The 115,087-nt window shown below is 43.9% G+C and overlaps 4 protein-coding genes, 1 long non-coding RNA gene and 1 other non-coding gene across 12 annotated transcripts; 1 reads left to right on the plus strand and 5 right to left on the minus strand.

The window, feature by feature from the left end:
* Nucleotides 1–1,941: 1,941 nt before the first annotated feature.
* Chuk (component of inhibitor of nuclear factor kappa B kinase complex) lies at nucleotides 1,942–35,286 on the minus strand. 6 transcript variants are annotated; one of them, XR_009593824.1, is made up of 22 exons: nucleotides 35,089–35,286; nucleotides 32,838–32,932; nucleotides 29,340–29,454; nucleotides 27,952–28,021; nucleotides 27,016–27,104; nucleotides 26,448–26,537; nucleotides 26,190–26,314; nucleotides 25,903–26,010; nucleotides 25,152–25,287; nucleotides 20,810–21,004; nucleotides 19,103–19,205; nucleotides 18,278–18,401; nucleotides 17,486–17,637; nucleotides 15,029–15,090; nucleotides 13,444–13,553; nucleotides 12,128–12,177; nucleotides 8,401–8,497; nucleotides 7,821–7,968; nucleotides 6,497–6,630; nucleotides 5,528–5,758; nucleotides 4,324–4,423; nucleotides 3,159–3,176 (listed from the first exon to the last, which is right to left on the minus strand). XR_009593824.1 is itself a non-coding variant. In XM_021644640.2 (21 exons), exons 1-20 carry the CDS (start codon nucleotides 35,191–35,193, stop codon nucleotides 4,355–4,357), a joined length of 2,160 nt encoding a protein of 719 aa, XP_021500315.1. In that variant the 5' UTR covers nucleotides 35,194–35,284; the 3' UTR covers nucleotides 1,942–3,176; nucleotides 4,324–4,354. The 6 variants fall into 6 exon arrangements, 5 of the variants coding, with proteins under 5 accessions (XP_021500315.1, XP_021500314.1, XP_060246028.1 ...); XM_021644640.2 differs by lacking the exon at nucleotides 5,528–5,758 and having other exon boundaries at nucleotides 1,942–3,176; nucleotides 6,514–6,630; nucleotides 35,089–35,284; XM_021644639.2 differs by lacking the exon at nucleotides 5,528–5,758 and having other exon boundaries at nucleotides 1,942–3,176; nucleotides 35,089–35,283.
* Nucleotides 35,287–37,917: 2,631 nt separating this feature from the next.
* On the minus strand, nucleotides 37,918–61,769 carry Cwf19l1 (CWF19 like cell cycle control factor 1). The gene is made up of 14 exons (XM_021644663.2): nucleotides 61,668–61,769; nucleotides 59,412–59,496; nucleotides 58,455–58,533; nucleotides 57,579–57,680; nucleotides 55,370–55,584; nucleotides 53,513–53,631; nucleotides 52,290–52,374; nucleotides 50,802–50,942; nucleotides 49,467–49,578; nucleotides 48,280–48,359; nucleotides 41,716–41,925; nucleotides 40,877–40,996; nucleotides 40,049–40,146; nucleotides 37,918–38,520 (listed from the first exon to the last, which is right to left on the minus strand). Exons 1-14 carry the CDS (start codon nucleotides 61,688–61,690, stop codon nucleotides 38,376–38,378), a joined length of 1,614 nt encoding a protein of 537 aa, XP_021500338.1. The 5' UTR covers nucleotides 61,691–61,769; the 3' UTR covers nucleotides 37,918–38,375.
* On the minus strand, nucleotides 41,183–41,328 carry LOC132652042 (small nucleolar RNA SNORA12). Its single transcript, XR_009589537.1, has one exon. It is a non-coding gene; the product is annotated as a small nucleolar RNA SNORA12 (small nucleolar RNA).
* Nucleotides 61,770–64,955: 3,186 nt separating the features above from the next.
* Bloc1s2 (biogenesis of lysosomal organelles complex 1 subunit 2) lies at nucleotides 64,956–71,024 on the minus strand. Its single transcript, XM_021644637.2, has 5 exons — nucleotides 70,903–71,024; nucleotides 70,475–70,591; nucleotides 68,453–68,572; nucleotides 67,683–67,787; nucleotides 64,956–65,380 (listed from the first exon to the last, which is right to left on the minus strand). The coding sequence occupies exons 1-5, from the start codon at nucleotides 70,955–70,957 to the stop codon at nucleotides 65,349–65,351; spliced, it is 429 nt and encodes a 142-aa protein (XP_021500312.1). The 5' UTR covers nucleotides 70,958–71,024; the 3' UTR covers nucleotides 64,956–65,348.
* LOC132655890 (uncharacterized) lies at nucleotides 70,974–75,052 on the plus strand. Its single transcript, XR_009593834.1, has 4 exons — nucleotides 70,974–71,589; nucleotides 72,405–72,482; nucleotides 74,424–74,536; nucleotides 74,914–75,052. It is a non-coding gene; the product is annotated as an uncharacterized LOC132655890 (long non-coding RNA).
* On the minus strand, nucleotides 72,489–102,577 carry Pkd2l1 (polycystin 2 like 1, transient receptor potential cation channel). Of its 2 annotated transcripts, XM_021644667.2 has the most exons (15): nucleotides 102,352–102,577; nucleotides 101,769–101,882; nucleotides 81,667–81,794; nucleotides 80,932–81,185; nucleotides 79,678–79,902; nucleotides 79,286–79,514; nucleotides 78,751–78,921; nucleotides 78,400–78,581; nucleotides 77,987–78,107; nucleotides 76,507–76,605; nucleotides 76,181–76,302; nucleotides 74,895–75,025; nucleotides 74,180–74,294; nucleotides 73,626–73,749; nucleotides 72,489–73,013 (listed from the first exon to the last, which is right to left on the minus strand). In XM_021644667.2, exons 1-15 carry the CDS (start codon nucleotides 102,572–102,574, stop codon nucleotides 72,972–72,974), a joined length of 2,280 nt encoding a protein of 759 aa, XP_021500342.1. In that variant the 5' UTR covers nucleotides 102,575–102,577; the 3' UTR covers nucleotides 72,489–72,971. The 2 variants fall into 2 exon arrangements, with proteins under 2 accessions (XP_021500342.1, XP_060246044.1); XM_060390061.1 differs by lacking the exon at nucleotides 72,489–73,013 and having other exon boundaries at nucleotides 73,426–73,749; nucleotides 74,180–74,298; nucleotides 74,899–75,025.
* Nucleotides 102,578–115,087: the final 12,510 nt, after the last annotated feature.

Raw genomic sequence — 115,087 nt, forward strand, 5'->3', positions numbered from 1 at the left:
CCAAACTCCTGTGCAGGAAAATACCAGAAACAGTGCTTAGGGGCGCTGTATCTGTAACTGACTGAGAGCGAAGATAGACAGGAAGCTGGAAAACAGTTAAAGAATAGCAGCCACAAGGTTATGATGCTAGTAACAAAGGAAATGAAAAGAGGCAACAGAGTCAGTTCAGGGCTTTATAAAAGCAAATCTAGCCACACCCCTTCAAAACACGCACTAACCTGTATCATGCATCTGATTTTTATTACATAAGAATGTATAGGACCTTGTCTGTTCCAGCCTAATATTACAGTAGCTATTTTCACTTCCTCTGGTCCCCTTTCCCTGCCAAAAAAAAAAAAAAGCTCACCATGATACATATACCTGTAATCTTAGCTGGAATGTGGAGGCAGGGGGAATATGAGTTTGTGTCTCAGAAACAAAAAACAACAAACAAGAAAAGAAGCTGCAGCTATAGATCAGCAGTAGGGCTCTTGCCCAGTAGCATGTTGGGGTTGATGGGAGAGGTGGGGGACAAGCTTGCTTTGAGTCTAGCACCTGTTTTCTGGATTTATTCTTAGTTCTTCTTCATAATGTTGTTTATAGACTAAAGTATATTCAATTGATAACTTTTAATTCTGAAAGTTACTGAGCAAAAAGTAGAGTGATCTACTAACTATTCAGAAACGACTCTGAGTAATCTTCTATTTTGCCTCATTTCGCCTGTCTAAACCATGTACCATCACTCCAGTCATGCCACATCAAAATGGACCTTGCTATATGGCAAGTACTGGTGATTTTGATATTTAAAAAAATCGTGATTTCTGGGAAAAAAATTAAACAATACATTTTGAAACTCCTTTATTGAACTGTCTGTGTTAACGTTTCAGTTAGCCAGGTGAGGTGGCACACTCCTGGAAGGTAGAGGAAGGAGTATCAGTAAAGTGTGAAGTTAGTTTGGTCTAGGGAGTTCCAGCCTGGCCAGTCTGTACAGTGAGATCCTGTTTTAAAACAACAGAAATAAAACCAAAAGTCCTTCTGACCTTTCCATGTAGGGTATTTTCTTCTAAGAAGTACCCAGTAAGTGATTATTATTCAGAGCCCTGAGACTCTACAGCTACTGACTCGAGAGTCTGCCTGTCATTCAGCACACAGGGATGGAATTACCAACTTTAAAGAAATATTCATTCCCAGTGATTTGAAAGACAGAAGATAGCCATGTGCATACACACCTGTAGAGGAGACTTTGCAGATTAAAGAACGTTGGCAAGTTTGGACTAGACTAAGTTAATAGCGAGACCTTGTCTCAAAACCAAAACCAAAAGATAAAAGACAACTCCAAGCTTTCAGACTTGGATATTAGGAAAATGACAGCATTAACAAAATGAGGAAGGGAGAAGGGAGGACTCTATTATCAGTTTAAAAGATCCGTTTTCTGACACAGATAATAGTACTAGCACTTCTTAGGAAAACACTACAGTAAGGAAGTTACTCAACACTTTCCAGTGAGTCCATTTAATTCCAGAAGGCAGTACAAGGCAGGTTGGGGAAAGAGCTCAATTGACAAAGCACATGCTTTGCAGGCAGGAAGATTCAAATTTGATTCCTCAGAACCCATGTAAAATAGGAGACATGGTGGTACTGCCTATAATGGTAGGTATACTGCCTATAATGGCAGTAGTGAGCATGCAAAACCAAGAAAATCTCTGTAGCTCATCCAACCTAGCTCAATTGATAAGCTTCAGGCCACTGACAGAGTCTCAAAAAGTGGGGCGGTATTCCTGAAGATTACACCCACAGTTGTCTCTGGCTTCCACACATGTGTGTGCACACACAAATATCAAAGCACAAAGAATCCATCATGTTAATTGTGCTCCTAATCTATTCTAACCTTTTATATTTTCTCAAACCATATTCCTGTGGTACTACAACTTGCTTTTTAGTAATAAATAGAGATTCAAAAAACAATTTTAAAATCATTTAATATGCAAAGTGAAAAACTAGAATACAAAAGCATTTCACATTTTTTAAAACAAAATAACACCTTCTGAATTATTTAACAGAAGGCAGAGATCCACAATCTTTTATCTGAAACCCCTAAGTCCAGATGTTTCAGAATTAAAAAAATTTCAGATTTTAGAAAGGTAATTCAGTGCATACATCATGCTACATTAACCCTCAAAAGAGTTTGTGGCAATATACCCCCTTAATCAAACACATTAATATTTATGCAGCAAAATAAATGAATATTCACACTAAATGGGATAAACAGATTCAGTGTCAGGTCAGAATAGATCCAGAGGCAAGTAAATTTTGTTACCAAAAACCTTGAAAACCTTGTTTTCAGAACTTCTTGGATTTTGAAACTATAATTATAAAGGGATGCAGAGCTTTTGAAACTTGTATGACAAGACACAAAAGATTGTTTAAACAAGTGACCCATTTTTACAAATGCAAAAACATACGACCTTCAAATACATTATAAATTAACAGAAATCTTTGATATTATTATTAAATGTACACCTTAAATACACATACATATAGCACACAACACAGTTCATTATAGTCAGCTGATATCGAAGGCACGTATGCACAATCCCTTAAGGACACTACTAAATGTGCAATTATAAAGATGAGATTCCTCTAACTCCTTATGAGGCCAAGAAGAGCACATGCTGAGTGAAACCCAAGGAGGCAGGTGTCAGTCTTCAGGAAGCTCCATTTTACTTGTGAGCAGTCTCTTCCACAGAAACTCAGTAGACAACTTTTACTTAAAATGAACACTGGATGAATTTTTCATCTCTGTATACTAATACCACATGGGCCCTATGCCTAAAATTTACAACTTTAGAAGATAATTTTCCCATCAGCTAAACAAGTAGTACTTTGCCAATTTTAATGATAACCAGGTCACCAATGATATCCTTGGAGAGTTGCAGTGTTACAAATGATTAACTTCACTAATTTGTTATAAAATCCTATCTTTTCAGAGGTCACAATCATTAACAAAAAATCATGATACTGTGCTTGTCTAGTCATTCGTAGTTTATGATCACAGCCATCTCTCCCACTGACTGGTACGTGAATTACGGCTTCAGCAAGAAAAGACCAAGTCTGAACATGTGCTGGAACAACTTCCATTGGCTTGAGGACAGTGAACAAGTGGCGAGTCATTTTGCTAACCAACTCCAGTCAAGACTCTAAAAGCAGTCACAGAAAGTCAAAATTAGCAGTTGTCCAAATGTAGAGCTCACTTTTTAAAATTGTTTTAATGTTTAGACATTTTATAATGAAAATTCAAAAAGTTAAAAACTATAGAAGTTAGTTTGAATTTAGTTCACCTTATCTTCTGGAAATTTCAAAAATATCTCAAAGTTCTCATAAAAATCTGAGTAAAATATTTATCTTAAGTGGAAAGACAGAGAGTTGGTATCAAGATGAAATGCAGTGAATTTTCTAAGATTTTAGAGTAGCTTCTCCCAGTTTTAACAAATCAATAGTTCAAAGTAACTAAATTTTGATACAATCACTTTTATTATTAGCAAAATTGATCTTCTATGCATCAAATACAGTTATTAAATTATAGAGTAAAAGTACCATCTTACTGAAAAAATGAACTGCTGAAGCAAAAAGGTACATCCAATTCCATTTCAATAGTCACAGTGCAAAGGTTAAATCTGACTAACGATGCTACTGTTGACATAATGCTACTAAACACCAATGGCTACTGTTGTGGATTTGACACAACCTAGAATCAGCTGGGAGAATCCCAAGACCTAGAATCAGCTGGGAGAATCCCAAGACCTAGAATCAGCTGGGAGAATCCCAAGGACAGTCAGGGTCAGTTGGGATCAGCGTGGGCTGTGCACATGTATACAGGGGATTGTCTTGATTACATTAACTGATAGGCAAACGCCCAGCCTAAAAGTGGACAGCACCATGTCAAGGGACGGGCCTATTCTATAGAATTATGAAAAAAGTGAGCTGAGTACTTCAGGAATGCAGACACATTTCTCTCTGCTGCTGACTGTAGATGTTACCACTAGCGATTTCAAGTTCCTGCCTTGACTTCCCCACAACGGTGATCTGCAGCCTGTAATTATAAACCCTTTTCCCCTAAGCTGCTTTTTGTAAGGCCAATTTATTACAGCAACAGAAATGAAACCAGAATAAACATCCTTACGTAACAAAAAAATGGAAATTTGAGGTTCAAAATATTTCTCAAATGTTCTTTCCTGAGTTCTATTGCATATATATCCTCAAATGCCACACATGGCCAACATGGAAAATTAAAAATTTTGTATCTAACGTATCTAAAATATACAACCATATTCACACAAAACTTACCATCATACTATTGCTCTGTTCCTCATTTGCTTCACGAATAATAGTACTTAAATGGCCAAGACAGTTCAGATTTTCTTCTATTATTTGTGTTAATGTCTCTCTGGTGGATGAAAAAACAAAAGCATTTAAAGTTCAGCAAAGGAGCACCTGAGTGTTGCCTACTTTCTGGTCTTCTAGATCAGGTTTACCACTTCCTGTAACCTAGTACCCCAATAAAGCTGACTGCTGCAATCTTCAGTTTCTATATCCCTTCCACTCAAGAGACAACACCCCACTTCACCCAAGCCACTGCGCCTGCCTACTCTAGTAAGTCCACTGTAACTCTAATCGCACTTTCTTTTGAAATAGGTGGCCCTGGTAGCAGCCCTGCCACCCCCACCCCACCGAAGAAATGACAGGCTGGGGAAAAGGTCCCCTTGGAATATACAAATAAAAAAAAATTTTTTTTTTTGGGTTGTTTCCTTTTTCTTTTAGAGATAGTTAAAGAAAAGTAAGCACCAGCATGCTTACTTCACACACAAACATAGGGGAGAGATTCAAAGGTATTTTCTTGTCTCCAGAGATCCAGGAAAGAGAAAAACTAGTTGGAAACTACAGACAGTAAGAAGCAATGAAAACAAGCAAGCTGACTGCTGAAGACAGCAGAAGAAAACCATGAGCCACAAATATCCCTGGGGACTTGTATTTGAAGGAGCTCTGATTCTAGTTCTCTCGTCATGCTTTCCTCTGTCATCATCCTTTACCAACCCTCGGTCCCTCTTCTACCACACTGTAGGCCATAGGCAACAGCCACTGCTAGCTTAAAACCAAATACTGATTCAGGTATTAGCCAATAGATAGAAAAATCTCATGCTAACAATTTCCTAATCCTTGGTACATTACACTTAAGATCAGCATTCCTTTATCAGAAAATGCATTTTTAAAACATATTAGCTATACTGTTATAAACAATCACAAGCTCAAATTGGAAGGTACCTACAGAGCTGGTATTTGGAATTGGCATCCCTACCAAGTCTAAATGCCTTTAATGAAAACAAAGAATTAGGAAATACCAGCTTTTACTTTCTTCTGTTCTAATAGAGTATTTCTTGAAGTCCGTAAAATCACAGCCTCTGCTAGACTTGTTTATATGTTCATATCGGGCCACATATTTAGTGACCCTGGGAGATACCCTGGAACTTGTTTTCTTTAAACAAGAAAATACCTGATATCAGCTTGCCTTCCTGTCATGTGCTTTTTCTCTCATAAAAGCAGAGTACAGAATGTGCAACTGCATGACCTCCTGAGCAGTGATGTAACATGGGTGCACTTCTGCAAAACTAATTATGGGCAGACTTCCAGGAAATGCTTGGTGTTGTGGAGGTCTCCATGAGTTGTGAGAAAAGCGACAATACACAAGCTAGCAAAGAGCCACTTGAACACGGCACACCTTATGCTGAGAAAATAACAGAGATGGACAGTCATTCAGCTTTCAGCAGAAAAGCAGGAACTAAAGATAAAATGCAGGGCTGCAAATCTGAGTTCTTACTACAAAATGATTTAAACCACTGAAAAAAATTAAGAAATACTGTTATGAATTAGATATCACTACTTTATTAAAAGAGAACTTGAATACCAAAAACTGAAAATGAAAAAAAGCATACTTTCTCATAGAAATAAGTGGTTAAGAAAGGAATATGGTTTGGGTAAAGGAAATTGATAAGCGGGGAACAGAAATGGCTTAGAGCATGGATTGAACTAACACTTATTAGTAAGATTGAAATTTATTTCCCAAGCATTTTACATATACTGTCCAACTGAATTTTCACAGTAATTCTATAAAATATCCTCATTTTAAAGTGAAAATATATGGAGCTGGAGAGATGGCTCCGAGGTTAAGAACACTGGCTGTTCTTCCAGAGGTCCTGAGTTCAATTCCCAGCAACCACATGGTGGCTCATAACCATCTATAATAGATCTGGTGCCCTTTGCTGGTGTGCAGGCAGAACACTGTATATGTAATAAATAAAATAAACATTTTCTTAAGTGAAAATATATGAATAGTTAAAAAATTACTCAGCACTATTAAAAAGATAGTGAAAACTGGCCCCTGGTCTGAAGGCACTGCTAACCCCCACACCCTGCTGTCTCACTCCTACCCCATTCTCAGTGTCCATTGTTATTTGAAACCCACCCATCTTGAGGAGTTACCACACATGTCAGAGGATGTTCACGGTCTGTTAATGTGGGGGGCAGCCATGCTGATGCTGGAGGGGTTACTGTGCCTTCTAGACTGGATCCTACAAGAGAGCGGGCAGAACTCTGTGTCTGAAGGAAAAAACACAAACAGTAAGTTGCAGGCAAGCACCTCTTGATTCATACCTTTAAAAAAAAAACTATACTCCTGAGATTTATAATTTAGTCGTTACCTATATGCACAACTGGACTGTTTGTGAATAAAACTATTCTGACCACTACTACCTATATTATCACTGATATAGTTTCTTCATTGACTAAAACTGAGTGTATTTAATACTGACTAAAACTGAAGGAATCTAATTCCTCTAATTCAGTTTTGGTTTGGAGGAAGGGAATAGCTGAACAAGGGCTGACTTATTAGCAAGTCAAATGCATTTACTCCAAGTTGGGTTGGTGTTGTGGATATAACCATGTTTTTGTTTTGGTCCCAGGTGTGGGATGTGGGACTGATTCAATGGTCCACAGCAGCAGACGATTTGCTTCGTGCAGGCTCTGACAGGCACTCTTTGCCAGCTGCAGATAGTTTAAATCTGGATAGAGAATAAATGCCAGAACCCAGAGAGTGTTGAGCTCAGAGAAAGAACAAGGCAGCTCCTGTCTCCCCCTTGCTACTCCTGGTTGCTGTTGTGAGACAGAAGTTGTTGATCTCCTGAATCGAGGATTGGACTGGCTCCAAGGAATCCAAGGACCCTAACCAGCAGGAAGCAGCTAAGAGAACTGTGTCCCCTCTCCCACTAACCCTTTCTCTCTCCTACCTGGTGTTGGGGTGTTGGAAGGGATTGGGGTGGAGTAGGGATAAAAAGATATAAGAAACATAAATAAAAGTTTTTTTTTTCTTTTTAAAGTACACCAACAGGTTGGACAATCATAGCAATCCAGGGAGAAATAACTATAAAAGAGGGGACTGAGCTGAGTATGGCGGCTCACACTTGTAATCCTAGCACTTGGAAGGCAGGGAATTTGCCATGAGGCACAATCCAGCTCCCAGCCTAGGCTACAGTCAGTTACTGTCTCAAAAGAAACAAAACCACCCACATAACACCACCAGCAGCAGCTCCAGCAGTGGCAGCAGCAGGACTGGAAAGGAAAGTGGTATCTCTTAGGAAGGTCCTATCTCTATACTCAACCAGACACCAAACTAGGAACATTCGCACCCACTATAAAGTATAAATATTCAAAGGACATAGCTCAAAGCAATACAAACCTCTTTGACAGAAAATAACAGCAACTCAATATTACATTCACTAATAATTACTTACACAGGCAATTTTAAGGAGGTGCCAAATTTCTTTCTGCCTCTTTCCCTGCATAAACATGACAGTATTGTCAGCTTCTTTGATGTTACTGAGAGCCACTTCCACCTTGGGGAGTAGATCAATAATCTTCTGCTTACAACCCAACAACTTGCTGGAAAGATTAAGTCAGTGTCAGATACTTGTCACATCCCTCAGAATGGTATAACATACTCTCAAACCCAGCAGAAATGAACCCCAACCAACATCATATTTAATTACTTGACCTCACAAGCAATGAATATAGGGGTGAAGAGACAGCTCTTCCAGAGGACCTGGGTTCTATTCCCAGCACCCATTTGGTGGCTTACAACCACCTGTAACTCTAGTTCCAGGAGATCAGATGCCCCTTTCTGGCCTCACACACATGGGGCAAATATGCAGGCACAACACCCATACACATAAATAAAATGAAAAGTAACGCATATGCTCAGGGCGTACACATGTCTTCTAAGAAAGCTACTATTTACCAAAGAATAGCATTATAATTTAAAAGGCGCACAAATACACTGGCATTTGGGAGGAAATAAAGCAATTTTTTTTTTACCTCAGGTGACCAAACAGCTCCTTGAGAACACGGTCCTGACTCTGCACAGTGTGCACAATGATCTTCACCATCTCTGTGCTGTCACTGTAGGAGTGGTCTATAAAAGACTTTAGTTAGTAGCTTTATAACCTCTCTTCGGGAGAAGAAGACATCAGCTCACAAACAAAAAGTTCCTCAAAAACTCTTAAAAAGCCCTCTCCATTTGTTGTGGAATACTGCCCTTGAGGTGTGACACTGCTGTTGCCTTAATGGACTCCCAGAAGCTGTGCTCACCAACATAAGACTAGGCCCATTAACAGTCTGTCATGGTGCCAAGAGGGGCTCATGAGGCCTTACCCCTCCCCAAGAACTGAAAAGAGTTCTAAATCAGTTGCAGATACACAGAGAGGAGAAATTCACCAAACAAAAGCAGGACAGAATCAGTACTTTGTCACTGGTGTCCTATCTGGAGTGAGGGGACTGTTCACATCTCCCCAGGAATACAACACCATTTAATACTTGGATCTTAAAATTTCCCAAATTAACTATAAATAAATTCTAAGGTGTTGGAGGTATAGTTCAATTATAACTATACCTCAAAAAGTAAAGTTATAGTGCTGGGTATAGCTGTCAAGAACCCTTGCTGTTCTTCCAGAGGACAGATTCATATCCCAGTAACCACATTAGGTGGCTCACAAACGCCTGTAACTCTATCTCCAGGAGAATCTGATGCCCTTTTCTGTGAGTTCCCCTACACATACCCACAGACAGAAATATTTTCTAAAGTAAAATTGTGCATGATTGTGTGTATGTTCAATCTTTAGAGACTTATGTTGTCTGTGTTTGAGAGAATAGTCTGGTTGATCTTTAACCTGTGCTAACCCAAATTCAGACAGAGATGCACCCTTTGGCCAAGAGACTAGCTTTCTTACATAATTAACAGTTAAAATAGTAGGGCAATCAGGTTTTCACTGCCCTTACAAGTTGCTTAGAATTTCATGCTAATCCACCTGTTCACAGCTCATAAAAACTTCACCTGAAAAGAAAAAGGCTGACTTACACCAAATCTGATGTACTAATAAAACGGATCAGTAGACACCCTAAAATTTACCTTAAAGTCAACTGGCATCTGACAGATGTTCTCAAAAGGAATGGTTGTTGGTTACACTGAGTTCTACAGTTTATAAATGACACTATCAGTTTTTAAAATTACTAGCATTAATTACTGTATTTCAGAAAATGGCAATTTAAGTTTACAAGAGCAGAAATTTGCTGATGTACATCCTGGTATTTTCTTAAGAGAATAAGCCTAAAAACAAAATAGCACTACTGCTTATACTTGTTACTAACTGAGCAAACTTTCCTCATTAAATGTTCTTCTGTGTTACCCCCAAAAGAAAACCATGGAAGGAATTTCAAAAGAGGTTTGAAAGGATTGTGGAACTGTAGCTCAGAGGCAGTCAGTGTCTGCCAAGCATATACAAGGCCCTGGGCTGGATCTCCAATACTGCAAGAGGAGGGAAAAAGAAAAAGAATCTGTCCTTTTAAAATCGTCCCAGAAGTGTCTTCCACAGCTCAGCTTCATTCCCAGAATATCTGTCTTTGTCTCTCTCTCTCCCTGCCTCCCCCACACCCTCACTGAACAGACCCAAGGCTCCAAAAACATTTTTCTCCAAACAGCAGTCCTTTGTAATCTCAAAAAACCAAACCCAAGGGTACCCCATAGAACCAACTCTTTTAATGATAAAAGACCTCAAAACTTCAGCCTTTGTCAGAAGAGGATAAAGACAGTTTTCACATTTCACCTCATGCAAGAAACCAATTCTAAACAACATAAGCATCAATAATTCATGCATGTCTGAGATGTATTTCGTAAGTATTTGTGTAGCAAAAACTGAACAAATTCTACTGCAACAAAAAAGCAGCATGTGGAGCTGGAGAAAGCTCACTTGGTGAGAGCAGAGGTTCAGAACAACCACATGGCCACCTGTAACTCCAGTCCAGTTATTCAACGCCCTCTTCTGGCCTCTGTGGGCACTGCACACACAGGGTGCACTGACATACACCCACACACAAAATAAAAATCTCAAAAAACTTAAAAACAAAACAAACAAAAATAACAGTGCATGAAGACCGGGGCCAGTGGTCCACACCTGTAACCCCAGCACTCAGGGAGGCAGAGGCAGACGGATCTCTGAGTTTGAGGCCAGTCTGGTCTACAAAGCAAGTCCAGGCCAGCCAAGGATACACAGAAGAAACCCTAGCCCAACAACAACAACAACAACAAAGAAAACGCTGTATGAGAGCATGCTATTAAAAAAACTGTAAATATTACACAAAGTTGCATATGTTGCTGTTTATAAATTTTCAAGTATAAAACTTGAAAATGTTGTTATATAAAACCTTTTAAATAAAATACATATATTCCAGAGCACAGACATCCCTTTTTATTGCTTATGTAATCCTTAAAAGTAAATACATTTTAAGTGAAATAAAGGGGTTTTGCATATAAAACATATATATATATATATATATGTACCACCTCGTTGTTTTCAGAGCATTTTCATAATCACTCCCTCAAATACACTGCCAAAGACTACTGAGTTAGAAGGTTTGTTTTGTTTTGCACAAAAGGGGAACAGAAAGATGTGCTGGAGATTGCTTGGTCAATAAAACACCCAATTTAGAATTCAAGGCTACTGGCTTCCAACCAACACTCCTCCCAGCAACAATGCTGTGTATCTGGCAGATGTTCAATATGAATTGTTCCCCTCGGGGTACGAGCAGTGACCGGTGCTGGTGCAGGCAGTTTTTGAGGGCAAACTGCTTCCACATAGACTTTGGGCTTCTTCCCTCACCTTCCACCCAGAATCCACTGCACTGAATTCTTGCCAACCACTCTAATTTAAGCAGCATGATAACCCCAACCTTTTTTATCACACACCCCCTTTTTTAGTGGGAAGGGATGTTTCCTTTTTGTTAGGAAAGTGTATGTTAATTATGAAGGCCCGAGGTACCTTCAGGTACCTTCCTGGATGGCTCTCCACCTAACTTGTTGACAGTGTATCTCACTGAACCTTACGCTGCTGTTTCAGATGGACTGGCTGGCCCCTGAGTGCCATCTGTCTCTACTCCCTCAGTGCTGGGATCGCAGGTGCTGCCACATGTGGCTTTTATGTGAGTGTTGGGAATTTTTTTTTTAAACATTTTTTTAAGATATATTTATTTATTATTTATACAGTGTTCTGCCTGTGTATGTGCCTACAGGCCAGAAGAGGGCAACAGTTCTCATTATAGATGGTTATGAGCCACCATGTGGTTGCTGGGAATTGAACTCAGGACCTTCATAGAGAAGAACAGCAAGTGCTCTTAACCTCTGAGCCATCTCTCCAGCCCCGGAGTGTTGGGAATTTAAACTTAGTTTTCATGTTACAGTAGCAAGCACTTTACCCACTGATCCAATGCCCCAACTCCTTCCCTTTTTTTTTTCTTCTTGTTTCAGTTTCTTTTTCCTCCTCTATTCTCTTTTCTACTCCATTTTAATTTTTTACTTTAATATTCTTATTACTTTCCCTTTCTGTTCTTTTAAATTCTTATAAATTTAAAACTATTATGCCACAAATGTTGCAATAACAAAACCAAAACAGGATCTTACTCTGAAGTTGAAAAAAACATTAAATTCCAGCCATTTTGTTCAGTTAAGGAGTTTCCAAAAATGCTTTTACATTCTGTGACTAAAGTGCCTTACCTGTAGGTCTGTGCTTTAACTGCTTATAAAGATCAATGGCACGCTGTTCCCTACAAAAGAGAAAAACAAAACCCTTTCTGTTTGGTTTTTTCAAGACAGGGTTTCTCTGTGTAGCTTTGGCTGTCCTGGCCTCACTTTGTAGACCAGACTGGCCTTGCACTCACAGATATCCGCCTGCCTCTGCCACCCAGGTGCTGGGATTACCACTGTAGCCAGCTATAAAACCCTCTCTGTAAGTGGAAGTAACTTAATGACTAATAATACACAACTTGAATAATACTAGTTATTGGGACAAGATCCAATTTTTAAGCAAGTACAGATTATCAATGAATATTCTACAAAGCATTTCAGTGAATAATAAGAATACAAGTCCTTAAAACCTAGAGCTTAAAAATCAAAACAAAACAAAACAAACAACTGTGTCTGTGTATGCAGGTGTCTGTGTGTAGGTGTGTGAGGAGGTCAGAGGATAACCCTGAACATCAATCCTTGCTGTCTACCTGAGACAGGCCTCTGCTGAACACTGTTGCCTGTGCTAAGCTGGCTGGCCTACACACTTCCCTCAAGTCTCCAGTTTCTGTCTCCCTCTTACTGTAAAAGCACTGGAGTTACAGACACGAAACTGCACCTAGCCTTACATGTGAATTCTGGGGATTTGAACTCAGGTCCTAAAGCTTGAGCAGTAAGTGCTGGCCATCTCCTTAGTCTCCAGAACTAAGGATTTGTTCTGCCCTTCATCACAAATATAAACCCAATGCACCAGGGGAAAAAAAATTATGGCTTGTGATTAGAAAGACATCTGAAATTCCTAATCTAGACTCTTAGGAAATTAACCTCAACGTAGGAGTTAAGAGATTATACCTTGAACTAAAGTGTAGTAAATGGGAAAATCATTTGCAATTTAAATATACTTACAACAACAACAAACCAATAAGGAAACAGGGACATTCTTTTAAATAGCCTGTAACTAGGAAATAGCTCCCTTTTAAGATATTGTAAGGGCTGGAGAGATGGCTCAGTAGGTAAAGGTGCTTGCTGCCAAGCCTGACAACTTGAGTTCAATTCCTGGGCCCAGCATGGTGGAAGGGGAGAACCACAATTTTGTCCTTTGATTTCCACACATACATTGTGATGTGTTGCATGCCGCCCCCGTCCCCAAACAAAATAAATATTTAAAGTCATATCATAGGAATATACTAGAAAGAAAAAAAAAACATGAGTTACACTACACAGAGGCTTAATCCTGCCAGGTATAAGCAGATAGAACAAAACAAGTAATTACAGAATCAAGAGCAATAGCCCAGACACATTCTTACAGAGATTCCATCAAGTCTCCCTGGCGTCTCCCATAGGGGCTCTTTTGCAGCTCCATGATTTCAGTATGCAAAGACATAATTTGATCCTCAAGGTATCCAATGACACCAACCTAAAGTATGACACAAAGGAAATGACAGGCTCACCACTGTTTAAAACAGGCTCAAACCTTAGAGGTGGAGAATCATCTTTCCAAGCAGCTGAACTTGGTATTTTACCACAACAAAGTAACTTTGTTAAAGCTAATTGTCTGTCTATTTAAGCAGACAGTGGTATCATATAGCCTAGGCTATTCCTGAACCTGTAATTTTCCTGTCTTACTTTCCTGAGTGCTGGGATTACAGTGTAAAGCACCATGCTAGGCTGGTTAACGCTATTTAAATAATAATCAAATAATAGTTTTAGTAATTTGTTGAGAATTTCATAGGAGCATACAATATATTTTGATCACATTTACTTCCCCCTCCTGCCCCTAACTCCTCTAAGATCTAGCTCTTCTAGCTCCCCTTCCACCCCTCCCAACTTCATGTAATTTTTTTGTTTTTATTTTTAAGTAACTCACAGGGTCCACTCGGTGATGCTCATATACAAATGAATGTGAGGCCATAGGACAGGACATGGTCAAGCTACTAGGGCCCATCTCCTTAAAAAAAAAAAGTGACTCTCCTTCCCTCAGCAACCGTAACTGTTAATAGCTCCTCAGCTGTGGTGGGAACTTTTTTACACTTCTGATAATCTCTCATATAAAAACACCTTATGTCAGGTGCATGCTTAAATCCCAGCACTCGTGAGGCAGAGGCAAGTGTATTTGGTCTAGGGCTACACAGTGAGACCCTGCCTCAATAAACAAACAAACAAACAAATAAATACAATAAAAATAAAGACATACTTATTCCTCTGTTTCCCTTCTAACCACAGTCAACTACTATTAACATTTGTTTTGGCCTTTGGAGAAACCAAACAGCACAAATGTCATTCACAAGACACAAGTGGCTACTGAAACCGCTGCTATTCCTTGCGTATCAGCCCCATGATACCAACTGCCTCGTCCACACCCTCAGTGTAAATATGAACTGGCACCAAGGAAAGCAACAGCTCAGGACCATGGACATATAGGAGAAAAAAAAAATGCCACCTAGGGAATGACCTATACTGCCTCAAGAGACTATATGTAGTTTTGAGAATGAAACAGAGTACTACTGAAAATTATGGGAGGATATCAGGTATAAAAAGAACTGTCCCACTTAAACTAGATGTGACTCCATCTTATCTAAACCAATCAGAAAAATAATAGTGATACATCCCATTATTGACTTAAATTTAATGTTCATAAGCCTATTAAGAAAGACTACAACCTCTAATATATACATACATATATATATGGGAACTAATGTTTGAAGAAGCTAAAAAGTTTATCCAAAGCCTTTGGCATATAGCCCGTGGTGCTTTCTTCTCTCTATTCAAAGCATATGCTAGATATCTGTTTAAATTTCAGAAATAATACAATAAATACTCTTTATATGTCAAAACCAGAGATAATTTCTAATGGAGACAGTAAATATACAGAATGAGTTCAATGATTTTTACCTCAGCATAGTGAATGGCCTTTTCTTCCATTTCTTTCCATGCTTTCAGCATTTTTTCTGAAGCTAAAAAAATTTTAAAAAAGAAAATCAAGTCTAAATTGGTTTCCTCTGAAATAACTATATCTTTAAACATTATGTTTCCTGCTGTAACACCATCAAGGATTCCTAATGGGTTGAAGAGCGTTTCCCAAATAGATATGCTATACTCCTAAGCCCCAAGGTCTCGGAAGGGGACCTCACTGGAACCAGGTTAATTTATAAAGCTAATCACCTGTGTATGTACTCACACTGGTCTAAGCTAGGCCCATACTGCAGCGTGACTCTTTTCCAGTGTCCTTAGAGAGAACAGACCTGGGGAGGAGGGGTCAGAAACATCAACATAAAAGGAGAACGCCATGTGACAACTAAAGCTGCAAGCCAAAGAACACCAAACATGGCTGTTGATCCTGGAGTTAGGAGGGTTTTGGCTTTTTTTTTCCTCCAAAAACCATAAAGTACTGCATAAACACGTTCCAGAAAAGTTAAGCGTGGGCTTGGAATGTGGCTCAGTGGCAGGGAGCTGGCCTCAGACAAGGCTCTCAGTCTGGCAGCACACGATCATGCACATGTTTAATCCCAGCACTTGAGAGGCAGAAGCAGACAGAGCTCTGAGAGTTCAAGGACAGCCTGCTCTATGTAGTGAGGTCCAGGCCGGTCAAGATTACATAATGAGACCTTGTATCAAAAACTAAAAGCAAACGACCACACAAGGGTCTAGGTTCAATTCCCAGTACTATAAAACAAACAAACAAACAAACAAAAAAAAAACAAATAAAAGACTTCCCTTTACGTGACGTGTTCTCACTAATACAATTGTCACAAGATATATTCTCTATTCTCTCACAAGTAAGAAAGAAAATCTATACATGCTTTCCCTACAAGCTAGTATCACTACGGTGGTTAAATAAGAATAGCCCCATAGGCTCATATATTTGAATGTTTGGTTCCTAGTGGGTGGACTGTTTAGGAAGGATTAGGAGGTGTGGCTTTGCTGGAAAAATTACATCAGTGGGTTTCAAAAGTCCATACCAGGTCCAGAAGTGCTCTCTCTTTGCCTCCTGCCTATGGATCAAATAAGCACTCAGCTTCTGATCTGGAGCCATGCCTGCCTGCCTCACTGCTGCTCAAGGACTCACCCTCTGAAACTGTAAACAAGCCCCCAAGGTGCCTTATTCACAACAACAGAAAAATAACTAAGAAAGTCACTGTTACATATTCCACTGATATTTTAGTATCAGCACATTTAGATCTATTTCACTATATTATATAGTATGTCTCTGACAAGTCAAAGATGCTTTAATGAAATGATTGTTTTATCATTCATCAGAATGCCTATAATATGCAAACACAGAAATAGTACTGGAGACTAAATATATTCACTAACTGGACACTTCTGATCACACCTGGATATTCTGAGATAGCCACACCTTTGTGAAGTACATATGTAAAAAGTACTTCCTAAAAAAGGCATGTTTCATAAAATAAGCAAATTCAGTTTATTTGAATTTTAACTCTTTATATATAAATCCTTAACACATCTGAGGGGAGGTAAGGCTGACTCAGGAGACTGTGGACAGTAAGAAAATAGCAGCTAGAACTCCACAGCAGATGGATTAGAAAAAAAACATGACCTTGGAGTTATCTTTTTTTTTTTTTAACAGAAAGACAAATAATTTAAGATTCCTCTAGCTGTGTTATTCCATTTGAACTGCTATACTGCAAAAACAAAACCAGAAAACAAAAACAAACATATTCTAGGTGGCAAATAAAACATGGATATTTATGTTTCAGTTCTGGAATCTGAGCAGTTCAAGATCAAGCTGTGGTTCATAGATGGTCACCGGTGTGTCCCCTCATGCAGAAAAACGAGAACCTCATCAAGCCTCCTGTTATAAGGGCCTGGATTCCTTCATGGAGGCTCCTTTGTGACTGAGTCATTCCCCAAAGGTCCTACCATTAGCTTAAGAAGCAGGGTTTCAATATTCAAACTGGGGAAGCACACATTTCAGTACACAGTACTGGCTAAGAAGTCAGTTCAGTATAAATCCTATAAAACAAACAAACAAACAAAAAAAAAAAAACAAATAAAAGACTTCCCTTTACGTGACGTGTTCTCACTAATACAATTGTCACAAGATATATAAAATGTATATATACATTTTAAAAATAAGACTTGAAATTCTGTCTTCTATATTACTTAGCTTTGCTAGGGTTAAGTAATTTTATTACAACTATGAAATAAGTTGCTCAACTAAGGGATTAAGAGCTAGCCCTGAAAACAAAACAGTTTGATGACTTAAGTTATCCTATGTGTTGTTGTGATCTGAATTTAAATACCTGGCTCCATGTCAACAAGACAAGAACAGATGGTTCTGAGAGACTCGACATTCCTTACAATACATTACAGCTAGACACTTACAGATTCCATAGGTCATCTGCTCACTGTATCTCTCCAAGTCAAGCTGGATGCTTTTGTGAAAAAACTCCAATTTAGCTTTGAGTTGCTGTGATGCTGAGATCAAAGTATTCTTCATTTTTGTCAAGTTAGCATTATATCTAAGAAGACTTAACCTAAGCCATAGCAAAACAAAACATTATCAGCATTCAGAAACAATGAATAACAATTTGCAAACATATAGTATCCAAACTCCAAAACATTAGTTTCTATTATCAATTCAAGAGAAATAGCTGACTCTTTCCTGCCTGAGATGTCTATGACAAACAACCTATGACCACTCAGGAATTCTACTTTCAAGTACTACAGCCGAATGATTTTAGACCACTACTAAGCAGCCTGTGAGTCTGGCTGGAACAGCAGAGGACGGCTCAGTGGCAAAGTGCTTGTCTTGCACACATGAGTACCTCAGTTTAGTACATGGTGGTGTGTGCTTATAACTCCAGGGCTAAGAGGCTGGGTGGAACAGGCCGATCCTACGAGCTCACTAACTAGTCAGTCTAGCTCAAACAGTGAGCTCCAGGGTTAGCAACAGATCGAGCCTCAGAGTGTATGTGAGAAAACAATATAATGGAAAGAGCCCCAATATCAACCTCTGGCTTCCACATGCACAACCACTCACATGCACACATTAATAAAAAAGAACAATGCTCAATATTTTAGCCTTGTACACAACCCAGTTCAGTGAAAACTGGCAAAAATAAGCCTTGAGTACATGATACACAAGGTATTATGCTTAAAAACCAACCCACTTACATTGCTGCTCTCTGTCCCTGAAAGAGCCTGCTGTAGTCTTCTTTTAGCCCAGACACATAGTGCACTGCCTCAGCCCATACTTTACGCAGCTGTATAATTGGAAGCTGTATCTTGCTGTCTTGTACTATAAAATGGAAATAAGGGAGGTGATGATACTTTCAAAGACATTATAGTTCATTCTTTGTGAGTTACTTTACAAATATTAATCCCACAGATGCTAAAAACAAAAAAACAACAAAAAACAAAAACTACTGCCTGACTCTGGCTATATGAATTAAGTAGTTATGAATGACATAACTACTTCTATCAAAGAGCTTGAGATAATTCCTGTATGTTTTCTTTTAACCTTGCTTCTTTATAATCAAGAATACTCCTCTCTCTGCTAATCCAAAATCTTTACTTTTTAAAAAAGTTTTAAATCAAGTTCCATCTCTTCCATAGTCCACCAGTCTTTTCTGTTTCTGAAAAATATCTACTATCTCCTGAACTACCAGCTCAGTAAGCTTCATGAAATTTACAGTATAAGCTGTGTGTATAAATGTCTGAACACATGTACTGAAGAACAATTGAAAAGTAGGGTTAACTAGTAGTGGGCTTTCCTTGTCCTCTCTGTGGAACATTATCCTCTGCAAAGGAGGTCTTCTCCTAAATGAAGGATCTCGTGGTAATTCAAATCTCCCTTCACACCTTCCAAGCTACATTAAATCCATTTTTCACCACATATAGAAATCTCAAAGAGTGATACCGAACAAAACCATAAAAGATCATCTCTACTAATCATGTAATTTCAAGATCTACGTTCAGACATTATGTGACTCTACTTACCAATATAATTTACACAATCAGATAAACTCCTGGATGCAAATGGCCCTTCATACACAGTCTTACTTTTATCAAACAAATAAACCATGTAGCTATCACAGCCTCTCTGAAAAGAGAAACAAACAATAAAAACTCAAAGATTCGTGAAAACTCAAGATTTTATAAATACTTAAGCACCAGATTTTCTTCTTTGAAATACAATGAACAAAGTCAATATGCATTCACATATATTTTGTAGACCTGGGGTCTAAGGTTTAGTTTAAGAGAAAAAAGATAAATTGGCTAAGTGGAAAAACAAAAGAACAAATACAGAAGGTGTGGAAAGAGGGAAATGGAACTTATGTGACAAGGAAACAGCAGGAAAGACTGTCTGAGGAGAGGAAGACCAGAAAAGGGGAAACTGGAAAAGGGTCTTACAAGAAAAACTATAATGAATATATGTATAAAAATGCCATAAAAAACCCATCATTTTGTTTGCTAACTTAAAAAGTTAAGAAAAACAGAAATATAATAAAAAATAAAAATTAAAAGCCAAAAGAACAAAGACAAAAAAGTTATATTCACGGAGTAAAACACCATGTAGTAATCAAAAGGAATGCCTAGGTGCCCAGCTCAGGACAGGGTGAGGAGACCAGTCTGTTCTCAAAAAGCCAAACAGGAAGGAAGCAAAGTGCTTACACATACACTATAACAGTAACAGCACTCAAAAATACAACACTAGCTGGGGAAACAGTTCCAGCAGTAAAACGCTTGTTATACAAGCATGGAGAGACCCAAGTTCAACCTCCAGAACCCACATTTAAAAAGAAGTCAGATCTGCTGGTTCCACTAGCTTAGCCTAGTCAAGAAGTTCTAGTCCATGAGAGAGCCTGACTGTTGTTGAGGAATGGCAACTGAGGCTGACTTTTGTCTTCCATGGGCATACATGTGTATGGAGGCCCTCATAAACATATGTACTCATGCTAACACACATACCCATAACATACATGCATGCAAATCTACAAAGACTGAAAGTAAATTATTAAGATGGGTAGAACAAATATAAGAGTTAATGGACATGAGGAATAGAAGTATTTTATACTGATTTAAATTGATTTTTATAAAGGTTATGAATTACATTTGAGATAGGTCCATATATGGCATGTAGTATATGCATTTATAATATAAGAAGACAGAAAACAAAAGTTACAAAAAACATTTTTTGAGACAGGGTCGCTCTACATAGTCCTGGCTGGCCTTGAACCTACCATGTAGAGTAGGCTGGCTTTGGACTCACAGGGATCTGCCTGCCAATTGCTGTCAATTAAAGGTATGTACCACAACACCAGCTGTATGTGTGTGCATCACATTTTTATCCACAGTTTCTACAGCACAGCAGGGTAACTATAGTCTATATAATAGTTACAGATTTTAATATAAATCAAGAAAAAGGGCTTGCAAGTTCCAACACACAGAAATGGAAATGGTCAAGAGAATGGAAGGCTTAGCTTAGCTTAATCATTACACAGTATAAACATGTATTGAATAAGTATACCATAATCCATAAATAAGTACAAACTCTAGACTGAAAACAAAACAAGCCCTGTGCAGGTAGCTCAGGCCTGTGATTTCAGGTTCCTGAGGCAGGAATATTGGAAGTTAGAGCCATTCTGGGCTAAATAGCAACACCCTGATCCACAACCCCTCAACCCCTAAAAAAAAATCTCTTACAACTCCATCTAGAACACATTGAGAGGCTGGTTTCCGAGGATCCAGAGAAATTCCTGTCTCTGACAGAAGTTCTTGAGAACCAGTACTTATTCCTGTTTCACGCTCAATTCGAGACTGTAGTGAATGAAGACTTTCGTCACACAGTAACAGAAAAGAGATGATTTTTGCAGAAGTCATATTTAGGATGTGCACTATCTGTATAAATAAGAAAACATGTTTATTGACCATTTATTGCACGAACAACTCTGTGAAAGATACTGAGAGGATTTAAGCACAGGCATTATTTCTGTACTATATAAAACTCATTCCTTCTCTAAAGTCATAAACCCTTCTATAATTATAAAATGACACTTTACAAGCCAGATGTTTTTCTAAACAACAGATTTAAGGTTTTGGTTTTGGGTGGGTTTTTTGGTTGGTTGGTTGTTTTTTTGTTTTGTTTGGAAGGGGTTGTTTGTTTGTTTTGTTTTTTTAAGACAGGGTTTATTACTTTTATCAAATAAAAAATTCTAAGTTTTAAGGATGCACAAAAATCAAGAAATGAAAATTTTAGTTTAAAAACTTATTTCAAGAATCATTATCACAGACGTAGAAGGAAATACTCCCGTTTATCAAGTGTCTCATAAAGGAAAACCACAGAATAAAGAGATTTCACACAACAGCCCAATACTTAGGTTTTCTAACTTCCTTTTAGCAAAGGGATAAATCAGGCTTCTAAGAAAGTAAACAATTTGTTAGGGATCACACAGCTGATAAATGGTAGAGCCTGGCTCTGAACTCTTAACTACCCATGTTGCATCAAGAAACAATCATCCAATAGAAGAGACAGCTTTCTCTTTCAACAGGAAAATCATAAAGTGGTAATCTGCCTAAGAGCCTAAAGTTGTACAAAAACCAGTCTCATGCTCACTTAACGGTCCAGTGAGAGAAACAATAAGAATTCTGAGATAAGTAATGGTAATAAAAAAAAAGCCATTTATATAGTTGAAGAGACTACCTAAGAATTAAAATACAATATACAAATAAAAAACAGAGATGAGACTCAGGACATAGTTACAGAAGGAGCATGAAGGAGGTAAAGAAATAATTTAAGAAGAAAAATTTTATGTGAGGCATGGTGGCATACTCCTTTAATTCCAGCATCCTGAAGACAGAGGCAGACAGATCTCTGTGAGTTCAAAGTCAGCTTGGTCTACATAGCAAGCCCTGGACAGCCAGTGCTACATAATAAGATCTTGGCTTAAAAAAAAAAAAAAAGTGTGTGTGTGTGTTCTGTGTGTTCACACGTGCACATGCATACAGATGCATTTGGAAGCCAGAAGAGGGCGTCAGATCCCATGCATCTGGAGTTACAGGTGGTTTGTGAGCTGTTCAAGGTAGATGTGGGAACTGAACTTGGATCCTCTGTAAGAAGCAACTTAACAGCTGAGTTATCTCTCCAGCACCTGAAGAGAAATGAAATGCTTCTGTTTTTCCATTATTTTTATGTTTAAGCTTTTTCACAATAGTTAGGAATTTCAATAACTATTTTGTTGCTATGAAATCACACAGCATGCCTTCCTGGTACAGTATATCAAAGATACCTTCGAAAAATGTCCAATGATACCAAACTGTTTTGTAGTTCATGCTTCTGTATTTTTGTTCATTTTATCCTTGCCTATAAATCTCTCCTATTCTTCTCTTTCTCTTATTAACTATAATTCTACAAAATCCAGTCCTAGTTCCAGCCTAGGAAGTATGCTTAAAGCCTCCCAAATTCCATGACTAGTACTCAACAATTTCCTTATTCTGCACAACCCAAGTCTGACGCTTTGAGAAAGGTATCAAAATAAAGAGAAAGTAAACACTTGCTCAGAATCACTGACAGGTAAACAGTGGTGCTGCAAACTGGAAGTTTATGAACCACAGAGAACATGAACTCTTTCTCCATACTCTATGGCAAGCACTCACAGGCAACTTCAGTGTAGAGAAGATGATGAGCACAAGGCACCACACAGATGTCGCAGACATCCGAACAAACACTCATACACATACAATAAAATAAGAAAGTCTAAAAGTAATTATTTTGAAAAGCAGGGGTGATGTTCTTATTACTGGTTGTGTCAGGTATATACAACCAAATATTTTTAGGGCAACACAGAACTACCAGGCCCACCAAACTTTGTACTACTTACACACTGAAGAATGTTTTTTCTTTGGTATAGTACAAAAACAACCAATTCAAGAAGTCAGTATCAGGCCAGGCATGGTGGCCCACGCCTTAAATCCCAGCACTAGGGAGGCAAAGGAAGGTGGATCTGAGTTCAGGCTATCTTGGTCTACAGTTAGTTCCAGGACAGTCAGGGCTACACAGAGTAAACAATCCAAAAAAACAAAAAAGAAGCCAGATCTTTTCAGTGTCTGCTGAGACTAGTATCAACATGTCCTCCACATCCTACTGAATAAGGCACGTCTAGATTAGACTCCTCACATTTATGAGTTCTCAATCCAATTTTAAAGCCAAACCATGGGTTCCAGCTCCTTTAACTGTGGGTCGCAACCCCGTAAGGTCCAGGTAACATAAGAGGTTTCTGAATGAACAACTGTTAACTCAAAATCAAATGCATAATCACTTCAAAGCATTCTCAGCAGCACCTACCAGTGTCCCAGTGTGTGGCTTCCCTGGAGCCTTCTGAACCTAGTAACAGGCGCAATTACATTGTGCCTGCCCTCCCCAAAAGGAAGCCAATGAATGCTTCCTGAAACACCTCAGCTGAGATCTTGAACCACTGCATGCTCTGACTGCAGCATCTTTTACTGTGCATATAATCTTCTGTTATTATAAAAAATATAATCATTTAATTACAGAAAACAAAGATTTTTAATATTTTCTACCATTATTCCTAATCAAGTGTCAAATTATTATATCTTTATTTAATATACTTAATTTATTTAAAATGCTGTTTCAATTTCATTTAAAAATTATTAAATGAATTTTGGCTTGTTATTAGAATAGAATTTCCCATTTCTACAATGTTCCTGTGCCACTTTGTGCTGAGTATTTATGTGAGGAAGCGTTCTCAGCAATGACTATAATAAAATCAAAGCATCAACCAACTTTGAAAAATGTTGGTGATGTTCTCTCCCGCAGCATCAAATCGTCAACTAAGACTCTTTACGTAAATATAAACAAGCACATCAATCTCACTAACATAAAAATTATTTTTCATCTTTAATAAATGGGAAAATTGTATACATATAATACCTATCAAAGAATTTTTAAAATAAAGTAAGTAAATGTCTGATTTCATATATGCCTACATTCTCTAGCAAGGGAAAAATTTCTCAGACAAAAAGTAAAAAAGGTTTACAAAGCTCTGCTATACAGTCAACAGGAAAGGACTGCAAACACAGTTGTTTCCAAATACATACACAAATTATATAAATACATTATGTACATATAAATACATACATTAATTATATAAATAAATAATAAACACCGTTGACAAAGCAAATCTAAGATTTGTAAATAAAAGGTGAGAAATTCTTAGAGAACATAGGAAATATTCAGCAACTAACTGTGTGCCAGCGAGCACATAAAGAAAAAGTAATTGAAGATCTACTAATCAACATAGGTGAGATTTGCGAAGTGTAGATTATGCTAGGCAGGATAGCATGTGTCAAAGCACAAATACAGACAAAGGGTTGATGGCATGAGAAGCAGTGGGTGACAAGATGTTCCTGCCTGAGGAGGGAGATTAAGAGAAGCAGGCATGAGCCATGTGCTGGTTACAAGCCGATCAGTTTAAACGTAACGGCAAGCAAAAGGAAAATGTGTTAGTTTCTTGGACATAAAAATAAAAAAGCCTTCTCAGAAGGCAAGAGGCAGTTCATGTTCCACTGACTACAAGATGAAGAGAAAGTATACAGACTCAAGCCAGGTGGGAGCTTTCCTCATCAAGCCAAACCAATCAATTAACTCTAAAGGAACAACGTGGTAACGGCACCAATCAAGGTCATATGGGGAAAGCCCAAAGACACCTGAAAAACTCAAAGAGACGTGTCAGGGTTAAGAGCACTGGCTGCTCTTCCAGAGGTCCTGAGTTCAATTCCCAGCAACCATACAGTGGCTCACAACCATCTATAATGAGATCTGGTGCCCTCTTCTGGCGTGCAGGTGTATATGCAGATAGAGCACATACATACATTCGTACATACATTCTAAATGGGATAAAAGTATCTACTCTAAGGATAGATTTATTTTAAAACTGACACCAGGAAAAGCTCACTAAAATAATTCATGTTCATTTTCAACTTGTTAAGGTCAATGCAGTATACTACAATGCAGGCCATTAAAACTGACCTTTAAATTGAGAATGTGATCCATTAACACAAAACATCGTGGCTGCTTCAAAGTAAGATCAATAGGTCCCCCTCTCTGCTGTGGGTCCCAATTCAGCATCAGCTGTAGCCAGCTTTCCATGGGCTCTACAATTAAACTGAAAAATGAAAAAAACTGTGTGAATATCATTTTGTTCCAATTAAACAGACAATTTTACAGGTTATTCATTTTTTTGCCCACAACTTATCAGTACTATTTTATATCTTACTTTCAAATAATTCATGTAATGACAAGGAACAAAACTTCTTGCAGAAAAAAACAGCCCCAAATCCCCATGTCACTCTGTGACTGGCAAATCCAAAAATGAGCCCAACTAGGTCTTCAGGTCTCCAGTTGTCCCTTGGGCTCTGTTAGCTTCTAAGCAATCCGCTGACTGGCAGTGGTCTCAGTTCCACAACATCTGTGTTAGCCAATATGATAATCACTAGGCACAGTGAGCGTTAGTTACTACTCACCTAAAATTCAGTTCCTCAGTCACACTAGCCGCTCTCCTCTACCAGTCCAGGCAGTGCTGGGAAGCGAAGCCAGCAAGCATGCTCAGCAAGTGCTCTACTGAGCCACATCCCTACCCGTAACTACCTTTCCAGTGCTCAAGTACACAGTAAGCCTCACATGACAGACAGCCAATGCTTTCACCCTCTGCAAAGGTCTACCAGATAATGCTACCTAAGACTGACAACTGCTCTCAAACTGCCTCACCTTCCACACTTACCTACAAAGGCTGTTTGGCTGAGGTAAGTGGCTACTAAACCGAACTTCTCCGGTCATCTCTTCACATGCAAATATACACTTTGGATCTTTCTTCTTAATCTTCTCATGCCTATGAAAACAAGATACCTTAGTTGACAACCTGATCCTCACAAATACTCTCAAGGTTTCTTACAACATAATCTCATTCAATTCTGTGTTAAAAGACAATTTCACCACTATAGAAAGAAAAGAAATAACTGAAATTTTTCTATTACCATTAATCATGCCAAAGTCCTCATGATTTCTTACCAGGTAAATGGCTGCAGATGATGCAAAAAAGGCCTATATCCGGCAATACATTCGAACACCATGGTCCCAAAGCTCCAGTAATCCACAGTGGCTGTGTACGGCTTATTTTCAAAGAGCTCTGGGGCCTTAAAATAGAAAGTGCTTTAAGTGCCAAAACTGTAAGAAAAGAGCTGCTATTGTTCTGAACAACTATATTCACTGCCTTAAGAAATAAGAATGAGAATTTTAAATAATCAAATTAAAGAACTACTGTCTCACCAAATACTGCAATGTTCCCACAAAAGACGTACAGAGACTTCCTTGATCAACATCCTTGGCATAACCCAAATCAATGATTTTATGCATTATCTGTGAATAAAAAGACAAAATATGAATTATATTGTTGAAATACCAGCAAAAGAAAGGTAGGCTGGGGGTGTGGTTTAGTGACAGATTGCTCCTACTACATGTGTAAGGGTCTAAGCACAGCAAAAAATAAAAAGGTCAACCACTGAGATGGCTCAGTTGATAAAAGTGCCTGTCACCAAGCCTGATGACCTGAGTTTAATCACCAGGATCCACATGGGAGGATGAGAACTAACTCCTGACAGTTGTCCTATACCTGCACACAGGTTACAGCACGCACCACCACCGTATGTGGTACACATACAAATAATAATAATAATAAATCTAAAATTAAAAGGCCCCCTACAGTTCAATACAGTGAGGACTCCGATAGAAAAATTATAAAGTACTATGATATGTAAGGTCACTAAAATTTCTAAAGACTTAATATATCAGGGAGACTCTAACAATAGGCAGGAAACATTCTTCAGGTTTCACCTACCTTCCCACCAACATCTTGAAGAACTATATTTTCAGGTTTTAGATCTCGATGTATAATTTTGTTTTCGTGCAAATATCGAATCCCAGAGCCTAAATAAAATTTCAAGTGTATTGTGAAGTAACAGAAAATATTGCTTTAAAAACTCGTATCGCATTTTGTTTTTATTCTCAGTGTTTTTGAAACAGTCTCAAGTAGCCACAACTGGCATGAAATTCCCTATGTAAGATCACTTCCAATTCCTAATTCTCTTGTTCTAACTCCCAAGTACTGGGATTGCAGGTATGCAATTATAATATATACCCATTTATTTGTTAGAATCAACATTAAGGGAAAATGAAACAATTAAGTTTTGAGAAAATACCTGTAACCTCTAAGGCCCTTTTCTCCTACCTACACACATTCTTAAACTAGACATTGATGCCCATGACCTAGGAAAATAAGCAACACCAAACTTGGCTTTTAAGGTTTCTCCAAAGGTCTAAGATCATAGTTATTTTAGGGATTTTTGAGTAGTAATTCTGACTAAAAGGAGAATTTCATCCCAAGTTAACTTGAAGAACTATCCCCCAAAAGATGTAATTCCACTATAAACAAAACTACTATGCCAGTGTTGGGGGAGGTGAGAGAGGATGAATGAATGCTATTTCACCATTTTTTGTTATCATTGGCATATCTATTACACAAGGATACATAGCCAAAAAAAAAAAAACCCAAAAACAAACAATAAACAAAAACCTCCAAATAGAAACAAATATCAAAACATACTAGTTTTCATTAACATCATTAGAAATGGACTTTCTAAATTTTTATACATTAAAACCCCACATGCTTTGTAGAGTATACAAACAGTTCCTCATAACTTCTAAGCAGTACATAGAAGTTTTTGTGAACCAAAAGGCCATTAAATCACATGATATCTTAGTATTAGTTACATACCTATGTCACTCAGTAAAGAAAGTATCTGGCTTTCTTTAAGTCCACAACAATTTTCTGGTTTGTTGAGTAACTAAAGAAAAAAGAAAAAAAAAAAGTCTACAATTTATACTATTGCTGAGTAGCAACAGCAACACACATTAATCACTATACTGTCAGAATATTCAGATAAAAAATAAATCACAATAAAAAATTATAAGGATTGGGGCATAGTGGTACATGTCTATAAGGCCAGCACATGAGAAGATGAGGTGCAACCATGAATTCAGAGCTAACATGGGCTATGCTGAAAGAGTCTGCTTCAAAAATAGTAACAATAATAAAAGATATAAGGGCAAAAAATAAATACCAATTCCATACTGAGGCTGAGTAAATTTCCTAAGAAGGTTCATAAAAAGTAAAGACAAGGGCAATAGCACTTGAAATTGAAAAATGCTGACAAAGAGACACATTTAAAATTAAATAGAAAGAATGATTATAATATTAAAACAACTTTTTAGTAAGTGCCACAAATGTTGATACTTTTATTTAAAATGACTAGAATAGTCCCACCTTAGAAACAATTAAAAAAAAAATGTTCTAGGCCAGGCATGGTGGCGCATGCCTTTAATCTCAGCACTCAGACGCAGAGGCAGACAGATCTCAAGGCCAACCTGGTCTACAAAACCAATTTTAGGCCAGCTAGGGGTAAAGAGTGAGACCTGTGTCAAAAAACAAACAATAAACCTAGGATGTACACAGTGATTAGTTTTTTTTGTCAACTTGTCATAGCTGTAGTGTCATCTGGAGAGAGGAGACCTTATTGGAGGCAATGCTTCCATCAGGCTAGACAGCAGACAAGTCTGTGAGTCATTTTCTTGATTAACAATTGATGTGGCAAGGCCCAGCCCACTGTGGGAAATGCCACCTGTGGGCAGGTTGTGGCCCTGGGACATGTAAGAAAGCAGGCTGAGCAAGCCACAGAGGAAAGCCAATAAGCAGTGTTCCCTCATGGTTTCCCTCTTAGTTCTGGCCTTGCTTTTCCAAAATGATAGTGATTCAGGATACACAGAAACTTTTATTTTATATTTTTCAAGCTGCTTTTGCTTGTGGTCTCTGTCACGGCAATAGAAAGCACTAAGATAAATGTTAGCAAGTATTTTCTGTAAAGAACCAAATATTGGTGCTCCAAGCTATAGAAGCCATATAATCTCTGTCACGTTACTCAATTCTAGAGGTGTACATAAGCAGCCATAAACATGTACAGTGCCATGTTCTGATTAAAGTGTATTTACAGAACGGGTGTCAGGACTATAGCTGTCTATCCTTGCTCTCGATGATCATGTCACACGACTCGAACACTGCTGATGTCTGTGATTTACTATCTCAGTATCTCAAAACATCCACACTACCTTCCGAAGGTCTCCTCCAGAACAGTATTCCATTGCTAGAAGTGGCACATCGTTAATTAGAAAATTCAATTCCTCAGGGACATCACAGGCCTTTACGACATTTGCATGGTTCAACCTAACAAAAAGCAAACATTACAATACAAAAAAAAAAAAAAAAAGGTTTCCCAATGAAAAATGACTGGATTTAAAATGTTAATTGGGGGTGATAAGCAAAATAAGACTGGTTTTATTTATAAAATTCTAAATTCTGATTATACTGAAGTTAATCTTAGCTAAAAAGCTAAGAAAGTATTGAATTCCGACTATCTGATTTAAATAAAGGAGTTTTACAAGGAAAATACCAACACTGTTACTATTACATTTCTGTGTGCCAAGCAGCATGTTCTTTTCACCAGTTTACTTGTCACAATAATCTTAATACAAGTATATTTGTTAATGGTATCATTCATGAGAAAACTGAAGCACAAATTAGTTACATAACATAAGGTCACATACAAGTAGGTTGTCAGTGAAGACTGAAATCTGACAGTCTGACTCCAAAACCTGCATCACACTGCCTCTCACACAGGCACAATCATCACCTGAGGGGAATTCTAAAAATCTGGACATATTTCCTTCCAGTTTTAATTACAAATATAGTTTTTTTTTCAATAAATGTGAAAATCACAATATTTACTGACTTTAACAGTTCTTTATTATTGTTGTTGTTAACAATTTATTCACTTTGTATACTGGTTATAGCCTCTCCCTCAACTCCTCCCAGTCCCACCCTCACTCCCTCTTTCTCCCCTATTTCCCTCCCCTAGTCCACTTATAGGGGAAGTCCTCTCCTACTGTTTGACCTTAGCCTATCAGGTCCCATCAGGACTGCCTGGATCCTCTTCCTCTGTGGGCTGGCCAGGTTGCCCCACCAGAGAGAAGTGATCAAGCAGCAGGCAACTGAGTTCATGTCAGAGACTGTCTCTGCTCCCCTTATTAGGGAACCCACATGGAGACTGAGCTGTCTATACGCTACATCTGAGCAGAGTCTAGGTCCTCTCCTATGCATGTTCTTTGATTGATGCATCAATCTCTGCAGGACCTCCTGGACCCAGCTTTTTTGGCTTTGTTGGTCTCCTTGTGGCACTCCTGTCCCATCCTGGTCCTTCTATATCCCCTTTTTTCCATAAGACTCCCTGTGCTCTGTCTAAAGTTTGGCTGTAAGTCTCTGCATCAATCCCCTGCTGGGTGGAGTCTTTCAGAAGACATCTGTAGTAGGCTCCTGCCCTGTTCCCTCTCTTCTACCAATGTCTATACTGTTTTCCCTTCTGAATGAGAATTAAGTATCTTCCCTAGGGTCCTCCTTCTTGTTTAGCTTCTTTAGATTTGTTGATTTTAGTATGTTTAGCCTATATTATGGTTAATATCCACTTATAAATCTCTGAAGAAAGAAACTGAAGATATCAGAAGATGGAAAGATCTCCCGTGCTCATAGATTGGTAGGATTAACATAGTAAAAATGGCCATCCTGCCAAAGGAAATGTACAGATTCAATGCAATGCCCATTAAATTACCAACACAGTTCTTTACAGACTTTGAAAGAACAAGTCTCAAATTCATATGGAAAAACAAAAACCCAGAATTGCTAAAACAATCCTTTATAATAAAAGATCTTCAGGAGGTATCTCCATCCCTGATCTTAAGCTGTACTATACAGCAACAGTAATAAAAACTGCATGGTACTGGCATAGAAACAGACTGGTAGAACAATGGAACCAAATTGTAGACCCAGAAATAAACCCACACACCTACGGACACCTGATTTTTAACAAAGAAGCCAAAACCATACAATGGAAAAAAGATAGCATCTTTAACAAATGGTGCTGGTCTAACTGGATGTCTACATGTAGAAAAATGCAAATAGATCCATACTCATTATGCTGAACAAAAATAAAGCCCAAGTGGATCAAAGACCTCAACATAAAACCACACACACTAAATCTGTTAGAAGAAGAAGTGGGGAAGAGCCTTGATCTCATTGGCAGAGGAGACAACTTCCCAAACAGAAAACCAAGAGCTCAGCCTCTAAGATCAACAATCAATAAATGGGACCTCATGAAACAGAGATGCTTCTACAAAGCAAAGGCCATGGTCAACAGAACAGAACGACAGCCTACAGACTGGAAAAGATCTTCACCAACCCTGTATCTGACAGAGGGCTAATGTTTAGACTATATAAAGAACTTAACAGTTTTTTTTTTCTTTTGGTTTGTTTGTTTGTTTTTAATGTTTTTAAAGTCAGAAGAGGGCACTGGATCCCCTGGAAAGCTAGTTACAGATGGTTATAAGTCATCATGTGGAGACTGGAAACTGAAATGGAACCTAGGTCCTCTACAAGAGCAATAAGCTCTTAACAGCTTATGCCTTTCTTTAGCCCATAGTTATTGGGTTTTGTTAGTTTGTTCTTTAAAGTGACAATCTACTATCTTAATCTCTGTGCTCATAATCACAATGTAAAAGATCCCTAAAATTGAAGAGTCTCATGTCCCAAGAACTAAAGAAACAAGTGCATGTACAGTGTCTGAGAATTTATATTAAGTTTTCCTGGTGACTCTGCCACTTAGCCAAGTTTTACAGCCAAAATAAAATGAGTTGGGCAAAGAACTAAAGTCAGAAAATGCTCATTTCCAAATCCAGTACCAGCTGTGTAACTGTGTCTTTCATCATTCTCATCTACAAAACATGGCAATACCTGAATACAGAGTTGTGATGACTAGTATAAGAATGATCTGTAAAGGACATTACTGGTGGAAGCACACTATTAAAGTTAAAATATATCCACTGTCCCTTTAAAGCTCAATTCTTTTCTCCTTAAGCACACACACTATTCTCAGTGACTTAACAGAATGCAGTGGGAAAAAAATGCAACTTCCTAAGAGATACATCGGCTTTTTTCCTAGTCTCCTCATTGAGACCATTCCCTGGGAAAGCTAGTTGACATGCCATTAAAACGTGTGCACGTCTCTATGGAGAGGTGCCCTTACTGAAGAGCTCTTTTTGCCTCTGGACAATAGCCATATGACTCCAGCTTTGGTCAAGCCAAGGAGATGTCTCAGGAGAGGCCCTAAGCTAGAACCACAATCAATTCTGTTACAAACTACAGATACTAAATATTCAGGGTTTTGTGCTATGAAATTTTGGGATAGTTGTCTATAAAACAATAGATGCACTATGTAATAAAAATTAAGTACTAAAAGAAATGATGATTTATATGCTGGTCACGAAGTTGCCCAATATTCAGGAGAAACATTTAAAGTGCTAGGTTGAGAATGTTATCTAGCTAATACAAACTATAACTTTCTTAGTCATATGTGATAAAACTATCTAAAATAGAACACATATATTCAATGACAAAATTACATTCCCCAAAAGAAAAGTGGACCCCTAACCTTTTTTCCTACTATTGAAAACTGGCTGGGCTGCAGAACTGAAGAAATCTAAGTGATAGTAAACACTTACTTTTTCATGATCTGGATTTCATGGCACCATCGTTCTCTGTTTTTGGTACTTAGCTCTAGGCGACAAGACTTAATTGCTATTTTGAGATCAAGTTCCTGTCAAAAAGAAAATATAAATAGATCAGGTTCTTGTACAGATTTACTTACAATCAAAGAAACGTCAACTCCAAAAATAAAGCACTTTTTAGCTTATTAATTATATATATTATCTATAGCTCTCTTTAGCCAATATTACCTACATGAACCATAATACTATTACACCAATGATTTGAAGCTGACTGTCAAATACACCATAGTACATAAGCTGAACTGACTGAGCAGACCCTACAACAGGCCTCTTAAGATTGGATGTACTGGTTAATATGTTAGAATACTGTTTCAAACATACTACTAGAAATATACAAAGATCCCATTTCCCCAACCAGTCCTGTCTCCAAACTTATTCAAAACAACAAACAAGGGCCTTAAACTCTACTATAACGAGACTGAAGATGATAATTCCAGGCTCCCTAGGCTCCAAACAGCAAGACATAGTTTTCATACCAGGCAGGTCTATTGCAAAACAAAAGCAAACAAAACCTTCGAAGACAGCCAGGAGTGGTGGCACAGTCCTTTAACCAGCACTCAGGGAGGCAGAGGCAGGTGGATCTCTGTGAATTTGAGGCCAGCCTGGACTACAAAACTAGTCCAAGACAGCCAAGGCTACAGAGAGAAACCCTGTCTCAGAAAGAAAACCAAACCAAACCAAACCAAACCAAACCAACCAACCGATTAAAAGAAAAGAAAACCCTCTAATACTAGACCCCAATCTTTGCATTTCAAATGACTTGGAAAACATCCAGAGACTTGTACTTGCATTCACGTATCTATCATACAAATCTAAGACTCATGCCTGTGACTAGTAATTTCACTGATTCTGACTAAAAATTAAACTATCCTATGCACATTACAGGAAACAGCCGGACTTCAAGATATCCTGGCAACACCAACAATGCAGTCAGAACAGGATATCCTGCATTAAGAGCCCCAAATTGCTTCACAAATGTGACATCTCTCACACAAGCCAAGGGAGTGGTAAGGCTGAAGAGTAGTGAGAGAAGTATCCAGGGGCTGAAAGAGGAAAGGGAAGTGAGGAGCAAGACTCAGCTTAGATGGGATAGTCTGAATTAGGAATCAGGAGGAGGAATAAAGCTAAGTCAACACAGTTTCAGTGCAGCAGTTGGGGGCTAACAGAACTAACAAGCTCGCTTTGCCAGAATGCTCACTTCTTTCAGCTTTTTTATAAGCAGATGGGTATGATAGCAGTTACATCCTTTATAAAATGTTATCACCATGGAGACTGCAGCACAACGAAGACAATAAGCTTTAGGGCTTATTGTCCAATATGAATTGGAGGCAGAAGGTTATCTATTTTATATAGGACCTATATTTTTATATAGGTCCCAACTGAGAGAGATCCTTCAACTCCTTGGTTTCTTATACTTCACCTACTCCATGGAACTCAACCTTTTCAGAGAATATTCTCTGGAAACTTTATAGTTGCCTAACAACGTAGCCCAATGGTAGACCATTCGCCTAGCATGTGCAAGGCATTAACAACAACACATTAAAAAAAGCGAAGTGACTGTCGTTTGAAAATCTTTTAAAAGCACGAGTAACTGCTGCTGCAATGGTTCAATGTTTTTAATTAAATCAAGACAAAATTCCCGAGCCCAACGTTAGCTGCCTTCTACAGAACAAACCCCTCATCTTCCAGTCTGTCTCCTTCCCTTTGAAGCATCTTCACCACCTGACCTTCACACTGTTCTTTTCCTCAACTGCTCCAGTTCCAGGAGCCCGTCCGTGTTTCCAAAGGTTCAACTCTGGACACCAGGAAGGCCCTTCCTCGGCTACTCCAGTCTCCGGTGGATTACGTCGCTCCGAGGGAGCGCGCAGCAGCGCACACGAAAACACGCACGCACACACACACACACACACACCACACACAACACTGACACTCGACCTTCACACGTCCCCCTCGGCACCCCTCACCGCGGCAACAGCTCCATCTCATTCACGCGCCCAGGGACCGTAGACACAGCTGGAACTCGGCCATCCGGCTCAGAAGCACAGTGTCCCCGCACTGGCCCGTCGCCCCTGCGGCACCCGGCGCGGCCCGAGGGCTTCGCGACCGCCCCTCCCACCCTGACTGACAGCGGAGTTCCAGGGACGCCAGGCAGACCCGGCGGCGCCGCTCCCGCCCCTCGCCTCACCCGGTGCTGGTACAGGCAGACGTTCCCGAAGCCGCCGGTGCCGAGCCGCTCCCGCATCTCCCACGGGCCACCCGCGCCCGGCCGCAGCCCCGGGGGCCGCTCCATGGGGCGGGAGCGCCAGGCGCCTCAGGCTGCGCCGCCGGTCACAGGCCGGTTCCGGGCCACCGAGGCTCGCGCGGCCTTCTCGCGAGGCCCACGCGTCACTTCCGCTAGCTGCTGCCGGAAAAGTCCCGCCCCGACCTCCTGGAGTCGCCCTGGGATAGGTGCTGGCGAGTGGGCTGGGCACGAGCGGGTTGCTCTGTGGGTATCTACGGGGCTGCGAGGGCTTCGCGCGTGGGACTTTTATTTTTGTTTGTGCATATATTTTTAATTAGTTCCTTGAGGGCTTCGTAAAATGTGTATTTATTTTAAAATAGCTCTCTCTCCAAACCCTCACCTTACCCACCCGGTCCACATCTCATCTTTTTCAGGGCTCTGCTTTCTGCCCCTCGAACCCGCTGGTCGGCTGTTGAGGGCCACCGTAAATATGAAAGAAAACTACGCAAACCGACCTGTTGATTCATTAACCTTCGAAATCCACTATGGCTCTCTACACAACTACTCAGAATCTCTTATCATCCCAAACCACCCAAGGATGTGACGTTACTCCGGACTGAAAACTTTTTCCGGACTTTGTGAGTGTCCCTACGGACCTCGCTGCTCATCGGCCTTGCTAACGCAGGTGCGCCACAGGGCTGCAAAGTCAAGCTTGGGGGAGCTCTTGGTCCGACAGAGTATACTTCTGAGTGGCAGGTTGCAGAGGGAGTCTACCCGCCTAGCCATTTGAGCGGGTTATTGGCTTCATGAACCCTAGTTGTCTTGTTCTGAGACATGATCTCGTATTGTCCAGCCTGGTCTAGAATTTGCTATTCCTTTATCTTTCCAATGCGGCAATTACAGGCTTGTAGCATCCTACCAGGCTGATGCTAGAAATGCTAACTCAAATGTGTAAGAGTCAGCATAGAATCAAATTCTCAGCGTCAGCATGCAAGCCGATGTTGTGGGTAACTGATGAGTAGTATTAGACAGCTGGTTTCTATTATTTTCATGTCTCCTAGAAATGAGCCTCTGAGAACCTACTTCCTAGAGCAGCCTGTCACATAATGGTATAAAACCTCATTTGCTGTGTATGACAGAGCTTGAGTGCTAGGTATGTCGTTTCCACAGGTGGGATGTAACTTCACAATTTGCACTTGAGATATAGCCAGGATAATGTTGACTGGGCTCACCAAGTCGGTTCCCACAGTTAGTTCACTTTTTAAATATTCTGTTCCTAAAACACAACTCAAGGTTTGTTGATTGTTGATATATATATAAATTACAAGGTCTTTATAGCCCTGTCTTGACCTGGAGCTTTCTTTGTAGACCAGACTGTCCTCAAACTCAGAAAGATCTGTGTAGGTATAAGGTTATTGTGTAATTCAAATGCTGATTTCTGTTACCCTCCCCTCCCCCATATCTGGTTGCAGTTATTGTTCTGAGAATCTCCTGTCTCAATGTTGTGTAAACACTGCTCCCCAACTGTCCCGATATGCCAATAAAGCAGCATATAGTTAATCGCTGAACAGGGGAGAGAATAGGGCTGAACTTCCTGGGGAAGAGGAGTTAAAAGAGGAAGTAGGGAATTGAGCCAGGGGCAGAAGTCCAGGAGGGACTAGGAGTAAGAGCTTGGCCAGGAAAACTACAGAGCACAAGTATTTCTGGGCTGTATGCTGGGAAGAAGCCAGATTAGCTTAGGGGTTAAGAATCAATTAATAACTGCTCAGTCACTGTGTTGTGAAGCTTATTAAACATATATAAAAAAGTCTCAATTATTCATGTGATAACCAGGTTAAGAGAGAAACTGAGAAGCAAACACAATTTTATAAAAATAACTTTAACAGATCTGCCTGCTGAATGCTAAGATTAAAGAACTGGCCCTTTTTCTTTTTTACCTGTAGAACTGTTTATTCCAGGCTCTTCAGGTTTCCAAGACTGTTTTTTGTTGTTATTGTTGTTCATAAGCAAAATAGAGGTCAGGAGATTTTTATGAGAACTAGGCGAAACTGTGCCCAATAAAGAACAATTATTCTCTTTTGGCTTCAGTCCTACAGCATTTTCCTATGGTCACACTGCTCCTTTCCCATGTACTGCTCACTGGATCACTGTTTCCTTAAATCAGTCATCTTTAGGATAGCGTTAACATGTTTGCCTTCTTTATTCTGTAAATTCACTATAATCTAGACCCTGAAATCCCTGAAGCCCTATCACCAACCTATATCTGCACGAGATTGAGAATCATCTACTAGAACTCTGGATGTATCCATTAGATAACTCAGCTATTTAAACACCTAAAACATGAAACATCTAAAATGCATTCAAAGCCCTATCACCAATCCTGATCTACATGAGTTTTAGGCAATCTGGGCACATCTGTAACTCAGGTTATTAGATAACTCAGGTATTTTAAACATCTAAAATAACACATTCAAAGAGAACTCATCCTGTGTTCTTAAACCTGCCACTTCCTTTCCCAATTAGACTATAAACTCTGTAACAGCAGGCACCATGTTGGGACATTCACTGGCTATACCCTTGAAGCTTAGCATAATAGAGTTCAACATCTGAAAGATGAAATGCACTCTTTAACAGATGATGCTGTGAGAAAGCAATAGCAAAGGCTAGGCATGATTCCTGTTCTCAGACTGAGTTGCTGGTGTTATTCTGGGATAACTGCTGGCCATAAAGCTCTGGTCTCTATTGCACACACATAATTCCATTTCAGTGGTCATAAGAAACAGAAGACATCTGTTGACTTTACAAAAGCATTACATTTTTACCATTTACAAGATTTGGGAAACATTATTTTTGTGCTTTTTGGGAGGGGAGAGGGATGAGATGGGTCTCACACCAATGCCCAGACTAGCCTGGAACGCACTATGCAAACCAGAATAGTCTTGAATTCACAATTCTCCTGCCATGAATCCTTAATTTCTGAGGTCGCAGGCATGAGCTACCACACCCAATCTCAAAGAAGTCTGTGAAGATGTGGACAAACACAGCTGTTCTTAGAAATATGTAGCAGACATTCTTTTAACATATAATTTTATGTTAGAATAACTTTTTTAAAAAAGTCAATTCTAGGCCTCTTGCTATAGGCGGACTCCATGAATATATATGGAAGAGAAGAAGGGAGGCATTCCCCATGGAGATGGCAGTTTCACTTTAAGAATAGGCTGGAACAATCTCTGGTGTGTCCTTCCCTTTGGCTAGTCATCCAGAGTGAAGTCAAAGGGTTCAAAGTCTTTCCGGAAGCGGCGAGCCAGGACCTCCTCCTCCTCCTTACTGATTTGACACTGCCTCCAGTCAGCCTTGTGGGGTATGTTGAGAATGGCTTCACTGGCCAGCACCTCCCTGCAGAGTACAGAGAAGACAAAATGAGGGCGCTAACTGAAAGCCACCCCTTCCTCAGTACCATCTGAAGCGGTGCAGATTGCTTACTACTCACTAAATGAGTCCTAGACTAATTTAAATGAAATGAAAGCTCATTTAAAGCCCAGTCTAAACCACTGGGTGAGGTCGGAGAAGATCTGCAAATCAGAGATCAGTGATTTTCTGATTCCCTTCACACGGGCTTTTAGAACTTGGCAGAACAAGGTGAAAGACCTCTCTCTCATCTTGGTGTTCACCACACTAAGGTTTGAATTTGCAACTCTGTGACCATGGGCATGCTACCTAACTTACCTTATGGTACAATATCCAATAGAGTAGCCACTAGTCAGGTGTGGCTATTTAAATTTAAGCTCTAATTAAATAAAATTTAAAAATTCAATTATTCAGTTCATTTTCTTTTTATTTTTAACTATATTTACTTATTTATGTGTATGGGTTCATGTGTGCCATAGCACCCATGTGGTCAGAGAACACATGGTGGGCATCAGTTATCTCATATCACATAGGTCCCACAATCAAACTAAGTCATCAGGTTTGGCAGCAGGCTATCCCATCTCACTGGCCCCTCTGTGTTGCAAGATATTTTATCATACTGTGAACCCTGAGATTGTGTTGTTTACTGAAAAAAACCTGTTTCTAGTTGTGGTGTGGCTCAGCCCTAGCACACACCTTTAATCCAACAGCTTTCAGCTTGAATTAACTAAAATCAACCATAGGTCAAGAGTTGACAGGAAGTGAACACAGGAAAAGAATCATAGAGAGTAAGAGGAAGTCAGGAAGGACAGAGACACAAAGGAAGTAGAAGGGAGGGACATTCAGTTTGAGGGGTTTTGAGATAGTGTGGAGAAGGAGAGCTGTCTTTGGCTGAGGAGGAAGGTCAGCTTTCTCTGCCTCTCTGAGCTAGCTGATCACTCCAGCATCTGGCTCCTGAGTCTTTATTGGTAATATCGAACAACTGAGATTTTGTTAGGAAAAAACACCTCAGTCCCATTTGCATGGATCCAAAAGTTAGATGTAACTTATGATCACTGTATTAGTGCAGCTTGCATTAAGTTCTGTTGGGCACTGCTCCAGGCACTGGCAACTGGAATGATGGGATATAAACAACAGAACTGGGAGGTTAAATGAAACAATGCATGCGAGGTTCCTGCCCGGGTCTGACCCAGCACATGCTGAATGGTGGCACTTTATTCCAACAGGAGCACTCTCACTCTGTCTTTTCCCTCTTCAGTCTATCCCTTAAGTTCACTCTTGGCCCTTCAAGGAGCCTTCCCCTTGAAATGAGCCTTTCCTTCTCTGAGTTCCTCCCTACCTGTTCACGGTACATCAATTTCTCTATCACAAGACTGTAACCGAGATCTGCTCTAAGACTAAGCTTCTGGAGATGGACCATTCCCTAGTTGGTTTTTCACTGACTGTCCTTGCAGCCCACCACCGTGCTTATAATGGGTCCAATGAAATATACGAAATACAGTGAAAGCATACAAACCTCCCAAATTGCAAAGGAAAATTTTTTTTAATTCTGTAGAAAAGCTTTTCTCCTGTGTCCAGTTCAACATAAAAATACGGTGCTCCCGGCTGTGCAATCTGAAGTAAACAGAGTTGTATAAGGACAAGTAAAACTTTTATATTAAAAAAACTTGTTCATCTCCTGTAAACTCCAATTTAGCAGAGAATTTGGTCTAAAAATTTAAAAAGTTAGACAGTTTCAGAGCTAGAGTTTAAAAAGCCAATATATATATTCCCAGTTGTACCTATCCTTCTAAGCTCCCATTTCAGGAAATGCCTTCTTTCTTTGTTTATCTAATTCATGTTGTTTACATATGTGTGCATCTATTCCCATGTGTGCAGTTACACACGCAGGTGTGTCCACATGCCTGTGGAGGCAGAGAATGACACTGGGTGACTTTTCAATTCTTCCCACCTCATGCTTTGAGACAGGGTCTCTCCCTGAGCCTGCATCCTTTCAGCCTAGCCAGAGAGTCTCTTGTCTCTCCTCCTGAGTGCGTGCGGCACAGGCACAGTCCTAGTACTTGACCTTTACAAGGCTGCTGGAAATCAAACTCAAGTACTCAGGAGCCATCTGCCCGGCTCCACGAAAAGTCTACTTCCTTACTCTTCTTAGGACAGCACCAAGACTTTGCTATGATGACATATCAATATCTCATATTCTATCTTATCAATATCCCATATTCTAGTACCAAACAGCCCACTCCTTAGTATTTTTGGAATGGCTTGACAGTAAGTACCTCTGACTCAACATGTCAAAAATCAGATCTGAACTCCTCCCTGAGATCACCACCCCTTCCTGCTTCACCTGTTTGATGTCTGAGTGCTCTGGAATTTCCAGCAGCATTATTTGTTGCTCCTGTGCCTGGGTAATGAAGGCATCCTTAATGTCATCTGTAACACAGCAGCTGAGGGGCACAGGAATGACCTGGATTGGTATGGGAGGAATAGAAGAAACTCTTTGTACTTGTTTCAAAGAAACTGTGTTTTTAACATCTCAGGAAAACAGCAAATCCATCACTGGGGTGGAGAAACACCCCTCAGCATAAATTCTCCTCAGGCCAAATGGCCTCCATCGGCCTGGCTGTAGGACTTAAACTTATGAGAGCCTGTCATATATAGGAGCCAAGTTGTCATTAGGAAACACTCAAGAGAGACCACTTTATCTCTAAGCCTTTGCCAGCTCCTGCATAATGTACGTGGCAGAGTCAGGCCCATTTGAACACTTAACAAATGCACCAGAAAGACGCTACCACCAAAGAAACAAATCACTCAAATTCCAATGTACTAGTTTCTACTTCTAAGCCTTCATTCATGCTGGACTGCCACACAAAATATCCACATCTTACCGAGCAAAGGCCATGTCTTCATCTTCCTTGGAACCTTTCGTAACTACACATTCTTTCTAAACAGGGCACACACTTTCCTGCTGTTCACTTAGCCCCAGCATGAACTTCTCTGTAAATCTCTGGGATTATCAGCAGATAAATCCTAGCCCTCTAAATGACCACCAGTTAAATATTATCATGAAAATAATAATAAATGCCCTAAGTATTAAATCAAATACTGAAGTCATCATTATTTAAATATTTATCAATCTCAAGGTCCCGAGAATGAGCTCCAAGTTCTTGGGCAGAAAAAACCCACCTGAAGCTGGAGGTGATGGCTCCTATAATTTCTTTCAAATAGAACCCAGCGCTTCCCTCGACTCTTAAAGAAGCGTTTCAGAGTAGCTTTATACTTCTCCACTTCTTCCACAACCTCTGCCGAAAGCTCCACCACTGACTGGTAGTGTCCAATGGGCAGGATGAGCACATGGTCATCAGATAAGCCTCCTTTGGCCAGGGCGAGGTAGCACTGAAGAAGAACCACAGCATAACACAGCAAGCCTATATGTATGATCTTCCAGACAGAAAAACCTAGACAGACATTTACCTGACGGACAGGAGAAAATGCTCAAGATGTGTCCCTTCCTCCCAGACAGGAGGACACCATGTACAGAGCAGCCTCAAACTCACCATCCTCCGGACTCAGCCTCCCAAGTACCACACCTAATCCAAAAGTCTTCGAGTCTTCTTCCTTCCTCCCTTCCTTCCTTCTCCTCTTCTATTTTTTCTTTTCTTTTGTCAAGATAGGGTTTCTCTGTGTAACTGAGCTCTGGCTGTCCTGGAACTCTCTCTATAGACCAGGCTGGCCTTAAACTCACAGAGATCCACCTGCCTCTGACTCCTGACCCAGCCTGAGATGCTCTTAATACAAATTATATTTTTAAAGACTTGATTTTAAAGTTTAGAATAGGAGCTAGAGGGATGGCTCAGTGGCTAAAAGTACTGGCTGCTCTTCCAGATGACCTCAGTTCAACTCCTACCATCCCCACGGTGGCTCATAACCATCTGTAATGCCAGTTTCCAGGAATACAATGCCCTGTCTGGTCTTGGAGGAAACAAATATATCCGTGGTGCACTGACATACACACACACACATCCGATTTTAAGGTCTAGAACAGCTTTTTTTTTTTTTTTTTTTAAGACCAGGCTTGAACTGACAGAGATCCGACTGCCTCTGCCTTCCCAAGTACTGGGATTATAGGAGCACTAGAACAGCATTCTTAAGTATCTTTTAAAGAAGGGGATCAGTTGTAACAAATTTCCATGAAACTATCAAATGAACTAGAAGCATACAAGAAGAGTTTGGTTTTAAACACTACAGATTAAAGAGACCTGGGTATCCCTTCCAGGATCTAAACTTTAAAGTGGATTTCAGTTACTATCACCTTCTCTTCAACCAGAAAAAACCACTTATTTCAAAATGATTTCTTCCTTCCTCCCCAGGAACACCCAGCCCCACATCTATATCCTTAATATACTCTGGGCTCATAAAAACAGCTAAGGTAACATGTTCAGCATGCATGTTCCTACAGCCGTGATGTGCAGACTACATTACACAAAGTAAAAAGAAGGAAGTGGACAGTCTAATAGTGTGGGGAAAAAACCTCAAACTCAGACAGATACAAAGAGGCAGAGAGCTCTGTTTTCTAAACAATGATTGTCTTTAATAGAAACACACACACAAAATAAATCTTTAAAAAAAAAATGAATGCCTCTAATCCCAGCACTCAGAAGGCGGAAGATTAAAGTCTAGCCTCAGTCCAGGCAAAAACAATAACAGAACAAAACCAAAATCATCAAAACATGCTGTATCGTTTTAATAGTCATTGTTTGAGAGGAAGATCCTTTGAGGGAACAGGCAAAGGGCCATGGAATATCAGTATAGTTGAGTTCACAGGTACTTACAAAAATTATACTTTTAGTGTGGTGGTCCCAAAACTAAGGCTGAATGAGAAAGTCTAGTAACAAAATATATACTGACTACAAACATGCTCCTCCTTGATCTACTGACAGAAAACTAAACATGTCCACTGCTGATTTCTCACGACTTAAGCTCACCAAAACCTCAAGGAGCATGGCATGGTGATACACATGTGTAACTGTATCTACTCTGGAGGCTGAACAGGAGGATCTCAAATTCGAGGGCAGCCTAGGTACAGAGGAGGGGCCTCATTGCCAAAAGCCAAACAACATCCTCCCCACATCCTCAGAGGCACTGAAAGTTTTTATTAATACCCACTTTTTATTACATTTCTTTGAAAAGATTACTGTAGAAGCCTTTGTTTTTGAGCCATTTCTTTATGTCACAGGCTACTACCATGAACATAAGCCTTTTTTTTTGTGGAGGGGAGGAAAAAGGGGGAGGGTCAAGACAGGGTTTTTCTGTGTAGCCTTGGCTGTCCTGAACTCAAAGTCACCAGGCTGCCCTCATACTCACAGACATCCACCTGCCTCTGCCACCCCAAATGCTGGGACTACAGGTGTGTGCCACTGCACCCCAGCTGAACATCAGATTTTTATAGTGTGCATTCTTCAGATATTTAAAGGCTAGACTAAGCAGCTACCAACATCTCTAATGTAGTACGTCCAGTTCTTGTGAACTGTTTCCCACTTTCCCAATCTGTCCCTGCCCTTTCGAGCCCTGTTCTATACTTGAGTAGTCTCTAACAATGTAGAAAAGGCCTAAGTGAATGTTCCTCTTATAGGATACATGGACTTGCAATAGCTGTTCTGGACTCAGCAGACTCTCCCACTTACCACTCTGTTCCCATGCCATTAGCATACTTTATGTACACTCCTGAAGAAGGAAAGCACAGCAAAGGCAGAGAAAGCCAAAAGGAAAACGTAATAAAAGAAGAGCAAGAAGAATGGCTGCAAGAAGAGACTGCAAGCCCTTTGCTAGAGACTCAGAAGGACAGTGCAGGGCAATGTAGATTTGACTACTAGGTAGGCACTAGTCTAGGATAAAATGCTCTTGAGGCCTTCTACTTGGCACTTGGAAGCTTGGTCAAAAGCACCACCAAAGGTGCCATTTGCTGGCTTCAGATATAGAGGACCTGTTTCCTGGGGAATAGACTGTGGAAGAAAAGAAGGGACATTTCTTCCCAAACTCTAGAAGAGAATGAGGCCAGGCCATCCACCCCAATCCCTCCTCTTCTATTGTAGGCTCTTGAGTCTCTTAATGCTTCCCAAACAAAAGGCAGTTCAATACTTGCCTCACTACAGGCTGAGTACACTACAGGCTCACTTCAGGGGTGAGAGAGAATGGCATAAAACAATCCAGTGACAAGGAGCCCAAAGCTGATCTAAAATCGGCACAGCCACACAGTAAAACCTTGTCAAGCTTACTCTCAGGGTTCATCCACAGGACCACAGGCCAACTGTGTGTCCCAGGCCTTGACTCCAGAACACCTGGACATCGTACCAGTAATTAAGATGCAAAACATACATAGGAAAGTGTAGACAGTTTGAAAGCCAAGTGAAAAACCAATGGGAGACTCCAGTTGGTCTACAGGAGGACACAAAAAAAGAGCTTTCGGTTGTTAGGGTGAACGAAGGAAAGTCACCTTTAGGAACCAAAATTCGAAGAAATCAATGAAAAACAGATGAGCACCACCAGGCCGCAGAAACATCACACATGAAGCATGCCTGAGGGAACATCCAAAACCAGGCGCGGGGGTGGAGCTAGAGTGCAACTCTGGTGATTAGAGCTCTCTACCGCAAGAAAGAGACCATTATCTTTACAGAGCCTGAGTATTTAATATCTAACCGAGCTGCCTGGAGAAAACTACCCTGAAATATGAAACTGAGTGACTGCCCTGAGACATACGATATTCAATGGAGATTTATCTAGCCTGGTCACCATACTCAGGATCATCAGCTCCATAGACTAAGTCAATACCAGCCAATCATGGGACTGAAATCATTCTAGATACATCAGGTATGGTATATAGTAACAAAGCTACATACTTATGATGGCTTGGTTGTCAACTTGACTACACCTGGAATTAACTAAAACCCAAAAACGGAGGGCACACCTGTGAAGGATTTCTGCTTAATTAGAAGTGGGAAGATCTACTTCTGATCTTTGAGCTGGAAAGATACACCTTTAATGCAGATCTTTTTAGCTTGGAAAACCTACCTCTAATCCGGGCCATGCCTTCTGCTGGAATCCTATATAAAGACATGGAAGAAGAAAGCTTTTCTCTTTGCCTGCTTGCTCTCTCCCTGCTAACAAGACCATTGTTTCACTGGCATTAGAGCTTATTTCTTTGGGATTCCAATATATACTGAAGACCAGCTGAGACATCCAGCCTCCTGGACTGTAAGCCATTCTAATAAATAACACACACACACACACACACACACACACAAACAGACACAAACAGACACACACATTCCAGCCCCAAGGGATCCAAGGCCTGAATCCTCAGGCACCAGTGCTGATATGTACATATACCAACAAACAGTCACATAAACATGATTAAAAACAAAATAAAATTTAAAAACTAACAAAATTAAATTCACACACACATGCATATATATATATATATATATATATATATATAGAGAGAGAGAGAGAGAGAGAGAGAGAGAGAGAGAGAGAGAGACTGACTAGCACAGCCCTTGACTGGCAAACTGAATTTATCACGTTAGTTTCTTTAATAAACTTCAGACCCTTGTGGTTTTGATTGTTTGTTAGACAAAACCTCACTCTGAAGCCCAACCTAGGCTAGAACTCATTATACAGTCTAGGCTGACCTTGAACTTCTGACAATTTTCCTGCCTCAGCCTCCTGAGTGCTGGGATTACAGGCATGACCCACAACACCGGTCTAACACTATCAACATTTTAAATCTAGTATGTATATATAAGCAACACATGACTGCCTTCACTATTTACTATTTAAAACAGGAAAAACAGTAAGAAATATTTAAAACAGTGAAGAATTAAGAAACTCAACTCAAAACTCCATGAAACCTAGATGAATCTAAGAAATATACAGGAGATTTGTCCTATAGAAGGGACAGGAAGGAGTGCTGGTGAAACCGATTCCATAAAACTTATAGCATCCCCAGCTCAGATGTAGCCATAGACTCAGTCTCCAAGTGGTTCCCTAATAAGGGGAGCAGGGGCTGTCTCTGGCATGAACTCAGAGACAGGCTCTCTGATCACCTCCCCCTGTAGGGTGCAGCCTTGCCAGTCCAAAGAGGAAGACAATGCAGCCAGTCCTGATGAAACCTGATAGGCTAGGGTCAAATAGAAGGGGAGGAGGACCTCCCCTATCAGTGGACTAGGGGAGGGGCATAGGGGGAGAAGAGGGAGGGAAGGTAGGATTGGGAGGAGATGAGGGAGGGGGACACAGCTGGGATACAAACTGAATAAATTGTAATAAATAATAATAATAATAATAATAATACAATTTTTAAAAAAGAAAAAACCCTATAACATCTATAATCAAAGAGGAGGACAATGGGCCAAGTATGCATCTCAATGGCAGAGTTCTTGCCCAACATGCACAAGACTGGGGTTCACTCTCCAACACTATCAAGAAGGGAGGGGAGACTTAGCCAAACTCTCATGTTGCTGGTGGGAGCACAAAGTCATGTAGTCATCTTGAAAAGTTCAGACAGGGCTAGAGAGACCTTAGCAGTTAAGAGCACATACGACTCCTACAGAGGACCTGAGTTCAGTTCCCAGGATTCATGTCAGGGTTCCAAGGCCTGAATGTACACACTTGTATACCAACATGTACATACAGCAACAAGACACTCACATACACATGATTAACAACAAAATATCTTTTCCTTAAGTGTAAATACAAATGTGCCAAATTGAGCTATTCTATTACTTAGTATCTATCCAAAAGAAATTAAAATATACTACTTTTGTTTTATACTCACAAATACATGCAAACATTATCCAGAAACATTATTCCTGAGAGCCATAACAAAATGTCTATCAAATAACTAAAACATTATGTCTGTAAAACCTTGATTAGCAATAAAAAGGAATAAAACATTTATACATGAAATACAATATGAATGAACCTTAAGAATATGATGCTAGTCAAAGAAGCCAGATACACACATGCACGCGTATACATACACACATACACACTATATGTTATGATTTCAGTTAAATGAAATGACTGAACCCCACAAACCTAAAAAGATAAAAAGCATTCAAGCTGTGGCCAAGGCTGAGGATGGAAACTGTAAATGAATCTAAGAAATTTTACTGGACTGATGGAAATGCTCTAAATCTCTCTCTGTGTGTGTACACACATATATATACATATATCCATATATGTATGTATGTGTGATATATCTATGTATCACACACTTTTTTTTTGTTTTTGAGACAAGGGTTTCTGTGTGCCCTGGCTGTCCTGGCACTTGCAATGTAGACCAGATCTGCCTTGACCTCAAGAGATCACCTACCTCTGCCTGCTGGAATTAATGGCATGCACCATCATACCTGGCATCTAAACCTCTATTATGTGATATTTGCATAATTCAATAAGCTTACTAAAATATCAGTGAATTGTACTCTTAAAAATGAGTATATTTTCATGGTGGTTACACCTTTAATCCCAGCACTTGGGAGGCAGAGACAGGAGTATTTCTCTGAGTTGGAGGCCAGCCTATTCTACATGGTGAGTTCCAGGACAGCCCATCTCAAAAAGAAAGGAAGGAAGAAAGGAGAAAAGGATTGAGAGAGGGTGGGAGGGAGTAAGGGGAAAAGTAGTAAATTTGGTAAGCAGATCAGACACCATGTAAAGTTAGTAAAAGCCAAGTACCTATCTATGGAAGTAACTCACATGTGTGCCAATGTTGACCACCAAATGCTTTTCCACTTCAGGGCTGGCAAGGCAAAACCAACAAGGTCCTGGAGGCTGAGCTTCACATGGAAGAAAGGCAAATGTTGTTATGATCCAATCACGACAGACGTAATCACCCTACAGAATCTATCCTTGTGGCTGGAGAGATGGCTCGGTAGGTAAAGGCGCTTGCCACACATGCCTGCCAACTTGAATTCCATACCCAAACCTATAGTGGAAGGAGAGAACTCACTCTAGAAATTTGTCCTCTCATTTCCTCATGCCCACCACAGCACGTAAACTCATCCATACCAACAATAACTAAAGACTTTAAACACATAATTCATTGTTATTCAGAGTTGTCTCATCTAGACACACTACCAAGATTGCAAAGTGCTGTCAAATGGCCTGGACTTGTATTTCTCACTATGACTGCCCAATGCCTGGCACCATTTTCATTTGTTTATTTTTTGTTTGGTTTGGTTTGGTTTTTCAAAACAGGGGTTCTTTGTGTAACCCTGGCTGTCCTGGAATCATTGCACTCTGTAGACCAGGCTGGCCTCAAACTCACAGAGATCCACCTGCCTCTGCCTCCAAGTGCTGGAATTAAAGGCATGTGTTACCACGCCCAGCTCCCTGGCACCATTTTCAATGAAACTAAACCTCCATTTGAAGCCCTCTGAATTGATATTCAATCCACAGGTAGGTGGTCCACAAACAGATCATCACTATTGACTAAAGCAACATGCAACTGGCAATAGGCTGCAATGAAAGAACACTGACCTGAGTGGGGGCCATCTGGCACCCCAATTCTAGTCCCAGCTATGACATCAGCTAGCCACATACCCATGGGTTTACCTTCCTAAGTTCAGATTTACCTCTTTAAAAGAAAGAGGCTCTCAATGAAAGCATCCGAAAGTCCTTCTTCTCAGCTAGATTACACTATTATTTTATGCATTCACATCAGTTTTCTATTCTTACCATGTTTTACAAAGACAAAAAGACCTTTCCCTATAGTTCTTACAGGAAAAGTCTCAAACAGCCCAATGCCATGCCATTTTTTTTTTCACTTTGCTCCTAATGGCACCGTAAAATTTTTCTTTGCCAGAAGATGCTCTCAGCAGAGCCACTTTCCAAACACCCCTCCCCCAAACAGTCACGGCTCACAGGGAGGCCAGGGGACTCACGAGGCTTTCGAGGCTGCTTAGCATGAGGAGGCTTGTTATCCCTGCCTGTGGATGACCGTTTCCGTCCCTGCTTGTCATTCAAATCGAAGAAGAACTGACAGGTTGATTCTTCCTGAAATGGCCAATGGGGAGGGGCGTGTTATTCAGCTAGCCTGTAGACAAGTAGCCAGCCAGCAAACAAAAGGGAGCTTTCTTGCCACTCACATCTATGTTTCTGCTCAGCCTTCCTTGCCTGCTTTAGGGAAGAGAAGTATATTCCTAGCCCTGACGCCTGGCCTCTCAGCCCCACACCTCAGCATACTTACCCACTAACAAATTTATCTCTTCTATGAAATAATCTAAAATGCAAGGTGTAGGGCAATTCTTTTCTAAGAGCAGTATGACCCCAATTACATTTTTTTCCTTTGTCTTCCAATGACATAGAATAGTACTGAAATTTCAGAGAGGAAACAAGTCTGATCCAGTGTCAACTAAGGAGAGGAGAGGGAAAGAGCCATTAGGAGGGAGGGTGAAAAGAGAGGGCAAGAAACTGTTTGGGAATGGACAGAAAAGTCCACGAAAACAGACCATGCATCCTAACATGAAAAGGTGATTGGCCTTGCTTTGGTGGGACAAAGTTTGTTGGTTTCCTTTTTTCAAGACAGGGTTTCTCTGTATAGCCTTGGCTATACTGGACTTGCTTTTTAAACCAGGCTGGTCCCAAACTCACAGAGATCTGCCTGCATCTGCCTCCCAAGTACTGGGATCACAGGTGTATATCACCACGCCTGGTTTGAAGGTTATTTTCTAAAGCCTGCTATTAAGAAACCTCTTCAAAGTAAATCTTGTATCTCTACTAGAAATTATTATAAAATCCTAAGTCTCTGCTACCAATGGACCTTTGCCTTAAAAACTGAGAATAATCAACTTCGGACAAGGAAGAACAGTGTGAATCGACTTGGGCAAACACTCAACATGTAATTGTTAACCCCAAAATACAATTCAAAATTTGAGCTTGATTACAATCTATTAGGATCTTCTAAATTTGTTTTGTTTTTGTTTTTTGAGACAGTGTTTCTCTGTGTAGCCCTGGCCATCCTGGAACTCACTCTGTAGACCAGGCTGGCCTCAAACTCAGAGATCGGCCTGCCTCTGCCTCCCAAGTGCTGGGACTAAAGGCGTGCACCATAACCACCCCGCAGGATCTTCTAAATATTGTCATGATTTGCCAAGAGAAAAAAAAAAAAACATTGTGATTAAAACCTGAAATTGTTTGATGTATGAAACTATAACCTCAAAAAGCATACCCACAAAGAGCAACCTGGCCCTGAGTCCCAGCCTTCAACTGGAAATTACCTGAGGGGTAGGAATTTGTTTTCCTACAGCTGCTTCCTTTCCAGAGTCTCGGTAAGGATTCTCAGTGACATCTGGAGGCTGTTTTACCAGTTCTGCTACAGCCATCAGCTTCATGGGAACAATACTGAATGCATAAAGATACTCCAGAAAAGAAAGTGTAATGTTAGGGGAAATACTTGATTGTCTCACTCTGATCAACCTGTTATGATGACAACTTCACTGAAAGTCTCTGACATTAAGTCAGATTACAGGCCTGCTTGTGGCTATGAGAATACACAGCAGTGTAGCAAATGCCACCCCAGGAGCCTCTGCAGTGGCTAATGAGGACTCACACAGTAACAAGTGACAGACCAAAGCCCCAGCCCTTAGACAGACTAGGTTCCTCACTTGGGTAGGGGACAGTGACAACCCTCACTACAAGGCTCAGGGGGACTTGTTCAGTTTGCCTTGAAGACAGTTCCTGTCACCACATCTTTTGTTTACGTCAGCAGAATCATGGTACTCCCTTTCCGTCTTCTGAATGAACGCTCCAACTAGAAAGGGAAGCTTTCCCTCTCTGACAGTGCACAGTTCTTACATACGCTGATAACTGTCCTTAGGGATGAGTAGCAAACCAGAAAACAATTCAAATGTATTTCATAAATCTTGGGCTAATGGCATAGGATCAAAGATTTTGGCATGAATACATGCTTTACCTCAACACAACAGTGGGAATGAAACCTGAAGTCATAAGGATACACTATCTTCAGTTTAATTCTAATTAAACAACCAGCTTACAGAGGAAGATTATTCCGCCTGTTTTCTCATCTGACTGCTTATTCTGGTATTAGCTGTCTCATGCAACAGTCTAACTTTTAGCACTAGCGAAACATTCCCAGGGAAGTGAAAAATACAACTTACTTTTCTGTTTTATTTTCTTTCACATTGCACTATTTTCTAAATTCCAGATATAACTAATAGCCAAGGAAGGCCTAATATACATACACACGTACATACGTACATATATACATGTGTGCATGCATGAATGTTTTGTTTTGTTCGCTGTTGTTGTTATAAGGTCTTAGTATGCAACCTTGGCCGTCCTGAAACTCACTATGTATCCCAGGCTGACCTTAAACTCAGAGAGATCTGCCTGTTACTACCTCCCGAGTGCTGGGATTAAAGGCGTGCACCACTGTGCCTGGCTTTAAGAATATTCCTGAAAGGATTTTATTATCTCAGCTAAATGAAGCTTCGAGAAGCAAGTACACATATCATCTGAGGGCAAGCCCATACATGAGCAATAGATGCAACCACATGGGTGCAGAAAGAAAAGAAGACCATTTCTTGCTGTCATATCCCACAGAACCATGCCTTTCTCTAAGGCCTCCTACAAAGCACTCAAGGAAACCTAACCTTTACAGAGGACTTGCTGAGGCTGCTGGGAACTCAGAGTTGGAGCCAGAATATCTGAAAGCCAAGTAACCAACCAACCACTTAAATCTTTACCTTTTTCTTTTCCGGATTCCCAACACTGGCCAGCGCTATGAAGCGAGTGGCATGCTGTGCACTTTCTTGTAAAACAACATGGTTTCTAAAATGTATTGGAAAGATAACAGCCCTGTCACTTTATTTTATTTAACAAAACAGTAAGTCTTATTATGGCATTTCATACATGAGTCTTTCTACTCTGCTTTAATTCATCCCCTTTCCCCAAAAAGCTCCTCCTCCTTCTTTCACTTCATCCTAATTGGTACCACAGACAGTGGTGAGGGATGGGAAAGAGAAACCCTTAAACGCTGCCGGGTGGGAACATGAGCTTGTGCAGTACTCGGGGGCCGTCTCACAGACCAAAGTCAAAGCCGCCAAGTGACCCTGCTGTGTTCAAACAACTCGTCCATGTTTACATCTTCACTCGGAATAGTGGAGCCACCTAGCCTTTCAGCTGATGAATGGATTTAGAAATGGTGGACACACACACAGAATTTTCAATTATAAATAACAACAAGAGCACAACATTTGCAGGAAAATGGACTGAACTAGAAATCATTATGTTAAGAGTCATGAACTACTTAGAAAGACAAATACTACACATTTTCTCTAAAACCTAGATGTAAACGTGTGTATGCGTGTGAAGCAGAAAGTGAGAGGGAGCACTCTTAGTGAGCTGGGTGATGAGCAGGGACAGAGCAGGAGACTACCATTTTACTTCTGATTCACAATTGTGAAGTAATAAGATTCCACAGGGTCATGAAAGAGGGAAAGTCTTGAATTCCCCTCAGGTCATCTGACCTCAGAGAAATTACCTAGCACTCTGATGGGACTTATGTATCCCTAATCTCGTAGGGCCTGATAAAACAAATGAGATCACACCTCTGAAAGAACCAAAACTCCAACTTTTGCCCTTTAAAAAGTTGTAAAATGAGCAAAATGTTGATTACTGGAGCCAGATGATGGAGTATGAGGGCTACGTTTACTAAGGTGGATTGCCAGCTTCCTGTTCCTGTGCTAGGCCTTCCCTTCCATGATGGAGGCTCCCAGAATTATAAACTAAAACAAGCCCTTTCTTCGTTAAGTTGATTTTGGCCATGATATTTCACCACAGCAACATAAATGAAACTAACACAGTCAATCACTTGGTTTGGTGCGTTAGTACTAGAAGGAACCAAGATCTATGGCTAAAAGTGAACAAGATGACGTAAGTTTATAGACAACCATGAGATGTCACTCACCTGTACGGAAGTCTCTCGTAATACGACTTTTCCAAAGCAGCAAAATGATACCTCGGTTTCAAGCTTAAGGCAAGATTGGAGACCAAAGCAGACCCACATTTCTTGGTGTCTACTTCTCCCTAGTAAATAGGAACCTGGTTATCCACACAGACTCAGGAATGATGAAAAACGCAAATGCAAAGAAAAAAAACGTTTTGAAATATCTTTCAAATTCATATACAGATACAAATGTATACTGCAGGATTTGCACAGTGAGCTCCATATCCCGGGCAATAAACATATAAAAGTATTGAAACATTATAATTACAGAAATGGCACAACTGTTGGAAACCAGAGGGTACTAGGTAAGGCAATCAATCCCTCCATAGTAACCTCTGAAACACACATTAAGACCCCTTTTTGAAAACAGGTCTCTCCCTAGAGCCTATAAACCATCATCTCCAGAGCATGCTTTATAGAGCACGTGTATCTGATAAAGTTACTAAGTCATGGTGAATGCAGAAAATAAACACTAGTATCCAGAGAACCTGGGAGGCAGCAAACATTCCAGGGCCTCATGAACACATAAGCCTTTCTTTTGTTCAGTCAAGAAAATGGCACAACCGTTACACCTTTGTTAAAAAGCTTACAGGTACCTTTAACCCCAGCAGATGCAGGAGGATCTCTGTAAGTCTGACATGGCAAGTTCCAGGCCAGCCAGGGCTACATAGAGACCCTGTCTCAAACAAAACAAAAAAAAAATAGAAGCTTGCAAGTAAAATATTTTATCACAGTAGATTTGTTCACAGAACACTGCTGGCTTTGTCTCCTGATTTCCTTCTTCAAGTCTCTGCTAAAAGGTGGGTGACTGACCTTGGACTTAGTGGCAGCATTATGAAAATTAGCTAAGTAGATTGTTTTCTTTCCCATAAAAATCTTGTATGGTTGTTTATAAACGTTGACCAGTTTCCACCCCTGCTGCCCCATGCTGACTTTTATGTCTCCCTAGAATGAGGAGCTTCCTTTCTAGAAGTGGAGGAGCCACAGTTTGGCAGGGGAAACGAGGCTCCTTTCCTTTCCACACTCTCCCTGACAACGCCTGGCATCTTGCTGACTTTTTGGTCACAGACACTTAGTGCTGAGTCTGCAAGGACTGATCTACATATACACACACTCTGGAACATCACTCACAATTCTGAATCTATCTGTGAGGGCCTTATGCTCAAATTCAATCTTACATTTCCCTCCACTAAGACTCAGCTGATGCTTTCTACTCTTACACAACCTTCCCAAAGTCTTCCTTAGGCCATGTCTATAGTTTACTGGTAACTGTCCCTTCTCAAGACTGTAAAAATACACAGGCGGGTGCCAGGGGATGCCAGAATAATAGTGTTCCTAACAGAAATTCATTCTTCAGCACCTTGTTCCCATCTATAGATGTTTACATTACTAGATGCAATTTCACAATGACCCAGTTTTAAAATATATTTCGGTAGCCAAAAGCCAATATTCTGGAATGGAGGGAGGAAATAAATGCAACTGGAGAGAAGTCGATAGCTATAAATCTTTCCACTGAGAATTAATAAACTTGCAGAGTATATAAAGAAGGCTAAGGGAGGATACTTGTAGAGAACATAATTTCAGGAACCATTCGCTTATCATTACCATTCAGCAATCTCATCTGTAAATTGTATTTTTATGAGATCAGCTTCTGTTTTTGTCAGTAGACGGAGCTTTTAGAATCTTGAAAATTTGCACAAAACATTTCTAGCAAAAGGTATTAAGAGTTAAAATATTCAAAATAAAGAGAAAAACTTTAAAATTCAACTTAAGCCAATATAATTTGCTTTAAACTTGCAACAAATAAGCGCTACTCACAGAGGAATTCCCGAAGCTCCCCACATACTTGGGCCATGGGGACGTGAGCAAGATATCAACACCCTTGAACTGGGATGCTGAGCACAGCATTGTTGTCAGGGAAGACACATCCTTGGGACTAAAACTGTAACCTGGGACTGGTTCCTCTAAGGACTCTATGCCACTGATGTATGCAATCTGTAGCCCTGAGCTTCCAGTGAAGACTCCTTTTCGACCTGGGTTCAAAGAAAAACACCTGAGTTTTAGTAGAAACTGCTGAAGGACACATGGCACTCACTCTCTTTGCCCATGCCTCCATCTCCTGCCTTTCCACTTGCCTGAAGGCGTGTACTCCCTACAGCTCCCCTCTGGCTGCGTGGATCCAGTCTCCTGGTTCTCCCAATATCCCTGTTCCATATATTTGAAGAGCTCTTATGTGGAGGCTGCTGGTCACTAACTGGAACTTCCGGTGGCCTCTCACCCTTCACTCAGATTCTCTAAACCTGATGTTTGCACACTGAACTGAACTGGAGCACCTGTTTCCCCTCAGCAAGGTTCTCTTAGCTCCTTGATTCCCCCTCACTCACTTCCTTAGTAGCCTGACCCTCTTCTCAGCTTAATTTTCATGTGTATTGTACCAACTCCCCAAAGTTTATACTAATTGGTCAACTCTAGAAAGAACTATCATCTGCAGCGCTTCAGGCTATCATAGGTCCGACAAGACCACTGCTGAAAGACATGGCTCAGTGCACTTAATCAAATAAAATGGGTGACAAATGTAACAATGCACTTAATACAAACTGAAAAAATACACAAGTCAGGCCCATGTTCAGATTTCAAAATGTCTGTCCCACAACTGCAGCTAAAAACAAGCAAGCAAGTGGGTGGGGGGAAGGAAGGCGCAGGCACTAAGGGCACTGGCTGCCCTTCTGGAGGATTTAGTGCCGTTTCCAACCCCACGTGGCGGCTCACACAGGTCTGTAATTGTACTTTCAGGAGATCTGAAGAGAACACACCTGTGGCACACATATAAACATATCTGTAGGCAACACACCTGCACACAGAAAATAATCATCTTTTTAAAGAAAGGCTGGTGAGATGGCTGTTTCGCAATCTAGAAACCTTAGCTCAATCTTTAGAACCCATAGAGATACAGTTCAGTGGCAGAATACATATTTAGCAAATGTGTGAGGCCCTGGGTTTGATCTCCAGTAATACAAATAATAATATAATACTAAATTTTAAATCATATTTTAAAAACTTTCCCTCAGCAATTTGCCAAAAGGAGTCTCACATAATTGGAGAAAGCTGAAATTGTTTCTATGAGCACCACAACTGCAATGCAAGACTAAATTAAGCAAAGACAGACTATGGTGGAAAGGGTGAAGAAAGGCTTTTCTAACAAAGGAAATACGGCCAAGCAGTGGTGGCGCACGCCGTTAACCCCAGCACTCACGGCAGAAACAGATGGATCTCTGGTCTACAGAGTGAGTTCTAGTAGGACAGCCAAGACTAAAACAGAGAAACTCTGTATCCAAAAAAAAAAAAGGAAATACAGATGCTTTTTAGAGATGGAAGACCACAAAGAAATGTGAAGGAAGCACTTTAGAAAATAATGACTTGAATGATCCAAAAAACTGTAAACTAACAGCAGACGGTGCAGAGGAGGGCAATAGCAAAACTTGACAATTGCTTTTGTTCTGAAATTGAAGAAATGCAGAGGGCTGTGAGCACCTTTAATCTGGAATTAGTGTCCCTGAAAGTGGAAAAAAAGACAAAAGAAACAAAAACAAAAATAAAAAACAGGATGAACACTATAAATTTGAGTTGCCAAAGCCTCAGATTGAAGCCTACAGTAAAGCTAGTTAGAAGCCAAATTAGAAAGTAAAGTATATGTATCCAGAAAGACCTGTGTAAGGATGCAATTTCTTTTATTTGAACATAATGTGTACATTAAGTTTCCATATATTGTGGCCACAGAATTGGTCACTCTGGTTCCTGTACAGGAACACAAGGAGACTGAGGGGAAACAGACAATGAAGAAAAAACATCATTGTCCAAAGGGGTATAGACACAGGCTTTGAGGAAAAATCTTCACCAAAGGGAAAAACAAAACAAAATCCTTACTCTCTCAAGCAGTAATGGCAGAAGAATCCAGTCAAAAGTTTTCCCGAAATATTAATCCCTGGAATGTTTTTACTAAAATTCATTTAAAAAAATTTTAACTTACCCAGGTAAGTAATGTTTTCAGCTAATTCACAGCCATCAGCATCCTGGAAATATTTTATTGTTTCCTGGTTATTGGCGCCAAGCACATATGTCTGAATAGGAGCTAATGAGAGAAGCAGACATGCCACCATATGGTTAGTGGATCTGAAAATTGAGTAATGTTTCCTCATAGGAAAAATTGTCACAGCGAGAGCAAAGGGCCTGTGTGTTCCTTCCATAGCCATTCTCAGAGTGGAACATGCTCACCAGTAAGATCCTAATCCAGCTCTACGGCTTGACTGTTAAATGATGTCACCAGGCCAAAGATGACCATGGTAAAGTAGATGGTCAATGTATGTATGTGTGTGTGTGCTTATATATACACACACACATATATATATTGAAGAAAACAGCCTAAAATGAAAGCACTTGATAAAAAAACATTTAAGCTAAAACAAACAAACAAAAAAAAAACAAAACAAAACAAAAAAGCTTACTTGGACTTATTCAGTTCTTGCCATTCTAAACGAGCATTCTATGGGCAGAATGAAACTGAATGCAAAATGTAAAAAAATGGAATATATATATATAATTATTTTCGGCTCAATGCAGGTTCAAGAGGGACATAACACTCGTCGTTATTTTCTTTGTTTTAGACAGTCTAACATGTAGCCCAGGCTGGCCAGTCATGGAGTTAAGATATTCCTACCTTAGCCTTTCAAGTACTAGCATGGCGGGCATGTGCTACCAAGGGCAAGAGAGAAACTCTCCAAAAGCAGCTACGCTCACCAATGCATGAGAGAAATCGTCAGCAACTACTGTGTGACAAACAGCCCGACAACTACAGCCCCTGATACTTTGTTAGAAAGCACACATTAAATAAAAATAATTTCTGTACCTCTCTTGTTGCCAGTCTTGTACTCCTCCCACTCAGCATTTTGGAGAGAGCCAAAAAAATTTCCTACACACAACAGCAGCTAAAATGAGTTTTTTAAAGACACATGAGATTAAAACCAAAAAAATTAAACATTACATTATTGGCTGTAAAATTCAGCTAATTACTCAATTTAATAGTCTCAAACCAAGCATTTATTCTTAATTAATTTGTAAAATTTCAAAACATCTTTAAGAATAGTTAATTAACTGATAGTTCTATGAATTATTAAACTCTTATGCACTGTCTATCAAATCCAAGTTGGGGGTGGGGAGAGAAATGAACTCTCAGAAGGCAGAGTGTAAGTGCTTTCCATAGGTTCCCAGGGCCTTTTTATACTTCTCCTCAATTGCAATACTCAGTGGTGTTGAAACACTTAAAGAATCCTTCTCTTAAATGGGAAGCTTAAATATAAGAATTCAGAAATGTGGGGCGTAAGAACACATTTGCTGCCTACTGTTTTTACTTAACCTTTAACCCAATGAACAAATTCTCCCCATGCCTACAATGCTCTCCTGTATCCCAGAAATTCATAATCTACTTGGCAGCCACACACACAACATTCATTTCCAGTTCTTCCTTTTGTGAAGCATTTGCACGTTTTCTGATCTAATCCACAGCACACACTCATGAAGCAGATGTGTGCTTACCAAACCCTGGTGTCAGAACTGTCTAGATTTGTTCAGTTTGTTTGTTTCTCTTATTTTTTGGCACAGTAAGAAAGTAACAAGATTTACATTCAAACAGTATAAGGAAATGAACAGTATATAGGTCTCCCTTAACACATCAATCCATAACTACTATTAAAAAAAAAAAAATCAACCTAACAAAAAATGAAGAGTCAGCCATAAAATTAACAAAGAACCTACACTTTAATGTTTGACCACAGTAGTAAAATTTCAGGAAAAATGATCATCTTACGTCAAAGTTTCCACTTTTCTTCTGAATTGTTCGAACTCTACTGAATAAAACATCAAACTTTCCTTCAACATCTCCACATGCCAAGCTGCAAATGAGAGATGAACATTACAGCAATTCAGATCTGTAGGCCCAGCACATGGGTACTTGTCTTCTGGATTGGAGAGATGAACCAGGCTCTGCTGGAGTCCGCTGATGTTTGGTGCATATCAAACATTCCTAGCCACCAGGCTGAGTTTCCTGAAGATCTCACCAACATCTCCAGTTTACCTAGCTCATACTTAATACCTAGCACTTCATGTCTTCAAAACTGAGCCAACTCCTTCTCATTTACAGACTTTGAGAATGGGTTTATCACCAACTTGATCACTAAGAGTCAGTGAGTCCCTTATTTAGTCTGAGTCCAAGTATCCTGTTCTCCAAAGGTTTTTCAGAACCATTCTCTCCTCCTTACTTCCACTGCCTGGGCCTCACTGCACAGCATCAGTTACCAGTTAGTAAACACCAACTGAACAACTAACTACACTACTAAAAGCCCACTATGCCGAATACTGTCCTGAGAACACAGCAGAATTGTAAGAGCAGGAAGACTCATTTAAAGCCTCACAGAGTTTACAACAAGGTAAGAGAAGCTTCAATCCTAACAAAGGCTAAGGCAGGACGCAAGCATAAAGTGTTATGGAGCAGGAAGCAGAAATGGCAAAAGCTGAGGTTTATAAGGTGGACCATCCCAAGTTATAATACGACTTGTTCTAACATTGATGTTCTGACTTACATAGTCCTTTGTCTGTATTTTACTCTGGGGGAGGGATTATGTTGGGAGGGTATACCTGTGCCACGGAGAGAGTTCTCTCCTTCCAGCATGTGTGTCACAAGGGGCTGTACTCAGGTCATCAGGCTTGCTGGGAAATGCTGCTACTCACTGGGGCATTTCATCAGCCCTTATTTATTTTAATGCCTTTTAACTAAAAATACTACAGTTTCTACTGTTTTGTCAGTATGTCTCTCTGGTGTTCTTTTATTGTTCCTACCACTGAACATTTTCAAGCAGCATAATGATATGCTTGTACATGTTTCATCAATACTTTTAAGACCAGTAAATGATGGTCTAGAGGAACAGTTAACTACAACTGAAAGTGTAAACACGGGCAATGGCCAGTGGACACTAGGGAAGAGAAAAACAGATGAGGAGCTTAAAGTATGAACACAAACTAAGGAGGGAAGTAGGATGGGTGATGAGGGAGAAGTAGGAATGAAGGAGGCCGAGCAACCAAGAGTTATGATGAGGCAGAGGTAGAGAATCCTAGTTTATCTGGTTTGGGATGCAAGATAGACTGTACTTGATAAACTAGTGCTTTCTGTTTTCTACTCATTCAACACACAGCCATTAGTTTGATGTTCCTTCCTAAAAACATTAAGTGGTGCCCAATTTCCTGTAGAAACAGTTTTTCCTGAGGTCCTGGCCTGTCTTTCCAGTACTTTCTCTAAGTTTTCCTAACTAAACTCTTCCCAAACTGCAGAATGATCACTCTGTCCCCGCTCTTCTCTAGGAAAGCGCTCTCTCACTCTCTCTCCCCCCCGCAACAGCCCCTCTGTACTCATCCTCAAAACTTTTCCCATCCATCAAGGCCTAGTAAATCTCTGTAGCTTTCCTGGACAAAAAAAACCAAAAAAAAAACAAAAACAAAAACAAAACAAAACAAAAAAACCACTGTCTTTCAAAATCTCAAGAACCCATATACCATTTCAGAACAAACTCTGTCATAACTACTATGTCGTCTAATTTATTCTCTAAGAGCCGCTAAAATCTTTTCAGTCCCCGTTGATTATCAATTCCTGGAAGGCAAACTCAATATTCACTATTTGAATGTGGGCCCCTTTACAGCTCTTTCTGATCCCAATAGCTGAAAACGGAAATTCAGAGTGTCCTGTAGTGGGAGTTCCTCACAACCAAAACATCACCAAGCTCTACTGATTACACGTGCTTAATAAACCATCAATTCCTGGGCTTTCTCCCTCTGCCATCACTCTACCTAATCCTAGCTGCCTTCGACTTTGGCTCTGAAGACACCAGGGCAAAACAGAAGTGGGACAGGAGAGCAGGAAGCTTCGACTCCAGCTCCCAGAAGCCCCGCGACCTCCCCCTCTCCCTCCGCCTTCCCCTTCCGGTCTGGAGAAAGCCCCCCGCCCCTCCGCGCGCCCCTCGCCTTTTCTCCTTTCCTCCTACGTCCCTGAGTCTACCGATGCAAGGGCACTCACAGACGCAGCGGCTTCTGATCCATCGGTAACGACAGCCTGTGCAGGCACGGCAACCCAAAGCGTGGGACACGGGAGCGCCTCCAAGTTAGAGCGCTGGAGCGCGGAAATATGACATCACACAGCTCAGCCAATGAGCAATTACCTAACTACAGGGCGTGCGGAGGGATAAAACTCTCTCCGCGGTTTTATGGTGAGCACTGTGCAGTGAAAGGGATGGAGGAATGAAAATATATATATATATTGCGTTTTCTTGTGTTTGTTTTAGAAACATTTGGAGTTAGTGAACTGCGCGCGCGTGTGCGTGTGCATGTTGGGGCCAAAAGAGGATGCTGATCCTTTGGAGCTGGAGTTACAGCCCGGAGGCCTCTGATGTGGATTCTGGTATCCAAACCATTGTTCTCATAACAGAGCAAGTGCGCGTAGCGGCTGAGACGTCTCTCCAAGCCTGGCTGGGGGTTTTGTTTTTGTTGTGTTGTGTGTGCACGCAGGTGTCTGTGGAGGCCAGAAGTTGACGTCAGGAGTCTTCCTCCATTGCCCCACCTTATTTAGTGCGATGAGGTATCTCATTTAAACCCAGCCTCATCCGATTAGACTAGTCTAGCTAGCCATTTTGCCCAAAAGACCCCATAACCCTGCTTTCTCAACTCTGGGATTGCCGATAAGTGCTGGGGATCCGAACTCTAGTCTATGTTTTTGTGGTAAAGGTAACTGAGACATCTTCCTACGTAGAAAACCTTGATTCTAACTCTGCACTTTCATTCTCAGAGTTATTTGAAAGTGAACTGCAGACCTCATATGTAAATAAAAATATCCTCCCTCAAGTGACCTTAATATTAGAACCCTAATGAACATGGAAATTAATTCAGCAACAAGGCCTAATAAATATGAGTATTTAGGAGTTCTCTACAATTGAAATAGACTGTGGGTCTATTTTCATTCAGGAATTAAACAAATTTCACATGCTCATTTGCTCCTACCTCTAGTCTCTTTTTGTTTTCCTTTTCAGGACATTGATTTTTCTGAATCGGCCAGTCCAATTAGTGACAGTGTAAAAAGACGTGGAAACACTGTCCTGCCAAATGAGAGACACCCAAGTAATTAGAAATTAAAGGTTAAGAAAGACTCTCAAGTCTGATTTTTCTCACAATTTCTGCAGTGCTTTTGGGGGGAATATTAGATTATTTGCCTTGTACATACTAACACCCCTGCACTGTTGGCAACTTAGGCCTTTTGTTACCTTTTGGATCAGTGACTATCCAGAAGCGGCTTTAAAGACAGACTCATGAAGACAAATTTGTCACTATGAATAGCTAATGATTTCAGAGATGATAAAACAGTAGAATATGAAAAATTGTCTGTGAAATTCTGTATTGTTGTTGCAATTTTCCTATAGGTTCAAATCATTTCTAAAAATGAAAACTTACCTATAGGAATGGAAGGTAGCTGAAAATGGCTTTATACAGTGTAAGTATAGGGATAACAGGAAACTTTTGTTTTTTGAGACAGGGTTTCTCTGTGCAGCCTTGGCTGTCCTACACTCACTTTGTAGACCAGACTGGCCTGAAACACAGCTATTCTCCTGCCTCTGCCTCCCTGAGTGCTGGGATTACAGGCAGGACCTTTGTATACATAAGAATTCTATTTTGGGGGGCTGGAAAAATGGTTCCATCCATGATTAAGACCACTTTTGCTCTTGCGGAGGATCTGGGTTCTGTTCCAAGCACTCATGTGGTGGTCCATAACTATAAGTAAGTAACTGGAGTTCCAGGAAATTCAGCTCCCTCCTCTGACCTCCACAGGCCCAAGGTACATGATGCACTTGTGTACATGCAGACAAAACATGTGCACACATGTCTTTTCTTATTTAAATAAAAGGCCATTAAAATCAGAGAAGGAAGGATAAATGATGATGAGTCTACAGCAGCCAGGGCAGGTGGAAAAAGAAATACCTCTCTTAGTCCTATTGCTGTGAAGAGACTGTGACCAAGGCAACTCTTATAAAAGAAAGCATTTAACTGGGGGCCTGCTTCTAGTTTCAGAAGTTTAGTCCATTATCATCAGGAAGCCGGCAGCAGGCAGGCACACGTGGAGCTGGAATAGCTGAGAGCTACGTCCTGAGACACTGAACTTGGCATGGGCTTTTGAAACCTCAAAGCCCACCTCCAGTGATACATTTTCTTCAAGGCCACACCCCACAACCCTTTTAATCCTTTTAAATAGTGCCACTCCCTACTGACCTAAGTATTCTAATACACGAGCCTCTAGGGCCATTCTTGTTCAAACTTCCACACTTGGGAATGACACTGAGAACATCAGGCACCTTGCTAGCTAACAGCATGTTACTGTAGGAACATGTTATGTTTCTTCCCAATCCAACCCCTATCATCTGATGTCTTTAGTCAACCGGGTTCCCCAAAATTCCCCTTACCCCACAGATACAAGTAGGACAGATGTTAAAAATTATGTTGCTTTATTATATGAATGCTAGCTCCCACCTTCCCCATCTAAGACACAAGCACACATACACATCTTGTCTACCACATTTCCAAAACAGAACAGACCTCAGGGCGTCATATCACTCCCACACATCTGACTCAAGTAAAAAGAGAGAAGAAACTGAGCCTGAAGGGGAGACTGAAGCAGGAGGGTCTCAAACTTAAGAGTCTACTGAATACCTCAGAGCAGTGGCTTCTGCCTTCTAATGCTGCAACCCTTTAACACAGTTCCTCATGTTGTGGTGACGCCCGCCAACCATAAAATTGTTTCACTGCTACTTTATAACTGCAATTCTGCTGTTATGAATCATAATTTAAATATCTGACATGCAGGATACCTGATACACAACTCCCAAAGAGGGTGCAACCCCCGGGTTGAGAACTGCTGCCCTACAGATCTAGCTTCAAAATAGAGTGGAAGAGCTAGGGAAGCAGCTACTGGATGAGCACTTGCACAGCACATCCCAGGCCTAGTGGAAGGAGCCCCTCACACTAAGTTAGCAAAACAGGCTTGGAGGTATGAGCACTGGCTGCTCTTCCAGAGGTCCTGAGTTCAATTCCCAGCACCCACATGGTGGCTCACAAACATCTATAATGAGATCTGCTGCCCTCTTCTGGTGTGCAGGTGTACATGTAGGCAGAACATTATATACATAATAAATAAGTAAATCTAAAAAAAAAAAAAAAAGAAGAAGACTTGGCTTGGAATTGTTTTGGTAGTTTCTGTTATTTGCAGTGTTATGGAAAAGCAAATTATTGCCACATAGATAGTAATAGGTTGCAAAAAACACACTTGTTTGTTTTCCTTTTTAATTTAGAATCTTATAAGCAATACATTACCATCATCAACAGAAAACAAAACAGCCAATACTGTGCTACTTGCCCACTACCTGGGAAAGCAGGTCCTCTCACTGGACTGTACCGGCAAGCCCAAGTAAGCCCTGAACTCTAGAGTCTCGGTCTTGAGTAGATGATGAAGCATTCAAGTAAAGGGTGAGACGCTCCGAGTGTGAGTTTCGAGATGCCGCCTCAGGAGACTTGGGAGCAGCCATAGCCCTCCAGTTCATCCAGCGTCACATGGCCTTGGGATTAACCAGCAGCTGGGATGGTTCATCAGCCTCAGGATTTACTAGTTATAAAACATTCTTCCATGTTAAAAAACACTTGATCCATAGGAACACATTTCTCATCGCTTCTCCAACTTCTTGTACTTGGCTTCTGTTTGGGGAAGAATAGGAGTTATATCTTTTAACACTAGCACTCACAAAGACACTTTTAGTTAGATTTTCAATCAAGTTCAGAAACACCTATCACACTCTTAAGGTAGCAGCTTCAACCTCACCATAGCCCACATACAGAGATCACGATCTGCACAACTTCAAAGACACAAATACAGGCCCTGACTGAGCCCAAAGCACAGCACTAAGTTCTAACTGTCAAAAGCACACGCGGGGGTAGCTCAGACAGAGTGAAGCAGGATCCACTGGCCCTGACCCTGTTGGAAGCCTATGACATTTTGGAAACCACCCTTCCAGGAACAATCCCAGATACCTTCTGGAACCAGACTGGAACAAGTGCAGGCACATGTTTTTGTTGTTATGTTTCATTTCTTTTCTCCCTACATCCACCCTGCACCCACCCAGCCTAGACAGGTCTCACAAATCTCAAGCTGCCTTCAGACTATGCAGCCAAGGATGACCTGGAATTTCTGATTTTGCTACCTCCACATCCTGAGTGCTAGACTTCCAGGCATGTACGACCATGCCCTTTGTCTGGCCCTGGGTATAGAACCCGGGACGCGGCATCCCTAGTGTCCTGGTGGTTAGGATTTGGTGCTCCTCAGCCCAGGACTTCATGACTGGCAAGTAAGCAGTCTACCAGGCGAGCTGCACTCCAGTCCTTCTATGTTCTTCTCTCTCACTTTAGAAAGCAATTTGGAAAGATACAAAAGCCTAAAGATACAGAAATTTAAAATGTCACCAAATAAGCCTATTGCTGTGATTTTTTTTTTTTTTTGACAAATTTTCAGACAGCCTGGGCTGGCTAGTCTTGAACTCCTGATCTTCCTGCCTCCACTTCCCAAAAAATTACAGGCATATGCCTCCACACCCAAATCTTTCTTGACTTCTAAAACCTCAAAGGCACCTGCTGTGATGCCTTCTGAATAGTGAGGTTCACAGCTAACATGTACTCAATGTAATTGTAAAGACTGAAATTGACTGTTGATTGCTTCTCCTATTAAATGGCAACTTACAAACCACTCTTTTGAAACAGCCAACCTGTAGCAATGCTAAAAATAAAAGAACCTGTAAAAGCTACCTAGGATAAGAATACGTTCACAAGGGGGTTGGAGAGATGGCGCCGAGGTTAAGCGTACTGGCTGCTTCTCTTAAAGGTCCTGAGTTCAATTCCCGCACCCACATGTGGCTCATAACCATCTAAGATGAGATCAGTGCCCTCTTCTAGTGTGCAGGTGTACATGCAGGCAGAACACTGTATACATAATAAAAAATGAATGATTCTTTAAAGACATACATATCTACATTACTAACTCAGCATGTGAGCCATAGAGAAGAGCTTGGCGCTGTAATCAGACAGCTGATTCATGGCTCTTCCATGTGCTTTACCAGTTCTGTATCCTTCAGCAAGTTACTTTGTCTCTTAAACCACATTTACCTTCTCTAGAGAACAGAAACTTTTTTAAAAAATTTAAAAAGCTGCCAGGCATGGAGATGAATGTCTTTAAACTCAGTGTGTGGGAGGCAGAGGCAGATGTGTGGATCTCGGTGAGTTTGAGGCAAGCATGGTCTAAACAGTGAGTACCAGGTAATCAGGGCTACACAGAGAAACCCTGTCTCTAAAAAACCAAAAAAATCAGCCTAACATGATGGCACATGCCTGTAATCCCAGCACTCAGGGAGGCAGAGGCAGGTGGATAGCCCTGAGTTTGAGGACAGCCTGGTCCAGGACAGCCAAGGCTACACAGAGAAACCCTGTCTCAAAGAGGATAGCCAAGGCTATACAGAGAAACCATGTCTCAAAAACAAAACAAAAATCGCCTCATAGAGAATAAAGAGTACAGTATATGCAAATCATTCAGAACAGTGCTTGATAAATCAGTAAGTACAGAAAGGCTATTTAGTACATATTTAATTTCTCAAGTTGTATTTATTTGTTTTTAGTTTTTAGACATGTTCACCGTATGACCTGACCTGAATATGAGTTAACAATCCTTCTTCGTCAGCTTCCTGAGTCCTGGGCTTACAGATGTGCATCACCACACTTAGCTACGTACTCATCATCAAATCAAAAGGGCTGGAGAGATGGCTCAGTGGTTAAGAGCACTGGATGCTCTCCTAGAAGACCCGGGTTTCATTCCCAGCACCTCCCAACACCCACATGGCAGCTCAGAACTATTTGTAACTCCAATTCAGGGACATCGATGGCCCCTTCTGACGTCCACAAGTACCGCACACATGTGACATGCAAATGTGCAGGTAAACCTAAGAGAAATGATTACCCAGTTTTTTTGAATAAGCATCCAACTTGTAGGCCGCCTGCTCGAGAGCTGCTACCTGCTCTTCAATCATGTTGATCTGGTCCAGATACGGCTGCAGGCCAGCATCTGGAAAACAAACCACAGGCCCGTGTCCGTCAGCAAGGACAGGGAAAGAGCACAAACTAAGAAAGCTACAGCTTCCTCCTGCTCTGCCTAGCAAAGACGGGTGGGGGGGGTGACATAAAGGTCACTAACAGAGCAGATGCTCTGGGAAGACACAGCTGCCTTAGGGGCACATCGGTGAGCCAGCCAAAGTAAGTCATTCCCCTCTTCGAATTTTCCTTTCCTTCCCAGTGGCATTATTTCTTGAGAGTCTTTCTGCTACTGAGACTGCATCTTGGGCACGCCCATATCAAGGGTGTCCCAGTGCCATGTTTCAGTGGGAAAGTAACCCAGACCACTCTAAAGGAACATTTTCAGTTTATGTATTTTTGGCTTAGGAAGCAGCCCTTTGTGGGTTTCATTGTTAAATCAACTCACTCAGACTCTCACCCGTTCACTCCCCTTCTAGGAAAATGCACTGACCAAAGCAAGGTTTAGAAGCAGAGATCACTGCTCTAGGAAAGCACATTCCTCTTCAGAACGGAAGGAATTCCCCTGGGTAGGAATGCTTTCTGAAACCCGAGCTTCCAGGAGGCAGGGATACCCTATGCCTGGCTCTCTTTGGCCCTAAGCACTAAAGAACACGAAGTACAGCAGTACTTAGTGGCATGATGAAAATTAGCACTCACATTTCTGGTTTAAGTCCTTTAGGTTTCTGCTGATGTTTATAGCAATATCTTTCATTTCAAGGTACTTCAAGCTTGTTAGCTTGTTCATGTTTTCCAGGAGTTTATAGTCTTCACTGGTGGCTTTGAAAGGAACAGAACATAGGTGGCCTTTAATTTGTCTGCAGCTACTGCAATATAGAATTTCAGGTCAAAGGAGTTCAGGAAGGGAATACAGAGGACCCCACGGAATGTCAAAAGAGCAGGCTACTTTCAATCTGTGACATTTATACTTAGCCTATACCCCGAATGTCAAAGTAGAAACTGAGGCAGCAAACTAAACTAAGCAAGGTCTAGAAGAGTTTGTTTCATGGTTAGAAAAGAAAATGGTAAAATCATGTCTAAGAAAAGAAAGGCAAAATAGTCTCGGTACTTCTATAGTATAAAAAATATATAAGCCGGGCAGTGGTGGCACATACCTTTAATCCCAGCACTCAAGAGGCAGAGGCAGGTGGATTTCCAAGTCGGAGGCCAGCTTGGTCTACAGAATGTGTTGCAGGATAAACAGGGATACACAGAGAAACCTTGACTCAACAAAAGTTGGATTAAATTATATATATATATATAATTTATATAGATTATATGTATATATAATCTATATAATTTATATATAGATGTCAATGCCACCTACCTTATTTTTTCTACTTTTTTTGTTTTTTTCACACAAGATTTCTCACTGGAGCTCACCAATTTAGCTAGAGTGGCCAACCTGTTCCTGGAATCCTCCTACTTCTACCTCCCCAGAATTCAGGTCCTAATGCTTGCACATCGATCAATCCCTGTAACCTATATGGTGAGAAGAGAGAATTGACTCCCAAAAGCTGTCCTCCAATCTCCACACATGAGCCACAGCACACAGCTACATACACATGCACCCACATGCGCACCAAATTAGTAATTTAATTTTTTTTTTCTTTTCAAAAAGCATTTGTACAAGTAAGAATGACAACAGTGGAGAAATAACACTGGTTTAACTGAGTTTTATCATCACTCAGAAACTTTGGAACTTTAAGTAAGGATCTAAAATAAATTCTTTGGGGCTGCCAACGTAGCTCACCAGGCAAAGCAATCACTTTGCATATGCAATGCCCTGGGTTCGGTCCCTAGCAATTCAAAATGAGCTGCTCCATTTCCTGAGACATCAGTGTGGGCCCAGAAGAGGTCCGACTGTAAACCCTACCTTGGCAATCTCATTCTGCATAGCCTCCACCCACACCACATTATGCCCGTGTCTCCTCAGCAAAGATCAGCCTGTGCTCAGGACTCTAAAGAGGACACACTTGAGCGTCTCAGTAACAGCTTACAGCCAAGACAAAACTGAAACAGTTTCCCACACAAACGTGGTTCCTCTCTTCAGCTTCTCTATTTTGGTTGGTGGTCCTTACCCACAGTGAAAACCTCACAAGTCTGTTAGGCTGCTCAATACGCTCTTCAACAAACCCTACAGGTCTACTTCTGCAATGTGTTCACACCCATACTCTCCGTTTCACAGACATCCCCCTGCCTCTACCTCCCAGAGTGCTGGGATTAAACCTGTGCCACCACGTAAAATTCTTATGACAGATGGCCCAGACTCCACCTCAGACACAGGTGCGGGCACACCGAACTAAAATCTAACCGTGTCCCAAAGGTGGGTCCGCGATCTTCAGACTAGCCTTCTGGTCTAATTAATCGCTTGCTTATTCCAGCTCCTTTACTAATTGTATCGTTTCCCCCCTTTTCCATGTCCTTCACAACTGTGCCTAAAATGCACCTCCCCCAGAGAGGCACTTTTTGACTAAGAGTGTAGAATCCCTGTTAATCACCGTTACTACAAGAGGCCTGCAGATGTTTTTAAAGCAGCTGGTGAGCTTAAAATAGGATAAAAAACGGGGCCCTTTCCCTCCTGTTCAACCACTGACAGAGGCTGCTAAAAAAGCACCTTTCAGGTTTCCGCGGGGCCAAAAGCGACTTGCGCAACGGGGAGCAGCCGGGACGGCGCCTCACCTGTCAGCTCCCCAGTCAAGTATGTGGCCATTTTGGAGAACATGTCCCGGCAGAGCTCATTGATGTCCGCTTCGGCGGGCTCCTTTGCTTCCTCAGCTGTCTCCACCGCAGCATCATCTGGCCAAGGCGGGGGTGGGCGGGTGAGGGGTGAGGAAGTGACCTAGGCCCTGGTCGAACCCAGCCAGGGCGGCCTTTTCCCACGTCCCCTCGGACCCGTGCTGCTGCCGCCGCCTCCGTTCTCCACCTGCCAGCATCGCCAGCCCCCGCCCCCCACTTGGCACTCGCCCACCCGAAGCGCCAACTGCGCTCCCTTGCTCAGGGGCCAGACCTTCGTCTCAGTGCCCCGACGCGGCAGACCGGGGCAGCCGCTCCCGCATCCGGACCCGACCCCCAACAGCCGTCTCCTCCCCGTCCACGCGGGGTACTACCTCGAGGCGGCTCCTCGCGTCGCGTCGCAGGGACGCCCTCCGCAGCCGCCGCCATGCCCGGCCCAGCGCGGCTTCCGGTTCTGGGGCGTCTGCGCGTGCGCACCGCGAGTGCCCCGCCCCGCTGCTGGCTCGCGGCCCCCTCGCTTTGCTCGTCCAGCCTCAGGTGCGAAGGTGAAGCCGATACTGAAGCTAAGGCACGCTATTGCGAATCAGCCCGTTGCTGAGAATCACAATGTCTGGTTCATGCCTGCAGCCACAGCTCTAGAACTGGCACTTGGCTGGTACCAGCCACGGCCTGTCTTGGACAGAGACCCCAGAATGGACCCAGAACTTGTCAGCTGAAGTTATTGGAGATAGGTGACCTCCTCCACAGACACCAGCAGCCTGACAGGTTTTGCTCACCAAAGAATCGCTCAGGGAATCCCTGCTTTGCAAGTCGTCTCCCGCAAGCTTTCGGCCTTGATTCCTGATCCCGAATGTTCTCCTTTCCCCATCCCGTTGGACTTGGACTGATGTCAACCCTGATTCATGTTTCTTGCACTGCAAGCTGGCCCCTAATGCCGTTTAATTGAAAGGACCTTTCTTGAAGGAGGCGTCCATCGTTGTTGGCACAGATTATCTTGGCTGTACGTAGATGCTGCACAAGTCACTTAGGTTTATGGAATACTTAAGGGGATGTGAGAACAGGTGAGAGTGACGGGGATGAAGAATGAGAAAAATGCACTGGGGAGCAAGGGAAGGTTCAGTGTGTGGGGTGTAATGAAGGTACCAAAGAGGGGGAAAGTTGAGTGTTTGAGTGTTCAGGATGCAAGCTCATGAGCATCCAAAATCTTGGATTTTGATCTTGTAAGAGACTTTTATTATTATTATTATTATTATTGGTTATCCTCCAGCCACTCGTGCATGTGTGTGTGTGTCTGCGCACACGCACGCACACACGCACACACACACACACACACACATACACACACAAACACACCATGTGGCCGTCCCTACCCCTAAGCTTTCCTAACCTGACTATCCCTTTGTGGAGACTGGGAGAACCTAGGGGCTTGTCTCCACTCTTTTCCATGGAATAATCATAGTAGCTGCTATCTCAAGCGTTCCTGTGAGCCAGCGCTTCTTATTTCAAGACTCCTGGGACAACAAGCTTCTTGACATTGGCATGGCTGCCACTCTGCACCTTCCGGAGAGTACCCACAAATGCCTTACATTTCCATCCTCTGACTTCTCTCTACAACCCCAGAAGTAAATGAAAGACCCGGTTTTCTAAAGAGCTTTATTGAAATTCACCTTGGAAGCCCACTCTGTCCTATGAGAGACCACCACATATCAGTCCAAAGATCAACGAATCCTGTTAAAATCTCTTGGTTGATTAAGAAAGCAGGCTCCTCCAGAGGAGCCTTCCTTGACTTCCCTTTGGAGGAACTCTTAACTCCTCTGTTGGAATCTCACCACACAGGAGGCCACTTTCCTCTAAGGCTTCCTTTTCTTTCTTACAGGGAAACTTCATGGAGGAAGAGAGGATTCCCCTCCACACACCCATGCCTGCCGATGGGTGTGTGTAAGACACACACAGGGTAAGAGTAAGGGTTACTGGAATGTAGGAAGACATTTCCATTGCCTACTCTTTGGGCTTCTACCTTTTGGGCAATCATGTCTATCTGAGCTGTTCAGGACAGTCACTGCCGTCTCTTTCTTTTTCTTGTTTGTTATTGATGTTAGTCACTACGGCAGAAGTAAATGCACAGGAAGTGAGAAGCCAGGTAGGAAGTGCCACTTTTCAGAGCTGTGTGGCTACATACAGAAACCCGAGGGACAAGCCTACGCATGCTGCCCAGCTACACACACTGCCCAGCTACACACAAAAACATTGGCTCAAAAGGCTAGGCACAGGGTGGGACTCCACAGCAGCTATCATGAGACACAGTGCTCTAGAAGGGGGGGAGGGGCATATGGAGAAGAGGCTTCTGGGAAGTCATAGAGAGAGGAACTTGCTGTCTGGTTCTCTCGGATCACCTTTCCATTCTCTTGTCCCCCATGCACTCTCAAGAGGGCTGGAGTGACCGTTAAGACTGGTTATACAGGTCCTCCCAAACAGCTGGCACCTCCTGCTGGAAGGAAAACACATAACTTGTTTGAAGGAGTAATTTCTTTTCCTCCGAATCTAATTACGGAAAACCTAGATTGCCACAGACTAATGGTTGTGTCTCCCCACAGTCTGATGCTGACAGGCTAATCTCCACTATGACAGTATTAGGAAGTGAGGCCCTTGGTGGGTGATGAGGTCATGAGGGTAGAGCCCTTATAAAGGGGCTTAGTGCCCCCTTTCCTGCCACCACGGGAACACACATCAAGATCGGGTGGTCCATGAAGCAAGAAGCTGGCTTTCACCAGATCCTGAGTCTGCTAGGAAGCGCGATCTTAGTCTTCCCAACCTCCCAAACTGTGAAAAACACACTTCTGTTTATAGGCAGCCTAACCTTTGATAATTTATCATAACAACTCAAAGAAACTAAGACAAAGACCTTCCTAAAAGGTCAAGGTGATCTATAGGCTGACTTAAGCAACTTTTGGGCCTGCCCTCCACCCCCACCTCCACTGACATACAGTCACCATGAGCATCATTCCCCAGGTCTTTCTAGAATGTCCTCCCTAACAGAGGAAAATCAGATGGATTCCAGTTGTAAAGAACTCAGAGGACCCAAGTGAAGGGAACTCACCATTTCGGGGGTAGGGTTCAGTTCCCCCTTCCTCTCCAGCATCTTCAGCTTTGAGCCCACAGCATCAACCTGGGACACGACCCCTTCCAGGATACTCTCCAGCTGCAGCACTCTCCTTGTGAGCCTTTGTGGGATTTGAGAGAGACCAAGGAAGCAGAAATGAGGTCTGGGCATGCACAGGGCTATTGTATTTGAGACAGTACAATGATGTTTGCCTGCTTGGGAATGAGGACGGTGGGGCCCAGCCTTGTAGGGAGAATCTCAGGGGAACAGAAACTCCCCCTGGACTAGGAAAGGGAATTGGGTTATTGTGGAAAGAGTCTCAAGAGTAGATTTGAGGGCTGGAGAGATGGCTCAGAGGTTAAGAGCATTGGCTGTTCCTCCAAAGGTCCTGAGTTAAATTCCAGCACCCACATGGGTGGCTCTCAACCATCTATAATGAGATCTGGTGCCCTCTTCTGGCATGCAAGTGTACATGCAGGCAGAACACTGTTTACATAGTAAATAAAGAGTAGATTTGAAGCCAGCCATCCCTGGATCCCTCCTCCACATACCTGTAGAATTCTTCTCCAGAAGCCCAGCCTCCTCTGCTGGCTGCCTCTGTGCCCACTTCACCTTGTGGGCTGTATCCAGTGGACTGGCCTAGGTTCTCAATCTCAGCACTGAGGGCTGCCTGATGGGGAAGTCGGATGTTAGAGGGGAAAGGATGACTGGAAAGCCCCGTGCCTTTAATCCAGCCTCGGCTGTGAATAGACTCAGCCTTGGGCTTCTTTTCTCTGCCATTCCTCCCTATCTCAGGTATCACTGCTCTTGAATCTTCTGACTTACTCTGAATGGGGATGGAGCAGGCAAAGCAGGATGGATCAATTTCATTTCAATTGTAGTATATGTGCTGCCGAAGCGAACACAAGGTAGGGTCAATTTCAAAACTCCAAGAAATAGGACCTCATAGAGGATTGTCAGAAATTATCTTGGGAACTGTTTCCTTTTGCCAAGCAAAGGTTTTGAACCTTGGCTGTGTGCTGGAATCACCTTGGAAGTTTTTAGAAAGTTCTAGCCCTACCACCCAGAGCTTCTGATCTGAGTGGTCTGGGATATGGGGCCTGAGAATGAGGATGATTAAAGGCTCTCCTGAATATTTAATATGCAGCAGAGTTCTTTCTTGCCCATTCATGGGAGAGCATTCACCTTGGATTTGGTTTGGGTATGCTTCGGAGGGAGGAGATTTGAGGGATGTGCTTATACTTCCTCCCCACCAACCAGCCCTGCTCACCCTCTCCTTTTCCAGACCTCGTCGCATCTGTTCCTGCTCCTTCTCATCCAGAATGTGATTCCCATCCCGATCAAACCTGGTGAAGGCAGCTGTGAGCTCACAGACCTCATGCTCCTCGTGCCCCAGTCTGAGAAAAGCAAGAGGATGAAGCAACTTTAACCACTCAAATACGGCCCACCGCCCTTTACTAGACTCTTGTTAGAGTCTTGATCTCTGAGTCTTCCCTTCTGGAGAAGAGGAGGATCACATGGAAAAGCCAGGATCTTTAGGGTCCAACTATTGTACTCCCAATAAGTTCTTTCATTTCTTCACATCCTGACTCTTACTGGCTCTGTTAGGACCTCTGGATCTCAACCAGAAATTATTACATTTCTTTGCCCCTAAATAACCTGCTGTCACCCCACAATTCTAGCTTCCCTTTCATTCCCTACTCCTGAAATCCATCCCCTATAATGAAAATAATTAACATTAAAACAAAAACAAGTTTAATATCCGAGAGTTGCAGAATATGTCTATAATTCCTAAGTATTTGGGAAGCAGAGGCTAGAGGAAGAATCAAATCAAGGTGAACTGGGGTACTAAAGTGAGACCCAGCTCAAAAATAATAAAATGTAATAGAAAATGCACATCCAAAAGCATTTAATTCCCTGCTTTAAAGTCCCTCCTAAGCACCCTATTTCTTGGATACAGTGGTGATGTTCAAGGCCTGGCCATGGTCTCAGTTCCTCCTATAACTCCCCATTCACTCGTTCTAACAATGCTCAACTATCACATTGGCCTTCCTCTGATGTCCATGTGTAAGCTAGGCATTCTCCAAAACCCTCTTCAGTCATCACCTCTTCCTGGAAGCCTTCCTTTAATCTCAAGAAGGATTAATAACTCTCTTTATTCTGTGCCTCTCTCTCTTCAAGTCACTCGGTTCTTGAGCTTAGTCTGTGTTTTGGCCTATTTTCTTATGTTCCTCTGAGCTCCTAGGAGACACAGATTTTTGTCTCATTTAATTGTATCATCCCCTACTCACGGCTAGCCCACGGATGGTATATATGTGGGGTATATATAAGAATAGGATAATATATTAGGTGTAAGAGTTGTTCAACAAGGCCCATAATATGTATAGACTATGGTCAGAGATCTGTAAAGCAAGGTCACAATTCTGAAGGTCAGGAGCTGCTAAGTCAAGATCACAGGCCCATAGACCAAAGCTAGTCAGCAAAGGATGCATAGCTGAGGGTCACAAACTTTTAGACCAATTTCAAAGAAGGTTGGGTCTCCATTTGCTCACTCCCTCAAGGTGTTGGTGAAATCTTCAAACTGGATCTCTGGCTCCCCACCCTTCAGGACCTTCTGCACGTCTGAAACCCGTTCCTTCCTCAGGCGCAGCCTTTGTAGGGTCTTGTTGTAGCTCTGAAAGGGAGAGGAATCAGATAGAAGTCCCCACAGGGTCCTCAGCACCATTGGTCCCCACCTTCACCTTAAGATCCCAAGCCCCCAGCTACAGGTCAAAGGCATTCAAGGGCACAGGTGCCTGCCCCCGTCAAGAACAGCCTGCCACGGCACAGCTCCTTGGAACCAGGTCCAGACATAGACATGTAGCTCAAAGAGACTGACCTGTTTCAGGAGGTCAGAGAGCTGCAACTCGTCCTTCTGGCCGGCCAACTCCTCCTTGACCTCTGAGTATGTGTCATTGATGATGGCCAGGAACATGTTCTAACAGATACAGTAGAGACACAGGCTTTTGGGGTTGTTTTTGTTTTTTGAGGCAGGATCTTTCCATCCTGGCTGTCCTAGAACTTGCTATATAGACCAGGCTGGTCTTGAACTCACAGAGATCTACCTGTGTCTGCCTCCCCTGCTGAGACTAAAGGTGTGGACCACCATGCCCGGCTGTGACCCAGGTTTTCACCTTCAAATCCTCCTCTTCCCCTAAGTCCCCCACATGTGCTTTCCGCCTCAGCACCCAAGCCTACCCATCTGCCTCTCACGAGCCTGAAAGTCTGTATTTGACATGTTTCTGTTAAGGACAGGCCATGTTCCCTCACCAATCTGAAGTTCCTCAATTCTTGGTTGCTGCAGTTAACATCAAGATATCCCAGCAAGCCAGGCAGTGATGGCTCACACCTTTAATCCCAGCACTCAAGAGGCAGAGGCAGGCAGATCTCTGTGAGTTTGAAGCCAGCCTGGTTTACAGAGTGAGTTCCAGGGCAGCCAAGGCTACATAGAGAAACCCTGTCTCCAAACAAACAAACAAACAAACAAACAACCAAACCAACAAACACATCCCAGTATGTGGCAGGCACCTCCCCTGTAAAAGGGCCCACTGATCACTGAAGGCATCATTTTTTTCAGTATGAAAGTACAAATGTACTCTCTCCTTTATCACCAGTCCCAGTTCCAGGCCTTTGTCTCCTTCAGTTAATCAAACAAGGACACATTCTGTTAATGTTAATAAAAACCAACTCAGGCGCTTGGAGAGATGGCTTGGTGCTTAAGAGCACTTGTTGCTCTTGAAAATGGCCAGAGTTCAGTTCCCAGCACCCGCACCACTGCTCACAACCTCCTGTAACTCAAGATCTGGGGGGATCCAACTCCCTTTTCTGACCTCTGCAGGCACCATACATGCAAACACACACACACACACACACACACACACACACACACACAGAGTAAAATAAATATAAAACAAGATTAAGAAGAAATAAATCTCAGATATTTCTCAAGAGGAACAATGAGAGAACTACCACCAAACACTGGCAGCAGAGACCATGATGGAGTGCCCAGAGGAAGGGGCCTCTTGGAGAACGGGTTCAGAAGCTCCCGGGAGTCTCTACTTCTCGTGAGGCGTTTCTACCCTCCCTTTCTATCCTTGGAAGATGAGAAGCTGGCTTTCCTGGGAAAACTGAAATTTCCCTGGTGCCCCACACACCTGGTTATCTGCTATCATTGCTCCCAGAAAACCCAGAAGATCCCCTCAACACGTACTTTCCCCCATGCTGTAAGAAACCAGTTGTAATCCTAAGTGGGAGGCGTATGGGGTAGAAACCCCACCTTGAAGGCCTTCTATGTCACCAGCCCTCAAAGGGACCCTCACCAGGAGCACGAAGAAGACGAAGAAGACATAGGTGACGAAGTACACAGGGCCCAGGATTCGGTTGGCGTTGTCGATAGCGTTGTAGTCAAAATCTCCAAGGATTATCCGGAACTGAGTGAAACTGAGAGATCAGAGCTGGGCTTCACCCAGAGCCTAGCCAAACACTTGCCCCAATTCATACCCCCTCCCACTCTCCTAACCTTAAATGAACCCCTCACTGCCCCTAATACAATAAACCCAATATACTAAAACAGCAGGTGTGTGAATTCCTTGAGTGTACACCTGAACTTTGGGACCTCTCAGGCACTTTAAGCATTGACACACCCATTAACATACCCCCCCTTTTCCCCAAGGTCACACACACTCTGTGAGCTGAAGGGTGAGGGGCCCAAGGGTAGGAGCAGGACACACACATGCACTTGACGAACGTGCTAAAGTTTTCCACTTGGGTCCCAAAAAGCAGGTAGCCAAGCTGGGCATAGGCAAAGAAGACAATGAAGAACATGATGGCGAAGCCCAGGATGTCCTTGGCACAGCGAGCCAGTGTGGAGGAGAGCTGGGTCATGGTTTTGTTGAAGCTGATGTACTTGAATATCTGCAAGGGCCACGGTGAAGCAAATGAAAGAGAAGAGGTGAGAAGCATGGAGAACTCAGGGACAGACAGAGGCCATAGGAGGTATCAAATCAGACAAGAAAAATGAGACCCCTGAAGAGGAAGTTAAATGAGAGCCTTGTGGCAGAGGTGGGAGGCAAGTCCCAGGTACCTTGATCCAGGCAAAGAAAAGGTTGACAGCATTCATGTTGTTGTACTGTGTCTGCCAGAAGGCCAGGAACTCAAAGTCTGCGTACGTGTCTGGCTGCTGCAGGAGCCTTCCCATCAGCCGGTTTACTTCTAGAGTACGGAATATGTGGAAACCCACAGCCACCACGGAGAGCTGTCACATAGGAGTCACAGGGAATGTCAGAGAAGACAGAGGAAGCTTGAGGAAAGTTCAAAGATGAGCTCCCAGAGGGGTATTCAGAGAAAAAAGAAAACAGCAGGGTTCTCAAGAGGCCAGGTCATAAATCAAAAGGCCGAGCGAGGAGACTGAGAATAGGTTTGCATCTATTCTGAGGCAAAAGGAAAAAGGAGGGTCCTCATTCATGGGTGAGGGGGGAAGGAGATGAGGAAGGCAAGATTTCCCAAGGTCTAAGCCAGGGAGACTCATGACGCTTCTTGTAAGACAAAAGGAAGAACTCAGCTTCCCTATCAAAACAGAGTCTTTCTCTCCACCCTCCAGTACGTCCCAAGTCCCTCACCAAGATGACCACCAGGTCCAGAACGTTCCAGATGCTGCTGAGGTAGTGAAGCCGGTGCCTGTGGATCTCCAGGATTTCCTCCACCACATAGTAGAAGATGAAGACGCAGAAGACGACCTCACAGCCCACAATGAAGAAGTCCCAGTTACTCACGTAGCGGATCAGCTTAACTGTGCGGATTTGCCAGGACGGAATGGTCCCTCCTGTGGCTGGGAACTCCACCACCAGCCTGTGAGGAAGGTGAGTTGGCTAGGGGAGACTGGGTTGGGACAGCTTCTTCCATTTCCCGGGTTCCTCACAGCCAACCTAGGGTACCTGGTAAGGAAGATCTCAAGCACAGCAGGTGGACAGGAGCCACAGACAGAGAGATTGAGTGGGGAAGGGGAGCTCACCTCAGAATACAGAAAAGATTGATGTTGGCGTTGTAGACCGAGAAGTCGATAAAGACCACCCGAGTGCCCCTGTCCAGCCACAGCCCCTCCTGGAGGCCTTGGAGGGCCGCGGCACTGGCTTGCCGGGGTCCCGGAAGGTCCAAGTAGTAGCCACCTCCACCGTAGCTGGTGAGCCTACCCCAGTGGGAGGAGCCCCCCAGCTCACTCTGTGAGTGGTACGTCCACCTGCCGAGAAAAAGGCCATCCGAGCACAGAGGTCAGAACCGGAGGAAACGCTCACCCCCCAACGCCTGGCTTTACAGCTCCACACGCACTGTGTAAACTCACAGGACTATCTACAAAGATCTATACTATCCATCTGTACCTACCCTGTGCCATCTACACATAGATAGCACAGTTAGATAGACAGTCGCTGTACCATCTGTACCGTACATCTCTACATACGTGTGCATATGCCGTATGCGGCACGTGTGTAATTTTGTGAGAAGCCTGTCTTACATAGCCTGTGTGTAATGTCACATACGGTGCAGGTGATATCACATACAGCAGGTGTTTCACGCGTGTCAGCTTGCTTCCTACGAACAGTTGTTTGGGAAGAGAGGGAAGACACCGTCCACGCTTTGAAGTAGAGGGGATAAAGATTCAGGGAATTCCAAGATAGTCAGCTACCTGGTGATAGTCCTGAAACTCGACTATAAGCTGAGGAAGACCTCTTCCAGGAGAGGAGCGCATTCTTGGCCCCAGGCTGTGCAGTGTACATGAAGGAAACACTTAGGCCATAAATCCGGAAATGATCTTTTCTAGTTCCTGTGGTTCTATCGCCGGCTGGTCAACTCCCAGGATTTACTATTCTAGCTCCCCAACACTCCTCCCCCACCCCCACCCCCAATTTCTTTCACGCTTACATCTTCTTCTTTCCTACCCTCTCTACCCTCTTCCTTTCCTCTCTCCTCACCCATCTTCCACGCCCTGCTGCTTCCTGCACCAAGTCCCAGGAGTCAAACTCTCCAACCATGGCTTGGGTGGCAGCATGAACTCAGGTCATGGACCACACACCCCAAGGGACTCTTGCCTTCCAGAAAGCATGGGACTGTCCCCTTGTGCGTGGGAATTAGTCCCCTTGTGTGTGCTAACCTGCCTCCTCCACACCTAAACGATTTAAAGATTTTAAACTTCAGTGGAAGTGTTTCCCACATCCTGGAGGACCGCAAGCTCAAAGGGGCGGCCCTGCGCCTTTGGCAGGGGCTCACTCACGCTGTGCCGTTCAGAGGCCCGAAAGGGAGTTGATCTTCTTTATCTGGGGAGTAGACGTCATAGCAGCTCAAAATGTCCTCCCGGAAGTCCTCATGCACCACACAGGAGTCGTTGCGCACCCGCAGCTGCCGCAGCCTCGGGACCCCCAGCAGCAGGTTCTCATAGTAGATGAAGGAGTGGGAGCCGCGACCCAGGCTCTGGTTGTTGTACCACTTCGTCCAGTACAAACTGTCCAGGAGTGGACCCTGAGCAAACTGGACCAGCATCTGGGTTGGGCCTGGTCCAGCTTCCTGCTAACCCCAGGGCATGCATGACCTCTGCCCTCATTCCCCAGTCCCCACCTTGCCTCTAGCCTCTATTTGTGGACCCCCCACAGCTGGCCTACTGAACTTGCCCAAAATACAGTTTTCAGTATTGTATTTTGAGGTTCAGCTTCTCTTCTGCTTCAAACGCTAGCCTGGCTCCTGCTGGCCTGTTCTTTATAGTGTTCTGCCTGCAAGAGTGCCTGCAGGCCAGGAGAGGGCACCAGGTCTCACTATAGATCTGGCTGTGAGCTATCATGTGATTGCTGGGAATTGAACTCGTGACCTTTGGAAGAACAGCCAGTGCTCTTGACCTCTGAGCCAGGACCCAGCTCTATACTTATGTTTGCCCTGGTTCCGGGCTGACCTCCCCGGACTCTTCCCCGTGTCTCAGACCGTTAAGAAGGAGGGGCGTCGGCAGGTTCACACTCACATCCCAGAAGTCCGCCATGCTGCTGATGGTCTGGAAGCAGACTCCAGAGTCTGACGGGGTGTGGAGGAACAGCTCAGACATCACTTTGGTGTAGTAATAGGCACTAGAGCTTGTCATTCCGTAGGTCACTGGAACACAAGCCGAGAGGCATTCCCCAGGCTCCATCTCTCCACAGGAGTCAGGAAAGCCCCACTGCCCTGGGGTCAGATGGCATGGGACCCAATCAGACCTTCCCCCCTAGGATTGTCTGGGGAGGGCGATGGTGCCACTAGGGGAGGCAGGAGGCACTCTAGGGGGTGGGTGACTACAAGGTCACCTAGAATAGCTGCTCTCCACTTGGTAATTCTCTGTTGGCACAATCATTCCAGAACCCCAGAGCTCACTTTTCTCCAGAGACTCAGCTTAACTGTCCAGTTCTTACTGGGCAGGCCCAAAAGATGTCTGTGCTGGCTGAGGCTTCCCTTTATTTATTCTCAATTTTAGTTTTAAAGATTTATTTATTCATTCACTATTCTGAATGCATGTGTGCCTGCACGCCAGAAGAGGGCGCCAGATCTCATTATAGGTTGTGAGCCAACATTTAGTTGCTGGGATTTGAACTACAAGACCTCGGGAAGGGCAGCCAATGCTCTTAACCTCTGAGCCATCTCTCCAGCCCTCAGTTTTAGTTGTTAAATTCTAGAGTAAGACTCAGGCTAGATGTCTTGCAATGGAGGGGAAACCTCCTGACTTCTAGAGTCATCGCTTCTATAGCCATAAGAGTAGCAGGTAGGCATAGCAGCACCAGCATCTCCTGGGAACAGGATTCGTTGCATTACAGATCAAAATAAGGAATAATGGCGCCTCACTCCACCACTCTAACGCTTGCAGACCCAGCCCCGTGTGCTGAAGTAGAGAAGCTCTGTGCATCTTGGCTTAAAGGCAGGTTTAAAATGTATATACCACTTATTTCACAGGTTTCCCCTCAGCCTGGCCTTGGCTGATGGTTCCTCATGGTTACATTCAGGTGATGGGTTTGAGGGAGACATGCCCCCGGGGTGATATTGTGTCCTTCTCAGCACATCATGCCAGAAGATGCTGGCCGGCTGTTGATGCCTCACTGCTGAATCTACGTCTGATCCCTTATTAAAAGAATAGTTGGGCATGGTGGAGCACACCTTTAATCCCAGCACTCGGGGAGGCAGAGGCAGGTGGATCACTATAGGTTCGAGGCCAGCCTGATCTACATAAGCGAGTCCAGGACAGCCAAGGCTACACAGAGAAAACCCTGTCTCAAAACAAAACAAAACAAAACAAAAACAAAACCAAAAACAACAGATGATGTTTGCCAGGTGGTGGCGGTGCATTCTTTTAATCCCAGCACTCAGGAGACAGGAAAGGAAGATCTCTGAGTTCAAGGCCAGCCTGGTCTACAAAGTGAGTTCCAGGACAACCAGAGCTGTTGCTCAGAGAATCCCTGTCACAAACAAATAAACAAACAAACAGATGGTGTCTACCATGTTTCTTCAATGTAAAATTATGATTTTCTTTTTTAGAATTCATACACATTTTGGGATAGAGTCTGGCACTATATAAATATCTTATTACTAATTCATTTTCACCTATGAGATGAAAGTATTCATTGATGAATTTTGTGTAATTATTACCAAAATGATTATCAAGTGGCGAGTTTCTTTTCCATCAATTATTTCTTTTACATTTATTAGTTGATTGTGGTAGCTGGAATAGTAATGGCCTCCAGAGGCTCATATATTCGAATACTTAGTTACCAGGAGGTAAAACCGTTTAGAAGGATTAGAAGGATTAGGAGGTGTGGCCTTGTTAAAGGAAGTGTATCACTGAAGGTGGGCTTTGAGGTTTCAATGGCCCATGCCAGCTTCAGCCTCTCTCTCTCTCCTCTCCAGCTCCCCCCCTCTCCCTCTCCCTTCCCACCTTCTCTGTCCGTCTGTCTGTCTCTGCCCGCAGGTCAGGATGTAGCTTTCAGCTACCGCTTCAGTGCTGTATGGACCGCCATGCTCCCTGCCATGATGATGATGGACAAGATCTCTGAAGCTGTAAGCCAGCTCCTATTGAAATGCTTTCCTTTAAAAGAGGTGCCTTGGTCATGACGTCTCTTTTCACAGGAACAGAACAGTGACGAAGTCATGGTGGGTTTTTTTTTGTTGTTGTTTTAGGAAGAAATTTCACTCATCAGTTTGGACTCAGGAATGCTTGGGCTTTTTCTCCCTTATGCTTTCTAAACTGTTATTATTATCTATCTTGTTTCTCAGTTGTTTGTTTGTTTGTTTGTTTTGTTTTTTTTGAGACAGGGTCTCTCTATGTAATCCTGGCTGCCACGGAGCTTCCTGTGCAGACCAGGCTAGCCTTAAACTCACAGATATCTGCTTGCCTCGGCCTCCTGAGTGCTAAAATGAAAGACATGTGTCACCATGCCTGGCTGGGGCTTTTGTATTTTGTTATTATCAAGGTGAAAGACTAAAAACAACACGTGATATGAGCTTCTGAGGTGGATCCTGAGTCACACTCTCTCTTTGCTGTAACAGCTATTAGTAGAATAATGGTGAAGTTGTAATAAGGTTTGCTCATTAAATGACAGTACTAGATCAATGACAATATCCTAATTTTGACAAGAGAATGTTCCCCATCTTACGAAAATACACACTCTAGGTGTTCGGGAATAATGAGGCTTTACACAACAGGTCTTTACATTTACTTTCAAAAAACAGGGGAGGGAACGGGGCTGTGCTGCATCTTCATATTTGAGTGTCTAGATGAATGTATGGATTCTTTACATTTTTATTATAATTTCCTGTGTGTGCATAATCACATTAGCAATTAGTAAAAGCAGAAATTCTCAGCCTCTTGTAAGCAATTCCTTTAAATTTTTATTCCAGTGGGACTCAGATACTAATACCTGACCAAGCACAGTTTAACCCAAAATTAATCAGAAGAGACAAAGAAGGTCACTTGATGCTGATCAAGGAAATGGTTCATTAAGAGGCTATGACAATTCTAAACTTAATGCACCAAGCATTGTTGCGACCAGTTTCATGAAACAGACACTACCGAGTACAAGAGCAGAGATGAGCGTCACCCAATAAAAGCGTGCGGCCAAAAGCAAGGATTAAATGCGTGGAGCCTATCGCATGGGAGGGGCATGCTTGCTAGGTTCACATCTGACAGAGTGCTAATATCGCTCTATCATGACACACAAATGATTTTAATAAAGTTAAAGAATAAAACAATCTAATCAACAAGTGCACAGATGACATGAATGAACAGTTCTGGAAGGATGACGTGCAAGTGACAAATAAGCAGAGGAAAATATCCCACATCTTTAGCCTCAGCGAAGTGCAGACCAAAACTGCCCGGAGAGTCCAGCACACGCTAGTCTCAATGGCGATCGCTAAGGGAACAGGAAACGCTGACAGGAGGGGAAGAGCCGAAGAAACCCTCAACTGCTGCTAACGGGAACTCAAATTACCCATCCACCTCAGAAGTCAGCACGGAGGCGCCTCGCACAGCTGAAACCTGAACTACCACATGCCCTGGCTGTACCTTGCCTCAGGATATCTCCAAGGGAATCCAAGTCAGCATGACATGGAGTCACGCAGATCCGCGCTCACTACCGCACCATTCAATAGCCAAGTTACACAATCAGCCCGCATCAGCCCGCGTGCCCATGAACAGATGAAAGGCAACACATGCACAATAGTCAGCTGTGAAGAAGAATGAAGTGATATCGGTCATCTGAGGGGAAACTGATGGGATCGGAGATCATTAGGTTAAGAAAGGTAAGCCAAACCCGGAAAGAAAAATACCAAATACTTCCTCTCATATGTGGATCCGAACTTGATTTTACACGACACACACGTGGGGAGGGGGGTACTAGAAGAAGGATAAGGGGATAAAAGGGGAGGTTTTTGAGGAGTGATTGTAATTCAAGTTTTGGTATGCTTGAATGAAGGTATCTCTGTGAGGGCTGGGAAAATGTCTCGGTGGGTAAAGGCACTTGAGGACAAGCCTGATGGCATGAGTTCAATTCCCGTGACCCACTATAGTATATGGAGAGGACCAACTCGCACAAGCTGTTCTCTGACTCCCACATATGTGCTGTGGCATTTGCACACGCCACACACAATGAATTATACAAATAAGTACACCGCTGATATAGAAATACACACTAATAAAAATAATGAATTTGCTTTTCAGATCTTGAGACATATTTTCCCTTCACACCCAATTTAGAAAGAGAAGGATCTGGGGGAACTGGAGTTTGTCTAGAGTGATCCCTGGTGACAGGCACGGCCATCATACTTCACCACGGAGGCGCAGCGGCAAAGGAAACAGCAGCGGCCCTTGCGTCCACTCTATTACTAATGCCCAAGACATGGCTTTAGTCCTAGCCTGTGTCTGTGACTGCTTGTCCTCGGTATCTGGAGACTGGCCGGCAATGTGCTGCGCTGGGCTGCGGAGAGCCCATTTCACCCATGGCCAGTGGCCTGAACTTTTCCTGCCCACCGGGCACTAAGGTGTTATACTGCTGAGTGGCCACTAGGAGGCACACTTCCCCTGGGCTTTTCCTAGTCCGGTCTGAAAGCCCCGAACTACTGTCGCTCTGAATTGCTGTCAACTATTTGTGGGAGCTTAACATTTTCAGGCTGCTGATGTTTGTTTGTTTACTTGCCTGCTTGTTTTGAAACATAGTCTCATGTACCCCAGGCTGGCCTTAGACTTCCATGTAGACGAAGCTGATCTAGCACTCCCTAACCGCCTGCCTCCACCTCCCAAGTGCTGTGTTTATGGCTGCCTCTGAGTCAGCTTTTTTTTTTTTTTCCAGTGCTGAGAACTGCACCCAAGGTCTTGAGTATGATAGGCAATTATCTACCGTTGAGCTATAGGCCCAGCCCCAAAAGTCTCTGATCATTATCCAAAAGTCTCTGATCATTATCCAAGATAGTAAATATTATGTTTTCTTAAAAAAATAAAAAGTCTTTACATAGTCAAATGTCTGTTAACAGACAGATATTCAGTATTCATTCTCCTTTGTGACTCTTTAAATTTATAAGAATAAAGCTGGGCACGGTGGCCCACTCCTATAATCCCAGCACTCAGGGAGGTAGAGGCAGGCAGATCTCATTGAGTTTGAGGTCAGCTTGGTCTACAAAGTGAATCCAGGACAGCCAAGGCTACACAGAGAGACCTTGCCTCGGAGGAGAGGGAGCTTATAGGAGTAAAAAGGACCAAGATGGAACCTGAAAATCTTTTCAGATTAAAGCCTAAGCGTGGTTTCCCCATTCAAATACTCTCAATTCCCGGAGCTGGGGAGATGGCTCAGTGCATTAAAGCATTTACTTCTCTTTCAAGGCTCAGTTCTCAGCATCTGCACAGCACCTCCTGACTTCAGTTCCAGGGGAGCCGGTGCCCATCTTAGGCTTTGAGGACACTAGTCATACAGGGACACACATACATACACACATGCAAACACTCACACGCAAATGCTCTGCACTTCACTTCTTGTTAATTATTATTTAAGAACATTCTGTACTTTAGAGAAAAATGTTACCTTAAGAGAGGAAAATGAAACATTCTATCTCAGTTACTAACAAATCTTAGTGTCTGTGTGTGTGTGTTTGTGCAGAGGAAGGAGAGAGGGAGAGAGAGAGAAAAGATGAGAGAGAGGGGGAGGGAGAGAATTGATAAAATTAATGAGGTGTCTTCTGTCACCACTGAGTGACACAAACTATTTCAAATACCATTGATTTTGAGGTAGAGTGTATTGCCAACCCAAATTGTCACAAAGATGTGTTCTATGTTAATTATATAAACAGTATTTAAGATCTAACACTGGGAAAAAATACCTTCCTAGGTGTTTGTTATAGAATACAAAAGCAACATATTCAGGGCTCATGGAGTACACCGGGTGCTCACTGAAAAATTAAGTATCTCTAACTACCCTGACAGTACTTCCCGGGGACAGCAACTTTATTTTACTATTTTAAAAGATATATATAATAACAACTTTATTATTTATTTTATAAAGTACTTGAGTTAGGTTTTCTTGTGTTTGGTTTTGGTTTGTTCTAGCTTTTGTGTAAGAGAGACAGAGGGAGAGAAAGAGAGACAGAGACAGAGAGAGTCATTGTGTAGCCCTAGCTGGCCTGGAATTCATTGTTTAGACCAGGTTGGCCTCGACCATCACAGCCTCTGCCTCCCAAGTGCTAAGATTAAAGGTGACCATGCCCAGCTACTACTCAGTTTCTCGGTGGCTATTTGTTGTGCTGGACAAATAGTAGAAGAGGATTTATTGTGTTATTTTTAATTGCGTGTTTGTGTGTCTGTTGGGGGGGAGGGTATGTGCAGGTGCCTGTGGAGCCAGAGAGTAGGATCTCTGGAGTTGGAGCTATGGGTAGTTGTGAGCCATTTGATATAGGTACTGGGAATTGAACTCTGGTCCTCTGGAAGAGCTATGTGTGCTCCTAAGCACTGAGCCATCTTTCCAGAGCCACATGGAACAGTTTTTTTTTTTAAAAAAAACAAAACAAAACAAAAAAGTCCACTAAAATACACAGCAAAATGAAGTGAATCATTTTCAAACTGTATTTGATCCATGAACCACATAATCAAAATAGTTGAAGATTACTTTTGTTTAGCAGATTTGAAAACTATCTGGGGCATTCCTTAGTTCAAAAGAGAACAGTAATTCCTTTGCGATTTGGGTAAGATCAATGGAGCCAGACCTCGGCTCACCTAACAGGAATTTCAGGTGGCCGGCAGCTTCACACAGTGCGAAGTCAGGCCCCTGCGGTTCATTCAGAAAACTGAGTGGAGGCTTGGGATGTGGCTGAGCGGCAGAGCGCCTGGCTAACACAAACCAGCCTTGCGCCCAGTGCCCAGCGTCTGCAAAGACTTGCAAACAAAATACAGTTTCAAAAGTAAACATCGCATTTGAAGGCTGCTGCGGTCTGAATCCAAATGAAGGTTACGGAAGCTGAGGGTTGCTCCGTGGGGTGGTGATTTCGTGCCTGTCATTTTTGCTTCTTCCTTATCCTACCTGCAAGCAACGTGCGGCATGTAACCTCTGGAAAGCTTGCTAACCTGAACGCTGCTGTAGGCCTGGGTGGCGCTCAACAGGTTGAGCCCTGAGTTGTGGTGTGGAGAACCCCTGCTGTGACCTGTTGCAGTCAGATGGTCGGTCCTCCCTGTCCTTCATGGAGACACCGAGAGGCCATGGGTTTCTCAGTCAGGGGTAGAAAGGGAGCAACCATACCTCTCCTGGGGCTCTTAAACTCTCCCTGGAGTTTGAAGGGTATTCACAAAGTACGCAGGACACTTAGAGCATGCCCTCCGCACTCCAGAGGAAAAATCACAGAGTCCATCGCCCACCTGAACCACAAGATGCCACAGCAGGGCATCACATCCTGGGGTCCGTCGGGGTGGGTGGCCGAATGCCGAAAAGACCCGGTTGGGTTTTCTCAGGGTCTCTCTGCCGTGTCACATCAGTTTCTATTCAGGGAATAAGAATCCCAAGTTGACTTTATTGAGAAGAAGCAGCAGCTTGCACCTGGCTCAGAGATTTCTGCAAAGGACTCAGCAGGTCCATCTCATCATCACCCTCCTCTACGCCACAGAAAGAAATGAGCAGGGCGCCCACTCCTGTCTGGACACCAGTGCTGGGCCCTGGGCCGTGCACTTTAGTCTGACAACAAACTATGTGGTGACCGCTATGATGGTCCCCATTTTCCAACCTCAAGGGAGGCTGTCACTTGTCCCAGGTAAAAATAATAAAGTCAAGATTCAAATGTGAATCTGCCTGCCTCCATAGTAGGCTGATTACACATTGCTCACTCAAAGGAGTGAGTTTATGGGGCAAAAACTTAGGCCCCATAAAAGACAGCCCTTTTTCCAAGCCACTACTATTCTCTGATATGAAATGTTCCTTGTCCCAAACAACCCTTTTACTCCTGTGGGTCTCAGTAAGGGGCTGTCTGCTGCTCCACCTGCTCTGGGCGGAGCCGGCCTTCTTGTCCCTTCAAGATCCGGTGAGGGAGTGCATGGCTCTATGTATTCCAAATGGTGACAGTCAACCAGGGAACAGAAGCAGTCAGAACTGGACCCGGAGTGCTGAACACAGGTATGGCGGTGTACCCGCTACAGAATCATGCCAGGCAGATTTTAGGGACTAGAGAGTGACTTCATGAGATGCTATGGAGGAGATTCAGGGGCCAAACGTATTTACAGTTCATCACCAAGAGTAGATGGCACCTTCTTCCTCCTCATTTCTCTCCTCCTCCTCTTCCTCCTCCTCTTCTTGGCAGAGATGAAGTCGTGTGTCAAACCCATGCATACTAAAACATATTCATATTTATGGCCTCGGGTCAAAGCCACAGTTGCCCAAACAATAAAACCATGATTGATAGATGCTTGCATATACCCCAGGCTTCATGTACATTATCTACCACAAAACCTGGAAAAGTAGGAAGTCCTATCTCTGTTTCATGCAGATAAATGGAGGTCAAGAATGTTGTTAATCGTGAGTTCCAAGACAGTCAGAGCTACATACAGAGACTTTGTCTCAAGAGACAAAAAAAAAAAAAAAGAGTTAACTCACTTTTTAAAAAATAATTAATGTAATTTAATTTTCTGTGCATTGGCATGAAGGTGTCAGAATACATGGGACTGGAGTTACAGACAGTTGTGAGCAGCCGTGTGGTCGCTGGGAATTGAACCCAGGTCCTTTCGAAATGCAGACAGTGCCCTTAACCACTGAGCCATCTCTCCAGCCCCGTTAACTCACTTTTTAAGTGATCACAGAACAAACTAGGAGAACAGGCGTTTAGACTCAAGCCTCCCTTACCACAGAGAATATATCACCATTCCGAGCCAATACCCCCTAAATCCTGACCAGGCATCTGCCTCTCCTTCTAAAAACCAATCCTGGAAGGGAGTATGGCTCTGGGAGGAGTTGGAGGAGGCGATAAATATGGTCAAAACTCATTATATGAAATTCACAAAATGACCCATTAAAAGAATCAGTCCAAACACCCAGATGTGTGCAAGTGTATAAGTTTCCTCATGAGCAAAGTCCACAGTTCAGTGTCTGAGACAGAGAGTGAGTTGCAAAGACACATGGAAAACTCAAAAGTTCAGAGCCTTAAAAGGTACTTCAGATCCATCAAGACATTCTTAACTTTACTAATGGGACCCTCTGACCGAACAAAATGCTGGTAAAATCTCAGGAACGTGCCTATGAGTCATCCTGAAACATTCCCTCGAAGTTTTATAGGTAAAGCCAGATCTTTAAGATACACTACACACATTCATACATACATACATACACACACACATATATACATATTTATTTTGTGAGAATTAAACATGGATTAAGGGAGGCAATTGTAAAAGTATTTTCAATTTTTAACATTTTAAGATTAATTTTAGTCTATGTATTGTATACACAAATGGTCAACACCAATTCTACTGAAGTTTACATCTCATTAAAGGTGTACTTTTCTTCTTTAGTTCCTAACTCAGCAATGGGAACTATGCGGATTACTTGTGTTTTCTTCCTTAGTTTGACTGCCCAGGAAGCCCAGGCTTTGTTCTTGTTAACAATCTTTATTCATTGTAAGTTTTCTGGTACAATTTCTCTCTTTCTCTTATCTTTTTCTAGTTCTCATGCTATGCCCCTTATTATAGTTCTAGCGGGCTATGTTTTATTATAGCTGTGCTTTTAATGGACTTATGCATGCCCCACCCATGTCCCTTTTAGACATGGGTAGGGCATAAAAACACATTGCTGTTAAAGAAGCCTGAGTGTTGAAATTATCGGTAATCACTGTCATCAGGACGTTGGGTAACAACATGATTTTATCCACTCCTGTGCTGGGAGACAGCCCAGCTCAGAGCAACAAGCAAGTGGATGTTTTTCCTGTACAAATGGCTCTGTGTGGTTATGAATCTTGCTCTTTAAGCTAAATTTTTATTAATTTTTTAGCTATGTGTATGGATGTGTTGCAGAGAGGTGGGTATGTCCATGTGTGTTCGTTTTGCCTTCGGAGGCCAGAGGTATGGAGTCCCCCTGGAGCTGCCATCACAGTGGCCGTGAGCCGCCTGATGTGGGTGCTTGGAATCAAACTCGGGGCTTCTGGGAGAGCAATACGTGTTCTTCATTGCTGCATCATCTTTCCAGTCCCAGCTAAAATGTTTAAACTAGGACGCCAACAGCCCAGAACCTAACCTGAGTCTCAACAAATAGAAATACACGAGAATCAAAGGGCTCTGTGCAGGGAAGGGAGCAACCAGTGGAGCAGGCAGGCACCCCCAGAGCAGGCGGGCCCCTCTACCAGCTCCAGTTAAGACAGAAGGCCGACATACAGAGCTTACAAAGGATTGCAGAAGTTTAAATTGCATGGAAATAAAACGTTTCCAACTTTTGAGACCCAAAAGCCCTTTGCTCTCTCATAAGCTGAGGAAAATGCTTCCATCACAATGTCTCTGGCTCTCTGGGGCCTCTTCCACCCCTCTCCTGACAGCCCCCCTGTGCACTCAGCCCCCACTCTTCTGTCATTTTCCTATTACAGCAGTTTCTCAGCCTACAACAGAAGTGGGCTGTGACCCCTTTGAGGGTCGGGGCACCCTTTCACAGGGGTCAACGAAGACCATCTGCATGTCCCGTATTCACATGCTGTTTCCTAACAGTAGCAGAATTACAGTTATGAAGCAGCAAGGAAATGTGGGGGTCACCACAGCATGAGGAGCTGTGATAAGGGATCGCAGCATTAGGAAGGTAAGGACCGCTGATCTAGTGGCTGAAGACCTGCTAGTCCAATACAGCCACAGCACCCCCCGAGGGCCTCCTCTTGAGCCCCTCTCGGTGCTTGGCTTGTTGAGAAGTTCTCTGAAAAGATGGCCTATTTCTTGGCAAATTGGACTCAGTGTAGCTTTTATCGAATTCATAATTAGTGTTGGAAAGAGACGAGGGTAAATAGTTCTAGTTTCTACTTTCTCGTAGGAATAGTAACCATTGTTAAGAGTTTGTTCCTCCTCCTGCCTTCCCTGCAATCTCCTAAAATACTTTCCCTAACCACTCTAACGTTCTATCATAGTAGAAAAAAAAAGCTTTCACCCGTCTCCACAGTGATTTTTTATGTTGGGAAGTTTATTTCAGCTGCACTCTCGTTTCCCCGGTTCTGTTTTACCATTGCTGCCCCAGTGCCAGGCTACAGACAATATTCCTTCTCATTTGAGCTGGGCACAGACTGGTAGTCACTTCCAAATACTTTTCCCGCTGTTCTTCCTAATAATATAATTTTATGTAGGGCTTGTTTCTTTCCAGCCCAATGCCACATTATGAAGCTTTTGTTGTATCTAAGTGTGACAAACATTTCATTAAGTTCTATAAACCAGGATGGGAGTGGAGGGACAGACTTCCACTTAGAGCTGTTTCGTGTCACAGAAGTGAAGGACGGGCCTTGATTTCTAATTTCCTGCTTCCTGTGAGCTGGGGTGTATGGAAAATGTGTTTGCCACCTGCAGCTTTGGTGGCTCATACATTATCCTCCAACAAATACTATATCCAGGCAGAGAGCCCAGTCCGTTAGAACAAATAAGCAAGCAGATGGCCATGACGTTGGGCCTCCCTGACAACGCTTCCTCAGATTTAAATGGATCCCAGCCCCTGGGACCTCAAGATTTCCTGGGTCTCCCCTGGCCACATTGTCCCCCGCATCTTGCCACGGTTCTGGAGCAGTCTTCCATTGCTGCATCCATTGCAACTGGTGTCACTGTTGATTACATGTCAGAGTCCCTTGTTCTTAGAGGCAGATGTGCCTGGTATGTTTCGTAGCCCTTACCAGTCCCCCTGGGGTTGAGAGCGTAGTAAAACTTCATAAGCGCTTGACTGAATGAATGGGTGAATGGCCAGGATCTCACTCCTGTCTCCTCTGCTTTTCCCTCCAGACTATCAGTCAATCTCACTTGTCTGAGGACTCACTAAGTAGCAGAGCATGTGCTAAGCAAGGGCAGGTCCCTGGGTTCAACCCCTAGCCTTTAAAAAAGATGCTAAACACAATGTATGCAAACAGAAGTGACATTTATGCTTAAAACTGCCATATTCTCTAAAAGCAAAAAACCATTTTTTAACTGAATTTGTGTATCCCTCAGTATTCATATTGGTAGAAGATAGCTCAATTCTCATATCAGCTTCTGTAGTCAGTGTGTTGCAATCTGTTGCTTTGGTGCAGGTAGGAGGGATATGAACTTACACAATTATGTCATTGGTCAAGAGAGGCCCTTACAATATTGCTGAAAGGATCATAGGAAGCCCCAGGCTCCACCCAGCAATCTCCTGAGAACCGTTGCCCTCTCCCTTATTTCTGGGCCTGGGACCTCCACCCCGGCCTGAGGCATCACCATAGCCTAATGCCTGCTGCCACCATCCAGAGCACAGTTTGTTATTAGTGTCCTCACAATCCCTTACCTGTGTACCTTATTTCACAGTCTCCAAGATCTTTCTACAGACTAAACCCCGACCGCCTGCCAGACACGCCAGTGGTTCCATCTCACCCTTTGCTAGAATCCAGCCAAGACTGTTGCTCAGGCCAAGATGTCTTCAGCAGCCTCCCTCACTCCCCCTCACTGCAGCTACCAGTAAGCTCCAACCAGGAGCCTGCCTTCCTGACTCCCCTAGGTGCCCAGATTTCTCCCTTTCTGGAGAGAGGTTGCCAGGCTCCTGACAGCAAAGGGCTACCAGTGACTCCCTGTCTTCCTTAGGGTGTCTGTTGCTGCAATGAAACACAATGAGCACAAATACCTCGGGGAGAAAAGGGTTTATTACATTCTACAGCTTGTCGTCCACCATCCAGGGGAACCAGGGCAGTGACTCAGGGCAGAAATGGAGGCAGCAGCAAATAAGGCCATGGAGGGGTACTGCTTACTGGCTTGCTCCTCATGGCTTGCTTAGCTTGCTTTCTTACAGAACCCAGGACTACCAGCCCACGGGTGGTACCACCCTCAATGAACTAGGGTTGTTTTTTTAATTAATCAATTATCAATTCAAAAAGTGCACCAGAGACTTCCCCACAGGCCAGTCTGGTTGCGGCATTTTCTCAGATGAGATGAGGTTCCTGCTTCCCAAATGATTCTAGATTGTGTCAAGCTGACATAAAATAGCGGCATGCCTGACCCTACCACCTGCCCTACCACCCTACCGATGCTGACGCATGCCCCTTCTTACCCCTTTCCCTGATGCCTGACTGGGAGTCAGAGACAGTCTGGCTGCAGACTCCTCTGAGATCTGTAAGAGGCTAACCCCACTCTTCCTCATGGGCTTAAGTTCTCCTGAGTCCCTGCAATGCACTGAGGCCTGAGCTTTCTTCAGAGGCTCCACCGGGCAGCTGTCTGTCTGTATGCTCAGAGTGTTAATAACTCTTCTAATAAGCCTCTTCGCTTTTTATTAATTTTTTGAGACTTTATTCTTATTTTACATGTATGGATGTTTTGTCTGCACGCATGTCTGTGCACCATGCATTCAGTGTCTGTGGAAACCAGAAGTGGGGTCAGGTCTTCTGGGCCTTGGAGTTACAGATGGTTGTGAGCTGCCACACATGAGTTCTAGGAACTGAACCTGGGCCCTCTGGAAGAACACACAGGGCTCTTAACCACTGAACCACCTCTCCAACAGACAATCTGCCTCAGGGTCCCCTTTGAACGTTAAAGCCCAGACCTTCCGCTCATGAACAAAGCACTGCGCAGTTCAGTTTCTCTGCTCTGCTCAGCACCTTTGAGCAGGGTAGAGACAGGGCAAGCTCTCAGACTTGTGCCATGTGATGTGGCAACCTCCGTTTTTCCTGCCCACCTATACCAGTACGGCCAGAGCCTAATCTCACCTACAGCAAGCCAGAGCGTGGAGATTTCAGCACCTTCCTTACTTGCGCTTTAATGTAGAATGACAACTGGTAGCTGTTGAAAGCTTAATCCAGGCTTTCTGTTTTCTACCAGCTTCAAATAGGCAGACATCAGCAGGAAATCAAAGTTCAAAGAGAGTTAAGTATCCCAACTCTGTGACTAATAACTGGTAGCACCATTGCTTGAATTAGGCCACCTTCTATTCACCGATGCCATGGCTCCATACGGCTGGTTAACTTATGCCATCATAACAGCCGGACAGAGGCTCACCTACAGACCCTAGCTGGATCTCTCACATACACTCTGTTTCTTTCCTCATTGACTCTAGAAAAGTGCAGTTAAAAAAGACAATTCTTCCTAATATCCTGATGACGAAGACTATACCTGAACCTTGAATCCCAATGAAAGACAAGAGAGTGATGGATTGGTGAGATGGCTCAGCAGGAAAGGTGATTGCTGCCAAGACTGACAGCCTGAGCTGGGCCCCTAGAACCCACAAGGTAGAAAGAGAGACCCTACTCTGACAAGTTGTCCTCTTGGCTCCACAAGCACCCCCCCTAATTATGTGCTTAAAAAAAGGAAGGGTGCAGAATGAGGGAAGGCAGACACATGCCAGCATGCAGGCAGTCCCACGAGCCTGCCTTTCAGGGGCCAGCAGCCTCTGACGTCATTGCCTGCTGCCCCTGCCAGGTGTGTGCCAGAGAAGAAGGACCCACCCACCACTCTCCGATGCTCTTATGGTCTTTCTCTTACTCTCTCCCTGTTTCTCTATCATGATGCCTTTCTCCCCCTTCCCCCTTTCCCAAAACCTCTTTTATACCAGATCTGCTGAATGTCATGTTCATCATTATTATAACACACACCAACTCTAGTTCTAGAGAACTAGAGCCAGCGATGACAAGGAGCAACCAACGCACATTTATTAATGTGTAGACATGAGTTATAAAAGGCTGAGGGTCTCTCTCTATACTCTTCCCTAACCTCATGGTGACCACACCCAGCCTAGGTCACGGCTCAGAGCCTCTCCTGTATGGGGACAGTCCCAGGTGCACCTTTGAGATAACTTCCTAAAACAAACAGCCATTGTTTATACACAAAGACCTTCAGCATTTCCTCCACCAACAAAAGGCCACAGCCATCCATCCAAGGAGACAAAAGGCTGGGAGCTCTTTCCTAAACCTCCTGATGGGAGGCCGGGGGGGTGGAGGAGGGGCAGGACCATCACTCACTGTCCTGCACTTCTCTGTTGCACAGTAGCTGAGACAGGATGGACTCCATTAATGTGGCCTTTCTGAATGGTTGGCCATCCCTGCACGGTTCATCATGACAAGACTGACGTTTTCCTGATCTTTGGCATGAGAATAATGGTATCTATCCCTTACAGAATAGCTGTCATAGTCAAGTGAGGTCACAGGTGTGAATGCTCTTGGGCTGCATTCTGACATAATGAGGAGATTGATGGCTTCCCCATGTTGCCTGGATAAGAAGATAGCTCCATGTTAGCCAAATGAGTCACCAAATAAATGGTCATCAAGTTGCTAGAGCAAAACATAAGGGAGAGGGCACTGGGTTGGCCTGGCCGTCTACAACAGTTAGTTCAGGGGCTCTGCAGGTACCGATGTCCAATTTCACAGGCTATTCCTCCCACTCTCAGGATTCCAGTTTCCAAAATGAAGGCCTAGTGGGGATTCCCACCATGAGTCTAACAATTCCTCATTCCTAAATCTCCTCCTCCTCCAAACAGTGTCTGTCTTAGGCAATTTATACACCGTGGGTTTGAGTCACAAAGTAGACATAAGAAAACTGTCCTTACTATGAACCAAAGACAGGAAAATTAAGGAAGATTGTTGTGCCATTTTATACCTATTTAATACTAAAAATAATGACCAAGAATATCCAATTTTGATGGAGCCTTACGCTGGTGTGGCCTTACAGCCATGGCGCTATAATAAGTATGTGTAACACTCAACAGAGACAAGCGGTCACACATATCACTAACAAGATACTCCGTCTCCACACTTAATCTCTTTAGACACGCCCTGGGAACAAACTTAACAAGAGCAAGAAGAGGCGGCGGGTGTGGAGACACTTCCCCATCATAAATATTGAAGCAGTAAGAGAACATCTTAATAAACTGTGATATAATTGTGATCATGAAATCAAAATGTATCAACTGCTCAGAAACATAACAGAGTATGGTTGATGTAATCACATGTGAAAACGTGGAATACCTACGGATGAATGTTGTTAATGTAAAAAATTAAATGCCGTTGGATGGGGTGGAGGTGACTTAGAAATAAAAATGTTCTTTAGTTTGTTGGTGGTGGCACATGTCTTTAATCCCTGCACTCAGGGAGGCAGAGGCAAGTGGATCTTTGTGAGTTCAAGGCCAGCCTGGTCTACAGAGCGAGTTCCAGGACACCAAAGGCTGAGAAACGCTGTTCCAAAAATCAAACAAAAAAGTTCTTTTTAAAAAAAAAAATGACTTTACCTTGTGCTTCCTTTTGGGAAGGGGAGGGAGTTGATTTCAACTAGCAGGGGATGGGAACATGCTGGGTCAGGTCAGCAGAAACAGGACTTCTTCCTAATTGCTGAGCTAGGATGTGGCCAGGTGACAATAAAGTAACATTTGCATGCGGCACCCACTGTGCTGAGTCAAAACCTCAACCTTGAGCCCAACGCTGCTCAGTTGGCTTCCCGCTTCTTCCTCTCACGGTCTGTTCCCAGGGAAGCTCTTTGTCGCACTGAGACTTTTCCTTACTTGTGAAATAACAATACAAATTAAACTATCTTTGCAGAACCCTTGGGAGCAGTTGGTGGCCCAGCGCTTGTCGCTTCGGAAGCCAGTCGGCAAAGCCCTGATGTTCTTGCAGTGGTGGTAAACTGAGGCCTTCTGGAGAAACTGCTAAGGCATTTTCATATGTACTATTTCTCCATCTTATGTGAATGCTTTGCCAACTGCTATGTGAATGCAGCACATTTACATAGGACTGTGGAACCCTCGAAAGGAAATCTGATTCCCTGGACTGGAGTCACAGGCATCTGTGAACCACTGCATGCTGGGGACCAAAGCTGGTCCTCTGCCAAAGCAGCCAGGCACTGAAGCCCTGAGCCATCTCTCTGGGCCCTTTCTTTATTTTTAAATCGACAGATACCTGCATGAATAAAGGAGGCAAACTGATGTTTTGTTATTTACCTCTGCTGTGTATGCTGATCAGATAAGAACCAGTGAACCTGACACTGTACAACTGACACATGGAGGTCACACAGAGTCCTCCCCCGCTGACCCCAACAAGGTTTCTCTGTATAGCCTTGGCTGTCCGGGACTCACTTTGTAGACGGGGCTAGCCTCTGCCTGCCTCCGCCTGCCTCGGCCTCCCTGAGTGCTGGGATCACCAGCGTGTGTCACTGCCCCCAGCCCACACAGAGCACTTTAAAAACGCTCCTCATCTGTTTATCTCTCTCTGCCTTCAGCCCCTGCCAGCCCCTGCTGGCTCTTACTCTCTTCTAGAATGTCATGTAGTTGGAATCATGCAGTATACATTTTCACACTGACTTCTTTCTTAAAAGATTTTTGTTTATATATATATCTTAAGACCAAGCTAGGGGACCATTCGAAAGTGTTGCTATTCCACTAGCGAATACAAAACTAATTACTTCCAGACACTGACTGACAGTCCTCCTGCACAGCGATACCCAGAGGGTAATTCTGTCATAACTATAGAAAGGCAGGCTTGTAGAAAGGGAGTTGAGCTGATTTAGCCTTCAGGCAAACGCTGTCAGGAGACTCACAGCTGACGTGGGAGAGCAAGGCTTCAGGTCTAATGAAGTTCTTCATGAGGAAAGAGAAATACATCATAGCCATGGGCGGCCTCCAGGATGGGGGCAGGGCAAAGGGAGGCAGACCCTTCAGTTTGGAGAGAGCTAATGGGTTGTCATGGAGGCGTATGTATAAGTTCCCCATCTTGTGGCCTCTGTGAGGATAAGCGTTCATGATTCCAGGTTGTCTTGTGTTTGGGCAGTAGGGAGTGGGGCAGATTGGTGACTGCGTGCAGGAGGGAGAGGGCTCTGTGAGAACTGGCAAGTGGGAACATGCTCGCTTGCAACAGAAGCAATGGTGCCACGGGGCACTGCGTCACTCAGATGCCCCTTGATACATCTCTTCCAGCAAAGGACATCAAACTGATGAGGGCTGAGATAGGCGGCTGCGTGGCAAACACTCTGAAAGAATTGTCCCGACCTGCCAGGCTGAGCGAACGGCCCGTAAAATGGCCACGTGGTCTTGTGGGATCAGCTGGGGATGTAAGGGAACACTGACTCTGAAAGGAGTTAGGACGCTACCGCGTGGTCCCCCTGTTGGGAAGTGACAGAGGGAAAGGGTTGAACCGAAGTCTGCAGATTTGGAGCCCAGGCTTTTGGTCACTCTGCGGCACGGAACACCTTTCATGAGAAAAAAAGAGAAATGCCTGAGCTTGGAGAACAGGTGCTCACGAAGGAAGAGGAGCACTGCACACTCTCTGCAGAACTCGGGACAGCACCACTTTGCAGAGTAACAGGGAACTATATGGTACAAAAGGAAAGAAGTCTGGGAACGAGGTTAGCTCTTACAGCAGCAAGTCACGCATATGCCTACTGTCCAGTGCCCCGCAGGGAAGGGGCATAAGTGGGAGAAAGTGGAGCTGTCCGCAGTAAAATTTACTTCCTGTGAGACAACAAAATGCCCATGGGTATCCCCAGGGTGGGCTGGCAGGACAGCAGGCAGAACCCTGTGAGATTTCTCAGCTTCGATCGTAATGAAGTGACTCTGAATCATCTATACCCCTGTCCCTGCACTGCTGCCTAAATCATCTTCTGGGATTCTCCAATAATAAGTGAGCTCGGCCCAGGATGCAAACTCAAGCCAGTCCCAGACCGTTTGGCCCTGATCAGAGCAGTGAGTTCACAAGAATTAGAAATAACAGGCTGACAAGGCTCAAGTTTCCACTTTTCCAGCTCCATACCCAGGAGTCCGGGACGATCCACAGTGTCTCTGGAGAGTTAGGAAACTGCTAACCTTGTCCCAAAGCTTGTGAATCTGGGTGGCGGTTACTTGCAGAGAAAGGTTTTATTTGTGAGCTTTGTCTGCTGTGACAGGGTGGAAGGAGGTGAGGAACTTCCTGCCCTAACAGATGTTGACAGCAGAAAATCAAACCAGTCTCCACATCCACAAACCAGTCTCTCTGCTCTCTGGGAGTCACAAACCCGAAGGGCTCTCGTGGGGTCCACAGCCCTCGTCCCAGCACCTCCTCCTCACACTGAGGGGCTTGCTCTAGGAGGGAAAAGCGGCAAGGCCCAGCAAGTGCATCTGTCAGCCACGAGAGGACCACTATGGCAGCTGGCCCGAACGACACTTCCCAGCACACCTCCGTTATCACACCTCACGTCCACTTGCCACTGACTTGTGCAACCTAAAAAGCAGAGAGCCTTTGAGAGGACAGATGCCAACTGGTTTGGGAGGTGTTGCAGTTGGGGGTGCAAGCTGCAGGTTCGGTCAACACAGAGAACACTGCCGCAAGGGGCAAAGGTCACTTACTGTGCAACTCTTAACTGAGAGTCCCTGCAGCTTCCCTCACCTCCCGGCCAGACAGCCTGTACTCAATCCAGCTTTCTCATCCTGGTGTTCCTTGATGCCATTTCCCCAGAGCCCATGTGGTAGGCTTTCTACTTACTTCTCTGAACTTGGGCACTGAAGCTCCCCAGGTAGTGTCCCCAGTGAGGCTGCCCCAGCTGCCTGCGTGGAGCTGGTTTTCCCACAATGCACTGCCACACTATTGAACCCCAACCCTCTTCTCAGGAACTCTCTAAGGCCAGAATCATTTTCCTCCTGCCCCTAAAAACACACAGACCAGATGTTACACGTAACCAATCACACAAAACCCACTAAACAGAGAGAGGGACCCTCCACCCTTTACAGGGGGTTAAAATGTCCATCCGTCAACACAGTGCCGTGGCTGCTGATCTTTCTCCCAACGGGGTTTCCTCCACTGGACTCAGTGTGAGAAGCCACAGGAGTTGTATATTGGTGTGTACATAAATTTCCCAAGAGCCGCACACTTCACACAGATGTCCAAGCATTGCCTGCACACTTTGTATACAGACATTCCGAAGGCGCGAGCCTCTCCCGGGCAGAGGCCCTCAGGACAGTGGTTACTCACACAGACAGACATCCACGAGGAACACGACGTACACCACAAGCTCCCTCAGGGTGGTCTTGACGTAGAGTTCTCTGTTCTCAGCGGTGTTCTCAGTCAGGGTTGTTCCCCAGAGCCCTGAGGGTGCGGAAGAAGCCCCAACAGCACATCATCCTTTTAGTTATCCCCTCCTGCCTGTCCCTAGACCTCACCCCACCTCCGCCGGTCCTTCTTTGCCCACCTGATAGCCTCTGGGACCTGGCTGCTACACCCCACCTCCACCTGCCCTCCTTCAAAGTCCCTCAGGGAGGCAGGGTGAGGATACTGGACCGGGGCGGGCATCAGCCCCAGGTGGGTGGTCTAGAGCCTGCTCACCTCAGTCCTCCTGCTCCCCCACCCCTGGGCCCCCAAGTGACGACTGTGCCAAGTGACCTTTCTGGCAGACCAGGAGCCTGGCCTCTGTCCTGGGCAAGCTACTCTAACACAGGCAGATTGCAGACACCAAAATTTCTTCTTCTTTGAGTCACTTTTGTCCCCTTCTCAAACCTTGAGGTGCTTCCTTTTCTGACTCTAACACCCCAGGAAACCCTCTCCTCATGCCCTGTACCTCTGATGCTGTGACAGACATGGGAGCAGCAGCTGGATCCCAGGGTTCCCTGTGTCTCCTGGTGTCCGTCTTCAGGCTTCTTGGGTTGAGGCTGGGGGATTGCCGCACTGGAGACAGTGCAGATCCTCAGGGTCCCATTTGGGGAAGGGGGGCTGCTGTAGGCAGGATTGTCCCAGGCTCCGCTCCCCAGCGTTTGCAGATCCTGCTCCTTGGTACTTTCCATACTCTTTATGGAGAAGGAGGTGGGAACCTGGCACCACAGGTGCCTGCTCTCACACGAGACACAGGGACAAAGACCCAACTGCTCGGGCAGCAGAGGGCCCAGGGAATGCTCTCTAAGAGCAGCTGCTCTCTTTCAACCTCTGCCTCCTGTCTGGGTGGGGGAGCTGAGCTCAGGGAGGGGAGGGAGCAGGTGAGATGGTCATCAATCCTTTCAGCTCTCTCTCTCTCTCTCTCCTCTTCTCTCTCCTCCCTCCTCTCTCTCTAAGAGCCAGAACATAAAAGGAAAGGAACCTTAAGGGAGCTAAAATTGAGATATTTAAAGTGCAGAGAGAAAGGGTCCTGAGGTTGTTATGCAGGCAGAGTAGGAGGATAGAGGGAGAGAGACAGAGGGGTCCAGAGACTGCTGGGGTCCAGAATGGGATGTCCAGACTTCCCGCTGTGGAGTTGGTGATCAAAGGGCAGTGGGAGAGCTAGGGGCAGGGCCCTAAGCTAATAGCTCCTGAAAGACCCCAAACCAACAACTCCTTAAAGAAGTCAGGGCGAAGAGCAAGGCTGGGGATGGGTGGGGTGGGAGAAGGCCCTCCTGCCAGCTCAGTCAATGCTCTCTCAGGCCCCTCAGTGTGCCTCCTTGAGCTCGGGTCCCTTCCAGCACAGGCACAGGCAAAGGAGAACACCATACCAGATCTTAAGAGATAGGGTCTCTGCTGGTGACTGGAGCAGGAAAAGGGAACCAGAGTTCCAGGTTGGTTTTATTTTCCTGAGGTTTAGCTTCATGGCTCATTGCTGATGCATGCTCCCCTAGAGGCGTACCTCTTAAGAACTTGGGGCTCGGTTTAGGTAAAAAGTCTGTGGTCTGGTAGGGAGGATGTATCACATAGCCTAGGGCAAAGGTGAAATGAATTGAGACCAGAAGAAGGAGGAGGAGATCTCTCTACCAGATGATCTGGCCATCTTTCCTGGCACTTTACTTAGCACAAGGAACTGTAAGCTTCGGCATGAAGTGAGTTGTGGAAGCTATTGAGACTGGTTTGCGTTCTCTCTTCCTCATCTTCCCAAATGGAGACTTGGCACGATCCTCTGATCACACCCTTCCTTATGCCTAACTCTGGCCTTTTCACATCCCTGCTTGTGCCCAGCTCTGGCCTTTGCACACCCCTGCTTGTGCCCACCTCTGGCCTTTGCACACCCCTGCTTGTGCCCACCTCTGGCCTTTGCACACGCCTGCTTGTGCCCAGCTCTGGCCTTTGCTCATTTTCCCAGGTTTAACTATAAGCAAGGGCTGTGGTCCAGAGCAGTGTGGTACTGTAGAGTTGGTAGTTACTCTATGGGCCCTCATCTGAGGTGGCTTCTGGGGTCTCGTCTAACCTAGATCTCTGCCTAGAGCTGCTTCAGCCATGCTGGCTTGAAGCCCACCTTCAAGTTTAGCAAAGCATGGCAGCCTGGAGACGCCCACCTTGAGCATTCCCAGAGGGGGATCTTGACCTAGTCTAGGGCCCACCCCCTGATTAAGCCTAAGTTCTCTAAGTGTCTCCTAAGTTCTACAACAGGAAAGGAAAGGTAACTGTCATGGTTCTGAACCCTCGACACGAAGTTCCTGCCCAAGGCCCAGACACTGGGAAGGGGTGACTCCCTCCATGGTCTGCCTCTGAGGACTGTGACTCTCCATGGCACGTGTCCATCTCTCCACCGTACCAGCCAGTGAGATGCTCTGAGGTGGTTTGTTTTCCTTGGAGGAAAGGGTGAGAAGCTGGGCCAGGGCAGAGCATCTTGCATTAGATCAGCTGGCTTAGGAGGGAGGGAGCTGCCAGCTCTCAGTCAAGAGCCTTTCAAGCCATCACACAAGGACTCCAGACTTATAAAGCTGGACCCTGAGATGGGGTCAGGAATGGGAGGGCAATGGTGTGGTCCCTGAGAAGCAGAGAGAGGAATGTGGCATGGTTGTCCCTTGAGCAATTCTGAATTCTGGAGGAGGCCTGTGGTCAGCAGGGGTCTGAATGGACCCGAGGACATTCTTCATGTGACAAGCGTTCTCATTCTAAGCTCCAGACCACGTTCATAGTCACCCACCTGGAACCCGTCCAGTCGCTTTTCTCTGCTCAGGACGGAGTCTGTTTCCTGGTGTGTGGATCAGCCCATACTGCCCGATGGGGCAGGATGTGGGTTGAGCAATCTCAGAAGGCACCGTCATTCCTCCGCTGTTCAACTTAGTCAAGAAGTCACAAGTCAAATAAAAATGTCATGAGGATCTCTCAAGCCTCATGGGTTCTTGACTCTTCCTGTTAAAGAAGGGCAAACTATGGTTGGGGGAAGCCACAGGCTCAGGCTGCCTCTTGATATCAGACTCTTGAATCGGAATTTGAATAAACCTCCTAGAGCCGACACTGGCCCTCTAACTTGCCAGTGATGCGCCTCCGAGTCTGAGACTAGCTTACTATCTGCAGAGCGGTGAAGACAATAGCTCCCCTGGACCTGAGGGGCTGTTTCAGTGCTGAAGTGCCAAAAGGAGGCTTCATAAGCTAAAGGCCTTCACATCTTCTGGTAGCCCCCGTTCCTCTGCGGTCCACTCACATAGCTCATGGGACGGTGGACACTCTCAGCCAGGACTGTGTTGACCTAATCTCCAAGAGACATGAAGAACAGGCTGTGTCCACACAGCTTCGTGAGGTGATGCCTATGGGCTGGAGGGATTTGAAAGCTGCTGAATGAAAGGACTAATGGCAGGCTGTGGGGCCCGTCCGAACCAAAAGCAGACTTAGTCAGGAAGCTGGTAACTCCCCTCAGTAAGTTGGCTGCACTGCTCCATAGCATGAGAATTTGGTCTGGTGCTCTTCTAGTGTGGAGTGGGAGGGAGGGTGGCCACCCATGGTTGTCACTAGCATGTGCCAGTTTCTTGTCAGGACCACCTGGAAAAACCTTCTCAGAGCTTCCCAGGTTCACCAGACTCCGACAAGCTGGGGAGGAATGTGGCGAAATGTGTGCAAGTGTGAGAGGAGCCACTTTGAGAGGGATGGCAGCTCAGCAGAGAGGGGCCAGGGAGTGGGACATGGACAGAAATGTCACTGAGATGAGCTTTCTAGGCCAGTGACGTTAGAAGAGACAGAAATACAGAAATACTGGCAACTGCATGCTGGCCACCCAGAGGCCAAGCCCGGTACAGCATGCTACCTCAGGTAACTCTCAGCTGGTGGAAGTTTCTGCTGTCAGATAAAGATACCTGAGGATTGCCAGGTGCAGCGGTGAGAGCCTGTGATCCTAGCACTCTGGGAGGCAGAGGCAGGAGGATCTCTGTGAGTTCAAGGCCAGCCTGGCCTACAAAGTGAGTCTAGGACAGCCAAAGGTACACAGAGAAACAAAACCAAACAAAAAAGATACCTGGGGATCATAAAGAGAACCTCTTCTACAGAGAAACAAAACCAAACAAAAAAGATACCTGGGGATCATAAAGAGAACCTCTTCTAGAATTAGGGCTCAGTGACAGTCCTTCCCCTGAATGGCGCTACAAAGTGCTTCCTCTTCAGTGGCCACCAGGTGGCAGCAGGATGGGGGGGCGCCCCACCTCGGTACAGACGGAGGCTCTCCTGAAAGGAAAGCAGACAGGCCAGTTGGGAAGGCTGCCTGCTCTTGGGACCCAGCACCTTCCCTCTCCCTTGCTGCTTCCTGTTTCCTCTTCTTTTCCTGTGAGGGAACTGAAGGCTCTTGTCTGGATCTGCCAATACATCTCAATCCTCAGGAATTAGCCGTTCCAGGAGCTTCCTGGCCATCGTGTGGAGCTAGTTCCCGAGAGGCAGACCAGTGTGCGAGGCTTTTCATGAGGGTACCATTCCGGGAAAACAGGAAGTAGCTGAGTTCACTAGGGGTGGGGGTCGGGGTGGGTGGTTGGGGGTGTATTAGTCCTTTCTGTGTCCGAGTAAGGAAGACAGAGGGACGGAAGGCTACTGAATGGCTGTGGAGCAACCTAAGAAAGGGTTGGGAGGGGCCTTCAGGGAAGCAAAAAAGAGCATCAGGAGTGCTGGATTCAGTGGCTGAGAGCACCGGCTGCTCTTCCAGAGCACCAGGTTTGATTCACAACACTCAACACAGTAGCTCACAACCATCTGTATCTCCAGTGCCCTCTTTTGGCCTCTGAGGGTGCCAGGCATGCACATGGTACGTAAGACATACATGCAGGCAAAACACAACACACACACATACACACACAGGCATCTTTAAAAAGAAATAGACCATCAAAAGAGCCCTGCATCCCCCAGGATTGAGCTTGCTGTCCTCCCTGACCGGCCTAGGAGCTCTGTCTGAGCTCTATCAAGGTGAATGTGTTGCTGTGGGTAAACAGTCTTGGTCAGCAGCTCTCCCTGTAGTTGAAGGTCTGACATCTGTCTCCTCCTGTGGCCTCCATGCTCTCCTTTAGATAAGGGGTAACCTCAGTTCTTGGAGGCCTCTTCCGGGTGTAAGAAGGAACAGCAGATTCGGGGCCGTGCGACTGCCTCTGAGAGGACAATTCATCCCTCATTGCCTTCTGTCAGTGCCTCCCCAGCAATGAGGGCAGCGGCTCCTTCCATCCTCCCTGAATGGGGCCCTTGCCTCCTTCCGAACATCCAGACACGCTCACTGCGTCAGCTCTAGCTCTTCCCGCCTTTGACTCCTTGCTTATAGTCCTGCACTGTGGAGGCCTGTTAGCTTCAGGCACCTGAGACGGCCAGGTTGGTGATAGGGCCACCACAGCTTTGCCAAGTGGCCAGAAGGTCTGGTATCTATCAAATATCGGTATGTGGGTGCAAGCACTTGTCTGTGGAAAACAGCAATTTGTAAGCAAAGTGATGGGGGGATGAGAATGCTGGATGCTTGCTTGTGGTGGAGTGCCGTGGTTAAGGCCACGAGCTCGCTCTGCGTGGAAGTGCTCTTGAAGGTGGAAGCTCTGTGGTGGCGTTGAGAGTCCCACCAAGCCTGGGTTCTGGGTTCAGTCCGCCCCCTCCCCCCCACTGCCAGTCCGCATCTGGAAGGGGATAAATGCAGCCAGCACTCTGCTGCTTTAACAGAGGACACGGAGAAGCCGGGAGCCCAAGACTGCATCTGGACCAGGTGATATTGCAAATCCAGAGTCAAATAAGCTTGAGCTTTGAAAGGGAATCCTCCAGAGCCGGGGAGCAGTGAAGCTGGGCATGTATGAGGTTACAATCACGTGTGCTTCGGGTGCCAGAGGCAAAACAGAAGGCCGTTCTCCCTATCCCTCTCCTGAGCGGGAAGATATGAGAAGGCAAAAAGGCTCAGGGAGGGGAGGAAAGGACCCCTGCAGTGAGCCTGGGGGATTTCAAACTGTCTCCTGGCCAACATCAGGGCCACAGTTTTCAGGGTGCCTGCCATCTGGAGTGAGTCCATGAGACAGAGGTGGGTGGTGGGACCAAAAGAAACAAGGCCTAATGAATATATGTCACACTTCCTGGCTAGCAATCCTGTCTTCTAGCTGGAAATAACCAGGAACCAGGCAAAATATGCAAAGCCCTGGCATCTGTCTAGTAGATGTTAGGTTCTGGCATCTTCGCTCCATGGCATTCCCAGTGCCAGGAACTCTTCTGAGCCTTGCAAACAGCTGATATGTGGATAAGCATGGGCAGACTCCCAGACCTTCCAGCACAGGGCACACATAAAGAAACTTTAAAACGCTGCCTCATCTCCCCACCTCAAGCCCATTCCCTTGTCCTGCCTGATTCCAGGAGCTGCTCCACGGAGAGGGCCCCGCCCCCTTCCCCTTTTATATGGCTGTGTTCTGTGCCGTCACATGTCGGCGTGTCCAGTTAGTTTTTGGCCTTTGTCCATCTTAGAAATTTGCGGGCTCAAGAGGGTTGTGTGCCACATGCCTGTAATATCAACACTTAGGAGGTGGAAACAGGAGGACTGGGAGTTCAAGACCAGCCTCAACTACATAGAGAGCTCGAATCAGCCTGAAATACAAGCAATGTGGTCAAAAAGGAAAAAAAAAAAAAAAGGCAAAGAAACGATACAAATCTGTAAACTCCCGGGTGGCAGTGAACTTGGCTCAGTTGCCCCAAATGAAGAAGAGAACTGACTTTCTGGCCAATTTCTAACTCACAGGCAAGTGGTTGGTTACCTTGGTGCAGGGCTATGAGACAGAGAAGTAGAAAACTCCCAGCTGGGAAATGCACCTGAGCCCTTCCCAAAGGATGGTGAGAGTTAGGTTAGGTTAGGTCATGGCCAGTAGCTCTCTGTGGCCTTTTCAGTGCAGAGCAAGGGGAACGTCAGAATAAGGAGGTTTCTGTAGGGTGAGGGAAGATGGGCACAGCGGGCTGGCTGCCACGCTCCTGGGCATCTGAGAACATGGAGAGAAAGCAGGGAGACGAGGGAGATTGTTGAAGGGGCAAGATTGGACCCCTAAGGGACAGCAGTGGCCAGGATATGTTTCTTGCACCTACAGGGAATACTGCTTCAGGACTCCAAGAACGTCCAACACTTCCTTCTGTAGCCACTGGAGGAAGCCAATAGGAGAAGGCCCAGCGCCTGTGTCAGACTGCTGTCTGTGTCCGTTCACGTGGAAAGTTTGCACACAGCACAGGCTGGTTCTGCAAGAGGGGGAAGTCCCCTGCAGGTCCTCACAGGAGGGAGGAAATGGCCTAAGGCCTGGGAGGGGGAGCCAGGCCACCAGTGGGCCTATCGTCATACCTTTGTCCCCTGGTTATAGAGGAATGTTAATTCAGAGCATGGCTGTTCTGGCAAGAGATCACATCCAAAAGCCTTCTAGAGCTGTGTGATCTGGTTGGAATACAAACACGCTTTTAATCCAGGAGTCAAGGCCAGCAGGTTTGAGTTCCAGGCCAGCCTGGTATAGAGGAAGTTTCAGGTCTAGGTATGGTGGCACACACCTTTAATCCCAAACAATGAAGGTAAAGTTAGTTTATAGAAGGAAGCACCCATGTTTGAAAGTGCTGTCTAATTGAGTGGCAGAAAAGGTGACAAATCAGAGAAAGAGTTGACAGAATAGAATATACCCAACTCTCACAAGAAGAGAGAGGAAAGAGAAGCTACTTAAGGGGCGATGCAGAGAAGAGAGAGGAGGTAGTTTTACCAGGAGAGTTTTGCAGAGACAGGTTGAAGAGAGAACAAAGCTAGACATAGGTGAAAACAGAATGAGCCAGAAAACGAGAAGGGAGAAGATTAGAGCAGATTGCTGAAGTTAGTTTGAGGCCAAGCAGAGTAATTCAGGGGCCAAGACACAAGCCAAAGTGAATGAGTCAGCTGGGAGAGGAGTTTGAGCCAGAACAGCTGAGTTGAACCAGCCAGCTAAGAGCTCAGAAAACAAACAAAACAAACAAAAAAAAAAAAAAAAGAAAGAAACAAGAAAGGGTGAGCTTATTAAGCATTAAGTTCAGAGGCTGAAAACATTCTAGGCTTTGGTAGGATTGGATGGAGGCTGGAAGCTTCCAGAACTAAGCCTAGGTTAGCAGAAGGAGGCAGTGAGCCTCCGAGATGACTGAAACACACAATAAAAGCCGCTTTTACACCTGGCCTCAGCTGTGCAGGCTGTCAGCCCTTGACCACACGCCCGGCTCCTGAGACGTTAGGTGTCTCAGTCACAATTACTCTGGTCTGCAGAGCTGGACAGAGACAGGCGGTCACACCCCAGCAGAGACCACTCCCCAGCCACTACACCTCCCTCACCCCCTCCCCCAAGCTCCAGACCTGAATTGAAGAGGGAAAGAAGTAAGGAGAGAGAGGGGAGATTGTGACCCAGTCTGTGCGCCCTGTGGACAGACAAATGTCTCATAGCTCAGGGACGAGTTCACTGCCCTCTTCACCATCAGGGCTTCTAGCCTGGGCCTGCAGAGAGCCACGTCATTTGTGGTGTTATATGATATCACCCCTGAGCCCTTCCGTGTCTCTTCCTCTGCTGGCCTCTGAACCATCACCTACTCCTCTCCGCATGTAGCAGCCGTGGCTTATCGGGATTTTATGTCTTCTTGCGTCTCCCATGCTGGTCTGGCCTCTGCCTTTCTCCTGCATTGTTGACATTCTGGGCTAAGCTCCATCGGCTGGAGACACGGGGGGGGGGGGGTCTCCTTCAAACAAGGCCTGTGACGGTTCCTGGGAGGCCCATTCTTCCCCCGCTGCTGGGCGCCCGTGGAAGTCCATGCTTATTCACAGTGTGATCTATGTGCTCACGGGGCAAGAGACTGGGGCTTATTTTGTAACAGCTGTCTTGAGCTGGAGCCCCAACTCTGTGAGTTGTAGCACATCCGTTTTGGTCACTAACCCCAAGAAAACAAACGTAATGGTGAAAAGGTAGTAAGTTCTTTTAATCTGGGTGGCCAGTTTGGAACCACAGAAATTGAGCACTTCAGCTCCTCTTTTGGATCCTGATGTTGACAGTAGCTTTAAACAGACGGAGAACTGAGGTGTGGGAGGGAGAGGTCAACTGTGCTTCCGGCATGTCAGCGCTGGTTCTGAAAGACAGGCTTGGATAAGTCCCTGTCCCCTAAGCGGACAGCCTGGTTTCTAGGAGGTGACTGTTTCTGCTTGGGGCTCTCAGTATGGGGTGATGGCAACACCTCTCTGCTGTCCCTGGGATCCAAGGCAGGTTCGGGACAATGACTGGAGCCTTTGCAGGGTCCAGGGAAGGAGGCTGGTGGTAGAGTATCTTTGCTTCTCTTACCCTTGTGCCCCCGGCCTTTCTACCCGACCCCCGGATGGCTGGGTTATAGAGGGACCCCGTAACTGACATGACCCCTGCAGCACAGAGCAGATGTCTGACTCAAATTGACAGTTTCGTGCAGAGAGTTTATACTTTTTCCTGTTTTTGTTTTTTAACCCTTGTGGGTCAGCATGAGGAGTTAGAGCTTCAAGCAGGTCTCAGTGCTTGCTAAGGGCTGCCAAGATGGCTCAGAGGGGAAAGACACTTGCTGCTAATCCAAATGACCTGAGTTGGGTCCCTGGGATCCACCTGGTAGAAGAAGAGAACCAATTCCTGAATGTTGTCCTCTGATCTTCACTTGGGTTCTGTGGCTCTGAGTCTTCATTCTCAACCCATACTTTCCTGCAAAACACACACACACACACACACACACACACACACACACACACACAGGTGTGTACCGGAATAGAGTATAGTAATTTAAAGAACCTAGTAGTGATTCTGTTCCATCTTCTCCAGAAGAAGCCAGTGGTGCCCAGACAAGCTGCAGAAGGGAGTCCTGGACTCTTGCCTGGATTGAGGGGGCCACTGTCCACCCGCACCATCTCTCCTGGCTGTCGGCTGTCTGGGGTTTAGCTTGAGTCACTGGATGGGGAGAAGTCCAGAGTCGCATGGCCCTGAATGAATCTGCTATTCCTTCTTACCCAGAGAACTGTCGGGAACTAACCCGGAACAGGAGCGGCGCTGGCTTCCATCCCTCCTTCCCCGCTGCCCTCTGCCAGGAGCCATGCTCAGTGTGGGTGGGGAGGGTCCCAGGGGCTGGTTGCCTAACGATTTGTGTCCTTGTTTATTTAAGCAAATTGACAATCTCAGCCTCTGCAGTGGCTGCACCAACAGCAGCTGGAAGGATTTCTTGTGTTTAGTTTTTTTTCAGATATACTCTCTGTGCCTATTTAAACAAAACAATGTAATGACACTTAGCTTATGCATAGATGAATCCCCACATCCTCAGAGAAACTGTGCATTATTCCTTAGCCATCCCTATAACCTCCACCCTCCCTCTGAGTTTCCAGCAACTTCTCACCTAATTTATACCTCTTCAAAGTTGCCTTTCTGAACACAGTTGTTTTCTAAAAACACAGTCGTGCAATATGGGGTTCTCGGTCTGGCTTCTTTCACTCATCATTCAGCTTTCAAGGCTCGCTTATGTCTTAACATATGTTCAGTTCTATGGCCAAATACATATTTTATTATTTGCTACTAGCCTTTGCTCAGTAGATTAAGGCTTGTTCTGCTTCCATTTTGGATGCTATGGAATTTATTGACACAGTTGCATGTGTATGTGTGTGAGTGGGCATGTCCACCTGTTCTCATTTCTGTTGAGTATATACCCGTGAGGATATGAGTAATATTTTCATAAAAGGAGTAGAGTGAAAGAGAGTTGGTGTGGTGTTTGAACGGAAATGGCCTCCACTGGCTCATAGGTAGTGGCACTATTAGAAAGGATTAGGATAAGTGGCCTTGTTGGCATGAGTGTGGCCTTGTTGAAAGAAGTGTGTCACTGGGGGTGGGCTTCGGGGTTTCAGACACTCAAGCCAGGCCCAGTGGTTCTCCCTCTCCCTCCTCCTCCTTTTCTCTCTCCCTCCCTCCTCCCCTGCCCTGCCTCTGCCTGCTGCCTGCAGATTCAGACGTAGAATTCCCAGCTACTCTCCAGCACCATGTTCGACTACAGGCAGCCACACTTCCCACATGATGCCAAGGACAAAACCACTCCCCGGCTTCCCTCCTCTTTCAGTCCGTGCTCTGTAAGCCAGACCCAATTAAAAGCTTTCCTTTGTAAGAGTTGCCAAGGCCTTGCTGTCTCTTCACAGCAACAGAAGACCGACTAAAGCAGGAGGGAAGCCAGTAGTCATGACTGAGTCTCTGCCTGTGGCTAAGCTCAAGGGTGGAGACTGGTGAGAAAGCTGGGTGCAGAGGTGCCACACACCTCCAATCCTGGCACTGGAGAGGTGAGCTAGGAAGACTGTACCAAAGGCCGCCCTGGGCTCGGGATGGATGATAAGATCTCCTCTGAGAAACAAAGTAAAGAAAAACAGTAGCAGACAGACGGAGACAGAAATGGGGAAAGAAGAGGGAAGGAAAGAAAAGGGCTTGATAAGAGTAGAGCATGATAAACAGAAAGGGGAGTTAAGTCTGAGAGACATTCCAGGTAAAATCATGGCATTCTTTGAAGACCCAAGTAAAGGAGTCCGCATGCAAATGTAATAATAACAATTGCTACTCACTGTGCAACTCTAACAATCTATTAAATAGTCAGAGCAACCTTACAAAACAAAGGAGCGCTCCCATCACACACATGGTGTCATTTATGCAGAGTAAATTGCCCAAGGATAACGGATGTTTCATCTCAGCAAGTTTCAGAACTAGGAGCGCAGCCTGGGCTTCCTTCCTCCCTTCCTCCCTTCCTCCCTTCCTCCCTTCCTCCCTCCCTCTCTCTCTCTCTCTCTCTCTCTCTCTCTCTTTCTTTCTTTCTTTCTTTCTTTCTGTTTCTCTTCTTTTTTCCCTCTATAAAACCATGTTACATTGCTGAGATCACGTAAATACATAAGACTGTACCCTACTGGGCTAGAAAGATGGTTCAGCAATCTTGCAGAAGACTAGATTTCAGTTCCCAGCCCCCACGTGGCAGCTTTATCCAATTCCAGAGGTTTTGATGCCTTCTCCTGACCTCCTCAGGCACCAAGCTCACATATGGTGCACACGGATCTATGTAGGCAAAACACTCACACACATAAAGTGAACAAATGTAAACGTTTTTAAAGATTGTAACCTACTGTGAACAGCACTAGGCCGCGAACAAGTCTTCTGATGCTTTGATCTAGACTCCAGAATTTTGAGAAATACCTTTCTGTGCTGACTCAGCCTCACCACAAGCAGCTGGTGCAACCACGGGCAAACTTTTCAACCTCTCCACACCTCGTCTTATGATGGATCCAGGGGTACCCACCACCCAGAACCCCAGTAAGGGCCCAACAAACTCTCTTGTGAATTTGTTTACACCCATTCTCTACCCTTACTTCTATTCCACACACTGGCCCTTTAGACTATTTTGCTTCTATGCTTCCTGTCCAAGTTCCAAATTCCTGAGGGCTGGGGGTGGGGCTCAGGGGGAGACTGTCTGTTTGACACATACAACACCCAAGTTCAAGCCCAACAAAGCAAACTTCCAACTCAATAGGCAGGAGACACTCACTAGCATGTTCTGGACGTGTGGGCATGGGAACAGGACTGCTCGCCGGCTCCTGCAGAGCCTGTCTAGAGACCGCTTGTAGGGCTCATATGCTAATCCACAATTCTGCGTGTTTGTCTGACAATGTTGCCAGAGCCTGGAGCCCTGGAGTCCATAGGCAGTGAAGACTTCCTGAGCCATGTGACTTCTGGAGAGAAATAAGCAAGAGGAGAGACAGGTCCCACCCAGACCTTTGGCTCTTGGCCTGGGATCGGAGCCTAGGTTCCCCTTCCCAAAGGCTGGGAGGAATGAGAAGGGAAGAGGAATAACAAATGACAGGCAGCACCTTGGTTTCTGGTTCTCTCTTGTGCTTCTGCCCCAGTGTTTGCGGTGTGTGTGGAATCACCCCAGGTTTGAACCCAACCCTTACTGTTGGACTACAAGCTCTCCCTCTTCCAGAAATGAATCCCTGGTGTGCCCCTGAAGTCAAAGTTTGACGGGTAGACAAGAGGCTAATAGTAATAAGAAGAGGAGGAAGAACAAGATGACACAAGAGGGACCAGAAGATTACATCCAACCAATGGCAGCAGTGGTTTGAGGTGGCACCAACTTCTCTTTGACTGACAAGGCCAGAGTTGACAAAGCAT

This window comes from Meriones unguiculatus, chromosome 1 (assembly GCF_030254825.1).
Source record: "Meriones unguiculatus strain TT.TT164.6M chromosome 1, Bangor_MerUng_6.1, whole genome shotgun sequence".
Taxonomy (NCBI): domain Eukaryota; kingdom Metazoa; phylum Chordata; class Mammalia; order Rodentia; family Muridae; genus Meriones; species Meriones unguiculatus.

What these genes read in the sequence shown, in the direction of transcription:
- Chuk (XM_021644639.2), bottom strand. Translation starts at nt 35,193, where the DNA reads ATGGAGCGGCCCCCGGGGCTGCGGCCGGGCGCGGGTGGCCCGTGGGAG. An exon ending in GAAATCCAGATCATGAAAAA is followed by an intron (nt 29,455 to 32,837) that starts GTAAGTGTTTAC and finishes GCTTTTTGTTAG; the next exon opens with GTTGAACCATGCAAATGTCG. An exon ending in TGGGAACATTGCAGTATTTG is followed by an intron (nt 26,315 to 26,447) that starts GTGAGACAGTAG and finishes TTCTATTTTAAG; the next exon opens with GCCCCAGAGCTCTTTGAAAA.
- Cwf19l1 (XM_021644663.2), bottom strand. Translation starts at nt 61,690, where the DNA reads ATGGATCAGAAGCCGCTGCGTCT. An exon ending in GGAGCTTCGGGAATTCCTCT is followed by an intron (nt 53,632 to 55,369) that starts GTGAGTAGCGCT and finishes CCTATTTACTAG; the next exon opens with GGAGAAGTAGACACCAAGAA. An exon ending in TTTCCTTTGCAATTTGGGAG is followed by an intron (nt 38,521 to 40,048) that starts GTTTGTATGCTT and finishes TGTACTCTGCAG; the next exon opens with GGAGGTGCTGGCCAGTGAAG.
- Bloc1s2 (XM_021644637.2), bottom strand. Translation starts at nt 70,957, where the DNA reads ATGGCGGCGGCTGCGGAGGGCGTCCCTGCGACGCGACGCGAGGAGCCG. An exon ending in CTTGACTGGGGAGCTGACAG is followed by an intron (nt 68,573 to 70,474) that starts GTGAGGCGCCGT and finishes TTCCTTTCAAAG; the next exon opens with CCACCAGTGAAGACTATAAA. An exon ending in TGCTTATTCAAAAAAACTGG is followed by an intron (nt 65,381 to 67,682) that starts GTAATCATTTCT and finishes TTCCCCAAACAG; the next exon opens with AAGCCAAGTACAAGAAGTTG.
- Pkd2l1 (XM_060390061.1), bottom strand. Translation starts at nt 102,574, where the DNA reads ATGGAAAGTACCAAGGAGCAGGATCTGCAAACGCTGGGGAGCGGAGCC. An exon ending in AATCTTTTCTGTATTCTGAG is followed by an intron (nt 79,515 to 79,677) that starts GTGAGCTCCCCT and finishes CCTTCCTCACAG; the next exon opens with GCTGGTGGTGGAGTTCCCAG. An exon ending in TCGTCTTCTTCGTGCTCCTG is followed by an intron (nt 76,606 to 77,986) that starts GTGAGGGTCCCT and finishes TGTATCTGTTAG; the next exon opens with AACATGTTCCTGGCCATCAT.